Source organism: Nycticebus coucang, chromosome 17, assembly GCF_027406575.1.
Source record: "Nycticebus coucang isolate mNycCou1 chromosome 17, mNycCou1.pri, whole genome shotgun sequence".
Taxonomy (NCBI): Eukaryota; Metazoa; Chordata; class Mammalia; order Primates; family Lorisidae; genus Nycticebus; species Nycticebus coucang.
The window spans coordinates 6217475-6361653 of NC_069796.1; positions in this window are offsets into that span (position 1 = coordinate 6217475).

Below are 144179 nucleotides of genomic sequence, written 5' to 3' on the forward strand. Positions count from 1 at the left end.
TCTCTCTCTCTCTTTTACCTATTCTACCAATCTAAACATACAATAAAAACTTAAGGTTCTGACTGCTTCCCTGATAAATTCTAATCATTGTCATACTGTTCCTTTCATTGTATGACAAAGTATATATTTTTTTAAAAAATTGCATATATGTGTTTTAAATGTTTTCTAGTCAGAAAAGTCTGGTATTCTCCTCTGAGATTGGTGCTGAACTGATGTAGCTATACCCCTGTGTGGTTGGGGCAAACGCTATCTGTAAGAAGTGTTTGCACCCCCAGTGTATTATTAGGAGGGATATTTAGCAGAGACCTGAGCATTATTAATGAAAATGGAGTTCTTATCCAAAAACTCTTTGAGAGAAGTTACCAATAAAAATTTTATTGCAACACGAAGTTGTGTCAGACCATTAATATAAAACAAATATAGATAGCACTTACAGATTGAAATTGGAAGGAGATAAATGTCATTATGAGAAAACGGATTGAAAAATGCTGAATCTCACTAATCCATTTCTTCACAAGCTGTAATTTACAACAGTGACTCTACTTACAAGAGTGATCTGCATTAAATTATAGATGGATGAAAAACCATTATTCTAAACATTTTTGAATTGTCATATTTAATTGTCTGTGCTAGCTTATTGCTTTAGCCAAGCACATTCTATCTTGGGGTTTTCTTTTAGTTAAAAACATTTTCTCCATGTAAAGTATTTTCATGAATGTATCTAGCCTCACTGCTTACTGCTTTTTAATTCATCATTGTTTTATTCATTATATTATTAAATCTTATTACATTGCAAGTATTTACTCTACAATTATCATTATCTATCTCCTAATTTTATTTCCAAAAATAAAGATACTGGGGGCTCCAAAAAGCAAAAGCCCAATTCAACTAGCTTCAGTAAAAACATTTTAGTGTGTCTCAAAGAACCTAAGAAAGGTATATGTAGTATAATGTGTAGCAGAATCTAATGGGACTGAGCGTTCAAGTGCCATTATAGCAGATTTCCTTAGAATTGTTCCCTATACATCTAAGTCTCATTCTTCACTCCTGACGCAGAAAATGTCCTCTACTGCTGGAAGAGTTGGCAGAGTAGCCACTGAGGTACATTTTGCTGAACCACAGGCATTAGAGATAGACTTTGCTGTCGTGAACCACGTCTCCATCTCTCCTCCCTCTCTTCCCCCAAGGCTCCTTCCTTCTCTCTCTTCTTCTGTATTTTTCATTTTTTGTTTTCAAGTTCCCAAATCCTTGAGAACAGGAACCAGATTGGCCAAAGTTGTATCATATACTCAACCAGGGGATGCTTCCAGGAGGAAAATATCCATCCACTTTAAATGGCTACTACTTTGGAAAATGTGTGAATGGATGACATTTTCAGAAAAGGTGAGTGATCTCAAGATTAAGAACAATTCTGTAGACAAAGCAACCGGCCCATTACTTCAACAAATGCTATTTTTACCAATTTTTTTTTTCATTTCAGATTAATATGAGAGTACAGACGTTTAGGTTGCACTGTTTCCATTTCTAAAGTTTAAGTTGTAGTCGAGCCCTTTCCCGCCTACCCGCTGTGGGGTGCTGAACATGGTGCACATGAGGTGACAACCTGACAGTCACTGCACTTCTTCTCCCCTCCCTTTCCCTCCTCCACCCTCCCCCTCACTAGAATATACTGTGTTTTCTCTCATGTGGGCATGTAGTTGTTTATGTACTAGTTTCATGTTAATATTGAATACATTGGATGTTTGCTTTTCCATCGTTGCGATGCTTTACTAAGAAGAATGTGTTTCATTTCAGCTCCTAGGTAAACACAAAAGATATAGAGTCTCCATCTTTTCTTATGGCTGAATTCCTATGGTATCTGTATCTGTATCTGTCTATATCTATCTACTTATATCTAATATATTTACTACAGTTTGTTAACCTCAGTTTGTTAACTCATTTACAGATTAATGGACACTTTGATAGCATCAACATCTTGGTAATTGTGAACTGAGCTACAATAAACAATCTGTTGCAAATGTCCTTGTGATGAAATTATTATCACTTTTTGTCTGGATACCTAGTCATGGGATTGCAGGATTGAATGGAAGGCCAACTTTTAGTTCTTTGAGAAGTCTCCCTAGTTCTTTCTATAAAACTTGTATTAGTTTGCAATTTCACCAATAGTGCAAAAATGTCCCCTTCTCTCCACATTCATGCCAACATCTGCAAAACTTATAACTTTTGTAACATTTCCCCTCCATTTCCCACTTCTTTTTGAAATTATATTAATCCCCCCAAAAAAAAAATCTGTGATGGTAAATATTAATTTTTTATTGTTTCAAGGATTTTTTGCCATTTGATTTGTTTTCAAGTTCTCTGTGTGACTTGTCCGTTTTTTTTTTTTCCAGTTTTTTTAGCTTCTTTTGGTATACTTTCTTTTTGCTGCCCGAACCAGTAGTCCAGTGCTTCATTTAAAATCCCAAGCACCTGTCTTCTTCAGAGAAGTTTCTCTTCAAGTCCCTTGCCCAGCCTGCAATGGGATCCCTTGTTCTTTTCTTGCTAATGTGTTTGAGTTCTCTGTGGATTCTGGTTATTAAACCTTTGTTGGAGACATAACCTGTAAATCCTTTTCCCATTCTGAGGGCTGTCTGCTTGCTTTACTTACTGTGTTCTTGGCTGTGCAGAAGCTTTTTAGTTTGATCAAGTCCCAGTAGTGTATTTTTGAAGCAGCTTCAATTGCCCAGGGGGGTCCTTCTCATAAAAAACTCGCCCAACCCAATTTCTTCAAGGGTTTTCCCTGCACTCTCTTCTAGTATTTTTATAGTTTCATGTCTTAGGTTTAAATCTTTAATCCAGTGAGAGTCTATCTTGGTTAATGGTGAAAGGTGTGGGTCCAGTCTAATGTAGGACCTTCACATGAAAGCTATAACCCAGTTACAACCTAAGAATAGGGAGAAGGGGGAAAGGGAGGGGAGGGAGGGAGGAGGTAGGATTAATGGGATTACACCTGTGGTGCATCTTACAAGGGTACATGTGAATCTCAGTAAATGTGGAATGTAAAGGCCTTAGCAAAATAACTAAGAAAATGCCAGGAAAGCTATGTTAACTAGTGTGATGAAAATGTGTCAAACGGTCTATGAACCAAGTGTATGGTGCCCCATGATCATTCTAATGTACACAGCTATGATTTAATAAAAAAATAAAAAATAAATAAAATAAATAAAAAAAATAAAATCCCAAGTACACTTCACAGCATTTTTAATATAAGTCTTTGGGGGTGTTTTTTGTTTTTCTTTAAAGGGAGAAAATAAACAGGGTCATGTATACAAAATTTTGCACATGAAACTAAGTATCCAGTTATGCTTTTCTATAGTCGATTGAGCTGGGCTCCAGATGTATGCACTGAAATAGCTCTTCAGTGTTCTGAAACGCTAAGTACTGGGATTCTAAAACTTCCATTTTCTTCCCATTGGAAAATCAGTTTATCACCTTTGGTTAGAGAATAAACATGTCTGTATCATGACAGAATCTACTAAACCAATCATGTTTATATTTTATTCTGGGAGAAAATCAAGCTTGTGTCATTTTGAAGTTTTAGTCCCATAGGAACTTGCATGGCGCATGAAACTAAATATTTCTTCCAACATAGAAACACACTATAGGAATTTTTTCAGAGCACTGTTTACAAATGTCTTAAACATTTTTTTTTAATATGTCAGACCAGGTTAAAATTAAAATGCCTGGAAGAATACAAATCAAAAACCAATGAAGGCTTTATTCTTCCTAACAAGGTGTTTTAACCTACTATACCTTATCTGGGAGTGTGTATATATACACACATACACACATATACAAGGTGTGACAATTAAGTTTACAAACTTGTCCTAGAAAATGTGAGTATGCTGAGTATGGCTATGGTCACCTTCAAAGTGTTCCCCTTGAACTATGCACCGATTCCAATGGCTAGATCCCCCTTCAAAACATTTTTGGAACTCTTTTTCTTGACTGGCCATCAGAGATGTTTTTGTATTACGCTTGATGTGCAGAATCACAGCAAAATGTCTTCCTTTCAGTATTTCCTTTATTTTCTGGTAAAAAAAAAAAGTCATGTCATTGGGGGCCAAATCATGGGTGCAGGGCAGAGATTTCAATACACTATCTGTTTTCTGGCTAAAACATCCTCACAGACAGTGCTGTGTGAGCTGGGCACTCTCATAATGCGAGAGCCACACCTTCCTCCTGACAAGTTACGATTTTCCTAACTGTTTCCGTATCCATGTTTACTTGGTCTGCTGTGCTTCCACAGCCGGCTGGTGATTTTGACACAAAATCCGATGAATTATTGCACTGTTTTCATCAGCTTGCTTGTTACTAGCTGCCCTGACTTTACCAGTGAGAAGGTGCTGTTGTAAAAAAGGACACATCATCAACGAAGAGGAGACAAGTGGATAAAAATTTAATTGATTACCTAAGCGTCAATTTCTGTATGTAAATTGTTGAGATCTTTTAACCACAAGGATAATAAAAGCAAGTCTTTTTGCCTTCAGAAATCTTTCATTCAAATGTCTCAAAAGTGAAATCTACACAGCTATTCTAAATGAATCTCATAAAATGTTCCATAATATACTTATTATTCAAAACACATAGACATGTGATTTCCATATAATAAAATTCTACCTAGTAACTAATATTTCTCACTTATAATTATAACCATAATTCATATAACATAAAGCTGATCTAACTCACAAAGGGCTAGAATCTTTATCTGAAAATAATTAGAATATGTCAAATTTTTCCTCTAAACTATTTAATTTATTTATTGATGCTGTTACCTGTTTTTACCTAATGTTTAAAGATCCCCTAATGTAACATACAAGATTAAGCACTTTCTTTGAATTTTATCTGCATCCATCTAAAAATTTCACTTACATATTATTTCTGAGTTGAATTCAGAATTCAAGGTCAGCAATATCTTTCTACAAAAACCAGCTAAATGACATTTTATGTTTCATGCTACATGCAGTATCACTTTGATATTCATTTTTAGTTAGATTTTTAAAATGTAAAATGATTCTTCTCTCACAGTCTGTATATACAGAACTACCCTAAGGTCCATTATTATGTTATTATTGTTTAACAAAGACCAAAAAGGAAAAATTATATTGAAAGGGTATTTTCATTATTGGAAATTAATCATTAGATTTGAAAATTACACAATTCAGAATAATATAGTAGAAAAACACAGTTTATAAATTATTAGTCTTCACAGATTACAGAGATGGTGTGTGTTAGTGGAATGTCACAAAATATTGTATTGTTCCTCACCTTTAAATTAAATAAAAAAGTTTTTTTTGAATAATAATACTTTTGAAGGAAGTGTACTTTCCTAACTAGTATAAAGATAAATCAATGAAAACAAATGTTGCCTTCATTAAAAATAAAACACAGAAATAAAAGTTCAGAAGTAGAAACCATAAAATTAATATAAAAAACTACATTATCTTTCATAAAATGGCCAAATGCTTTGAAATTCCACATTATATTCCATGAGTTTCAGATTGAGTATTAAAAAAGGAAGAACTCATTTATAAGTTTTATCTATCTCTGTGTGTGTATAATTAAAAAATTAAAATCCACCTTTAAAAAGCTGCATTAAGAAAATTTAAAAATGAAGAAACTAGGTTTGCCAATAATAGCAGCTGATAAGCTACATTTCATTGGAAAATATTTAAGCATTATTAAGAATGATTATCTTAATGGAATATAATGTACAGGAAAAATAACAAAAACAATAGCAAAAAGAAAAATGTCTAAATATAGAAGGCAAAAAAATTAGGATATTACGAGAAATTGACAGCAATAAGATTGAAGACTTTCACATTCCTTATTGGAGCAAAAATAAATATATAAATACAAGATTGTTCAATAGAAACATATCAAAGAAGTGTGATACAATATTAGAAACTTATTTTCACTTTAATATCTTTGGAACATTTATAATTTTTTTATAACTTAAGTCATAGAAATCACAGTAAATTTAGGGAATTAAATATTTAGGCAATATTCACGGACCACAGTGTAAAAACCCAGAAGTTTATCATAAGTTTATTCATAAAATTGATTAACTTTGAAATTTAATAAGTGAAAGAATTATTTTTGTGAATTTGCTTTGCACAAATCCCGTAATTTTGGATATGTCCCTGTAACGACTGCTCTGTTCACAGGGCTCTGCTGTTTGCAGACTCCACTCTCTCCTTAATGAAGGGAACTTTGGTAATTATGTAAAAGATCCCACACAACATAATATAAAATGAAATTTATATTACTTCAGAAAAATAAAACTTGCCAAATATTCTAGCCCATGAATTTGCAATATAGAATAATGATGTAACCTACAGAAAAATGAGTTCATTTGGTTTGAATCTTTGCTTCCTGACTTCTAGTCATGTGACCTGTGTCAACCTCGAATCCCTCTGAGCAGCAGTGTCTTCTCTTGTCAAAGGGTTAATAATACCTGCTTCTCTTAGGTATTTTAAATTCTAAGTAATATAAAATATGTAAAATGCTTATATTATTCTTTTGCTCATATCATTGCTTTATCTGGTTAACTAATAGCGTATCTAAAATCCTCATTTCTAATTTGTCTCTGAAGCAGATAGATGTACATGTGAACACGCCCAAGGCAACTGCCCTGAAAGTGAGTGAGACACACGTGTTCGTGTCTCAGACACAGAAAGGGTCCATCTTAGACACAGTCTGATTTGGGAACTGAGTTCCAACAGTTAAACAGTCTCAGATATACAAAGAAAGTATATTTCTTTGAAAAAGAAATATTGAAAAAGCTCATTATTCATACCATTAATGAAATTTGGTAAGTTCTTTTATTCACAATATCATATCAAAGATACGTCTTCCCATAAGGACACAATTATTGACACTGACGTGGTCCCCTAACTACAGCAAATGAACTTGATGGAGAACATCCTATGCTATGGCCAAAATGCATTTAGAAAGCCAGGCATAAAATTCGAAGAATTTGTCTTTTTTAAAAGAAAAAGGAAAAAGAGTTCATTGAAGAAAGAAAAATCTTTTCTTCTAATTTTTCTATTCTCACTTCATAGAACTGATTCATTCTTACTGTGTGATTATCTTAGATTTTCAATTAGAGGGCTTCACTGCATTATTGGATATACGTATGCATAAAATCGATTACTTGTCGATTTTAAACTTCACATGAACTTTATGGGTACTCTGTGTATACATGGTAAATGTACTTGTGCGTGTGTTTGTATGTATAATGTGTCCCTTTCTTCAACAAACATTTGTAGAGAAAACACTATTTCCAATCTTCACCGAGGACACAATGATTGACTACATAAACAAAAATACCTGAGTTCACAGATCTTACAATTTAGTAACTATCTTAGTCTGTTTGGCCTACTATAACAAAATACTATAGACCGAGTCTCTTATAAACAGCAGAGATGTATTTTTCAAAGTTCTGAAGGCTGGACAGTGGAAGGGCAAGGAGCTGGCAGATCCCATCTCCAGAAGGCCTGCTTGGGAGAAGCTAGTCTGCTCCTCGCACCCTCACATGTCTGAACAGGGCAATAGAGCTCCTTCGGGGCCACTTTTATAAGGACACTGACGCCATTCACCAGGACAATCTCTCACGTCCTAATCACCTCCCACAGGCCTTACTTGCTCACGCCATCTCCTTGGAGTTAGTTTCCACCTATGAGCTTCAGGGAAACATAAATCTTCAGTCGTAGCAGTAGAATTACAAGTATTCTCCCTGTCTGGACAATCGGAAATTTCTTTGGGAATGCAGTTATCTCATTAATTCAGATGTTGGACAGCACCTTAAATATTGCTTGTAAGTTTCTATTGCCAATGAGTCCTTTCATATCTGAATCGGGATTATTTTTTATCTTGTATCCTCTACATCAATTCTAAAGGCTACTGAACATACTTCTAATAACATGATTTTTAAAGAGCTTTAAATTATTTGAGTAAATTATCAAGAGTCAGATTTTATTGATTGCAATCAAAGAGTCCTAATTAGCACCAAAGTCGGTTCCAGACTGGATGAGCCAAGATAAACTTAGGGAAGGTGCGGCATTCAGAATTGGTTATTGGAAAATAATAGACGCAGAAAGGGAAGCTTTCGGCTGACAACACATGGTAGTAAATAGGTCATTAAATTGTAGAAGCCAATTGAGACTGAAGCACACCAAGGTTAGCAATGTGCTTGGCACCTGTTCAGCACAGATGCTGCTGGTCACACAGACCCTGTGCGTGGGGTCCCACAATCGGCTGCCCCCCAGCCCTGGACAGCTCACTGTGACAAATTCATGTTCTAAAGTTCTTATCTCAAGACATGACTGTGATGCTGACAGAATCATTTAATGGCGGCTACCACGCTAAGATTGAGAACACCGTGGGAAGAGTGGAGGAGGGAGAGGATGGGGCTCCTGGGGTATGGCACAGCTCTTGGCAATAGGACTTTACCTAACAAATGCGATCAGGGGTGACCTAATTCTCTGTGCCCTCGATGAATCCCAAACGATATTAAAAAAAAAAAAGATTGAAAACTCAAACAAATATTCATTCTTATATATATATCATCTCAGGAGGCATAACATGGCTGAAAGGCAGAGAGAGGATGAGAGAGAAAAAGAGCCAAATTTATCCTTTTATTTATTTATTTATTATTATTGTTATTATTTTTTGCAGTTTTTGGCTGGGGCAGTATATGGGGCCGGTGCCCCACTCCTTACAGCCACAGGTGCCCCCCCAAATTTATCCTTTTACAAGGAACGCATTCCCACCATAATGAACCTACTCACAGCAGATTGGCATTAACGAATAACGGCCCCACCACTGTGGCCTGGCCACCTCTTAAACATCCTATCTCTGGATACTGTTACAATTGCAATTACATTTCAACATGAATTTGGAAGGAAACAAACATACAAATGATAGTAGTTTTAAATATTTAACCAGTTTTCATAAATTAGCTCTATTAGTTTAAAGAAGCAGGCTTACTCCTCAGCAAGGAATGTGGCTGCCGTAGAGTCTATCCCGGTAAACGGCCACTGAGTCCTCAGTGCTCTGCTAAACTCACTCCTGCATCACACGTGATTTAATTTCATCCTAACTCTGAGTACGCGCTGGTACAAGCCCAAGATTAAATGTATTATTTCTGTTTCCTCTATCACTCATCTTTGTAGCTATATTAGTTGCTTCTGATTTAGCAGTTCCAGGGGAAAAAAATGTCTGCTGTTACCACCATATTTGAATATTTACTATTGAAGTTTTTCTAACCTCTTATATAAAGACAGAAACCTTTAATTGGGTTTAGTGTAGAGAAATGTATCTGACATACAGGAAAATGGGGAGGGATTCCTTAAGCTAGGGACAAATAAGTAGGCTGTATTTGGGGAAGAAATGTGATAAAGTAAAAAGTCACCTGTTCTTATTTTAAGCTTCTGCACCCATCATTCCTGATTCTATTGGTGTAAACAGCCTCTGATAATAGGAAAGAAGTAATGCTTCCTCTGTAAGCACCTTCTTCCAAATAGTGCCATACATACACATTTTTTAACATACGCTATAAAGTACTTGAGTTATACACAGATTTGTGATAGGATTGATGAACTTTGGGAAACATTGATCAGTCTACTTCACTCCTACAGATCCACGTGAATAGTACTGACTTTGAAGCCCTGAAAAATCTTGATGTTAAAAAGCAAAAAGTTGCCAAGTTATTCCAAATATATTGGACCAGGGTCCCATTTATCATCTAACATTTATTTTCAGAGGAATCCACGCTAGGAAAATTTCACAACTCTGCCATTTTTCTAAACCAAGAATAAGCATAAATCTGAGGATGGTCTTAGCCAAAACTTGTAAAGAGCTGATCAAGGGTAAGGACGATGTTCTTAGATCTCTGCTAATCGTGTTACCTTTTGAAAGACCTGTTGAGTTACAACGAATTTATAGTACGATCATTTTAAGACTTTCCATGCTTGTCATCAGTCTCAGGTCAACCCCCTCCCTGCCCCCCTGCCAAACCTACAAAAACAAAAACAAAAAAACAAACCTGGGAATGACAACACGTTTATTTTATGAGACCGGGGGAAAAGGATTTAATGCATAAATATCAAAGGCAGCCACGTATTCTGCCCCTCTGGAAATATCATGAAATGTGTTCCATAGAACAAGATCCAGCCACAAATGTCTTAACGCAACCCTTTCTTCCTTTCTGCCTCTTTTTTCCTTGGAGTTTTTCATTTGACTTTAATTAAATACACTAAACACTCAAATCTGGCAAAACTAGATAGTGGCTTTCATTTTTTTATGACAAAAGACTGTCGAAACACGTCTCTTCGAATCATCTCAGTTACATGTGCGAATGGTAACGTGTTTCTCCCCCAGTGGTCTCGTGTGGCGCACCAGTAACAATTTCCTCTTTTGTGAAAACCCGGACTTCACTGGCACTAACCTGATTAATCGCACCTTTTCCCTTTCTGTCCCAGACAGGCATTCCGTTGGCATTTTCTTCTGGATGCCTACAGCAGCATACCCACAACAGTAGGGAAAACAAGCCGGGGGGAGAAAGCGAAACAGACCCCAAACAGAAACGAAGACACAATTTCGCACATCTGTTACTGTGGGTGTTCTTTTATTCATTCTCATTTATAATTAATGAAAAATAATGGTGCTGACACAAGTTAATTACTATGAAAAATTACAGTTTATGCTATTCATTAGAATAATGGCAAATTACTTGAGATTTTTCAAACACTGTTCCTAGGCAATTAAAAGCGTTCATAAAGAGTTCACCTGTGAAATTTTTTCATCTGTGTTTGCATTCTGTGAAGTGAAGGAACACCCAATGTGTTTCATTAGCGGCAGAGATAACATAGTAAGAGATATTTATCATGGAGTCTGGTACCTGGGAAAATATTTAAAACAAATTAAGGTTGTGTGGTGGAAGTAGAGGTCAAAACAATACACAAAGATATTCATTACAACCCAACTTTTCTCAACAGGTTTAAAGGGATTATTAAATTTGCTTCACTTAGTAATCATTTGGTGTAACTAATTAGAATTACTATCTCATCCTAGTTTACCAAAAATACTAAATTACTGATTTTAAAATTAGAATTTATGTCTTTCTAATGAGCACAGGAAAATTAGGGGATTGTTTCTTTTCAAATTTGCTTTTCTTATAAATCTATAAATTGTAAAACCACAATAGTCCCCAGTTCATTAAGACTAACTTATGACTAAAAAAATACTAATTAGGTCTCATATGCCCTTGTAAATGAGCTGAGTGAAAAACATCTCTGTGCAATCTTTTTTTTATTATTATTAAATCATAGCTGTGTACATTAATGCGATCATGGGGCACCATACACTGGTTTTATAGACTGTTTGACACATTTTCATCACACTGGTTAACATAGCCTTCCTGGCATTTTCTTAGTTATTGTGTTAAGACATTTACATTCTATATTTACTAAGTTTCACATGTACCCTTGTAAGATGCACTGCAGGTGTAATCTCTGTGCAATCTTTGTTCTGCTGTGAATTTCGTAGTAACCTAAACAGGGAGAAATTCATTTTGTCTTAATTAGCCCAATAACAAAGTTGCTATTCATACACACTTATTTTCTTTCCTTTTTAAAATATGTTCAAGGTAATAGAGAAAAAAATACAAATTTGGAGATGGTGAAAAAACTTGCATATTATTTACAATATTTTCAACTAATTATTCTCTCAGTAATACATCAATACATGAAGAAACCAGTTGCTAAGGGTAAGCAAATGTTTTAATTTCCTTTACCAATATCCACGTTTTCCTTCTCATCTAGAAAAATAACCCTGATTTTATCACAGAGAAGTATGCTGTGTTTTCCAGTTTTCATTGCAGATTAGAATACAAACATAACATAATTTTACCCAAAGTGAAATAGTAAAAATTGTTGATTGAGTCTTTGAATAAAGCTCCTTAAAATGCATTTAGGGATGGAAGGCAGTATGGTGTGTGGCATTTCTCCTCGTCAGAAAAATTGATGTAATGCTAAAGAAATAATGACAACTGCAATAAAAAAAAGGCTGGGCATTGTGGTGGTGCCTATGGACCCAGCTACTTGGGAGGCTGAGATAAGAGAATTGCTTAAGCCCAAGAGTTGGAGGTTGCTGTGAGCTATGATGCATGCTTTCATCCAAAAACATGATTTATATTTTCCTTTGTAGAAGTCCACTTTCTACCTTTAAAAGTTTTTTTTTTAATAATGTTGCCATATAGATGTGTATTTCTAGAATTTTCCTTTTTAGATGCTATCAAAATTATATTCATGGGATTAATTCAAATGGTTGTAAGAAGTGACAGTACATTATTATGGTAGGTTGGTAGGTGTCAGAGGAAAAAGCCACAAAACCCAGCTAACTTGAAAGATAATAATAATTTAAAATAGACATACAAATTGTATGACACCTGGTCTCATGAGTACAGAGCAGCTGACTTTACTGGGGTTCTGCTTGGTGATTTCAGTTATCCACAATCAACCACAATCCAAGAGCACTTAAAACAAACTTTCAGAAATAAATGATTTGATAATTTTTAAATTGAGTGCTGTTCTGAGTAGTATAACAAAATCTTGCATGACCCTGCTCATCCCTCCAGGGCACAAATCATCCCTTTGTCCAGCACGTCCACACTGTGTACCCTGCAGTCAGCCGCCATGTGGATCATGCTATCCTTGCATTGCGGGGCTTGTGTTCAAGGAGCCCTGATTTTACTCCATACGGGGCCCGAAGGAGGACAAAGTGGTAATCCTAGCATGCTGTTGTAGTTGTTCCATATTAATATTCATGGTTATTGTTAATCTCTCACTGTGCCTAATGTATGAATTAGACTTCATCATAAGTAAGTATATAAAGCAAATAGCATTGTGTCTGTGTGTGTTCAATACTGTTCGTGGTTTCACATAACCACGGGGCGTTTTGAACCCATGCCCTGCAGGAGCCTGCCATCCAGAAGACTAATTGATAGGACCATCCATTTGTTGTGTGGAGTTGTAAATCTCTAGGCAAAATATTCATAATGAGGGCGGCGCCTGTGGCTCAAGGAGTAGGGCGCCAGTCCCATATGCCGGAGGTGGTGGGTTCAAACCCAGCCCCGGCCCCCCCCCAAAAAAAATATTCATAATGAAATAATGAATTATAACCACCTCTTTGTTTACTGAGTAAGGGATATTGTTACCAATATACTGCTTGTATACTAGAATTATGATGTAGAAAGTATCTTTCTATTGCCGAAGTGACTGATAAATAGCCATTTCAATAAATTGCCCAGGATCAAACAACTAGCAACTAACCATGAACTCAAACATGATTCAACTTATCAAACTTATCAAATTTATTTCATTATTTTTGACAAAATATCCGTATCATTAAAAGTATTACGTATCCATCTTCAATAAGCTGTATTTAAACAGAATTAATATCAAATGATTTTTACTATATTTAATATTTCACTATTACGATTATACTATTTTTTACTATATTTATTATTTTACTATTTACTATTACATATTACTATATTTATTATTTTTTATTTTTACTTCATTAAGAGATGTTGTTTTCTTACATATATATGTATATACGTGTGTGTGTGTGTATATATATATATGAATGATGATTGGCTTTTTTTGTCTTGCATTGCAGGACTTGACTAGAGATTTAGGGAGTATTTGAGGAAAAAAATCATTTTATATGTAAAAAAAGGGCCAGCGAAGTAAAGGGTATTGACATTCAATAGTTCTGAGACTGAGGTTAATAGTACTATTTTTAATAATGACTCTGTTTTATGTGGCTTTTTGTTTCTGAAGTATTCCAGATTAATAGTTTACTATTTGTGAAACTTCATGGAATTATTAACTAGAAACTAGATGTTGAGACAATTGGCCTGCTTCTTTCTCTGTTATAGAAGGTTATGCCACGACCTCCATAGAGCTTATCTAGACTTCATTCATGTCCTGGGAAGTAAGGTGGGCAGGAAATTTGCTATGCTTTATTTTCTTTAAATGAAATCAAATCTCATTCATAACAACCAAACTACTGAGTTCACACAGCATTTCTTTCAAGTTATTTGGAAAGTTTTTAAAGGATCTAGAGGACAGGGATGTTCATACTAGACTCAGCAGAGAGCTCCAGGTTTCCATAGTGCTCATGCTGACACGGTCCTCGTCGGAGCCCACACGGCCTCTGAAGGTCGTACTACTGATTCTCTGAACAATGTGTGCTGGGTAGTTTTGGGGGAGAATTCTCAGCTCCTGGACAACTGTACAATTGTGTCCAGGAAGAGCTGTTGAATGCTTCCACTTGCCATGTTTCCTTTGCTATAAGCTAGAGGGAAAAGTGCCTTTTCTAACGCAGTTGAAGGTGTCTTAGGTGTGGGCAGGGCCCTTGGCACACCCTCCCTAAAGGTGGGTGATTTCCTTGGAGGCCACATCAAAAGATCTCAAATCAAACAACATGCATTTTAATGCACCTCTACTTACAATGGGGCTACATGCTAATAAATCAATTGTTAAGTCAATAAATCCTAGGTCAAAACATCATAAATCAGGGACTCTCTTTACATATTTACAGTCAGGTGCCCATGATGGTGTCTGAGTCAATGCGGGTCTCATATGTGATGGTCGACCTGTAAGGTTAATGGAGAAGCTGAAAAATTCCTATCAGTTGGTGAAGTCATAGCCTTTGAGACATTGCAGCACACTGCATGGGTGACAAGGGTGTAGAGATGCTGGTGTACAAACAAACAAACGTGGTATTTTTCATCTGTATAAAAGTATCAAACAGACAATTATGGATAGTACATAATATATGATCATGGTAATAAATGACTATGCTGCTGATTTATGCATTCACTATGCTATATATATATTAATTTTTATTTATTTATTTATTTATTGCAGTTTTTGGCTGGTTGGGTTTGAACCCGCCACCTCCGGCATATGGGGCCAGCACCCTACCCCTTTGAGCCACAGGCGCCGTCCTCTAATTGTATTTTTTTTGTAAATTAAAAATAGAGAAAAAGAGAAAAGAGAGAAAGTGAAAATGGAAGACAAGTAGGAAAGGGGAATAAAAAAGAAGAAAGGAACATATGGAAAAGTAGGAAATTTAGATACAGAAAATAAATGTCATCAAGTATGTCTTTAAATATTTGTAAGGATTCCCGCAGAATTAGACTGTTACCTGAATTTTCAATTTTAAGGAATCAACAAGTCATCTTCTTTTACTCACTGGCATCAGTAGCACAGATGACAAAAATGTGTTGTTTTTTCTGGTAATCTCAATTTTAACTTCACAAATACACCAATAATTTTGGCTTTAAAAAACAAAGCCTAAGCAAACACATCAGGTTGTAATCAAGGTCTGTTTTTTGTTGTATACAATAACATCTTGACTAAAACAATTTAACTCACGCTCGGGATCAAACGTGTCTTGTGAACGGTACTGTTTTCACTGCATCCTCCTAGTCCACTAACACGTAGATCTGGTGCAATTAAAAGCAACCAAGGAATTCTAAGGTAAACCATAAAATGATTTCATAATTCTACTTAGTTTTGGAAGTATTGACATCTAAATTGTTCCTCATTCACAAAAGGAAAAAACAACCCTAAAAGCTAAAAATATATCATATACCCCAAACTTTTGCTCTAACTAAATATACACTATTGTAGGAAGACTTGTTCACTTAAGTACTTAATAGCTTTTACCATTAGACTTATTAACTATTCAAACATCTTTCTGTAGTAAGGACCCATGTTTTATTTATTTATCTATTGCTTAAGAAAGTGTAGGGAGGTAGAAACACAAATTATGTAATTAATTCTGTGTCTTAGGAAATGTTAGTTTTAGGAGATATTACATGGTTGCATTCACCCAAGTCTCCCATTGGGAGTGTTGGATGGGACCATCAAGCGATATAACACTACAGTCTCTGAATGTTTCTGGAGATGATTTCAAAAAACAAGATTTAAAAATATAACAATAAATTTACGGTTTGTCGGAATGATAGAAGGGACTCAAGAATTCACCACTATTTGCTTGTAAAAGTTTAGAAAATAGCCTTGATCAAACCCTAAAATTGCCCCCTGGGCTGCTCTACTGTTGGGTTTTTCTGTTTTGAGAGGCCCACAGAAATGAACTTAGAATTCTGGAGTTTATAATCAATCGTGGCTACAAAATGCATGGTTTAATATTCCTTTTAATTTTAATATCTTCCTCAGGACTCCACCTCATACCTTCTTAATGGTTTTATCACTGTAATATAAAGAAATGGAATTAAATATGTAAATCTTAGCAGTTTACAAGTTCTTTTTTTGAGATAAATTAAAATAGTATTTAGTTTGAAACTTTCAAGAATCATGAGATTTAGTCCAAATCTCCACAACTTAATTCCCACAGAATTAAGTGTATTTTTTAAAATACCTCTTTCAAAATTGTAGAACATGATTCATTTTACACTTACATTAATTAAGAATATATCAATTTTGTAGATAGTTCAGACATCTGAAAGAATATAGATAACGTTTTAATAAAAGGAAGAAAGTGAGTGGAGCTTATGTGAATATAAATCAAATCAATAAATCAATATACATGATTACCCACAAAAATGCAATCAAAATTAAAGACCAAATGAAAGACTTCAATAGATAAAGAAAAAGCATTTAATAAAATCATAAACACCCTTAATAAACTAAGCATGAGGAACACAGTCAAAGTAATAAAAGCAGTGCAGGACAAACCCACAGCCAGCATCACACCAGGTAGCGAAGGGTTGAAAGCATTCCCAGGAAAAACTGGAACAAAACCGTCACTGCTTCTAATCAACATAATACTGGGAGTCCCAGCCAGAGCAATCAGGCAAGAGAAAGATATAAATGGTATCCAAATCAGGAACTATCCCTATTTGCCAATGATATCTTGCATGTAGAAAATCATGAAGATTCCACCAAAAAACTCTTGGAATTGATAAATAAATTCAGCAAAGTGTCGCATTACAAAATCAACGTGCACAAATCGTTAGTATCTCCATGTACTAGTAACAGTCAGTCCGAGGGTCAAATTAAGGCTCCAGTACCATTTATAATAGTGACAAAGAAAATAAAATACCTAAGATATACTTAACCAAGGTGGTGGAGATCTCTATAAACAGAACCGTGGAACACTGATAAAAGTTATAGTAGGTGACACAAACAAATAGAAACCCATCCCGTGGTCGGCCTCACATCGATAAAATGTCCATACTGCCTAAAGGGATTTGCAGAGTCAGTGCAAATCTCATCAAAATGCTAATGTCATAGATCTAGAAAAAATAATTTTGTACATCATTTGCATCCAAAAACAGTCTGAATAGCCAATCTTACGTAAAAAGAACAAATCTGTAGGCATCACATTACCTGACCTCAAATTATGCAAGAAGGCTATGCAACCACAGCAGCAGGTACTGGATGAAAGTAGACACAGAGACGGAAGGAACGGAACAGGGAACCCAAACAGAAACATGTGACTCCCATCAGCAACTTTGACAAAGCAGAGAACGGCATCTGCTGGGGAAAGGAAGCCCTACTCAATAAAGAGCACTGTGAAGACTGAATAGACACAGCAGAAGAATGAAACAATCTCTTACCATGTACAAACATTAATTGAGGATGGATTAAAGACTTAAACATAAAGCATGAAACCATAAAAATTATAGAGAAAACATAGGAAAAATTCTTCTATGCATTGGTCCTATGTCAGTGACTTCTTCATGAATAATACATCCCACAGGCTGGGGCGGCGCCTGTGGCTCAGTGAGTAGGGCGCCGGCCCCATATACCGAGGGTGGCGGGTTCAAACCCAGCCCCTGCCAAACTGCAACAACAAAAAAAAATAGCCGGGCGTTGTGGCGGGCGTCTGTAGTCCCAGCTGCTCGGTAGGCTCAGGCAAGAGAATCGCATAAGCCCAAGAGCTGGAGGTTGCTGTGAGCTGTGTGACATCATGGCACTCTACAGTGAGACTCTGTCTCTACAAAAAAAAAAAAAAGGAAAAAAAAATACATCCCACAGGGACTAATATCCAGAATGAGCAAAGAATTCGCACGAATCAGCGAGATGTAACCAAACGATCCCATCAAAAAGTGGGAAGGACACGAACAGAATTCTTTCAAAAGAAGAAAGATAAATGGCTAAAACAAATTTAAAAAAAAGTTCATCAGGGAAATGCAAATGAAAGCCACAATGAGATGCCACCTTACCCTCGTCAGAATCGCTGTTATGAAAAAGTCAAAAAATGAAAGATACTGTTGTGCAGGGGTCCTCAAACTTTTTAAACAGGGGGCCAGTTCACTGTCCCTCAGGTGGTTGGAGGTTTAAAAAAAAAAAAACTAGGCACAAATTCCTATGCACACTGCACATATCTTATTTTGAATTAAAAAAACAAAATGGGAACAAACACAATGTGTAAAATGAAGAACAACTAAAGTTAAATCAACAAACTTACCGGTATTTCAATGGGGACTATGGGCCTGCTTTTGGCTAATGAGATGGTCAGTGTCTGGTTCCATATTTGTCACTGCTAGTCGTAACAAGTGATGCAAGTGTGCACCAGTTAGTCCCAAGACTGAGAAGAGGTGTGAGAGACAGAGAGGAGGGGAGTCGAGTGCCGCACACATTCCACACATGTGCACTGTAGCAGGACAGGCAGCCGTGGGAAACACCCAGAGGGCTGGATCAATGTCCTCGGTAGGCCACATGTGGCCGGTGGGCAGTAGTTTGAGGACCCCTGCTGTTGCGGATACAGAGAACAAGGAATGCTCACACACTGTTGGTGGAACTACAAATTAGTGCGACCTCTGTGGACAGCAGTAGGAAGATTCCTCAAAAAAAAAATGATAGTACATTGGATCCAGCAGCGATCCCAGTACTGGATTATCTACCCAGAAGAAAAGAAGTCGTTTCATAAGAAGGACACTTCCACTTTAATGCAGACCGATTCATGATACCAAAGATAAGGAATGAACCTAAGTGCAGATCAACTGATGACTAGGTAAAGAAAATATGGGGTCTCTCAATCTCTCTTTCTCCCCACACACACTGTGGAGTACTACTCAGAAATAAATGAAATTCCATATTTTTCCCAGAAATGTTGATGGAACTGGGGAACATTATCCTGAATGATAACTCTTGAATAAGATACACATGAGAAATAAACATATATGGAAATGCTCAACATCATTAATCTCTAGAGAAATAAAATTAAAAGAACATTAAACATAGACACATACAGGGGAAATTTAAAAAGACTGACAGTATTGAGCAATGCTAATGAGGTTGTAGAATAACTGGAAATGTCAGGCATTGGAATTAAAAATGAAAATGATAGATCTGCTTTGAAAAACGCTTTGACATTTTCTCGCACGTTTTAATTTATACCTGTGCTAAACCCAGCAATCCTGTTCTTTTATGTTAACCCAAGATAAATGAAAATACTTGTCAACAAAAGGATTTGAATGCAGATATTCATAGAAGCTTTATTCATAAGCCCCCGAAATAATTCAAATGCTATTGAGGAAAGTTTTTTTAAAAGAATCTGGGCTGCCCGTAACATAGAATATTACTTTGCAATAAAAAGACCAAACTGCATAACAATTTGAACAAATTTCAAACTTATGATAGTACTTGAAAGAAACTATTTATAAATACTGCACACTTTTTGATCTTACTGGTAAGGAACTCTAGAAAAGACAAAATTAGAAAGAATAGAGTGTTTTCTAGTGCCAACAGTTGGAGAGGAGGATTGACCCAAATAGGGCTCAAAGGGACTTTTTGGCACAGCAGAAATGATCTGTGGCGTGATCATGGTCTTGGTCATACTACTTCATATATTTGTCACAGCTCATTAAACTGGTAAATTTTATTATAAATAAGTTGTAAATCAAGAAACGTCATTAAAATACATATCCTAACAAAAGTGGAGTAATTAACAATCAAAGAAAGAAAGAAGGCTTAGCCTAGAATTTTAACATTGTTTCATATCAATTTTAAATGGAAATAAATGGTAACAAAATGTAAATAATAAAATGTGAGCTTAAGAAACACTATCACTAAAGTTTAAAGGATAAGAATTAAAGCATTGAGTTTAGTACTGTATATTTCTCCCAAACACTAAAATAGTTCAATCTTTTTATTTTAAAATCCAATCCAAGATCCAGAAAAAATGACTTTTCTATGACCCGCAGTTTCCCCAACACTGTCAACATTGCATGGCATTAGTTGTAAAGTACAGTAGCACGTATTTAATTAGCTGGAATACATTTTGCTAAGTGGTATTTGATTACAATGCTACAGTTCCTATGGAAATGATACAAGTTTTTGAAAAAGCTGCTTTTCTCCACTAAGATTAAAACTGTTGTACAATGCTGTCGTGACAATCTTACTATTCCCTGCAGTAGAATCATCACTGATCTGAGCAAAGTCTCAGAGCATGGTAATAAAGTTTCTTTATTTTCACAGCTCGAGTATGGCCGGAGTCACCAAACAGGACAGTCCCTCCTTGTATTGCAAGCTTTTAAATTCACTCCTAATATTTCCTGATAATATTCCTGGGATTTTTATCAACATTTAAAAGTTGTATCTAGATTTTAGTAAGAGAATCAGATAAGACGAGCATGTTGGGTAACACATTCAAGGAAAAAAAATAATTGAGTAACAGAAGATAGGGGAGGAGTGGTTAGAAGTTCAAGGCTCTATTCCTTACTTAAGAGAAAGGGTAGAATTTGGTTAGAAAATGTAAATTTTTAATTTTGCTGGTGTATTCATTTTCTTTTCACTGCTACACTAGAAAATAATTTTCCCCCCATTGGGGACACAGTGTTCTATCAGGTCAAGATAGATCAAGAGACTTGGGAGTTACACAGGCTTCATGAGGCCTTGGGTTCAAAAATACCATGAGTTAATTACAACTCACATGCAATTAACATGATAATATTGTGAGCAGAAAAATGGGCACCTCCACGTAAAGTAAGAATTCTCAAAAATTTGGTGAGAAACAAGTCAGTATTAAACTAACTGTAGGATTAAAAATTAATAAAATTTGCCAATGACTAGAAGAGATTTTCAACATTTTGAAGTAATGATAAAAGCAAACAAGAATGTGCTGTAGGATGTGGGAGATGCTGATGGTACTGCACAAGGACCAGGGTAACGGTGCTGGGCGGGGGGAGGGCGGGCACCGGCAGGAAAAATTAAAGAAGCTAATAGAGGCTCAGCACCCGTGGCTCAAGCAGCTAAGGCACCAGCCACATACACCTGAGCTGGTGGGTTCGAATCCAGTCTGGGCCTGCCAAACAACAATGACGGCTGCAACCAAAAAATAGCCAGGCATTGTGGTGGGCACTTGTAGTCTCAGCTACTTGGGAGGTAGAGGCAGGAGAATTACTTGAACCCAGGAATTGGAGGTTGCTGTGAGCTGTGATGCTACAGCACTCTACCTGGGGCAACAGCTTGAAGCTCTGTTTCAAAAAAAAAAAAAGAAGTTAATAGACACAGTGCCACTGAACTTGGCCTTACAGAAAACACCACATATATGGGGTGATGAGGAAGAATATCTCCTAGAATTCTGCCTGTGACAGAGATTATACTCCTGGTGTAAACTGAAGAAGTCACAAATTCAGGTTACAGACTCGCCCTGGTTCCCTGGTTCATCTTTTTTTTTTAGAAGTTCTCAGATTCCTAAATAACATTCACTCAAAAATATTTATTAATACATTACACATAGCTCACTTTTATCATTCATAGTTATTAAAAAATATTATAAATCTTTGTTGATGCAAATTTGGAATTTATAAAAAAGATAAAAGGAAAAGCAAATCCCTTATATTCACTCCTCTGACAGCTACTGTTACAGTTATGTATGTCCATGGTGACGGTCTTCTGCACATGTGTTTATACAGGTGTAATTTTTATGCTTTACTATTCTTTGATAGTATAGCACATATATTTTCCCATGAAGAACTCAGGATAACAGGAAATATTTTCTCAACATGAAATGACAATCCTTTCCACTTTCTTTTATCTTCCTAAGTCCAGGAAAAGAGCTTATTTTTCATGGCTCAAAGAAAAAAAGAAGCAACAAAGTTCTTTGGACCTGAATTGATCCATTCTACGCTTTCCAGGCCCCCGCTGTATTTTGCATGTGTGTAGACAGACTTTGACACAAATATATATTTCAAAGAATTATTTTAATACTTTATTAACGAAAGTGTAATTTCACCCACAGGCATATTTTCCTTTTAAGAGAGTGTTGTTGGGAAAAAAAAGCAACTCAGTTTCACCACAAATAGCAGTGGTATAATAATTCATATGATGCATTTTAAATAATTACACAATTATTTCTTTGAATTCTGCTTACAGCTAACCCATAAAAATGTATAAAAGTGCATCAATGTCTTTGCAGGAAGAAATGTGAAGTTCTATTCATAACATCTCCCAGAAACCGTTGCCTTGGCCTTAAGCCTTGGTACCATAGGCCGACTCAGACACTCTCTGGTTGATAAAAATTAAATACAGACTCCCCACTTAAACAAAAGAAGAAGCTGAGCCCTCGAGAGCAGAATTTGTTCTAAGGAGTTCGTTTTCTTCATTCCCTATCCGACAACACTTCTTCTCCCCAGAATGAAATAGTTTGACGTTGTTCACTGTGGAAGTGCCTGTTCCTTGGAGTTTGGTGGGACTGCAGAGGAACCTGGGAAACACAGTCAGGGATAGTTGTTCCAGCTTATTAACTTGCAACAAAAACTGTTCACCTCTCTACGTCTAAGCCCAGTGATCTCCATTATTTGTAGCAGGACTGTCAAATAGGTTTTATTTCATCACAAATATTGAACAGTTAGTATTGGCTGCTTGGAACATGATGTTCAGGAGTTTCTGAAAGATTGCCATAAATGCTCAGCTCAGTTCAGCCAGAGTAGAGGAGGGGGCTATGTGACTGTTTCTATATCTGACTTAGAATTTTAAGAGGATCAAAATAACTCTTTAATATCAGCACATATGATAAATCAATGCTTTCCAGAGGACTAATGTCTTGAGATGTCAACACAGGTGGTGAAGGTGTATATACTGCGGTCAGTCAGGCCCTGAGGTCTGCATCTCCAATGCTCTTCAAGAGGACACCGAGAAAGGTGAGGGAATGAAGCGTTCAGAGACATTAGAGCATTTTTTGACTAATTAATTTGACTGACTTTTCTGTGAGGACGAACAGCTGAAAGCTGGCCACAGATGTAGGACGTTCAACTTAGCTGAGATTCAAGGCACAAAGTAAAGAATAAGAAAGACAGAATGTGCAAATATAATTTTTTAAGATCTCACAAGTCCCTCCAGACGAACTACGTATTTCAAGTTTCTGTCGCTGGTTAGGCAGTGCCTGGGCTAAGGTAAGTGCCGTGGTGAAGAGAGAGACTTGGATGTTATAAATGAGATGTTTAACTTAAAGATGTTCAAAATATGTAGCTAGCTGGCTGTTTAATGAGTACAGGAAACAGCCCTATATATTTTGACATAACATCAAGGTAAAAAGATGCTGAAATGAAATACAGTTTGTGTGACTTGTTTTCTATTTCTGACAATGCATTTGACTTAGATTGGTCATGCTATTTTGATTTGTTTGCTTTTATTTTATATCTATGTTTATGTTTTGATTTGTTTGCTTTTATTTTATATCTAAAATAGAAACATTGTCTTTTAAATCATAATAATGAAGACTCATTACAAAACACAAAATTCTTTCTTTCTTCTTTCTTTTGAGACACAATCTCACTGAATTGCCCTGGGATAAAGTGCTGGAGCCTCACAGCTCTCTGCAGTCTCAAACTCTTGGTCTCAAGTGACCCTTTTATCTCAGCCCCCAAGTAGCTGCGACTACAGGTGCCCACCACATGGCTTGGCTAGTTTTTCTATTTTTAGTAGAGAGGGAGACCTTAATTGTCTCAGACTGATTTCAAACTTCTAAGCTCAGGTGATCCACCCACATTTGCCTCCCAAAGTGTTAGGATTACAAGTGAGAGCCACTGAGCCCAGCATAAAACATAGTTTTGAAAGGAAGAAACAAAAGCCACATTGGGAGCTAAAATAAAGTATTGCAATAAGCTCTTCTTACCCTTCAAACCTATTTGTAGTCATAACCTAGCTATTCCTGTGTCTTTTCAAGTTAAAAATTCAAAGAATCGTTCCTGAGAAGAGTAGAACAAACTGAATCTTCCCACATGGTCAGATTCTTTAGTATGCCCAATTCTATTCAGATTGCAACAAGCTGCTTCCCTTCTCCTGGGTACTACATATAGGTGTTACCACTGCAAGGAGCTGGTAGTTTCAATGGTGTCCCTAATCTTTTCCACATTTCCAAGGATTCCTAAAATGCTTCCCATCTGACTGTGAGGATTAGTATAATATTAGTGCTCTTTGTTCTGCGTCCTCAAGATCAAATGGAAGCTCTATACTTGCAGCTGCTCAGCCCTCTAGATAAATGGCTCTTTCTTGCCAGCCTGTACCTATTCACTAGACCACAGAGCCAATTTAACCTATAAAAAAGGAAAAAAAAGGTGAGTGAAGAAGAAGAAAGAGAAAAGTATGCCTTGGATGGGGACAAAAATGCTATCTTTGGCAAGCAAAAAAAGTAATGGACATCAGCTGCTAGAACAAGAGGCATCATTAAAGTGAAGTGATGAAATCTTAAACCTGGCACTCTTTGAGGAGGACTTTTGCTCCTTAAATTAGGGAAAAGAAAAGCCATGTTAGAAGCAGTTAAGGCTATGCCCAGGCTAACCACTGACAGGCATTTGCATATACTTTATCAGGAGGATTTTTTTTTTTTTTTTTTTTTTTTTTTTGAGACAGAGCCTCAAGCTGTCACCCTGGGTAGAGTGCTATGACGTTACAGCTTACAGCAACCTCAAACTTCTGGGCTCAAGTGATTCTCCTGCCTCTGCCTCCAAATAGCTGGGATACAGGTGCCCGCCACAACGCCCGGCTATTTTTTGGTTGCAGCTATCATTGTTGTTTGGCGGGCCCGGGTTGGAACCTGCCAGCTCAGGTGTATGTGGCTGGTGCCTTAGCCACTTGAGCCACAGGCGCTGAACCAGGAGGAAATGGTCTTTAAAAAATAATAATAAACAGGAGACAATGGGAAATGTACCAATTCCACAAAGAATTTAGATTGGTTTTGCTATTTATTTTGTTAATAAAAATATGCCTCTGGGGCGGCGCCTGTGGCTCAGTCGGGAAGGCACCGGCCCCATATACCGAGGGTGACGGGTTCAAACCCGGCCCCGGCCAAACTGCAACCAAAAAATAGCCGGGCGTTGTGGCGGGTGCCTGTAGTCCCAGCTACTTGGGAGGCTGAGGCAAGAGAATCGCTTAAGCCCAGGAGTTGGAGGTTGCTGTGAGCTGTGTGAGGCCATGGCACTCTACCAAGGGCCATAAAGTGAGACTCTGTCTCTACAAAAAAAAAAAAAAAAAAAAAAATATGCCTCTGATAATCTGAGAGGAAGGAGCAGTCCATGAAAGTTGAAGCTACTGTTTATTTTATTTCATACTGTGTGCTTTTTCACAAGTGTTTGGGAGAACATATGATATGACCAGAGACCCCCCATAGGCCTTGTCAATTTATAAATCACTGATGCATAAGGTATTATTTAGCAGCATATTTTGTAGTGATATATGTTATATTCCAAACTGGCAGACTAAGACAGAGGAAAGAGAGAGAGAAAAAGAAAGACTCATTTAAAGGAAATTCTAAATTTTTAAATTATATATATAGTTATGACTTATTCTTCACTGTGGAATTTGTCGAGTCACTTATCAAGAAATAATAATACAATGAATAACACAAGTCTAAGTCTAATTTCAGTTTAATTTTAAAATTGACGATGGAGAAGAAAAAATAGTGGCAATTTGTGTTTTTCATGTCACGAGTTCTCCTCCTACCTCAGCCACTTTAAATATTTAATAATAAACACTAATTCTCCAGAAATGGTAGACGTCTCAGCAAGTCTCTTCTGAAAGATGGTGTCTGAGACTGGATAGACTATTGCTCTGAAAGGAAGAAGCTGGGCGGATGTCAGTTGTTCTGTTATCTGAATGATGGGCACCTACTACAATCCCTACCCCAGGCCTCCAAGGATGGGAAGAGATTAACCCAAGACCCTATACCTAGTATGCTCAGGCAACCAACATTTGTTTTTGGAGAAAAGTTCTTTCATTGCTACCCTAAGGGACCTCTCTATAAGGCATTTCAAAGTCTGCCGTCTGTCACTGACACTTGATACCTACAGGCAGGGACCGTCAAGAGGAGGCCAAGAGAAAGTGAAAGTTTATTCAGTTTTATCAGGGGAACGGGGAGGAAGAGAAACTAAGGAAAATGAACTGTGAAGTGTGGGTCTTAGGATTTTATTAATTGTTAATAAATTGTTAGTTTAGGATTTTATTAACTCTAACACACAAGTAAATTGCAAGTGACAAAAAAAAACCCAGGAAGGAATAAGGCTGTGACCAACAGAAGGTTCCCGGGGACATACTGACATACTGAGTCATCCACCACACTCCTTCTGGTCTTGGTGAAATTAAAGTGCACTTGAATAAACCCAAAACATAGCAGGGGATGGTGTTGTATGGGGGCTTGCTGGAATCAAGTGGTGGTCATCAGAGAGCAAACCTTTTCAACACATTTCTAAAAGACAGAAAATGAATTGTTAATTTACTGGAGAAAGGAGCAAAGAAGCCGCCACCACCCAGCTGCTATGGAAGAAGAGAAAGTGTGGTCTTAGCAGCAACAGCACCAGCAACAAGAGACTAGGAAGAGAGAGAACAAGGAGGTGACTGACTAGTGTCCACGGCACACCTGCGCCCCGGGACTCGTATCCCTGCTCCTGGCTACGGAAACAACCAGCCCGGTTTTTGGCTTAGGTTTCATAGCAAACAAAGTAAAAAGCAAACAAGCACACTGAAAAAAATCATACTAGAGGTGTCATTCTTCGTAAACCCAAGAGCACTTAATACAGACATTTATCATAAAAGAAGATAAATCCCTCCTAGAGGCATGTGGGAGCCTCCCAGAAAGTGACATCACTTTCTTCCCTTTTGTTCCTAAAAAATGCAACCTAGAATGCAGAGTTAAACACACTTCCATGTTATCATCGGTCAAGACCCTACTCTTATTTACTTCTTTAATCTTCCTTTATTTTATACTCTTTTATCTTTATTTCCAATTCGTATTAGTCTCAACTCACAAGACACTTGTAGAGGTATTTTTGAACCTGTATGCTAACCAAAAATGTATAGTAGAATTTTTGCATGTTTTTCTTCTTCTGGTACATAAATGAAATTGTTTTACATGTCTTTTATGTTTTTGTTGTTGTTGTTGTTGTTTATTTTTGTAGTTTTGGGCTTGGGCAGGGTTTGAACCCACCACCCCCACTATATGGGGTTGGCGCCCTACTCCTTGAGCCACAGGCACCACCCTCTTTTATTTATTTATTTTTTTAAATTTGTTCACAACAATGTGTTTAAGATCTGTGTTACCTTCATCAAACAAATGGATTAATTGTGATACATGTAAGTCCTGGAATACTTCACAGTCATAAAAAGACGGATACTTTGTAGCCTTTGTTACAATCTGGATGGATTTGGAGAACACTCTCCTGAGTGAAGTGTCTCAAGAATGGAGGGCGGCGCCTGTGGCTCAGTCAGTAAGGCGCCGGCCCCATATGCCGAGGGTGGCGGGTTCAAACCCGGCCCCGGCCAAACTGAAACCAAAAAATAGCTGGGTGTTGTGGCGGGCGCCTGTAGTCCCAGCTACTCGGGAGGCTGAGGCAAGAGAATCGCTTAAGCCTAGGAGTTGGAGGTTGCTGTGAGCTGTGTGAGGCCATGGCCCTCTACTGAGGGCCATAAAGTAAGACTCTGTCTCTACAAAAAAAAAAAAAAAAAAAAAGAATGGAAAGACAGGCATCACACGTACTCAATTTGAAACTTGTAAATAAACATCAGCATTGTGCTCATGTGAATGATAAACTCAGTTGAATCCAACAAGTGGGGGAATCAGCACGTTCCTTGCCAGCGGGAGCTATGTGAGGTGTGCAGCACATGTTCTGTGTGAGGGATATAGCTGAAACTTAGACATTGCTTTATTCATGCAAGCAATGTGCCTTAGCTGTTATGTACTCTCTTATTAATCAGCAACTTAAAAAAATCTACCTTAATATACCTCTTCATGTTTACTTAATCCATTTTACTGCTTCTAACAAGCATGGGATTGTACAGCATCGTTAAACCTATCCCCAGTAGTGGTCCCCTAGCTCATCTGCAAAATCTCAACACAAAATGAACACCAAAAAGTGAAACTTTTTACACATCAACTTGAAGTCTTTTTTGACTTTTTCCATGAATTGCTTCCATTTTGGTCATAATGTGAGGAAACCACTAGCCCACAAGGTCAGTCCTTGCTCACTCTAGCCTAGTTTATTTCCCTTGTCTAGGGTACAAGTAACTAGAAACAAAAGTGTTTGAAAAACAGCTAAGAAAATCCACACAAGGCACCCAGAAAAATCAACATTAAGCCTTCATCCTTAACCATACTATATTCTTAATGGTTCATCAAGGATCATCACACATCATATATCACAAAAAAAGAAAGAATGTGCAAAAAAAAAATAGCCCTTTGATGTTCGATGCAACAAGATCTTTAGAAAGAAAAGCTTAAATGAAAATGCGAAAAAACTTCATAGCACATAATATCTGTAATTTTGCGAAGGTGAAAAGGAGACTAGGAGATAAAACTATTTAAGGGATAATAGATACACCTTGGGAATTAAAAGTATTATTTTTGAAATAAATTCTTTAAAAAGTCTATGACACGATGTTAAAGAAACATTCAAGAATACAGATAAAATAGAAAAACAAAAACACATGCAAAAGGAGAAGAGAGACACAGAAATACCGTATCAGTTGTTCTGACTTTCAACTAATAGACGATGTAAAAATAGAAAATGAAAAGGGTATGGAGAAACCTCAAAGCACTCAAGCTAGACCTCCCATTTGATCCTGCAATCCCATTACTGGGCATCTACCCAGAAGGAAAAAAATCCTTTTATCATAAGGACACTTGTACTAGACTGTTTATTGCAGATCAATTTACAATCGCCAAAATGTAGAAACAGCCTAAATGCCCACCAACCCAGGAATGGATTAACAAGCTGTGGTATATGTATACCATGGAATACTATTCAGCCATTAAAAAAAATGGAGACTTTACATCCTTCGTATTAACCTGGATGGAAGTGGAAGACATTATTCTTAGTAAAGCATCACAAGAATGGAGAAGCATGAATCCTATGTACTCAATTTTGATATGAGGACAATTAATGACAATTAAGGTTATGGGGGGGAAGCAGAAAGAGGGACGGAGGGAGGGGGGTGGGGCCTTAGTGTGTGTCACACTTTATGGGGGCAAGACATGATTGCAAGAGGGACTTTGCCTAACAATTGCAATCGGTGTAACCTGGCTTATTGTACCCTCAATGAATCCCCAACAATAAAAAAAAAAAAAAAGTCACATTGCTAAATAGCTGGTTTAACACTCTGAACATCCCAAATGAAGAGAAGATATAACAAGTTTCTAAGAGATGGAAAAGTTAAAAAACAATGAAAAGAAATTTAACAAATCCAACTCTTCTTCAATATGAAGGCAAAGCATGGACACTGCCAGATCCAATTATATCTGAGATTTACTTGAATATAAAAAAGGAGAAAATAATGAGAAGCTCAAGAATATATTGATGAAAATGAGTGACATATGTTCATGGCTAAGACACAGCTTATCCAAGTGCAAGAAGATGTTGGAGATTCTGGTAAAAAGCCTTGGCCAAGTGTTCCTGTGAACCATGAACCCTCTGGCCTGATTTTTATGGAACTCTTTATTTGTCTTAAGATTATTGGTAGACTCTGTAAGAATTGAAAAGGAGTGATGAGTATTTTGAATAAATTATGAGTTAGCAGAAGAAATATCTAAATTTATTCCAGTATTATAAGACAGAGAGAAAGAATTGAAGGAGGGAAATAAAATAGGAAAAACAGAAAAAGGGAGAAATGAATAATATTTCAATAATATTTGAACTAATAGTAAATAGGCAATTAAGAGAATGTGTAATTTATGAAAAAAGGACCTCTAGTGGTATAGGTACTAAAAAAATGGTATATTTGTTATTTTGATTAATATTTGTCAAATATTATATATAATGAATAACTGTCAATGTGGTAAGAGAGATTGCAACTTTTGTTGAATGTATTGTAGATAAAAAAAAATTTCTAAAAATAGTCTGATTTTATACAGCACATAACAACTTTTTACCGCTTTCATTTTTTCCTTTTATAACACTCTATTCCAAGATGAAGAAGAAAACAAGATCTATGATTTCTTTTAGCAGACTTATTATTCATACTGCAGATTATTAAATCTCTGTTACAGAGGTGAGAGAAGTTTCAGTGATAAGCAAAACAGATATGGTTTTTCCATAAGAAAATAAGTATCTAAATGATAAAATGTGATATATGTTAGAAAAAAAAAAGTTAAACTAATGAATAGGGAATCATCCCTTCTTATGATCATTTAAACAAAACCCTATGGATATCACGGAGTCCAAGGGAGAGTATGTTGAGTTATGTGTCGCTGAACATTTGCCTAAATTAATTGTTCAAAATCAAAATTGAAGGAACAAGAACAGAAACAAAGCAGTTGTTCCTTCTCCTTTTGGGCCAAATTATTGTTAGGATTGTAATATTAACAGAGAGGAATGTATGGCTTCCAAAAGAAACATTTAACAACTGCATATGGCTGTGGGTCCATGACTATCTCCAATTAGACTTATAAATGACCCAAAGTGACTATTTTTGAGACCAAAAATTCTTATCAGTTATTCAAGTTCCAACTCCCAAAGGAAGAATAATTCATGTCAATATCACTTATTTCCTTTTTTGAATGATCTAGTTCTAAATTTTGAGAAAACAAAAGAATAAAGAATACCAGGGTTGGACCCTGGTATTCTATGACACTTTTCTCAGTTTTACCCATTTGGGTGGAAATTTTTATTAAATGCTTTTATTTATTTATTTTTTTCTGTGAAAAATGCAAGAGCTGCACAAGCCCAGTGCAGGACACCTCTGTGTCCAGATAAAGATGAGAGAAGATAAGAAAATTTCCAGAGCCCCAGCAGCTCTGCTTGTTATTCTGAGCTAATTCAGTCCATCTGGAGTAAAATTGTATCAATGTGAATTTACACAGTTGATGAGTTTCCTGTTTTATATGTTATGCCAAAGCAAAGTTCAGATGTAGTGGCTTTACATATGAAGAAAAGTCATCTTATCTGTCCACCACGAATGTAACCTCACAGGGTATCTATCAAGTAAGCCAAATGAAGGAGAAATGGAATCTGTTATTTCTTTTGGATTTCAAGTCTCGTTTCATTTGTTTGGAGCTCAGGGAATCCGAGGATGCCTAATGCTCATGAAAAACCAGAGATGACACATTTGTGTTCTTTTTTTATACAAACGATGTTTGGAGCAATGTTGATTTAACTTTTCACCAACCATTTAAAGATGATCCCTTCTACATAGTTTTGCTCTCTCTCATGGGGTTGGCACATAGTTTTGTTTTTGCTGAAATTGCTCTTTATATCGTTAGGAATAATAAACCCGAATACATCATGTGCTTTTCTTAGAGAATGAGAAGTTACATCTGTTTTTAAAGAGTTTGTGATTTTTTATTTTTTTTTTTGAGACGAGGGAGAAACACACAATGAAAACATTATAAGGTAGCAAATTTTGTGGGTAAAATGAGTGCTTGAGGCAGAAAATTATACCTAAGGACAGTAGGTGTGAAGACCTATCCTCCGGAGGATTGCATTTCAAGCAGTCCTTAAAATTGGACCAGGGTAGTACGAATTGTCCAGGAAAAATCTCTAAGATGAAGATTTGCATGGTCTGCTGAGACACGTGACAAGACCACTTAAATCAAAGAGTTTGTGGAGGGTAGCAGGGAAGGAAACCTGAGTGTCAGATGTACTTGGCTGTGATAGAGGCTTGGGAGACTTTGGGAGAAAAAAAAAAAAACACGAAATATAAACATTATCATATTTCAGAATCCTTCCTTTCTCCTACTTCAACAAACATCAAATGGTATATTTCGTTCAGGAAATAAGCAAATATTTTGTGTGCTGCATGCTTAATATTATTGATATTCAATCTCTTGATGTTTATGATGATAAATTTTCTAAGTGATATTATGATTTATTTACCATGCTGAAGCAATAACTAAGTTCCTTAGATAGAACTCTGACTTGGGGGCACAGTGTGCCTTTAGAATGACCTTAATACAGTTTTATCTACAATACAATTACTCTGCAAAATTGCAGCGCAAACTGAGGCAAATGTTTTAATTTCCTTTACCAATATCCACGTTTTCCTTCTCATCTAGAAAAATAACCCTGATTTTATCACAGAGAAGTATGCTGTGTTTTCCAGTTTTCATTGCAGATTAGAATACAAACATAACATACTTTTGCCCAAAGTGAAATAATAAAAATTGTTGATTGAGTCTTTGAATAAAGCTCCTTAAAATGCATTTAGGGATGGAAGGCAGTATGGTTAGTGGCATTTCTCCTCATCAGAAAAATTGATGTAATGCCCAACAGTCTCCAAAGGCTGGGCATGGTGGCTCATGCCTGTAATCCTAGAATTCTGGGAGGCCGAGGCAGGAGTATTGCTTAAGATTAGGAATTCAAAACCTGCCTGAGCAAAGTAAGACCCCATTCCTACTGAAAGTAGAAAAATCAGCCAGAAAGATAGGGGGTGCCTGTAGTGTCAGCTTCTTGGGAGGTTGAGACAAAAGGATTGCTTGAACCCAGGCTGGGTAAGAGAGTGAGACTCTCCCTAAAAAAGAAGAAAGAAGTTTAGAAACTCTTTTGGAATTATCAATCAATTCTCTAAGTTAGGAGTGTGAATAAAACATCAAAAGAGCTATGTGTCTAACATCAGTGTGGAGTAATTTTACCAGTCTGAGACAGCCCTTTTCCAAATTTTCCGTTACAAGAACAAAAGAAAAAAAAGAATATATTAATTGATAAAGACAATTTTTTCAGATTTTACAATTTATAGCCTAAAATAAAACCCTAAATTGTGTGCCAAGCTACATGAGGAACACATATATCCCAATCATTGTATCTATGTGGTATACAATACTCAGACAAATTTAAAATAAACCTCAATTTTGTTTTCTTCCATTTCCAGAATTTTAATGTTATTAAGATAGATAAAGATAATATTGGTTCTTTATCAATATATTGCTTCATATTTAATGAAACCATGTTAATAAAAAATAAAGGCTATATTTAGGAAGTTTGCTGAAGCAAGTTATAATCATCAGAATATTATAGGGAGTAAAAATGATGTATGAAGCTGTAATGATCTAATTTATTTGATCATTCTATATTGTCTATAAATCATATACATGTGGTCAAGGGAGTGAAATAAAATGTTATGGTATCTTGGCCTTCTGCAATAAATTTTATGGTGAATAAAAGTAAGCATTCTATAATATCCCATTATGCTTATGTTATTGTACAAATAGGGATATTAATATTTTATTGTAAAAGTTATATAGAGGTATCATTAATTCAATATAATGTTTTATATTGTCTATAGAATTTCTCATATACAGCTTCAATTATCATTTACTGATTTTAAAATATAGACTTATTGGGTCATTTTTTGATAAATATACTTACTAGAGTCCTAAAGTTTTGAGGGAACTTTCATTAGACGCTATTTAAATGTAAATTATGCATACAATATATCTTAAATTGTTGTAATTATTGTTCAACTTAAACATCCTTTTAATCCCCAGACCAGATGAATTTACAGCTTTATTTAACCAGATCTACAAAAGAGAGCTAGTACCCATACTACACAAATTATTCCATAATATTAAGAAAGAGCAAATATTCCATGCCTCATTCTTTGAAGTCAGTTTCAATTTGATATCAAAGTCAGAAAGTGATGCTACTAAAAAAGAACCACAGAGCAATATTCATTATGAATATAGAGGCAAATATCCTCAACAAAATACCAGCAAATCAAATTCAATAGCACACGAAAAAAAAAATACACCATGACAAAGTGGGCTTCATCCCCAAATGCAAAAATCATTCAACACACATAAATAAATGTGATTCACCAGAACAGATGCAAAACAAAGATCACATGAATATCTTAATAGATGCAGAAAAACATCCTACAAAATTCAGCACCCTTTCATGACAAAAACCTTCATTAATTAGACATAGGAAGAACATATCTCAAGACTATAAAAGCCATGAATGATATGATAAACCCACAGCCAAGATCATACTGAACGGGGAAACGTTGGGAGCATTTCCACTAAGAACTTGAAAGAGGCAGAGGTGCTTACTGTCACCACTTATATTGAACACAATCCTGTAAGTCCTAGAAGGAGCGATCAGACAAGAGAAAGAAATAACAGGTATCCAAATAAGGAAGGGGAAGGAAGATCTATTGATTTTTGTGACCAAATGATCTTATACCTAGAAAATCCCCCAAACTCCCCAAATCTTCTAGAATTGGTATTCAACAAAGTCTCAGGGAATAAAATCAATTTACACAAGTCAGTAGTATTTCTATACAACATTAATAGTCAAGTTCAGTCAAATCAAAGATTGAATAGCATTCATAATAGCTACAAATGAAATAAAATACCTAGGAATATACTTAACCAAGGAAGTAAAGGATCTTTACAAAGAGATATGAAACATTAAGGAAAGAAATCACAGAAGACTAAATTCAATGGAAAAATGTATCATGTTCATAAATCGGTAGAATCTAAAATGTTAAAATGAGCATACTACCCAAAGTGATTTACAAATTCAAGGCAATCACATCAAAATGCCAATATCATATTTCACAAATCTAAAAAATGAATTCTATAGTTTTTTTGGAACTAGAAAAGAAACTGAATAGCCAAAGCAATATTAAAACAACAGAACCAATCTGAAGGCATCACATTATCAGACTTAAAACTGTGCCGCAGGCTATACTAACAAAAATGCAAATGAAATTTCATTACAAGAATGAGACATAGACCAATAGAACAGAACAGAGAACCCAGATAGAAAACCATCCACATACAGCCAACTAATCATTGACATAGCAGATCACAACATACACTGGGGAAAAGATATACAACGTGGAATGCTTACATCAAACTGGTTAACATAACCTTCACCTCACTTCCTTATTTGTCGTGGTAACATTTGACATGTATCCTTTAGCATTGTGCACTTAGGCGAGGTCCCACCAAATAACCTCCCTCCTCCTGGCCTCAGCCCTTCCTCCCCTCTTTCTCCTCTTTCCTCCTTCTTTCTGGACTATAGTTGTATATTAATTTTTCTAGACAGGGTTTCACTGTGTCACCAAGGCTGAAGTGCAGAGGCACAATGGTAGCTCACAGGTGATACTCTTGTCCCAGCTTCCTAAAGTGCTGGGATTGCAAGCATGAGCCATTGGACAGAGCCACATAACACTTTTTAACTGTATCTTGATGAGAGCAGACTAGAAGCTTCAACTCGTTACCGAGGTAGATTTATTGTCCTTTGCTAAAGTCTGTATGTATCTAAACGCATAGGAACACTCTAAGAGGGAAAGGAAATGGTATGTCAATGAGTGAATGACAGACGTATTCTCACTCTGCTAAGCTAATATATTTACCACCTGGCAGTTCCATTCACCTTTAACTGAACATAGATAAATAGAAGATCATTCAGAGATAGCCATATTGTCATCTTCCATGCCAAATACAATAAAAGGAACCTAAAATGATTTTCTTCAATTCTTGTGTTCTTTTTCTTTAGTAAGTTACAATCGTTTAGCCAGAAGTCATTGATTCCGTATTTATTTTAAACACTATACTTGCATTTCTTCTCTTCTTTATTACTGCTACCTTAAAAACATCCAGATGATTTAAATTAACACTGTACTTAAACAAAGACATAGGAATAAACACGTTTTATTTAATTCACATATAATAAACACTTATGATTTAACATGTGCTTTCTTAAATTTACTTATATAATTTTTGTCTATCTAAGGCAATAGTTCCGTAACATTTTGCACCTTTACAATGGCTATTTTTTAAAATGTTAAGTTAATAAAAAATAAGGAACATATCATTTGATGGAATGTGAAATAATATTAATTTAAAATATTTAAATTTTATTAAAATAACCCTTTCTTCATTTTAGACCCCTAATGAACACATGTCAATAATTATAAAACATAGCAATATTCGACACAGTTGAATAAATTTGGCATCTTGTTCTTTTAAAAGATGCGCATTCTAACAATAGTACAATTAAGTTAATTTAGTGAAACATGATTTATAGAATATTTACTAGGATTCAATTGTCAGAAGATAGTTACCATCATAACCATCTGAAATAGCAGAAAAAAAATCTCTTAACTACATTTTTCAAATGGTGTTTTTTTCTTCGCTACTTAAGGGAGAGGAGATTGGAGGGGAGGCAGGCGCTGTGAATGATTCACAACTGCAGTTATATCACTTGACATAAATAACTCAAATCCTTCTGGAAGAGTAGAAAAATACCTTGGTAAATTCACATTTTGAATTCTGCTTGCTATTATTTTCTCCAGCCATTTGATTAGGCTTGAGAATTTCCAGAGGAATACCGGTTTTCTTTCGGCACTGATGTTTATTATGTTCTTTCTGGACAACAATTCCATAAGTTTGATGTATCATATTAATTTGTTTTGTAGGAGTTGATCAATTAGGTTGAGAAAACTCTATGTAGTGTTGATTCAAACACATAACAAGCATAATTTAATATAAATGGTGCATAAGACATTGATTTTGCCCAACTGCTCTGTAGAATTAGTGTCACTAAACAAGTCAGCCAGGCTGAACTAACAATATTAAGCATTTCTGCAATTTATCTCTTGCTATAATGAACAGTAAATGATATAATGACCAACAAGATTAATGATATAACAAACATGCTAGTTAGATTCATGATATAGAAGACCAATTCACAGTATTACTTGGTAATCAATAATTTGAAGATTAATTTAACCAAGAGGAGTGTAAAATCAAGCAACATGGGAAATATAAACCTTTCCTGGAACATATTAATTGCTCTAGCCTTCTAAAAATATGTTCAAGACTCACTATGCTATAATTTATCTATTTAAACTTTTTGATAAATTTACTTTTCAGAGTTTTAACCTGAATTATATGTTATACCAAGCAACTTATTTATTTACATTTCCCTAAACTGATGAAACCGCAGATCATTACGGATGTGTTCTTCCTGATGCTGCTGTAAATGAAGAGGGAACTTATCAATACTAATCATTCACAACCAATGTATTCTCTTTCCTGTGGCGTTAATGAATGTAATTAATTAAAGGAAGAAAAGTGTGTCTGAGGACAAAAAGATGGGAGTTATACTACAACAGAAACACTTAGTGGAAAATAGTAAAGGTTAAAAAGTGTGTTGTTCTGTCCTTTCTGGGCCTTCTTTCCACTTCACTAATTTTTTTTGACTCCTCATACATTCTTTTAAACCTTCGCATTTAAATTATGGAATATATGGTAACTGTACAATCAACAGTAAATTGGAAACTTTTTTTTTTATTAAATCATAGCTGTGTACATTGATATGATCATGGGACATCATTCTTTCCCTAGAAGGAAGTCATCCAGCGTAGTTCAAAGCCACACAGTTAAGTAGAAATGTTCCATGACGCGAGGGGTGTTGTGGAATGAAATGGTTGAAAGTTAACACTCGGCAGCTCCTTCAACCAGTGTTTCTGTTCTTGAACTGCAGCCAATAGTCACTTCCTCTCCAAAAGACAGTTGAAATATTATTCCCACGTTCAACTCCTTTACAAAAACAAGGAATTTGTGTCTTGTCTCTTTTTGCCAAACCATACAAACTACATATATATACAAATATATGTAGCTATATTATATATAACTGTATATTGTATAATACATATAGTATATAATGTATATGTATATTATTACACATATATTATATATAATACAATTATAATATATTATATTATATATTATACACATATATAACTATTATATGTTTATATATATACACACACATAAAGGTATAATATATTACATATATGTGTGTATGTATTATGTAACTAATTTTATTTGAATAAATTCTTCTAGAATCAAACTTAAGTTTACTGTTACCTGTTCTATTATTATACCAGAGCATCATTTTCTGACACAAACAGACTAGGACAGTGCTTCTGGTCAATTGTACAAATGACAAGCATGGTAATGCACGTGAATCTGGTAACACGATAACACTCACTGATTTCTTTGTTGGACTCAGGAGTCCCCTAATCCCCCCAGATGTAGTAACATTCACTCACCTGTCAGCTCTCTGAGACAGGTTATGAAACTTACTCCCATCTGAAAGATGTGGCTAGAGGTACAAAGAAAGTTAAGGACCCTGTCAAAGATCTACTGTTATTAAGTAGAAGATTTATAATTGGCAGCAAAGTTGCAGTCTTTACCTTACTATAATTTCTGTCTAATTAATTTAAAAGAGGATTTCTCCATTTCACTTCATTTTTCCAAAGACAACCACCTGTTTTTGTTTGTTCACTTGTGTATTTTGTGTTCATCCTATTCTAATATTTATATAATTTGTCACTTTACTTATTTGATCAGATTCATGTGGCTATAAAAAAACAAAATATCATATATTTGTAGGAGAAGCCAAAACACTGGCCCTCAAGAAGGGCAGTCACAGAACTAAACCAGACGTGGCTTTCGCTGATGTCTGATGTCACCGCACCCCTCTGATAACTTGGTGCACACTTGGTAATCTTCCCTGAGCTCCATCTCCCTTCCTTTCCTCCGCTCTGTGAGGCCTGTATTTAATCTTTAGCCTGTGCTCATGCATAGCTGTAGCTTCGTCACAAGTATAACTGCTGTTTTCTGAAGATGTTGGGTTTCTTTTACTACTTATAGCTTTTAGTCTGGGCTCCTACCTGCTCCCACTGTATCCTTAACTTCATTTCTGAGAAAGGATGTCTTTCTCTTGCATCTCTTTCTATGTTTAGGAAGCAAAGTATTATTTGTAACCTGTCTCAGAGCATTTATAGGATGCAGAAATGTCATGACATGTGAAGTGTGGGAGGAGTAGGGGAGACACTGTAATAGCCCGAGGAACATTATTATTATTATTAATATGTATGGGCTTAGCCTGTTTTGACAGACCAGATTACATGGGGCTGGATGATAGACTGATTGGCTGTTCTTTGGTCAATGGTCCCCCTCGGGTTCAGCTGCATGGTTAGAATGAAGTGGTCCTGGACCCTCATTCACCAGGCTCAGTGAGTAGGGAAGGGTCTTTTAGAAAAGGGTGTAGGCTGGCTGACACCAGGCTTGTGTCTCTGGTACAAAACAAATCTTGTCCAGGATTTCTATTTAGTTATGTTTAATCATACACTCATTTAAAATATGAAGTAGAAAGGTATTCTCTGGAAGAACAGCATAGTGAAAATAGAATCCTTTATTTGATCTGTCCAGTTGTATGATTTTAAGTTGTTATTCTACCCATTCATAATATTGTCTCCCTGAAAAAAAAAAAAACGTTTTGTATTTTTGTTTACTGATATTAAATGTGTAAACAGAAAAAATATAAGACATACTATAACATTTAAATTATATTTTGGCATTTTGTAGGTCCTCAAATAACTCAATACATTTTTTCAAAGAGTAAGTGATGATTTTTGGCGGGCTCTTTCTGTGGGATCTGAACATGGAGCGGTAACTCCTATCGAGAGTAATCTTCCCAAATTCCTCCTCTCTTAGGAGTGAAAACTTCCTGGGGGTCTTGGGTAACTTTAAGTAAACAGAGAGGCCTCATAAACTATCCGTTGACCTCCTGATGCCCCCTGACAACTTCCCAGAGAAGGCTGCATCTCAGCCCAATTGCAGGGAGTTCATGCAGAAAACCCATATTTCAGTTATATTGTCTCCACTTTGCCTATTTTTCACAGTCTTCTCAGACTTTGCCTCCTTCCCTATAACTACGATTATCAGCAGAAATGAGAGCTGATGCTGAACTTACAGTTTTGATCATAAATCAGAAACAAGCAATCGTCTTGCTGAGGTGTTCAGACCCAGGGGGTTCATGGAAGGGCATGGTGGATGCATGCTATGTAATTATTGACAAGCATTTGAAAATCCCCACATTAATCAAGGTAATTCTGCCTCCTTGGTGGGAAGAGCCGTCTAAGAATCACAGGTGTTCATCGTAAGGTCTCCATTAGTAGGTAAGACTGGCAAGTAAATTAGGAGAATGCAAATGATTCCAGCTCTAACAACTAGAGCCCAATTACAAGATGATTACACTGAAAAGAATGCTTGGGGAGAGTGCACAGAACCTCTTGTTTAAGAAGGCAGGCTAGACTTCAGTCTGCCGCCTACGCAGGTGCAACGTGACTTTTCTCTCCTGTGAATGTTCCCTCTTTCAGTCTCATTCAAAAAGAGATAGTGCAGAGATTCCTCTAAATAAGTAACAATTAGGCAAAGCCTCAAAAAGCCTTAAATGGCTACATAACTTTCTATCAAAAGTTCGCCTAGATCTTTTTACCTGTATGCTATCTCTAATAATCTACAACATTTCTCTGCCCCTAACTTCTTATTTTCTGATTATTGAGACGAATATATACATATATATTGTATTTGTAAATTTCTATTTGTATATATAAAAATTGTTAACTTTGTATATATAAAAATTGTTAATATATAAAACTGTTAATATATAAATTGTATATATACAAATTGATAACTTTGTATATATAAAAATTGTTAATATATAAATGCATTGTTTATAGATCTCTTAAGAGTTTTTCAAAGTTCTATGACATACTTCTAAATCAATAAATTTCCTGTTTTTTAAAAATGAATTAAACAGAAATAGTACCACATTAAACATAGAAGCTAATAATATTTAATTGGATAAAGAGACTATACAGCCTGCTTCAGGTGTGAGGGGCACAGTTAAAATTCTACATCTTACACAAACTAAATATGAATGAAAATTCTTTCAGTTAAATTGTTTCATATTGACTTTAAGACTTCAAAAATGTACACTTTTAAAGCTGTATTTTTTTTAAATATTTACACATCAAGTTGAAAAGAAAATAGTATTTTTTTTTAAGCAAGGCCACTCAAGATCATGATTATTTTTAAAAAGTTAGTGAAAAAGTTTTCAAGTGTCCATTATAGTTGATAAGAAGGGTATTCACCTGTGGCATTTGGAAACAGGTGTAATCCAGAGGCCAAAAAAGCGTCTAACTTTGGCTCAACTCTCATATTTTAAATTGATCTACGATTTTCAGGACTGATTCTCAGGTGATACTTCTGACTGGGAATCAGCAAATGGATCTGGGATTTATTGAAATTTGATAAGGATAATATATTTATAACAAAGGATAACAGATTTAGATTCCCAACTGACAACCTCTTCAAGAGTAAATTGTATTCTTAAAAGTTTTAAATATATTTTTTAAATATTAAAGGCTAGTCTAGAACATATTCAGAACTCACTAAATATTTATTGAATGAATTCTATAGAGTTTTGCATCTATCTAATCATTACTCAGTTTTTAAAGTAGAGTCATTTTCTTTTCTTTCTTTCTTTCTTTATTTATTTTTATTAAACGATAGCTGTGTACATTAGTATGATCGTGGGGCACCATACGCTTGGTTCATAGATCGTTTAACACATTTTCATCACACTAGTTAACATAGCTTTTGTAGCATTTTCTTAGTTATTTTGCTAAGACCTTTACATTCCGCATTTACTAGGATTCACATATACCCTTGTAAGATGCACCCCAGGTGAAATCCCATTAATCCCCCTCCTTTCCCCTCCCTCCCCTCCCTTTCCCCTTTCTCCCTACTCTTAGGTTATAACTGGGTTATAGCTTCATGTGAAGGTCCTACATTAGTTTCATAATAAGGGTGAGTACATGGGGTACTTTTTCTTCCATTCTTGAGACACTTTACTAAGAAGAATATGTTCCAGCTCCATCCATGTAAACATGAAAGAGGTAAAGTCTCCATCTTTCTTTAAGGCTGCATAATATTCCATGGTGTACATATATATTAATAAATTGTCATTTTATTTTCTTTCTTTGCTTTTTGACGATTAGGAGTGCCAAAGCTTGTTCAATCAAGAGCAGAGGGTCATTCCATGAAATCCCATGCACAGGGTCTGTAAGGAGCACATGTTGAATAAACGCTGGTTTTTCTATAATAAACATCATATTTTAATAAAATATAACCACTTTATGGCATTTAACTCACCCATCTATTATTTTCCGCAACAATTGTCAATATTGAGAAAAATGTGGTGCGTTCTTCAGAAAACTAGTTTCCTTGGAATTTTGTTTGTATTTTTTTTTTTTATTTGTACCTGATGCCATTATTCAAACATCAGTTATATGTAGACAAATAGTAACATGGAAATAATATTAGAAAACAGAGCTACAACTAGTAGGGGATCCAAAACTATTGAAAGCTCAGACGATTAAAAGGAAATATTATTTCAAGAATTTATTAAGAATCTAGAGATGGATCTTATAAATTGAAGAATTATTTATAGGATCAAATATTGTTTAGTATTGCATATTAGCAAAACTCATGACTATTGATGCTTTACATGCCTTTGTAACCACATAAGCTACTCCCTTAAACCTTCTTCCTGAATTTCTAGCTTCTCCTTTAAAATGACACAAAACTGATACCCTGTATTTCTGCTACACCGCTGTAACCACAGGCACAGTGTCTGAGAGGCATTGGAAGGCCCTTAACCTTTCTCCCCCAAATTCCCCAAACTAATTACACAAAATTACATAACACTTAAATCTTCATAGTTCTATCTTTCCTTAGAAATAACTAGTTATTCTTATTAAACTAATAGAAAATGTGCTTACATTAATCCTATTTATTTGTAAAAGCATATCATAGTATGAATAATTGTACATATCTGTTTTTCTTGATTGACTGCAACTGGCATGTTAGGAATACAGCATGTTAATTTGGGTCAACAGACTAATTAAAAACGGATATGTACAAGGAATCATAATACTATATATATATTTTTCTTTTTTTTTGAGACAGAGTCACCTTTTGTCGCTCTCAGGTGGTTTTCTTGCCTCAGCCTCTCCAGTATCTGGTTCTACAGGCACCCACTATAATGCCCAGCAATTTTATTTTGGAAATAGGGGTCTAGCTCTTGCTCAGAAGGGTTTCAAACTCCTGAGCTCCAATAATCCACCTGCCTAAGCATCGAGAGTGCTAGGATTACAGGCATGAGCCACTGCTCCCTGCCTCCATAATTCTATATTAAAAGCTGCCTTCTGGGGCAGGGCCCATAGCTCAGTGAGTAGGGCTCTGGCCACATACACGGAGGCTGGTGTGTTCGAATCTAGCCTGGGCCAGCTAAAGAAACAATAACCACTGCATTGGTCATTGTGGTAGTGCCTGTGGACCCAGCTACTTGAGAGGCTGAGGTAAGAGAATTGCTTAACCCCAAGAGTTGGAAGTTGCTGTGAGCTGTGATGCCATAGCACTCTACTGAGGGTGACATAGTGAAACTCTCAAAAAAAAAAAAAAGCTGCCTTCTGCTGGGAGCAGTAGCTCACACCTTTGGGAGGTTGAGGCAAGACAATCACTGGAAGCCAGCAGTTTCAAAACCAGCCTGTTGTTTTTTTGTTTTGTTTTGGTAGAGATCCTGTCTCTACAAAAAATAAGAAGAATTATGTGTCACGGTACACACCTGTAGTCCTAGCTACCTGGGAGCTCAGGAAATTGAGGCTACAGTGAACTATGATCATGACTGAACCAGCAGGCAAATGAACCAGCTCTGCGATTCATAATAAATTTTATCTGGAAACGTCCGAGCCACATGTTCAAATATCAATAACAGCTGTATTTGAATAATGTGTTATTCTACATCTCTGCCTTATTTGTTTCATTCTATCTGAGTCAGAATTGGAAAGTAGAGGGTTGATTTTTTTTTTATTGGAATCCACAAAACCCAATTTAAATCATCATAGGTAGACAGTGGGGCTTTCAGAAATCAGCCCATACTACAGAGATGCTGCTGAGAAAGCAGGGCTTTGAAAGGGTTGATCCCTTATACAAAGGGTCTTAAACTATGGTCTGTGGACAAAATCCAACCCACCGCCTGTCCTTGGGAAGGAAGTTGTATTAGAACACAGCCGCACTCATTTATTTATCTGCGTATTGTCCCCAGCTGCATTCACGTTACGATGGAAGAGTTGAGCACCTGTTACAGAACGTTCTGTAACACCTAAAATCATCACGATATGGCTCTTTACATAATCCATTTTCTAGAACTTCTGGAATTTTGTAGGAAATCTTTGTCTTAAATTTATCTGACATTTTCAGAAGATTGACTATAGACTTAAAAATTATAGCCTTGACACTGTATTTTTTTGAACATGTCTTTAGTTTGAATGTTGGAGCTTCTTAACATGTTGACATACTTATTATTGTATCATTATTTGTAGGTAGAACACAACCATGTTAATGGACTTATTATTGCCTTAAGAAGTAGTGGTCTCTTATCCATTTGGGGATAAGGCTGGTAGTACCGAGAAAATGAAACTGGATCAAGCAAACTTAACCCAGCTGGAGGAGGTTCTCCCCTCCCTCTTTCTGCTTCAGGCTCTTGGCTTTGTTAGTAGAGTAGCTGTCTGGCTTCAAAATGGAAAGTGCTAAGATGACATCTTTCACCTAGAAGCCACTTAAGACCTTTGATGAAACAATAGCGCTGTTACCTCTTGTAAATTATAATTTTGGTTAGAACTTGGTTACCAAGGTGTCTCTTGTGTTTACATCTTTTTCTGTTATTCACTAGCCCTTATAAATGCTTTGCTGGCATGGGATAGCTTTATCTGATGTATATAATTAGGTATTTGCTGGAGCATATTTGTAGGTATAACAGATAAACCCCATAATTTCAGTGGCTTAACAAATTGTAAGTTTATTTGTAACTGTTAAAACAGTCCAATGTCAGTGTTATAGTGGGCAGGTGGGCTTTCTGTATGTGCTGAGTCAGAGACAAGGCCTTTTCCATTTTACAGCTTTTCTATCTTATGACCCCCACGGATGCCCAGAGACCACAGGAGAAGCAGGGAACATTGGGAAATACATCTCACTGTACTGTGGGAGTGGGTTCAATATTACTAAGTGTTTTGTGCTTATAGCTATCACAAAAATTAAAGGAGTGTGATTTAGTCTCTGGTGACCATCAGATGGGGTAAGACACAGGTGCAGTGTCTTGGTGACAGGGATGCAAAACCAAAGGAGACAGTCCGTGTCAGGGAGCCAAAGGCCCCCTGTGCAGGTCAGTTTTCCATCATCATCCCTCATTGACTTGGCTTCATGTTATAAATTAAAGACGCAGTTTCCTTGATGGTCCCAAGTACAATAAGGTAGAGTGAACGTATACACACACACTAGGGGGAGGGGACTACTGCAGACTGGCCGGTGATGAGCAAAAACACAGTATTTAGAAAAAATGAAACTAATAAAAAAGACAGAGAGTTACAAAGTAAGCCTCATTTATATTCATTGGTGGTAGGTAGAGAATTCCTCAATTGTGCATACATCTGTGAACTTGAAATAATTTTAGAGTTCTTTTATTAATGTCCCTGGGAGTTTGTTATGATTGATACATTTTTTTTTCCCTAATACAGAAAACTGGGGGTCTGGGGGAGTCAGTGTTTTGTTCAAAGTCTCATAATGAGTGAAGGAAATACTGTTTTCTGGTTCTGATTTCCTGGCTCCTGGCTCTGTGTTCTGTCTATTCTATACACAGATCCTCTCCATAGAGTGGGGCAGGGAACTTCCCGGACTGCCCAGGGCAGGGCACAGCACCGAACGTCATGTTTGTTTCTTTGCTGCATGCAAGTGTGTTACAGGAAGAGGCAATTTGCTTTACCTAGTCCAAAAATAGGTAGAAAACCTTTACCTGCACTCCCTGGAAGAACGAGAGCCAAGTCTGATAGATTGATGCCTTTACTCCGTGTGACTGGGTCGGACGGAGTTAATCAAGCGCACTCTGGGCCCCCAAGCTGGAAGCGCTTTTGGATGAAGTTCAGAGAAAAATCCCTGCAGCTAGCACAGAGCTGGCCCCAACTCCCTTGTGTTGGCCAACACAAATATTATTATTGGTCCTATTAATCAGTTACAGTCTTTGACTCTGTGACCTTCTGATGGTAGTATATTTCCACAACGCTGTGCGAAGTATTTCCTTCTCTTTGCTCAAATGTATTTGATATATTTGATATTAATTTCTCCTATGGCTTTCATGCATATTTTCCTAAAAAAGAAAGAAACAATATGGATCAATTCTTAACTATATTTCTTTTATATTCTCAGACTACTTCAACTTCCATTTAAGTTCCTATTTCTAGAAAACAGGAAAACCTAATCTTTCCATTTCTATACTTCCTTTCTCATAAATGTTGCTATGAGTTCTGACCTTCGCAGGATACTTTGGGTCTGTCGACATATTCCTTATGGGAAATCACCAAATTAAAAGCAATATATTGGTGTTCATTTGCTTTTAGATTATGTCCAAGTTATTTTTAGTAATATGCTGAGAAGGATTGATAACTTCTATGGCACATTGTACAAAGCTACTCAAGCATTTTTATTCTTTCAATAGATCATTAAATATCAGAATTGAATTATCAAAAATATCACTAAATTCTTTTACCTACAGATCTCTCTCTATATTTAATTCTGTATTTTTATATTGTGAATCTGGCCCAGGATACCGGCTTTATCTGGGCTTTCATGTAAACTCATCAATAAGTAGTTTTTAGCCAGTTGAAACCACTTAATAGTATCAGCCAACCTCACTCACTCACTGTCCACATCCTCCTTTATACCATTAATTTGTATAAACATCGGAATAATTCTTGAGTAGGTTTTCATGTTTCTTACAGATAACATTTCTAGCCATGGAGAGACAGAAAAAAAAAGAAACCAAACATTTCTACCACACAAGTGGCTAAGTCTCCACGGTAACTGGAATTGAGATATGATCTCTTGGCACTGCGTGAAGTAGTGATCATAAAAATAAAATAAATCACTAATTTGTGCTTGCTTTAACTCAACGTATTTCAACATGAATCTACACATGTGGTTTTAAAATATCTTTATGAATATGGTGCACACTTCAGTAAAAGGCGAAAGATTTATATGATCTGAAGAGAAACCAGAGTATAATATGGTGCACACTTTAATGCTGTGAATCTATATACACTTCAGCACATTTTATAAAGATAATGAAGAGATAATTTTTGAAACCAATTTTATAAAAATGTCTAAGGTTACAAAGTTTTTATAGTAAAGTTATATATTTGCAAGCATTTCAAAAAAATACAATATTTCTATGACTTTTATTTCATGTCTTTTTATTTGCCACTGTCTAAGAAAACAATGTACTAAAAAAATATTTAAAAACCTAAACGCTAATGATTAAGCTGCACTCCTATACATATGCCAAGGGGTCTGGTTTCCTACAGACAGATCAGGTATTTCCCGTGGCAATGCTTACGCTAGTTGCAGACTGTCCCATCTAATGGACACTGGCTATCTTTCATCCTGAGCCACTTTCTTTTTCATGGCAACAAAACTTAAGATGTTTGAATTTTAGATTGAAGTTTGAAATAACTATTTGCATAATAGTTCCAACACTCATACAATGAAGAGTGAAGAATCAAGAAATGCTCACAAATACACTGCACTTTTAAAAATAAAAAACACAATTATTAATATTCACTCCAAAAGAAAAGCTAAAATACAGGAGCAAAATTGACTAGAGTGTGAAGGGTAGACATCAGTTACATAATACATGTAAATCCATTAACTTTAAACATTAAGAGTCAAGGGTGGCGCCTGTGGCTCGGTTGGTAAGGCGCCGGCCCCATATACAGAGGGTGGCAGGTTCAAACCCGGCCCTGGCCGAACTGCAACAAAAAAATAGCGATGGGCGCCTGTAGTCCCAGCTACTTGGGAGGTAGAGGCAAGAGAATTGCCTAAGCCCAGGAGTTGGAGGTTGCTATGAGCTGTGTGATGCCACGGCACTCTACTGAGGGCCATAAAGTGAAACTGTCTCTACCAAAAAAAAAAAATTAAGAGTCAAGAGGTATTTGTAGCAGAAGGCAAAGTGCAGTATTCATTTGTTTATTGGTTAAAAGGGACTTGTCTAAGAAAGTACAAAAAACATTGAAAACATAAATGAACAAAGTTTTATAAATGAATTATAAGCAAAAGCAATCTTGAAAATGTAACAAACTAATTTTCTCTGGGTTATTATCTCCCAATCCTATTATATCCTCAGGTAGTCTTATCTAGATAAGAAATTTATAACTGTAAAGTTATTCCAATAAGCCTGAGCTTAAAGGGAGTGATGAAATGGTAAACTTTCACAATAGTTTAAAAAATAAATTTTACATTACAATGATTTCCTTTCATTATTTTTTTTTTGATACAAATACTTCATTGTGGTGTATTTTTTTCAACTTAAAAATTAATAAATTAATTAACATAGTGTTAAGCTTGCACTTCTTAATACTTTCAATTATCCTACATTATATCAAGAACACATAATTTATTATGATTACTGGTTCAAGTTAGTTTTTAGACTATATTGGGATGGAAATTTTAGTAAAATTATGAGAAATAGGAATTAGATAAAAATAAAGCGTGCTATTTTAAGGCATGGCTATTGACAAATAGTCTGGCTTTCTTGTCATTTGGGATTCATCCTTTCTTACCAAATTAGTGTTAGGTTATTTGACTTCCTATGTCTAATTAAACACACACAAAAGTGATATGCATCCCTTCAAGACCAAAGCTTAAAATATCAGCGCATTTTTGGCCATTCCCCCTTTCTTCTGTCTGGGGGATAATAGTCCCTGTCAGCCTGGGCCCTGAATAAGGACAGATGCAGGAACCTCGTAGCTGACTGGCAACGCCCATTAGCATGAACAAAGATGTAACTTTGGTCTTTGGAGCAACTGAGATGTTGTAGTTCTTACAACGTAGCTCAGTCAATCCTGACCTTTGTGGCAGGTAATATAGTATAGTAATATGTATAAGAAATAAAATTGGTAAATGGATTAACTTTATGGGTTTCTAACATTAATATAGAAATTTGAACTGGCTCCAAACTTTCAAAAGGTTGATCGCCAGCCCTTTAGCTAGCTCGTGTGGGATTATTGTAACTGTCCACCATTGTTATAAGTCATTCCTATTTGTATTCTCAACTTACAGCATTAAAGTATATTTTATTTTATTTTTTTATTCATTCCTTTGTACATAGATCATAAATACATTTATGCCCATTTCAGTGTGTTGATTATTTGTACAAATTGGAGTGCTCTCATCATACTAATCAGCATAGCTTTCATCTCATTTACCCAATCATAGCATTAGGACATTTGTGTTCTACACATGATAGAACCAACTTGTACTTGCACTGTGCTCCATAGCTGTGGTCCCACTACGGCCCCTCCCACCCCCTCCCCATCCCTCGTCCTCCCCTTCCCTTTACTTTATTTATTCCCTATACTTCATATTTATTTTATTCCCTATACTTCCCTGTACTTTATTTTATTAAAAATAAAGTATATTTTTTAATGTCAAAAAGAACTTTCTTCTTTTTTTTAATTGAGACAGAGCCTCATTATGTTGCCCTCGGTAGAGTACTCTGGCATCCTAGCTCACAGCAACCTCAAACTCTTGGGCTCAAGTGATTCTCTTGCCTCAGCCTCCCCAGTAGCTGGGACTACAGGTGCCTGCTACAACGCCCGGCTATATTTTTTTTTTTTTTTGAGACAGGCTCAATTTGTCACCCTTGGTAGTGTGCTCTGGTATCATAGCTCACAGCAACCTCAAACTCTTGGCTTAAGCAATTCTCTTGCCTCAGCCTCCCAGATAGCTAGGAATACAGGCCCCAGCCACAATGCCAAGCTATTTTTAGAGATGAGGTCTTGCTCTGCTCAGGCTGTTCTGGAACCTATGAGCTCAGGCAATCCACCTGCCTCGGCCTCCCAGAGTGCTGGGATTACAGGGTGAGCCAGTGCCCCCCGGCTCTCTATGGACCCTGTTTCCCTGAAAATAAGACAGTGTCTTATTTTAAGGTGTGCTCCCAAAGATGCGCTAGGTCTTATTTTCAGGGGATGTCTTATCTTTCCTGTAAATAGGTCTTATTTTCAGAGGATGTCTTATTTTGGGGGGAAACAGGGTATGTACTTTCTCTAAAACCTAAAACAAGCAAAGACATAAACTGACAATCATAGCATTGAGAATATAATGAAATATCAATATTCTCTCGAACATATATTGTCTCTGTAAAGTTATGTAATATACATAACTCAAGATACACCAAGAGCCACATTATAACTAAAATAACTAAGAGAAATAGGTATACAACAAAATAATATTTATTTATTTATTTATTTAGACAGCACCTCAAGCTACTGCCCTGGGTAGAGTGCTGTGGTGTCACAGTTCACAGCAACCTCAAACTCCTGAGTTTAAGCTGTTATCTTGCCTCAGCCTCCAGAGTAGCCGGGACTACAGGCACCCACCACAACATCCGGCTGTTTTTTGGTTGTAGTTCTAATTGTTTGGCAGGCCCGGGCCAGTTTCAATCCCGCCAGCTCTGGTGTATGTGGCTAGTGCCTTAGCCACTTGAGCTACAGGTGACACCATAATATTTATTTTTGGTTGCGATTTCAGGGAATGCTTTTTTTTTAAGTAAGTGTTCCATATTGTTCATGATACAAGTATATGACTTAAAATAATATTTTAAATTAAATGTATTATTATTTGTGGCTATTATGCATTGTGTTCAGTTAATTTAATTGTTAAAACCAATTAATTTTCTTTTTCTTTTTTTTTTTGCTGGGGAGTCATTGAGGTTGAACCTCAGTGAATCAGTGAACCTGGTTACCCTGATTACATTTGTTAGGTAAAACCCAATTAATCTTTGAAGCTCCTCTCAGACACCCTGTTCTTTCTAACGGAAGGCATGGAAAAACTGAGAGCATTCTTACAGAATCATAAATTAAACTTCTATTGGTCTTGTATTTGGTGGAATAGAGCAGATTGTGATTTCATTTGGAACTAAGCTGCAGATTTGGGTATGAAAACCAGAGTCTTACAATTTAGGAATGGAGAGGGTCTTAAAAGAGCCAGTGATTGAGAGGAACTTTTTTTGCCTGTTTAGGGTATCTGCATGATAACATCTGGGAACTGTGGCTCACCCATGTTATCAAGATACGTAGGGAAAAATATCTTCTAGGAAATTGGCAGCCTTCTCTTTTCCAATAAAGTAATGATAGCCATCTTCTTTGGGGAAAGATGACACAGAAATAGTCTGAACCAACGAATAATCATGAGATGAGATGGATGGAAACAAAATGTTATGTTATTATGTAGCCACTGGGTTTTTGGAAAGAAGCAACTTCTTACAGCAAAAGTGGCTCTTCTAACTTGTTCTGAAGAGTGTGTGCTTTGGTGAAGTCACTCAAACTCTCCATCTGGTTCCTTCATATACACTGTGTTATAAAACCCAGGTGTAGATCTTTTGAGCTTCTTTATTCTGTGAATCTCAGAGACATCCTTGAGAGCATAAATGAAGCTGCACTGATACTGCAGACAACGTCCATCTCAACATAGAAGCCATCTGTGCACATCTGCTTTAGATTTCAATCCCCAGACATCACTAAAGGTTTGTAAAGATTGTCCCTCTAAGTTTATGTCACTTTTGAGAAAGCATTTTAAAAGAGGAGGAGAAGCCTAGATTTGCCACTATGTCCAGCTATTTTAACCATTTTAAGTGGTTTAAACCATTTAACCAAATTAGCCATTTTGTCAGTATACTGAAAAATCATTATCTCGAGCAAAAAGAGTCAATTCTAACACCACCCGCAACCTCTGTAGGGGGTAGCTGCAGTGGGAGCAGAACAAGGTACAAGGCCACAACCGTAACTCAAACAATGTGGGCACTGGATATTACCCTTTGCGTTTCTGATTTACATCTTTTAGTTCTTCTGAAATAATTTTTTTTATTTTTATTTTCCTGCCTCTAGATAAGGCGAAGAGGAACAAGGGTGAGTCTCTTAAGGCTGTAGCCATTTTCCCAAGGTTGTAATCACTTTCCCAAGGTTGTAGAATTAATAAGAGCAAATCATTTTTAATACGATGACTTTTCTTTGCACAATACTGCTCCCTTAAATATCTTTCTCCTTTTCCTTTTTTTACGTGAAGCAAAACTTCCACACACACACTCATAAGTCAATCCAATGCTACTGTTAAAATCGAATTATGTGTGTATATCGAATCATGTGTGTATTTACATTAATCAAAACCATTTGGCCAGCCTTAAATTGTGATCTGTCTCTCAAAAGAGCTAAGTATCTAATAACATAGTCATTCTAAAAGCACAAATATGATTAACAGTTCATAAGACAAGAATTTGTACACTTGCTCTTACACTTTTTACATCTTTTTTTACTATTGGCAGTTTTTGGCCGGGGCCAGGTTTGAACCTGCGTCCGGTCTATGGGGCCGGTGCCCTACTCCTTGAGCCACATGCGCTGCCCCATTTTTACAATTAGTTGTCACATAATTTGACATCTTTTTGTTGTCCTACTACGGACCATGTCTGAGCAGGGCATGTTTCCTGTATTGAGTGAATATTAGTCATTGGCTCTGATGTTTTTTAATAATGCCCCATACTGAGAACTATTTAGTTTGATTTAAAGAAGTGGATCTGTTATAATAACTTTTGTAAAAAGCATTAATTTCCGTTCCCACCCACTTACATTACAGCTTTGAGATATTGCTTTTAATTAAGTTCATACCTCGATAGCCATAACCAGTCTATATAAACTATTACACAGGCAACCTTAGAAACTAATGTTTAGGTTGTAGTTAGGAGGGAAGTGGGTGTTGGTAATTAAATCAAATAACTCTTTGATATAACAGAATATTATAGCCGCTAAATATTAGTGGAGTAATTAAAAACTCAAGTGTTTAGTGTCATTCAAATAGAACCTATCTTGACATTAAAATTATGTCAAAGGATATTGTGAAAAATCAGGACTTTATAGCTTTGGAATAAAATTTAATTTCCTTTATACAAAGGAAGTGTTGACCTAATCAGAATGTTTCTTAAGATTACAGACAGGGTGTGATATTGGCAGTAGGGCGTGCTGATGAAGGAAATACTGTCCAGTAGAATGTTTCCACTCAATCTGAAATAAGACATGTGTACTGAAAGAGGTAACATTGCTATTTTTTTTTTTTTTGGAGGAATGAAACAGTAAAATAAATTAACAAACTTAAAATCATAGTCCTATTTGACATGTGGTGAAAGGTAGGTCTGGAAATCTAAAAAAAAACTAATAGTCCCAACAATATGGTTAAAAAGAGATCTTCCTCCCAAAACACACTTTTGCCATATCAATTTCCATCTGCTCTTAAGAAAAGGATATTTAAAAACAACTTTGTTAACCTTAATTGTGGATCCCTTCATATTTTATTACAAGGTAAAATTCTTTAAATATGACTCAATGTAGAGAATCATGCACTTCCCTTTTTTATATTAAATTTAAAAAATCAATATTATAAACTATTTTAAAATCTAATTCTTTTCTTTTTAAGAAAATGTTTTTCCTCTTGGGGGGTTCAGAGATGAGGAAAATATTAATTTTTTAATTAAGGAAATCCTTAAAAATCAAAGTCTGTCAAAGCAGAGTTTTCTACATGGAAACCCCATGAAAATTTAAAAAAAAAAATGTTTTCTTTTCACTGAAAGCGTTTCCTAAATGGTGTAAAAATATTTTAAGTTCTGGTATCTTTTAAGTATGAGCGTAAGTCATGGAATCTTAGAGAACCTCACATAGTTTGCATTTTTTTTTGGATCAGAAAATATTATTGTTTCCACTAATATTTAATTTCCACCAATTACAGGTAATTGAGCTATAAAAGTAAGTCTTTCAAAAAAATTATCCATCAATTTAAACTTACCTAATACATTAAATCTAAAGGATGGAAACCCACTATTTTTCTTTTGTTTCATCAGCTTAGATTTTACCGAGCCTCTTTGTTTGCGGGAGATCTGGCTAACAACGGGGATACAACCGTGAATACCGACTGTTTAGTGATCCTGACATTTTTGAGTGGAATGGAGATGAAAACATAAAACTTTAGAATTTGGCTAGAATGTGTTATATTGATAATGCTATACTTCACTTTTGCTCTTAACTGTCTAGAAAAAATGCACATAATTCCTTCTTGTTCTCAGTACTGATATTAATGGCCACCATAAATCTATGATTCATACATTTTGACCTCTTAACTTACTATCTTAGTAAGGCATATTCTACCACCACCGTCACTAGGATATAGTCTCCCAAACTGGCTATTTACATTCTCTACCTGGAGGTTAGGTTATTATAAAGCAATATCTAATGAACAGAATTCCAGAATGAAGTCAGGAAGCAAATGCATTTGGTTCTTGTATTGTTTATAAATGCGTTGCTTCCAGGTAGAACTCAGAACTTAGAGTACAAACATACAATGCTGACCTGCTGCTACAAGTTTCTCTGTTCAAATATATAAAAATAATAATTTACCTCTCTGGCTCGTGGATTCTTAAAATGTCATGGACCATCACTTGGTTTATTCAATAGGAATTTAGATCTGTATGCTGTCCTTTCTGCCTACCTACGTGGAGAGCTGGACAGTTTTGTAACTTCAGAGACCAAAAAGAACTATCTACCTGCCTGACTCTTTCTTCCTTGAATTCCAGTGCTGGTGGAATTTCTTTTTGCAGTGGGTCCTGCAAGTAAGTCTCAAATCACACTTCTCGTTGGAAAAAAAAAAAAAAAAGTAAACATTCATACATCTAGTTTATAGACATTGTATTTCCTAACTGCTTTATGATTTTTTTTCTCAGAATTATATATTCTGTCAAATGGGTTATGCTGAAAGAGATGCATGAGGTTTCACTCGCTGCCCAGGACATACACTTTTTTTTTTTTTCTGACACAAAAAAGCAGCTAAGTACAGCCTAAGTCATAACCACACATTCCAAGTGGTTGTTTGTAAGTATGAAGAGTAAGTTGCAAAGTCATGTATATTCATTTTTCTCTTGAATTGTAGCTGATTTCTTGGACTTCATGAGTTGACCTTCATCCTACTTGTACACATGCGTACACACCCACACACAACTACACACCCCCACACCCGTCTATAAATACACACACACATTTATGCGTACCCACACATGTCTGTAAACACCTACACATGTCTATACGTATCCACACATGTTTATGCGTACCCACATATGTCTACACATGTTCACATGCATCTTCACACACTCACAAGCACGTGTCTCTGTGTTCTAAAATTTAAATGATAAATCAGAATAACAGATGCTCTGTGAGTGATGTCTGGTGTCGATAGCTATTCCCACGTTAGCTCATTTTTTCCCCTTAACCATCCACTTCGGTGTACCCATCAACACTTTCACCCCCAAATGATGAATGCAATAAAAAGTTAAATCACGCCTTCCTAATCTTATATCCATACCCACATTTGCTCTCTTTAACAAAACTTTTGGATTAAATAACTGCATGACATTTTTATGGAGTCCTAGTGTCATGTAATTCTTGTTGCTAAATTCCCTTTGTTACAATTTATAACCATTTCACTACATCCAATGTTCCTACTGCAATAATTCAAATTGTTAGTTACTGCCGTTTTTCTTTCTGACTGGCTACTGCAGAAACTATTCAAATATCCCCATGCTTTTTAATTATGTTATACATCTTGGAAGTATATGGAGAAACCAAGCCAAAAAGATGCATGCTACATTTTACACCGCATTGAATGGTTTACCTCTAAACCGGCCCACTTCTCTGTAAAGGCACATAGCGTATTTGTTTCATTTGTATGAAATCTGATGTTTTTCATAATATTAGAGTGAACACATTGCAACTTTTGAGATTGTGTGTCTCTAGAAGCAAGAATAAGTATCTTTATCTTCTAATAAACTCAGTATAACACTATTGAGTATTGAATATTTACAAGTTATGCATTGTTATAAAAATTGCACACACATTTACTTATAACCTGCAGATTGATTTTGTAGGGCATTATATGCTATTTCTCCACTTCTGTACCAGATATCCCCCTTCATGGAGGTTAAGTACTTGTCTGAATTCACACAGCTCTGAGTTCAGCCAAATGAGCCCCCAAAGCCTGTCTGATAATAGAATTGTATGCTCTTAATTGCTTTGTAATTTTAAGGATGTCGTGTTCTTCAATTTGTGTCCCCAATTGAGGGCGCACTCATTTTTGAGTGTTCCTTTTCATGATTAAGAAATGAGCTTAAGGCGGCGCCTGTGGCTCAGTGGATAGGGCGCCGGCTCCATGTGCCGAGGGTGGCGGGTTCAGACCTGGCCCCGGCCAAACTGCAACAAAAAAATAGCCGGGTGCTGTGGCGGGCGCCTGTAGTCCCAGCTACTCGGGAGGCTGAGGCAAGAGAATCGCTTAAGCCCAGGAGCTGGAGGTTGCTGTGAGCTGTGTGATGCTACGGCACTCTACCGAGGGCGATAAGGTGAGACTCTGTCTCTACAAAAAAAAAAAAAAAAAAGAAATGAGCTTAAATTATTTTACCTCTCTTTATTGCTATATTAATATAACATATTGCACCTTTCTTTTAAAAATATTTTATATTTAACCAGCTGTGATAGAACAGATAAACAGCTGCATCAAAGAATAAATGACATTTTTAACACACATCTTTAATTTAATCTGGCATCTTTGATCCTTTATATGTGAGATTTTATTTTTTACACAACTATCTTCAATGCAATTTTACTTTTAAAAAACATATGGCTTTTAATTTGAAGTTTTTATAGACCTTTAGGCTTATAGAATTAGAAATAGAGAAAAACTTTATGTTTTTATTACTTATGGTTTTATAAAAAGGAAAGTGGAGGATTTGAAAAGTTGATAGTCTTAGGTCATACAAGTAATTGGAACCAAGAAATCTGAGAGTAAGACCCTTGTATATGTCACAGTATTCTTTCTTTGACATTTTAAGCTGTATGTTGACATTATAAACATTATCTGAAGGCTAATTATAGAAATATCATGTTCATTTTAAAGGATGCCTCAAATGCTTATTAACATATAGCTTTATAAATATTGAAATGCTTGTTCTCCTTTTATTTCTAGTTTAAAAGCTGTAGGTGATTAAAGAAAATGTGTAATTTACTACACTGTTTGTTTGATTTACTATAATCTCAAGATTTATTTAAAATGAAATGAACATTTTTTTCCCTAAAGTAACTGTCAAGCGACTATATTGTCCAAATAGATATTAACACTATTTATAACATATACCAAGCATTAGTAAAATCTGCCAATGCAGCATTTAAATGGAAAAGAAAGGTCAGAAAATTCAAAATGATCACTATATATCGTTCAGGCAAAATTAGATTTCAAGTGACCAGGTAACCATAGAAACTAGATACATATGTATATATAATACATGGTTTCTTGATTTTATGCATGAAACTACCAAATTACATTATGTTTGTTTAATGTATTCATATTTCTATTATAAGCATAGATCAAATTGTATTCAAAGAGAGTTTAGAATATATGATGCATCCTTAGATAATCAACTGAGAAGAAAACACAGTTTGCATCTTTTGGGGAGTCAATGAATTTTTTTCAAAACCTTGTTTTTATTTAAATTAATGTTCTTGTGTATTCTGTTACGTTACCAATGTGTTACCATAATTTTATTAGACTTAAAAACATATCAGCCATTCTGATTTCACTTTTAAAATATTTGACCAGTTGATAATTCATTCTTAAACAAATACTCTAACTTATCATCACAGTGGATAACCAGCAAAGTAAACACCCACAAACTAAAGGACAAAACCTAGCTTCCACACTGGTGCAAAAGGATAAAACTAAACAAGGAACCTTCACAAATGAGATGATAGAACTCCATCACACTTGTCAATTCTCTTAATAAAATTAAGGGCTTGAGTTCCCCACTGAAGAGGCACAAGTTGGCCAATTGGATAAAACTTCAAAAGCCATCCATATGCTATCTCTAGGAAACAGACCTAATTTTGGAAGATAAAAGAAGACTCAGGGTAAAGTCTTAGAAAATAATATTTCAGGCCAATGGAAACCAGAAGAAAGGAGGGCTTGCAATGTTATTTTCATATACAAGTGGATTTAAGGCAACTAAAGCTAACAAAGACAAAACTGTTACTTCATACTAATCAAGGAAATAGTACATTTAGGGAACATTTCAATTCTAAATATTTATGTTCCCAACTTAAATGCTCCTGTATTTATGAAACAGATATTGACTGGTCTGAGCAATATGATATCCTATAACACCATAATCATAAGGGACTTTAATACTCCTCTGGTTGAACTAAACAGATTAACCAAATAGAAACCAAACAAAGATACAAGAGACTTAAATGCAACCCTAGAACAAATGGGCCTAATAGACATGTATTGAACACATCTTCACCCCAAAGCTAAGGAATATACATTCTTCTTGTCAGCCCAGGGAATATACTCCAATATACATCACACCCTAGGATACAAATCAAAACTCAACAAAATTTAAAAAAAATTAAAATTACATCTCATATATTCTTAGACCACAAGGCAATAATGGTAGCACTCAACTCCAACAAAAATTTTCATCCCCACACAAAGGCATGGAAATTAAACAACCTTAAGCTAAACAAAAGCTGGTTTAAGGAAGAGATAAAGGAGAAAATCATTAAATTTATAAAAAATGACAATAATGCAGCTACAAGTTACCAAAACATGTAGGATTCTGCAGTTTAGTCCTACAAGGAAAATTTATTGCATTAGATGCCTACACCCAAGAAACAGAAAGAAAGCACATCAACAATCGAATGAATGATCTTAAGGAAATGGAAAAGAATGAATAATCTAATCCCAAACAAAACAGACAAGAGAAATAACCAAATTAAATCAGAAATAAATGAAATTGAAAACAAAAGAATCATTCAGAAAATCAATGAAACAAAGAGTTGGTTCTTTGAAAAGAGAAATAAAATCAATAAACCTTTGGCCAGATTAACTAGAAGCAGAAAAATAAAATCTCTAAGAATTTCTATCAGAAATGGAAAAGGGGAAACAACAAAAGATACCACTGAGATACAAGAGATTATCTAAGACTAATACAGAAAACTTTTACCCTGAGAAATTTGATGATGGGGAGGAAATGGACCAATACCTGGAATCACAGCATTCCCCTCCACTTAAGCAGGAAGGAAAAGATCTCTTGAACAGAACAATAACAAGCACTGAGAAGGCAAAAATAATAATAATAAAAAAAGCTTCTAACAAAAATAAAGCTCTGGACCAGATGGCTTCATACCGGAATTCTATCAAATCTTCAAGATGAGCTTGTACCTATACTACATAACCTATTCCAAAACATTGAGAAGGAAGGAACTTTCCATAACACCTTCTATGAAGCAAACATGACCTTGATTCCAAAATCAAGAAAGGACCCACCTGAAAAGGAGAACTATGGACCAAATTCACTCATGAATATTGATGCAAAAATACCAAATCAAATCTTAGCTAGCAAATTATAGCTACACATTAAAAAAATTATATATCACAATCAAGTAGTCTTCATCCCAGGGATGTAAGGCTGGTTTATGGTTTAATATATGAAAATCCATAAATATAATTCACCATATTAGTACAAGCAAAAACAAAGACCATATGATCCTCTCAATAGATACAGAAAAAGCATTTAATAAAAGTTAGCATCTTTTTCTAACATAAACATTTAAGAATATAGGTATAGGTGGCACATTTCTTAGACTGTCTGAAGCCATCTACAACAAACCCACAGCTAATATTATACTGAGTGGAGTAAAACTGAAAACTTTTTCACTTAGAACAGGAACCAGACAAGGATGTCCTCTATCACCACTACTATTCAACACAATGCTACAAGTTGTATCTAATGCAATCATGCAAAAGAATGATCTATAGGTCATCCAAATGGGGGCAGAGGAGGTCAAAATCTTGCTTTTTGCCAACTAAATAATCTTATACTTAGAAAACCACAGAGAATAAAGCACAAGACTCTTGGAAGCAATCAAGAAACACAGTAACATCTCAGGGTATAAAATCAATGTCCACAAATCAGTAGCTTTTGTACATACCACTAATAAGCAAGTTGAGAACATAATAAAAGATATATTTCCCTTCACAGCAGCTTCAACAAAAATGAAATGCCTAGGTATATACCCAACAAAAGAGATGATTTTCATAATTTTAGAAAGATAATTTAGCAATTAATTTAGTAACTAATTTCATAATTTAGTAAGAGAATTATGAAACCTTAAGAACAAGTGGAAGATATCAACAAATGGAAGAACATATCATGCTCTTTACTGGGAAGAATCAAAATTGTTAAAATGTCTATACTACCTAAAGCTATCTACAGATTCAACACAATCCTCATTAAAATACCAACAGCATACTTTGAAGAACTGGGAAAAATAATTCCTTGTTTTGTATGGAACCAACAAAAATCTTGTCCTGCCAAGACAATGTTTAGTAATAAAAACAAAGCTGGAGGCATCACTCTACCAGACTTCAGGTTACAGTACATGTTCACAGTGACCAAAACAGCATATTGGCACAAAAATGGAGACATAGACAAATGGAACCAAAAGAAAAACAAGTGGTGAAACCAGTTTCTAATAGCCATCTGATCTTTGGTAAACCAAACAAAAGCATATACTCTGAAAAAGAACCCCTATTCAATAAATGGCATTGGGAGAACTGGGTAATCACATGTAAAACTAAAACTGGACCCCCATCTTTCACCACTTCCAAAATTAACTGAAGATGGCTAAAAAACTTAGAGTTAAGACATGAAATGGTAAAAATCCTAGAAGAAAGCATGCAGAAAACTCTTGAAGATGTTGGCCTGGAGAAATATTTTATGAAGAAGACTTCAGAGGCAAACACAAAACAACAAATAGGATTTAAGTAAGCTGAAAAGCTTCCGCACAGCTAAGTACACAACAATTAAAACAAAAACTTCAGAGTGGGAAAAGGTATTTACATATTATGAATGTGACAAAGGCTTGATAACTAGGATCTAGAGAGAACTCAAATTAAACAATAAAAAAGAGTGAACAATCCCATCTATCACCGGGCAAGAGACATGAACAGAACCTTCCCTGAGGAAGACAGACTAATGGCTAAAAAACATGAAGTACTCATCATCCCTAATTATCAGAGAAATGCAAATCAAAACCACCCTGATAGATCACTTAACTCCAGAGAGAAAAGCCCACATCACAAAGTCCCAGAGTGGCAGATGCTGGCATGGGTGTGGGGAGAGAGGCACACTTTTACACTGTTGGTGGGAATGCGAACTAATACAGCCTCTTTGGTAAGAAGTATGGAGAATTCTCAATGGACTCAAATTAGACCTCCCAATTGATCCTGCAATCTCTCTACTAGCCATCTACCCAAAAGAAAAAAGTCGTTTAATCATAAGAACATTTATGCTAGATTGTTCATTGCAGCTGAACTTACAAATGCAAAGATGTGGAAATAACCTAAAATGTCCATCAACTCAAGGATGGATTAACAAGCTGTGGTATATGTATACCCTGGAGCACTATTCAGCTATAAGAAAGATATAATCTTTTGTATTAATCTGGTTTGAGATGAAACACATTCTTATAAGTATCACAATATTGGAAAAGCAAGAATCCAGTGTACTCAATTTTATTACAAAGCCACAGGAACATACCGTAAAAGCTTAGTTCTATTCAAGTTTGGGGGGAGGAGAAGGGGATTGGGTGTATGGCAAACCTTTTTGGTGTGGGAGGCAACAGAGGGACTTTACCCAAAAAATTTCAAAAATTGTGACCTGATTGTTTGTACCCACAACAGCTAAAAAAAATAAATAAATAAAAATAGCTGGCTGAGGCAAGAGAATCTTTTAAACCCAAGAGTTTGAGGTTGCTGTGAGCTGTGACCCCATAGCACTCTACCCAGGGTGACATTGTGAAACTGCTTCAAAAAATAAAAATAAAATAAAAAAATGAAAAAAAAAATCGTACTTTGGAAATGACAGTAAATACACTTTTATTTTAATCTAGGGCTTTTTGCTATCAATACTTGCTTCTTTTGAGAGGGAAATATTTAACTCAATAAATTTCTGATTCGGATGTTAGTTCCTTGAATAATCCTGCATTGTAAGATAACACATGAAGGTCAAGGTATGTAAGAAGAAAATAATGTTTCATTTATTTGAAAATGACCTCTCTACCACAGACAAAGCTGTTAAATGGACAGTATCTGACAGACCCTTTGCCCTCCCCGCCCCTCGGTCTCTTCTCTGGCTGCAAACACTGCCCACTCTCCTTTCCCCCAGCACACACACCCTGTCCCTTCACACTGGAGCCTACTTTGTACCCAGAAAAGTCCTTGCTGACTGGAGGAGAGTGTATTTTCTAGGAGTTACTGGTGCTCAGTTCTAGACACACTTAGAGATGTAAAGACAACGCAGTGTAAAAAGGCTGACACGGCAGTATGGGAAGAAAGCTATAAATGCACATGGGGGACACGATTAGTTCTCCAAATGGAAATATAATAGCTTTGGAGAAACTACTTGATAGGAAAAGTGGGAGGGCTTCAAGCAGGAAAATGACTTCTGAAAGGCACTGCCCCATGTAAAGGAGCAGTGATGTGGAACCCAGTGTGCAGATCATGCCGAGCTAAGGACAGGATCGGGGCACCATGGCCGCACTTCAGCAGCTGACGGGGAGACAGGAAATTAAGGAAGGATATAAAATAAATGGGTCCCTAGGTGCAAAGGAAAGTATCAAGTTGCTTGAAACTAAATAGTTATCTATACAATTCTATCCATCATGAGACTCCTTAACAGAATATTATTTAAGAACCTTTTGGAGATATTTAAATGTTATTCATTTGTTAATTTAAAAATAATATGACATGTACAGTCAGGGAGAACTGTGATATTTTCCAAAAATATGTTCTTTAGTGGCCGGGGACAGGAACAAACGTTTCTGGCTTAACAGCCACTTGCCCTGTGTCTTCTCATAGCCATTGTTTGTGAAAAATTTGGCAATCTATAATCCCTAATTCATCATTTCATGTGGGTGCAAGGAGAGATATGACTCTGGACGTAAAAATGGTCACCTCTCAAAATCCTCCAGAGCCAGATCAGATTTTTCAAATCCCTTTGCCCCAGCAAGAATAATTTTCAAACACAAAGATAATTGGATGAATAGATATTAATATTTTTATTCGATATATTGCTAGTACTAAGAGGAACTTACATTTCATTTTATCCTTAGTTCATCTGGTTCTAAATAGGAAGCATGCTACATCCCCATATACGGCATGAAATGTTTTTCTTTTGTGTAGGATTTCCAGGAAAGTCTCTGCAGAAAACTGATCCTAGTTGTGAGGTCTTCACATTTAAACATAGTTGTGGAAGTCTTCCAGTTCAGAAAGGAAGAAGGCAAAGTTTCCGTAACTTAAGTATATTTACTTTATGATTAAAAGTTCAACTCCCCTAAATTTTTATCCAGGAGCATATCATGTACTTCAGTGCAAACAGAGTGTTCATCAAAACACGACACTTCCTTTACTCAGTCACCAGTTCTCCTCAACTCAACTCAAAAAAAAAAAAAAAAAGCCATTTTGGTGCATACCCTCCATACATAAATAACATTTCCACCATTTGCATGGTAATTTGTTAGAGCTATATTTTCACAGCTGCAAGATAGTGAAAATGTATAGGCACATTTGAGCCGTTACAACGTTTACCCTTCACACACACACTTTCTCTCTTACTCTGTCTCTATACACACACACGCACACACACACACACACACACACACCCCTACCTATATATGTATGTATTTTTTCCATTATGTTATTAATTCTGTTTAATTCTGCTTGGTTATATGAGAGAACCACTGGGATAAAATATAAAATATTCCAACCTTGGCAGTGCTTGCCATGGAAATTAAAACTCTTACATGAAACATGAACGCACTAAGGGTAATGTTCTTGTATTACCACTGACCGTCATCTCAAAACAGCTGCTTCAAGGCCAAGGCCATGTGGCAAGCGAGAAGCAGGTGGGGGCATCAGTGAGAAGCAGAGTGAGAGCTTCAGCACAGGCCTGACGAGGGGAAAAGAAAATCTCTCCTCTGTCTCGTTTCTTATCAGGTTCACTTTCTACTTAGCAATACCCAGAAAGCCTGCTTTACAGAGTGATACTTCCTTTTGAGAAGATTTTGTACACAAACTTAGATTCCTCAGAGGAATAGTAGGGGCTAGCAGAAAATATAATGGAGTAAATTTGTGTGCACGTAATATTTTATATTTAGCAAAAGCTATAACAACGATTCCCAGATGTACTTATACCATGTCTATGTGTATTTATTTATATATGCTATATATGTGTGTCTGTACATTTAAATGTCCATATATACCTATATATTTAACTATCTGCTTTCTACACACAAGTCAAATATTCAACAAGTAGAATTTTTTTTTAAATTTTTTCTCAACAGGTAGATTTTTGACTAAGGAGGGAAGACTTGGTTGTGTTGAAGTTATTGAGAAATCGTATGAGTAACTGCATGGTTTGTTGCCATATATAATGGACTTTTTTGATGATTTAGGTAGGCTTTTTTTTTTTTTTTTTGAGACAGAGTTTCACTCTGTCATCCCACATCCCAGTAGAGTTCAATGGTGTTATCATAGCTCTCAGCAACCTCAAATTCCCAGGCTCAAGTGAACCTCTCACCTCAGCCTCCCATGTAGTTGGGACTACAAGCATGTGCCACAACTCTTGGTTAATTTTTTTATTTTTTGGTAAAGACAGGGTCTCCCTCATCTCAGGCTGGTCTCGAATTCCTGAGCTTAAGTGCTTCTCCTACCTCTTCCTACCAGAGCGCTAGGATGATAGGTGTGAATCACTGTGCCCCACTCCAATTTGAAGGAGTTTTTGAGGAGACTTGTGCATCAATTCTATTTATGCCTACCCGGCTGATGTAGAACTAGTCTTCTTGGAAACCTGCTATAATACTCTAGGAGAAAGAGACTGAGGCTTGGAATCAAGCAAACTTATTCAAATTTCCTCTACTCTTTTAATTTGTTTGCAAACTTGGGGAAGATCCTTGTGTTCTACAAATTCCAAAGTCTAAATATGTAAAAAGAAAAAAAATTACAGAATTGTAAAGTAGCACAAGTAAGGTTATATTCCAAGCATGGAACTTCAGAAACTGCAGGGCCTTAGAAAGTAAAAATCCTTTTAATGTTTCGTTTTTAGAGATCTCTAAAAATGATTGCGGGCAGTACCCAAGTTAGGGATGACCTGACTTATAGTGTTCCTTACATATAAAAGGGCTCCCGAAGCTCCCCTTATGGATAATTTATAATTAAATAATTACATTAATTATTCAGGAACTATTTTTTTCTGGTTATGTAAACAAATCTGCATGGTGCAGATTCAAGTCATTCGTTCGTGCAACATCTTTAGGCTATCGGCTGGTCTCATTGTTTATGAAGTTGGTTACCCAAAGCATCACTTTTGTTTTAACTTTTTAAATTCAATTTTATAAGTCTGTGCTTATTCTAATGATCATGCCTCCAAAATTAAAGTCCACTGCCAACCCAAGTGAGCCTCAGTGAAAAGGAAGGTGATTACATTTGAAAGGAAAGTAGAAAAAATTAAGATTTTAGAGAAAGGCCCAGCGCTGTCATTGATTAGGAAAGCATTAGGCTTCACTTGCACAACCATTGGAACAATTATATGGGATAAAGTGAGAATAAAGGAAAAAGTGAAAGGTAGTTCTCCAATAAAAGCATTAATTATTACTAAGCATGGTAATAGATTAATTATTAAAATGGAAAGGTCATTATTGACTTGTTTAGAAGATGAAATAAGTATAACATTCTTATTAGCCTAGTGTTGACACATTAGGTGAATGTTAACCTTAATATTCTATTTTGAAATTTATCCTATTTAAACTTTTTATATGACTTTGTTTTTATGTTATATTTAAGTTAAAAGAAAGAGCACAATAGTTTCTGGAACTAATTATTACAGTACAGAATTTTATTATTATTATTATTATTACAGAATTATACTATACAGATGTCCATATAGTTCGTGTGCAATTTAACTATTTTAAATTGCTAGCCCAATCCTATATTAAACATTAGCTTTCACAATGGCCCAAGCCATAAAACAAAGCAATAGACCTCCACACAACAAGATGAGCAGAATTCCTCCCTACTTACCCATTCATTCAATGAGTGTGAAAGGCTTGAACTCCCCACTGTAGGGGGTGAAGGCTAGCTGACTGGTTAAAAAAGTACAAGCCAAGTATTTTCTGCCTTCAGGAACCACATCCAACCCACATGGACAAATCTGGACTCAGGGTGAAGGGCTGCAAACTCCTGCTTTTATCTTCTTCACAACTTGTACACCCACCCTGTCTTTTCCACCCCGACGAGTTCATGTACTGCCTCATCTTCAAACAAATGCCTCTTTACCTGGACGATCATTTCAGCGTCTTAAGTGGTCTAGGTGCTTCATTTTCCAAAATTTGGCAGGCAAACCTTTCCAAAAATAATAACGACATCAAGAATGAAAATACAGTCTATGCTACGTTACAACTTTATACTGTTCAGTTGCTTCTTTTTGTCAGCTGGACAATGGGAAAATCTATTGCATAGGATGAAGTGCTCACTGTAATTTGTCCCCAGCTAACTCTAGAGTTACCATCTACTCCTTCTCCCATACACCCATGACGTCAGTCAAATGGAACTACTTGCTCATCACAAGTTATTTTTATTTTGCAATTATGCCTAGAATACTGAATTTCTATGTCAAGGTATGCCAAGTCCAGAAAACTATCCTTCAGCTTTTCATGTCAAACAAAATTAGCCACTCATTTCTTTGTGAACTAAACAAATCTCATAAAAATTTTTAAAATGCTTTACTTTACATTTGTATATTCTCTAACAACTCTTGGATGGCATGCTGAGTAAGGCCTGATTTATAGGCCTTTTACATCCGTTTATCTCTATCCCAGCTACCAGCGAATGCTGCTTCTTCAAAGGATAAAAACAAAAATTAATGCTTGGCAAACACTAAATAGAAAAATGGCTGGGAGTAAGGACTCCGTTTTGAATATTTGTTAACCCTCTTATTGGGTCAACTTCTTCCTAAAGCTGCTTAAACTCTCTCTGCTTTAATTCTTTCATTTGTCAAATGGAGGTAAACATAGGGCTTCACTCACAAGAGTGCTGTGATAACTACTGTGATCTAAAGACGGCCATTGGAAGTGGCTGGCGAGGAGCACTGTGTGTGTCTGCTCTTATCCCTAACATACAGTTTGGTTCCTCCAGCACATCTTTTGATTCTCTATATTCTTTTAAAATACGAGATAGCTACACTCCTCAGATAAGTCACTTCTGGATAAAATTTCACGTTTTCTTAGTTACTTGCTATTTTAATTTAAATTTTCAAATGGAACTGGTCTAATTATAAATAGGAAACTTGAGAGTATGACTAAGAACAGGGAGAGCATATTTTGTGACACTAGTTTGACAGCAGAGGCTCTGTCAGGGCAGAGTCTTGTGAACAATACAGATCAGGTTCTCTGTACTGTTTTTCTTGCTGGTAAATAAATGGACCTTGGTATTCAACATGTTTTTGCAGTTTTGTCACAGTATGTCCTCCATGTTCATTTTCCTCTTCTCTGTTGACTGTTCTGATGGTTCGTTCGTGTCAGCAGGAGACCTGGGCTTGATAGCAAATGACAGAGAACCTGTGTTGTGGAGTCTCACTGATGGGCAGCTGGTAGTTACTTACAGAAGTCCTGTGCTTTGCGAGCACTTTCCCAGAGTTTAACCTTCTCCTCAGAGCACACGCGATAACCAGAGGCCTGCTGAGTATCAACATCTCACAAAGGGCGCTGGAGACGCTGGGCTCCCAACTAGCATCAGGGTCACTGTTGCCATGGCCAAGGTTGTGAGCAGATTTCAGTGCTACCTTCATGTATTTACTGCTATAAGACTTTGCATACAGTACTTAATGAAGTCCCAAAGTTCTAAAATGCTTTTTTTTTTTTTTTGGTTTGAAATTATAAAAATTATAAGCTTTTCTCTGTATATTCATGTCACCAAAAATTTTGGAATTCTGTGGCATGCATCAAATTTTTTTTGTATGCATCAGATTTTTAAAACAGATATTCTTCCAGCAACCTACGAAGCTTTCTGATGACAAATCAAACAGTATATAAAGAAAATACAGAAGCCACATATTAAAGCCCATTAAACATCTTACCTGGGACTCTGCAAAATGTAAAAGAATGTTTTCAGAAAATAAAAGTGAAAGAAAAAGAACAACTAGAACAATTTACACGTCATGAGCAAAATGCTCTAAACGGTAACGTCTTTGATTTTCTCATGTGTGGGAATTTGTTATAAATATTAAAACATATCTTAAAATGTAATCTTTACAAGTAAAAAGTGGTAAATTTAGTTTGAAAATTCTGAGTATAACACTACTAATTATGTAGTATCTAATAATATCCTAGCATCCCAAGGAAAGTTATGTGGTTAATGAAAATGCCTATTTTATTTCCAAAAAGTTATTTCTGTTTTAAAGATTTGGACTCTCACTTAGTGTTCCTTTTCTGTTTGAAGATAATTCTAGCAACATAGCCTAACGCAAGCTTACTCCACCTTGGAACTGTGGACTTTTGGGGTGTAACTCCCTGTACTGAGGGGTTCTCTTCTGCCCTTGAGTATGTTGGCAGCATCCCTGCCTTCGGGAAATGTACAGACGGCTCCCCTTCAAATCGTGACAACCTAGGTATATTCAGGCATCGTCCGACGGCATATTCTGAATAGGACAGTGTGTTAGTTTCAAATACTATGAAGCAGATCACCATGAACTCAGTGGCTTAAAACAACCCAAATGCATTATTTGTCATAGTTGGAACATTTTCCCCCTCCAAAACTTGTGTTGAAGTTTAGTTGTCAAAGTAAAGGTATTGAAAGGCAGGGCTGAATGGTCACATGGGGCCTAAATGGGAGATGTGTACTTGATAAGCACTCTGCCCTCAGGAACAGAGTGATGTTGATGATGTTAAAGGGTTTTGTGGGCTGGTTCTTCTCTGGCCTTTCACCTGTAGCCAGAGATGGCTCTGGATTCGGAGAAGGCCCTTTCCAGAGTCTGGTGAGTTGATCCCAGACTTCCCAGCTTCCAGAACTATGAACTGATGAAACTCTGTTATTATAAGTTACCCAGTCTCAGATGCTCTGTTGTAATGGCACAAATGAACTAAATATTATCTCCCAGTCCCCATGATCAGAAATCGAGTGGGGTCAGCAGGGCTTCCTCTCAGGATCGTGCTCGGCTAAGATCCTCACTGCAGGCTCAGGATCTTCTTCCAAGCACACTGGTTTTGCCAGAATCATTTCCTTGTAGATCCATGATTGAAGTCCCTGTATCTAGAAACTATTGTCAGGAACAACTCCCCTCTTCTAGAGGCTGCCTCCAGTGTCTCAGCACATGACCGGTATGGGCCAGTGACAACGTGGATGTTAACATTTTTAGCTAAGTCAAAGGATTATGTCTTTGTGACCCCAAAGCCCCCTTCAGTCTCCATGGTGTATAGAGTAACATAATCACAGGAGTAATTATCTCACCAACATTTGCCATATAATATAACCTCAACAGAGAAGTAACCATCTCATCATCTTCAAAGGTTCTCCTTACACTTAAGGTAAAAGAACTCCACCAAGAGTGTACATGAGGGGCAGCTATCTCACCATGGTCTGGATGCTTGGGACCTCTCAAAACTTATATGTTGAAATTTTAACATCCAAAGTGATGGTTTTGAGAGGTGAGACCTTTCAGAAGTGAGTAGGTCATGAGGGTGAGACCTCCATTAAGGAAATTAGTGCCCTTATAAAAGATAAGCCAGAGGACAATCTCGTCCCTCCACTATTTGCGAAAATAGCAAGAAGTTCCAAGAACCAGGAATGCAGCCTTCATCACAACCTTATCAGTTGGTTCTCTGATCTTGGGATTTGCAGAGTCCAGAATTGTGCAAAATAAATTGCTGTTGTTTATAAGACTTACAGTTTATGGCATTTTGTTATAGAAACCGCAAACTAAATGAGACACTGTTAAATTGAAAGAAAGGAATAAAAGACAGAAAAAAGAAGAAGAGGGAGGAAGGAAGGAAGGAAACAAGGAAGAGGGAGCAGGAGGGACGGAGGGAGGGAAAGAGAGAGTAACTCTGGATTTGTAAAGGACAGCATTCTTAAGCATGCAAGCCATATATTTACAAAGAAGGCATAATGTATGCCATATATTTACATGTAAGGCATCAAGATGTCCACAAATTACTTTCAAATAATTCAGCAATTCTATCTATTCAGCTAGCTGGCTAGCTAGATGGATAATGGAATTAGAGGTTGAATTGTTTGCTCCCAAAATTCACGTTACAGTACTAAAATACCTCAGAATATGTGGAGGTAGAGAATTTAAAGAGTAATTAAATTATAGTGAATTCATTGGAGTGGGCCCAAGAGTAATGTGATTTGTATCCTTATTTGAAGAGGAAGTCTTGACAAAGTATAGACACAGGGAAAAGACACTATTTACAAGCCAAGGAGAATAACCCAGAAGAAAACAACTCTGCCGACAAAACACTCAATCTATGGTTCTTCATTATGGCAGCCCTCGTAAACAAACGCATGTGTAGATAGATAGTAGATAGCTAGATAGATGGTAGATAGCTGGCTAGATGGATGGATGGATAGATGATAGATAGATAGATAGATAGATAGATAGATAGATAGATAGATAGATATAATGAGGGCATGAGGGACAACCATACTATGTTTTAGTTTACAAGTTTTAAACCAGGTGCTACAAGACTATGTAAGTCTGAAAGAACAGGAAATGGAAACATTAGCTTAGCCACTATCACAGTTCAGAGGAACGTTTTCCTAAATCAGTAAAGAAAATTCTGAATGCCTTAGCCAGAAGCAAAAAAGTGCACGGTTTTCATAACTCACTGGAAAGACACTGAAATTTCTAAGAATTTCTAAGGTGTCATGGGCTGAATCGTGTCCATACATAAAATTCTAATCTCCTCCGAATGTGACTGCAGTTTTAAATAGGTCATTCAAATAAGTAACTAAGTTAAAATAAGGAAGTCAGCCTATTAGCATGGGCTCAATCTTGCCAGAGTCCCTGTAACAAGAGGAGATTAGGACATATGAACAGATACCGGGGGTCCATGTGTATGGGGACAGCCATGTAAGCATCAAACCACAAGAAAGTAGCCATCAGCCACTCAAGGAGAGAGGCTTAGAAGAAACCTCTGCTGGCACCTGGCACTTCCAAACTCTAAAACTGTGAGAAAAGGCATTTCTGTTGTCTAAGAAACTCATTTTGTTAAGCACTGTTATGGGAGCCCTAGCAAACTAATGGCGATGGGTGTCCAATCACCTCAATGGCCAGCAGTGCAGATGGTTCTGGAGGAACTGCCGGACACCAAAGTGAATTTCACATCAGGACGCAACTGAGTCTAGAAAATAACAGCTTCTCTTCTACCTTCCACATCCCATGTAATCCTAGATATACACAGGAAAGGACATGATGGGAAACAAATGAATAATTTCCAGTTTCTCTCCTACATCCAGAAGAGACGTGAGGTGTTAGTGATGAACTCAGCTTGACAACAGAAGGCAGGGAGGGTAATATTGATCAGAACAAGTCAATTAGTCCATAAAGTTTGTGCACCATTTAAACAGTATGCGATTTAAAACTGCACGTGAACTTTAAGGCCAGCTTGTGTTACAGGAGTAGGTGAGTCCAGGAGAGACTTGGGGATGTGGAAGCCAAATTTGAGTAACTCATTGTTCCAAAAGGTTTCAGCATTCATTTGATGACAACAACAGACATTCCTGTGTTTGTCAGAATAGGAAGTAAATGAACGTATCCTCATATGAACATATCATTCATTAAATGAACATATCATATCATATTCCAAAGATTATCAAAGTAATGTAAATAACTTTTTGGTAAAAACTGGCAGCTCCTATTAAAAATTAAATTCCTTTAAAACACAAGAGCATAACATGTCCCTAACAAGAACCAATAAATAAGAGACCATGATCCATTGAAGAGGAAAGAGAGGGAGATGGGGGCCAGGGAAGAGGCAGAGACAGACAGCAAACTCTCAAAGAGCTGACATCATAGTATTATCACAGATTATATTATTTTGTTGACCATATTTTCTTTAAAAAACTATCTTGAAGATGCCTGCAGAATATAAGAAACTAGAAAGAAATATAAGAAAAAACAACTTTTCTTTAAATGGCAAACTTACTAAGACTATACTCAGCTGAAAAGAAAAGGAAGACAGCAAGAGTGTTTGTAGGAAGGGAAAGTGTCCAGAACCTTGCTCGGAGTGAAGGGATCTGCAGAACATGAAAGAAAGAAAGATGCCAGGACGACAGCTCGCCACTGTCCGGCATTCTGCAGCAATCCACTGAGGCTGCTCTGGCCATGCCCAGTGTCCCTTTTCATTTGAGCCCAGTGACCTTTTTCATTTGAGTGCCCGCTGGCTCTACTTCCAGTGAATAACTTCTACTTTGGTTTTGTATGAGGTCTTCTTCTGGGTACCAAAGCACACTATTTTGCCAGATGAGCTAGAAAATTAAAAACACACACACACATGTGTGGGCAACACGTACTCACAGGCTCGCATTCTTCCCAGGCACCACCTGCAGACAACGGTCTTGAGGAGACAGTATGTACATGTTACAATCTTTCAACCCTAGGCAGGGTGAGGCCAGGTACAGGTTTCAATGGCATCCTGGGTATGATTCAATTCCAGTCACCACAGGATGACTGTTTCATCAGGAATGAATTCATGGCTGCCTCGCCTTTCTTACCTTGTGTCTCTACTCTTTAGTTGGAAAATAAAGTTATAAATGTAAAAGTGAAACTCTCAAGCTTTCATATAGTATAAGAGAATGCTAAATAACGTTAGAATGAAAAATAGTGTGTTAATAAGATACATTAACTGTGTTAATATTATTTAAAAATGAATTAGTTAATACGTACACTGAGAATATAAGGCATAATGTGAAAGATTATTGTCCATGAAAGATTTCAAATTTATTTATTTATTTATTTTTATTTTTATTTTATTTTTTTGAGACAGTCTCAATCTGTCATCCTGGGTAGAGTGTCGTGGCATCATGGCCCACAGCAACCTCCAACTCTTGGGCTCAAGTGATTCTCTTGCCTCAGTGTTTCTATTTTTAGTAGTGACAGGGTCTCGCTTTTGCTCAGGCTGGTCTTGAACTCGTGAGCTCAAGAAATTTACCCACCCAGGCCTCCCAGAGTGCTAGGATTGATTATAGGCATGAGCCACGGCACCAGGCCCATATATTTAAATTTAAATGTACAAAAAGTTCACAAATCAATTTAAAGAGATCATTCAGAAACTACACTAAAATGTGCAAGAGAGACTTTTAAAATATAAATCCAAATGTCAATACAAATACAAAAAAAGATTTTCAGTTTCATAAGCAATCAGATAAATGCAAATTAACAACAAAAGACCATATTTGCACATATCATAGTGGTAAACACACAAGTCTTAAACTTTTTGCCAAGTATGTGAAGAAATGGGAACTCTGATACAATAATGGTGACAGTGTAAATTAGCACAGCATTTTCAAACAACTTCGTATCACCTAATAAATAGAAGAATCACATACCTTCATCACAGTATTTCTGCCCTAGAGAGATTTTATATATTTGAATAAATAGCATCACTATTCATAATAGTGCCAATCTAAAAATTCTATCATTTTTATATTGTATAAAATAATATGCATAGTGTTTCATTGTCATGTAAATTTCAAAAAAAAATATTATGTTGTTTGCTGAGGCATATTTAAATAATACATTATTTTAAAAGTTAGGTGAAAATGAAAAAATAAGTTTCTATAGTAGTTGATTACAAGGATATTTCAGGAAGTATTTGAATAAATACAGCTTAAATAATGTGTATACTAAATTTCATCATTTGTTCCTGGGAATATAAGAACATCAACTGTCAGATTAGCAAATTAAAGGACGGGTTAATAATGCAACTTCTATAGCTGATATCTGAAATGAAAATAAGGCATTTTCTTTCTTTTAACTTTCTCTTTTAGTCTCAAAACTATATTTAAAATAACAATCTAATTCCAAGTTAAAAAAAAAAAAAGAAAGAAAGCACATTTCTCAGCCTTACCTACAGTTTAGCTAATTTTGTGTATAGAAAACCTAATATTTAGATGGGTAAATCCAGTATCCATATATTTTCCAGTATTTATTTATATTCGTATATCAAGGAGTCATGTCCTTGCATTTGGTTAACTCCCTAATGATTGGTGGACACTATTTTCTTGGTAGTTTGCAGATGTTATTCTGCCGTTACCTAATTTCCTTCACTTTGACAGTCAGATTTGGCCAGATTGTGCCATTTTATCAAACAACTCCCAACCCCAACACCTTGACACAGTGTGTGTCTACTCACTCCAGTATCTATGTAGATAAGGATGTGGGGCCCTGCTCGCCACAGAGATACAGGCTGATGGAAGCTTCACTTCTGTTTATATTTTATTGGACAAACAGTCAAGTTACCATTCTAACAACAAAAGGGGTTAGAACTTTTAAATTTCCCATGTGCCTAGTAAGAGAACTAAAACACACATAAACAGATCTAATAACTACCTCTATAAATAACTAGCTATTTCTATCTGGAAGCCTGTACATTCAGGAATTTAATCATGAAATAAGTAGGTTTATCAGCCCTTCCTAGGACGTAATGAACATTTTCAATCTACAGACTCAAGACTTCTATTATGTAAGAAAAACACGTTCTATCATCTCCTTAATTGTTGCGCTCCATCTGTTTCTTTTTCTTCTCTTGAAAGTTATGTGTATCTAACCTTTTTCTGTCTTATTTTTTATCCCAGTTTTAATTTATTTATACGTGGGTCTGTTTTGAGTTATTTCTTCTAGTTGCTATTCGACGCCATGACTGAAGGATGACTAACCTCTTCTTTGAATGCTGATTTCTTTTTTTGGTTCCCGAGGCTGGGCTTGCTGTTAGCTTTGTATTTGTTTCTTCAGGTCCAGAAGTTTTATTTGTGGTGCACGTGAAGCTTCCTTAGTGCTCCTATTTTTCTTTCAAGTGTACCGTCTCCCCCAGCTGTTCTACCTCGTTAGGAGTTCCTTGATAAATGAGTTTTGCTTCTATTTTCCACTTGGCTAGTGGGTCTTTTTGGATTTCTTATTATTATTAATTTGTTTATTCATGTTTTGGGCCTGCTCACTGCTTTAGTTGTTGGGACAACACAAGAGATTGCAACACTGATTTCTTTCTCTTTTGTTGGGGGTTTATTAGCCATAACTTGTCAGTGCTTGCAGCAGGTGGAGCTGCTCTCCAGGGTCTTCTGTGTGGCAAAGGCTGTGGTTTCTCAGTTCAGGAAACAGAGCACAAAGCATGAGGGACTCTGTGCCAAAACCCCGGCCTTCAGAAGACCCCTGAAACAGGCCCCACTTAGTACTTGCAACATAATTTTTCACTTTCAAAAATTTAAAGTAGCTAAGACCTTTAATCCTCAAAGTGTCTAGTTCTGGAGCAGGAAATAGGTGCATTTCAAAGGTAACCTGTGTACATCATCAGATTATGGCCTTTCTCAGTGATATAAGCATTAAAAAATCACAAAGTCTGACGTTTCATAACAAAAACATAAAGCCGTTCCCTTCCTATAAAATCAAACAGAATTTGACTTTTTTTTTTTTGCAGTTTTTGGCTGGGGCTGGGTGTGAACCCACCACCTCCGGCATATGGGGCCTGCGCCCTAGTCCTTTGAGCCACAGGCGCCGCCCAGAGTTTGACATTTTGAATTTTGAATATTTCCTTTAACTTACAGAGACAGGAATATACGGCAAAAGGATGAAATAGTTTTTAACCTATAAACTATTATTTGGGCTACATTCTCAGCTGGATATTTTATTCTTTTTTTTTCTTTATCTTTGTCATTAATTCTTCTCATCTGAAAGAGGCTAAAAGTTCTTGAAACTAGTTATGAAAAATAGATTTCTTCAGTGTCTAAGAAGATTAAATTTATACAAATAAATGAATGAATGACTAAACCACAACTCCAAAGAAGATGGATGAAAATAGAATGTATCATGGCCTATCTGTCATCTCACTCTGTTTCAAACGGCTCAACCAATGGAAGAAATCCTTCTGGATCGAAGTTTGCTAACTTTTGCACTCGTTGCTTTAATAATAGATAATTATAGCTTGTCTATATACTTTTTAGAGCTTAAATTAGATATAGCTGTCTGCATTTCCTGTTTTAAGTCATTTTTAACATTTGTTGAAAATTTTCAAACATCTGCTTAATTCTGTTGCAGGGGTGGGTGAGGCAGAGTGAGTGAGTGAGGCTGTCTCTGTGTTTACTTTACCTCTCGTGTGTGGCTGTTCAGAGTGATGATTTGATATAAATGAGCCTTTGCATTCAAATCATACATTTGTGAGCCATTTGCTAGAGAAGTTTTCTAAAAAGTTAGAAATTTAAGAACATAATGCTATAATGGCTCAAATGATCAGATGTGAAGAAAGAGTGTTTTTGTTTGATGTAATAGCTCCAATTACTATTTGCAGAATGTAGCCAGGCACCTACTTGTCCTGGGAGACAGAAGCTTTCAGAGCACTTGTTTTCAAGTCAAACATGGGTTTCATTCTCTTGGCAGCTGCTCAAGCTTATTACTACATAATTGGCACCACCAGCTGCCTCTGCTGTGTAAACCATATGAACATCACACAATCCAGGTCTTACCATCTCATTAAGTATTAGCACACTTTTTTGTGCAATGAACTGTGTAGGCACAAATAAACAACCCCAAATCTATTATGGAGAGTCTTACCATCTTGGATTCGGAAATTATATTCCAGCAATATTATTTCCAATATCTGAAAAGGACACACCACCACAGTTTTCTTAAGCAATGTATGTATATATTTATTGTTCTACCTTGCATTGGCTTGCTTGGAAATTAAAGGAGAAACTAGATTTCAAAAATAATTAAATAAACTAACACCATGGTTATAAAAGAACTTAACTTCTGCAGTGGAGACTTAAAAAATTATAAATCTACATTTGCTTTGTAAGCATAATTTACAATGATGAACAGAAGAACCAGAAGGCTTTATCAATATATTACCTTACGGCATACGGGGTTATATCAAGTTCACGGGAAGGTCAACTGAAATTGCTAATTCAGAAGGCTATCTATCTCCTTCCGTCACTATAGCAAAATATTTATCCATCTGCCCTCTCAGTGGTGTGTAGCTCTTTAGCCCATAAAAGAATTCACTTTAAGTATGTTAACAATAACAACAACAAAAAACTAAGCTGTTTTTCTTAATGACACTACATTAAATATTCAGTAAGCTTAAGAAATACATCCTGACAGTCAAAGATACATCTAGAGTAAACAAGACTACCTAGTTTTTGCAGGAAAAAACCCTTCTTGATCATTAATTCCTTCATTCATTCACTCCCGCCTGATTATACACATATCAAGTGTGGTACAATTAAGCCACTGGTTTGCATTAGGGAAAACACAGGGAGTGTAAGTATAACAAAAGGTATTACTGCGTGTGCATTCCGACACAGATATGAGCTAATAAGATGAATGTAAACGTAATTTGTCTAAGTATAAATATGAATAAATTAATACATAAATGAAGGAATACATTCTTTATCATTTTAGTTGATGCTGCTGAATTTAACAATATTAGAAAACAAAATACTATTTTAAATGAAAGTGGTATTCTCTTCTTTCTTGAAAACACATCTTTATAACTTGATTTATGGACATCATAACATTAAAGAAAAACATTTTTTTTACCATTCAATTACATCAAATCTACTCTCATGAAAACACTGATTGTCATGTCTGGAATAAAACTCTACCTGGTTCTGACCCCTTTAACAACCTATTTCAAATATATTAGCTTTCTAAATATATCTTTTAGATTATGGCTTTTGGAGGATAACTAGAAAAATACCCCCCCTGCTTTTTTCTGAACAACCTAAAGCTAAAGCATTCACAAAATCAAATCTTTTATGTAACTCCTACTCTTCCAAATTCACATGTGCAAACACCCATGTCTTCCTAGATTTATCAACCATGGATAGACCTGTTGAATGATCCAACGTATCTTCCTAACAGTTTCTGTGCCTGGACACATGCTTGTGTATCTCTGGTTAAATGTGGCACTGTTAGTGTACATATTTGGAAATCATTTATTTCACAAGCATTTTTTCACCTCTGTGATAGGGAGTAAACTGAACACTGATAAGAATAACTAAGTCATAACATGTGGTCTCTACGAATTCAAATGCTGCTTAGAAAAGTTACTTCTAATCTGATTTGTTGGAAACTGTTTTATAAGTTACTGAATATTGAATTCAATCAAATATTTTTCTCTACATTAACTGAAATTATAAGCTTTTTTGTTGTTTATTTTTAAATGTTAAACTAAGTCAGTATTGAAATAAACTCTACTTGGTTATCATGTACCATCCATTTATTCACTGACAGATTTGATTCACTAAAAGCTTTTCTGAATATTTTGCGACTATATTCATGAGGCTACTCGTAGTTTCCTTTTTGTGTGTAATGTTTATGTTCAATTATGATATCAGAATAATGCTGGACTCATAAGTGGCAAAACATTTTTTTCAATTCTATTTATTGGAAGAGATTGTGTAAAAACGTTGTGATTTCTGTTTTACATGGTTGATAGAATTCACCAACAAAATTATCAAGGCCTGGGGATTTACCTTGTTGAGTGTTTAAAATCCATAGTTTTTATTTCATCTTGAAAAAACTTTGGTAGTTAACATGTTTCAACGATTGATTCATTTATTCAATTTTATTGTTATAAAATTGTATGCCATATTGTCTATCATTTTTTAATATCAGTGGGGCACAGAGTGATCCCATTTCTATTGTGATAAATGATTTTTATAACATTATCAATATTATCATATTGGTAATGTGGTTTTGTTTTCTTTCTTTTCATTAGCCTTTTTAGAAGTTTGCCAATTTTGGGCGGCGCCTGTGGCTCAAGGAGTAGGGCGCCGGTCCCATAAGCTGGAGGTGGCAGGTTCAAACCTAGCCCCAGCCAAAAACCAAAAAAAAAAAAAAAAAAAAAAAAAAAAAAGAAGTTTGCCAATTTTATTGATCTTTTAACAAAAACACTTTTGTTTTTATAGATTTTCCCTATATTTTTATTTTCAATGACATCAATTTTCACTCTAACCATTACTATTACCTTGGTTCAGCTTATTTTAGGTTTATTTTGTGTTTTTTTTCTCTGGTTCTTAAAAGGAAGACTTAGTTTACTAATTTGAGGTCATTCCTCTTTTCAATGCATGCATTTAATGCTGTAAATTTCCTCTAAGCACAGCTTGAGGTACATTCTACAAGTGTTGATATATATTCATTTCCATTTAGTCCAAAATATTTTTTCATATCCCTGAGATATCCTCTTAGAGCAATGTGTCTTTAAGAAGTGAATAATTTAATTTTCAACAATTTGGAACTTTCCATGTATCTTTTCATTGTTTCTAGTTTCGTTCTATTATTATCAGAGAGTGTGCTTTGGATGGTATCTATTTTATTAATTAATTTAGTAATTAAATGATTACTATTTGTTTTGCTCCTTATCCATACCTGAAATTGTAAGATTTTTTTTTTTTTTTCTGGAATCATCTCTGTTTAGCCCAAGGAACTTCCCGTAGTATTTGTAAGGTCAAGTTTGCCAGTGACAGGGCCTCTCAGTTCTCCTTTTTTGTAGGAATGTCTGTCTTTATTTTGTTATAATTATGAAGAATATTATTGCTGTATATAGAATTCTGGGTTGTAAAAATTATTCTGTCTTTTTTTTAGTCTGGTTAGAGGTTATCAACTGTACAATTAATCTGATATCTTCAGTAGTTCTTACATCATAATAATTTTCAAAACCTTGGATGTGCTTCTGCGATTGTCCCAGTAACATTCTATCAGCCCAGACTTAGTTACATCTATGGACAGAATCACAAAGTTCTCTTCTCTAGCTGTCTGGTCTCCTGAATTCCCAACACTCTGGAAGGGCCTCGTACCTCGTTTTCTGGCTGGTAATACTTTGTGCTCATCTGTCCCTTCAGCCATTAACTCTCCTGTGGTGTCATGCAGTTCCATTCTTCTGGAGCCACTTGACGGCCATGTGACATTAAGTGACAGATGGAAAATAATAATGGGGATTCTCCCCAAGTCTATGAGCCATGGAATCTCCTTTCTCCAATTTCTCCGGTCAGGAAAATAGGTTTGACCTTTAACTTACAGGTGTCTGCAATATTCTACACTAGTAATGATTCAGTCCCTTTTAGAGTTCCCTCCTTTCTTAGATTCAAGAACATTTTCCTGTTAAGAATTTTCTCTTGCTTCAATAACTGCTCCTGACTACTTCCCCCTTCAGCATGACTTTGTCAATTCCCTGTCATGCTTTTTATGGTCCCTCCTGTTTCCCCAAATGTAGTAAAGTTCTGTTTGCACAAACCTGACCCTTTCGTTAACTTTTCTCCCATTATTTCTGTTTAAATAAAACATTTCCTGAAAATATTTTCAAAATGTCTGCTTTTCGATGCTGAGCAAATGGTTCTTCTATTTCACAAGTTATCATTGCCTGCATTTGGAGTCAGTCAGCAGAAAGTGAGCGACTGAACCAGAAATTTGAAAGACAGCCAAAGAAAGTAAATGAAGAGATAACTAATGGGTAAGTAAACATAAAACACATCTTTGTATATACTTATCTTTTTAAATGTGTTTGGAAAGTTTTTGTAATTTGATTTAAATTTTATATGCTCTATTTTAAGAAAATAAAAATATTACATATACAGTACATCCTAAATTGCATTATCCAGCATCAGGTTCAAGTGTCTACAAATTCAAAATTATTTACTGTGATTGGTGAGCAGTTTTATGCTCCAGTCTTTATATGATTAAGTGAATTTCTTTCAACGACAATAAAAATCTATATAAAAATTGGAAATTATGAAAATTCAGGTAAATAATTGAAATAGATGTGTAACCATTTAAAAAGTTACCTTCTAATGAAATTGAGAGGGTAAATAAAGGTGATATTTAGCATAATTTAAAATATAGGTCAGAATATTATTTTAAGACACTTTGTCAATGGTGTTATTAAAATGTTGAATGTGGCGATAAAAATAAATTTTATTTATACGTGTTTTTATGCTCTAGAGAAGTATGTTTCTCAAATATGTAATTGATGCTCGCATCCCTCAATTACTGTCAGAAGGTTATTACATGCACTTGGATTTTATTCAAAGCCATTTCTTCTTAAATGTTCTGTAATTCAGACTTCCCTTTTATTTCCCAATTGGGCACAATTAATTGAGATTTTACTGCAGATACTGTAGTGTGAAAGTCAATGCTAATTAGAAGCTTTACAACACAGAAAGGTGGAAAGAGAATTCCTGTGTTGGCCTCACGAGAGAAGAGAATACTAGAACACAGCCTGCAGTGGGAGTGTAGAGAATCGACTGGGCAAGAGGAAGAAATACAGAATGATTAGAATGTTCATTTTATATACAGCTAGCATGTAAAAGGCAATAAATATTTGACACTCAGGAAAAATTGAATTCCTATTGCGGGGAGTAAACCAACCGTTCCAGAATATTTTAATGTTCTGCCCAACAAAATTTGGTTTCACCTATCCTTATAAGACTTGTGTCTTTAATTTTATTTAAATCTTTTAATCTTAGAATATACACAAAGGTAATATTTTATAACTGGACATGCCCAATTTCTTAAAAAAAAAAAAAAAAGTTTGGCTGATGTCATGACTTTGTTTGTAGTTTATAGCACAGTCTTCACCCAGGGTGGGGAATCTGTGGGCTGAAAGACACATGTGGACTCCCAGGTCCTCAAGGGTGGACTTTGAGCTGCAACTAAATTTTACAAACAAATCCTTTTATTTTGATTGATGCATTTTTGTCCATCTTTTATATTTTTATTTTATTTTTAAAATAAACATATTTAAAACACCAAAGAAATAAAATAAGTTTCAATGAAATAATACTTCCAGATTGACTGGCACAATTAGAACAATAGTAAGTTGTAAGTACTAAAATGATGGCTGCTACACTCATCATTTAGTTCTGACTTCTGCCACCCAACTGGTGCCACTACAGCAGAGGGGGCTGATTGGTGCGGGTTAATAGAGTTTATAGGCATTGAGCCTACCAGTGAATGACCAGCTTTTGACAGTGGTGCACCGTGTATCCGTTTCAAGTGGAAATTGTGGATTGTTGAACAGCTCAAGAATATTTTTAATTCTATCACGTAACAACCCATCATTTCACAGAAGACCAAGAAGAATGAAGAAAACAGATTTTTTAATGAGGATTGGGAATTGCAATATTGTCTTGTTCCTGCCAAAGATAAGATGGTTTTATTCTTTTTGCAATATCAACATTAAAGAAATTCAGTGCTCATCAGATTTATAACAGTCATAAGGAGCACAGATAGTTTAAATTAAAGGGAGTGGTAAGAAAGGTTGTATTGCAGAATTTAAAAGATAAACAAAAGCAAACACAAGTATTTCAAGCAGTAATAAGACCTGGAAACAATGCTAATGACATATGTTATAGAGTAGCTTATGTCCTGCAGGAAGAAAGTGTGACAGAAAGCATTGTCGAAGTGGTAGGACGCTTAGACCCCGACAACATTTTAAAGTACAAAGTGACTGCCTCTTTCAAGGAGAACCGTAACTGATAGGTAGTGTGTATTAGCCTTCCACTGAACAGAATGACTTCATGCAATATTTTAACATAAAAATTTATATCATTCAGTCACTTTGGATGAATCAACTGATACTATTATCTTAACAAAGGTCTTTATTCAGTAAGAAGATTTTCTTTGCTAGAAATAGTTGCTCAGATACTCTTGTAAACAGAACATGGAGAATAGATATCTTCAACAACTTTCAAGATAAACACTGTGAAATTGGGCTGAATTTGGGAAATTTAGTGAGTGTACAGGTGTACCTCCCATGTGGAAAAACATTAAGGGTTTATTGCATAGATTAAAATAAAAACTAATAACAGAGCCAGACGCTATCATTTCTCTTTGTTTTATCTTGCCTCAGTGAATTCTCAGTGGTAAAATTATTTTAAGTGACATTTTGCAACAAGTTTAAAATATTATTAGTTATTTTCAGGCAAATGCAACATCACACAGCCAGGTCTGTAATATGCTGAAGTTGAACAATGAGGTCTTCAAGGTGGAGTTACCATGTGATTCTAAAGTGCATTGGCTATTCAGGGAAAAGATACTAGCCAAAATTTTATCTCTGAAAGAGCAAATAGTTAAATATTTTATGAGGAACAGAATCAACAATGTGAATTATTGAAAGATGATTTCTACAGGAATGCCGCATTTCTATGGTATGATTATTATGCAAAATAAAATGACTTGAATATTTCTTTACAAGGTTGCAAGATAAAACTAAGTCTAAAAATGATATGTAGCAAAAAAAAGAAAAAATCCAAGCATTTTGAAAAACAAGTATCTCTTTTCAAAACACCACTTCTGTAAAGGAAATTTTGAATGAAAAATTTTCCAAAATTAGCAAAGGTCATTGATGAGCAGGATGATATATGTGAACCCTTTGAAGGCTACTCAGCTGTTACAGATCTATTAATTGGAGAATACAATGTAAGTTTCTCCAATTTTGAGAATCATGACATCACATTCAAATCAGCATTTCAGCCTCACCTCCTTGATATCACCAAGGTGCCTAAAGACCTATAGATGAATTTACTGAGCTCTCAGTAGATGACATTTTCAAGTCATTGAAGTTAAGAAAGATTCACCTAAAAATGGAAAAATGCAGTAGAATACCCACGCCTTCATCAATATCCCTGAAAAAGGCTTTCTTGGGTTTCAAACACCTACTGCTGCAAATCTGCATTGTCCTTCCTCACCCAAATGAGGAAACCCTTAGGGTCACAAATGACTGCCCCCTCTAGAGGATCGACTGAAACCCGGACCCCATACTGCAACTGAACAGTCGACTGCTTTCCAATTGAAAGGGGACACAAAAAGTCAGTAAAATATTAACTTCAAAATTAACAAATAGTTTCTATTTTTGGAAATTATTAAGTATATGGAAGTTACATTTTTACTAAATAAAAAGCTATAAGTTACGTACGGTTTTAAGTATATTTAATTGAAGTTTCTTTAATGTGGCCTAAGTTGATTACAGGTAATTTAATTCAGATTTCCAACACGGAAAGCTTCCCCACTCCTGTTTTACCACTTGATGATAAATGAATTCTTTAAGAGCAAAGATTTGTGTAATTCACATACATATCATTAAACATTCCTGACATGGTATACGGAGCACAGTGGGGACTAAATGCTCCTTTAACTTTTAGATAGACTGTTGTGTGTATAACATGTCTTCTTCCTAATCCCGGACACTTAAAATGTACCTTTCCTGGGCAGCATTTTTTACTATGTATACTAATCGAGGCCCAAAGAAAAGAGATATTTGGGTATATATATAACATGATGGAGTACTTGAAAGGATATGTGAAGGTTTTCATTAGAGCTTCTTAAGATTGTTTAAATATGTGATATTCAGTATGACGTTTTGGATAAATAACAAAATATTGACCTTCCAATAGTTCATGCCTATCCCTTTTCTCTCAGTGGACTGACAGGGAGGCACCAGATTAGCACCACGTTCCATGAATAGAAACTAAGGAATACATATTTATTCAATCCCTAAATGCTAAAGATAAATATAGCTTGATTGGTAGAGAAAAATGAGCTTGCTGTCTAAAATAGAAAAAAAAATCTAAACTTGGTAGATATGTAGGACAGTCTGATCAAAATTTAGAAAATACAGTAGAAACACATGTTGGTCACCAAACCAGGCTGTGGTCTGGCATGTGACTATGTTAATGCAAATATTTTATGAACTTGTGTATTTTCATCAATGGAAAGATGTGAAAGAAAAAAATGTTAAAACAACAAGCATAACTAGGGGCCCAACACATTGCCAAATTAAGCAATTAATTCTTTAAAATTATTTTTCCTCATTGAATAAGATTAACAGTAAAAAAAATACACTTTAAAAAGAGATTAATTGGGAAAACAGTGATGAAAACGCCTATTCTTCAAGCAAAGGAAGATGATTCTCACACAATATGCATTTTATTATGGCATTTATATCTTTTAAAAGAACCTATAATGCCTAATGAGTTAATTTAATGAAATGGCCTATTTGGTTTAAACTTAATTTCAAATGCATTGAACATTACAAATTCTCAATATTATTTTCTATTTGTTGAGTATCAATTTCAAATGTCTCTGACAGCACTTGTACTTTTTACTTTCCAAAACTAAATACTTCTTTTTCTTTTTTTTCATTTTATAATTTTTTTTATTGTCCTATATTCATAGATCATGAATACATTTATGCCTTTGTGGGATTCAATGTGTTGATTAATTGTACAAATTGGAATGCTTGCATCCTATTAATTAACATAGCTTTCACTTCATTTACTTAATCACAGTGTTAAGACATTTGTGTTCAATACTTGATAGACCTGCCGTTTGATCCTTCAATTCCTCTAGTAGGTGTATATCCAAAAGACCAAAAATCAGTTGGCAATGAAGATATTTATACCAGATTGTTCGTGGCAGCTCAATTCATAATTGCCAAGTCTTGGAAGAAGCTCAGTTGCCCATAGACACATGAATAGATTAATAAATTATGCTATATGTACACCACGAAATACTATGCAGCATTATAAAAAGATGGAGACTTTACCTCTTTTATGTTTACATGGATGGAACTGGAAAATATGCTTCTTAGTAAAGTATCTCAGGAATGGAAAAAAAAAATCCAGTGTTACTCAGTACTACTACAAAACTAAATACTTAAACTTGGGTAATCGTAGTTGAGATGGAAGTTTCTTTCCAGTATGTATAACCAATATGCTTATATATATAACCTATTTTTAGTATATGCCAAAATCTCCACTCACAGCTCAAACACTAAACATAGTAAACAAACATTAAAAAATCAGGGTCCTTCTGAAGGTTCTCAGGTTTATATATTTAAAAGAAAGTCTAACTAGTCTTCAGAATCCGTTATATTGTTACTTTCCATACAATTAACTGATGTTTACATTAACTAAAATTATTAAATATTGACAATATAGTCCAGATAACAGGAAACAAACTGGTATTATGCAGCATCTTTTTCATATTCAACATAAGAGAATTTATGAAGATCATTACGGACCTATGGTTTAATGCTAAAATGTGTTCTCTGTTGCTGACTGCTGTGCTGAGGATCTTCAGTAGCTAAGATCATTTATGGAAATCAATTGCAGAGAGTCAAGGATAAATGGTGGAATGACACCAAGAGTGCATAATGCAAGGGTAGATAGATGTCAGATCTATTAGTATAGAGTATAAATGTCTTAACACAAAAAGTAAACGAGATGGGGTGTATATTAACAAGTGTGATGTAAGCGTTCCTAACTCTATATGAAATCATTGTACCCCACAAATGCATTAATGTATACATGATCTATGTGTTTATGATTTAATAAAAAAAAAAAGGATAAATCAACTGGCCCAACCTTACATGCAGAACGAGGGTGGGGAGAGTCTTAGGAAGAACAGCAACTCATAGAACTTGAAAAAAATATTATCATTAATCTCTGTGAGAAGCTGGACACTTGACAATAGAGTTTGTGGCAATATGACGTCATTAGTCCAATGCTCTTAAAAATGAGCACTGTAAAGTTATCTTATTTGGACATTATGGTACTAGCAGCATAACAAGCTAATTTTTTTGTTGAAGTGTAAAAATCTAGCCGGGCGTTGTGGCGGGCGCCTGTAGTCCCAGCTACTCGGAAGGCTGAGGCAAGAGAATAGCGTAAGCCCAGGAGTTGGAGGTTGCTGTGAGCTGTGTGAGGCCACGGCACTCTACCGAGGGCCATAAAGTGAGACTCTGTCTCTACAAAAAAAAAAAAAAAAGTGTAAAAATCTGCAGTATAAGAAAATGTATTAAACTCTTGAGTCCTTTGAAATTCCATTTAATCTTATTTTTGTTTTATAATTTATTAACTATTTTAGACCAATGAATATTCCATATTTCTAAAATACAAATGACTGAATTGAAGTATGTTGGTAAGATACGTCATTTTGAATTAAAAAGGCATTAAAAATTTAAAAAGACACATGTACTTGAACCATCATCAATGAAAACATTTTTATTAAGTGTCAAAAGGTGTTTGTAAGTAAGTCAGCAATTGCAAAGTCAAATATACAAAAATATTAATTCACATTGTGACTTTTAATAATTTTATACACACACTTTTTCCAGTGTGTAATGACTATTAATATTGACTGTTGCAAAATTTGCTTGAATTTCACAGATATTTTAAAACTGACATAGAAATAGTTCCAATATATTGACATAATCACAGTTATTTTGAAATTGACATAGAAATAGTTTTAACATATTTACATAATCAGTTTACAGTCAAATCTGATATAACATACAGCTTAATTATTTAAAAGACAAACAGAATTTAATAAAAAGCTATGTTACTCATGCTAATTTAGACATTAGGCTCAATTCATTCTCCTTTGGAACCTCTCAAAGTAAGTGGATTATAGTCAAACAAAAGATGTTCATATATTTTAATTTCTTTGGAATGTCTTTCTTGATTTCAGCATTTTAATATTAGCATTTGGAGCTTGTGTATTTTATTTAAAATACCTGTGCGTTTTATAAAGTTTAAAAGTGTCATTTGATATTATGTTCGGCTCATTTTTCTCAGTAGAGAATATGCAATAAATCATAGGTTGAACAGGCAAGCTGACTTGCAGAGTAACAACAAAAAAAAATTAAACAAAATGTCAGGGCGTTGTACTTTTCTTCACGTCGAATTTGTACATATTCCATTGGATTTATAACTAATTTATAACTATTTTCCTTTTAATCATGTGACTGCTATCAAGGTTTTAATTTCACTTCCACTTCTTCATTGCTGGTATATAGAAAAGCTTCTATATTTTGCAGGGACAAATATAGACAAATACTTCTGTATTTTGTCCCTGCAACCTTGCTCTAATCGCAAGGGTTTTTATTAGGTTTTGTTATTTGTCTTTGTCAAATTCTTTTGGATTTTCTACATATAAAGAATGAGAGCTTTCGTATAAAGGTATACATATAAAGGCATTTATTTTATTTTGTGTTTTTTGTTTTTGTTTGGTTTGTTTTTGTCATCACCAAAGCTATGACTCCGGGTGTGATGTTACAAGGCTGTGCTGAGAGGGGACAATTGTGCCTTGTTTTTGACCACCTTACAAGAAATGTTTACAGATTCTCCTCATGAAGTATGATTTTACCAGGGTTATTTTTACCCTTCTTCTTCATCATCAAATTAAGGAAATTTTCCTCTGTTTCTAGTTTTTATCATGAATGGGTGGTAGATTTTGTCAAAATGTTTTTCTGCCTCTATAATTATGTCATTTTCTTTAGTCTACTAATTTGATGGATTACATACAATTAATTAATTTTCAAATGTTGAATCAATCTTCCAAATATGGGATAACTCTAATTTTGTCATGCTAATAATTCTTTTTAAATGTTATTAGATTTGATCAGTTAATATGTTGCTACACAGATTTATATCTATATTCATAAAAGGCACTGTACTGTAGCTTTTTTTTCTTACAATTTCTTTTTCTGGTCTTAATATTAGGTTAAGGCCAACCTCATAAAATGCATTAGAAAGTGTTCCCTCTGTTTCTGGGACATATCATAAAAAATTGATGTAATTTATTCCTTAAATGTTTGGTAGAATTCACTGGTGAAGCGCTCTGGGTCTGGCACATTCTGTTTTAGAAAGTTGTTAATTATTGATTCAGTTTATTTAATAGATATGGCATATTCAGATTACCTGTTTCTTCTTTTGTGAGTTTCAACAGATTGTTTCTTTTAAGAAATTGGTTTATTTTATCTGGGTTATCAAATTTCTGGGCAGAGTTCTTTATAATATTCTTGTATACTATTTTTAATGTCCACAGTGTTCTTCAGTCGTCTCTCCTGTTTCATTTCTGATATTCGTCATTCATGTTCCCTTTGTTTTTCCTAGTTAGCCCAGCTAAAGCCTTCTAACTTTTCTAGATCTTTTCAGAAAAAAACAGCTATTTGTTTTATTTTCTCTATTGATTTCTCATTTTTAATTTTCATTGATTTCTGCTCTAATTTTAACAATTTTTTTTCTTTTGGATGCTTTGTATTTAATTTGCTCTATTTTACACTTTTCTAAAGGGAAGGCTTAGTTTATTGATCTTAGCTATCTCTTCTCTTTTAATATATGCATTCAGTGCTCCAATTTTCTCTTTAAATACAACGTTTACTACATTTCATGTATTTTTATGTTGCATTTGTGTTTTCTGAGAGTTAGTTTTTGACTCATAGGTTATTGAGAAGAATACTGTTTATTTCCCAAGTATTTTCAGCTATTTTTCTGATATTGATTTCTAGTTTAACTTCATTGAGGTCTGAGAACAATGCATATTTTTTCTTTAAAATTTGCTAAAGTCTGTTGTGCGGTACAAGAGTGTGGACTATATTTGTGAATGTGCCCCTTGATAGAATGGATAATCTATTGTTTTTGAATAAACTAATCTGTACATGATGATTGATAGTACTGTTGGGTTCAGCTAGGCCTTACTCATTTTCCTCCACTGAATCTGTCCATTTCTGAGAAAGGAGTGTTACAAAGTCCAGCCATAATAATGAGTTCATCTATTTCTCCCTGACATTCTATTAGTTTTTGCTTTACACACCTTTGTCGTTGTGAGATAACTCTTTCTATCCCTAGTAGCTTTTCTTGCTTTGAATCTTCACTCCGACTTTCTTTTGAGTAGTGTTAGCATCCTATACCTTTTCCCATCCTTTTATGTTTTAGTCTATGTTTTTATATTTTAAGTGGGTATCTTGTAAACAACATATAATGTGGTCACTTTTTTTTTTGTCCATTCTAATAATCTCGTCCATTATGTTATTTGAGGTAAAACAGTAAAGGGGAAACAAAACTGCATATTCTTATGTATAAGTGGGAGTTATTCTCCAGATATTCAGGAGCATGTAGAGTTGTACAACAGACATTGGAGACTTAGAAGAAGGAAGGTAGTAGCTGGGTTAGGGAAGACACACTCCCTATCAGTTGCAATGTACAGTGTTCTGTGATGGCTAAACTAAAAACGCAGACGTCATCACTATGCAATTCATCCATGTGACCACAAAACGCATATCTCTAAATCTACCAAAGTAAAAAAGTCAAAATAAGTAAATAGAACAGTAAAATAATATTAAATAGAATTAAGAGTTTGTAAGACAACTGATAAAGATTATCAAGAGCATATTGGCATTTCCTGCTTTGTGTTTCTCAGCACTTCTTTGTACCCAACCCTAGGACAAAAATCCAGATATTGAGAACCGTATCTGGTAGTTAATCTCAAAGGCCAGTGAAAGATCTGGCATTCAGACTTTCTACCCTCTTGTGACTGACTCAATCATTAAGCGCAGCCAAATAGAACATGATACAAATATGTTACTTGCCATATAAAAGCAACTTTTGATCGCTTTTATCTCAGAATGATTTTATCCTATCTTAGACTAATAATTTTTATCCTATCTTAGACTAATAATTTTTTCTAATTTCTTAAAAATTGAAATACCAATGATTATAATATATGCTAATTACTATAGTTATGAAGAAGGAAAGTATGAATTTCATATGTATAGCATGAAACAAAGCTTGACTATCATGATTTTTAGCAGGTAAGCCTCTTACTACTTATGCTAACTCAACTTAATATTCATTAAAACTGTATGCATATGCTTTAGGAAAAATTTTAATAGTACATAATATTGAGATTTAATTAGACAACTTTTGTAAACATGTTAAGCCTGAAGAGGGTTGCTTATCAAGGAAGTGCCACACTTCTCACTCTGGGCGATTGTATTATTAACATATATTAACAGATAGCATGCATAGTGCTATAAAAGTTCAAAGTGATTTTAAAATGCATTATTTCCATAGCTGGGTGTTGTGGCGGGCACCTGTAGTCTCAGCTACTTGGGAGGCTGAGGCAAGAGAATCGCTTAAGCCCAGGAGTTGGAGGTTGCTGTGAGCTGTGTTAGGCCACGGCACTCTACCGAGGGCCATAAAGTGAGACTCTGTCTCTACAAAAAAAAAAAAAAAAAATGCATTATTTCCATGATTGACCTAATCTAATCTATGAAGAAAGTCAGAAATATATAATCATTGCAAATTTACCACCAGGGAAAATGATATTTAAGAAACTTAAAATTCTTGCTCAATGTTCCTTATCAAAAAAATAAAATAAAATGATGTCTTGGTTTCTCATGGTTTTTCATTCCCCTGCTCTGCTTAACATGAATAATAAATTCTCCTCTAGATTTTAATTTAAGCTGATATAAACAAAAAGGTATTTAAACTTATTTCAAGTATCCATTAACTTTTTCTTCTGATATTCCATCAAGTTATCTCAATAACGTAATATGTTATCTCAGATAACATAATAATAACTTACTCTGGTATGTTAGTTAGCTGGCATTTCAGTGTCACCAAAGAGTAAATTGAAACAGAGAAGTTAAGCAATGTTTCCAATGTCACACAATAAACACAGAACTATTCTAATTTAGGAGATCCAGTCACTCAGCATCTTCACTGTTAAACACTGGATTATAGTATTTTTAAATAACGTAACGATCTCCCCGGTTAAATAAATCCCTTCCTAGACAAATGATTTTAAAATATTTTAATAAGTGAAAAAGTGTGATCTGTCATTCTTTGCACTGAGCACAGTATATGCAGGGGTGATGGAGAGGTGATGTAAGAGCCAACTGAACCAGGCAGCAGAGTTAGCAAACAAAGTGTCCACATGAGAGGATAAGAGACTTCATGCTTACAGTATAATTGTAGGTATCTCTGAGAATATGAACTTCAAATGGATGGGATTTTAAAATACTTTATACACATGACAATGAAATAACAAAGTAAATCTGAGATATAGGTAGCATTGTAATATTAATTTTTTGGTAGCTGAAATTTACATTTTTTTCAAAGATAATTGAGGCTATTGATTATTTTATTTGTTATTTGTTACTTGTTATTTTATAATAACATTCTTATTACTTTAACATAGCATGAACACTTGATACATGTATTTGAAGAGGGCAAAAAGAATTACTTCGAGGGGCGGCGCCTGTGGCTCAGTGAGTAGGGCGCCGGCCCCATATGCCGAGGGTGGCGGGTTCGGACCCAGCCCCGGCCAAACTGCAACAAAAAAATAGCCGGGCGTTGTGGCGGCGCCTGTAGTCCCAGCTGCTCGGGAGGCTGAGGCAGGAGAATCCCGTGAGCCCAAGAGTTAGAGGTTGCTGTGAGCTGTGTGACGCCACGGCACTCTACCCGAGGGCGGTACAGTGAGACTCCGTCTCTACAAAAAAAAAAAAAAAAAGAATTACTTCGAAATGAAAGAAAGAAGGAAAATAGACACATTTCCGAAACGTGCGATTAATCATGCTACACGGTTTCGGATACAATCTCAGGTGAATATGGTTTTTCCTTTATAGATGATTGACTTTCTATTAAAAAAAAATAAAATCCAGAATAAATTAAGCAGATGCAGGTGAGCAACTGGAACTTAATATTTTCAGCGGACTTTGAAGGGCATGTATTTAAGATTATTTAATTTGCACTGATATCACAAATTAACAAGTACATACACTGAGAACTCATTGAAAATGATGTTATTTTCAATAACAGAAGTGCAGCTGGAAAAATAAAAAAAACTTCATTTGCATAAATTCCATGAGAAGCTAACATTAAGACCTTTTAGGAGACCTAAAAGGGAAACCAAAGCCTAGAAGATGTATTTTTTGGAATCATTCTGCATCCATTTGTTGAATGAATTTCAGCAATTCTTCTGAGAATCAAAATAATGAGACATATGAGAGTTGCATTTCCTTCTTTGCCTGATGGAACCATTGTGTTTGGCTTAAATATCTGGCAGGACCTATCTAGCTTCCCTGTGAATAGAAGCCTTGCTAAGCCCCTGATAAGCAAAGCAAATTAAGTAAGCAACAGTGTCTTTCAGAGCAAGGGCTTGTGCTGCATATCCACAAGTGATTTCTATGGAACAATGAGATTTTATGAAAGTCCTTTACATGAGCTCCTCTCCTCCAGGTACCAGGTCCCTTCCAGTGCACACTCAGGTGGGGTGGCATTCCTTTGACGTATGGAACTCTCAGGCTTTCTGTATCCCCTATGGAACAGTCACTTAAGCAAAGGATTGGATCTGTCATGTGGTTTCCTGAACTTTCACCATTTTAATTCTTTCCACTTATGAAAATTTTGCACATCTGCATGAACTTTCATCCACTGTCTCTTTTTCCGACTCCTACCCTTCCGCACCCACATACGCAAGTATAGTCAAGGTCTAATGCAACCTTAAGAGCTATGCAGTAAAACCAGATCCACCTTTGGACAGATCTGTATAAGATATTTGTGCATTACCAGGATATAAATCATATCATCCTAGAATTTTGACTACAAGATCAAGAATGCAAGCATAATAAACAATGGTAAACATATAGAATGCATTTTGGGGGGTTGTAGATAAAAAGTGAGTTATAAATAAAAGTCTGGACACAATGAAGAAAGCCATAAAAGTTAAGTGACTGAGGATTACTTAAAAGAAAAAGGATTGCTTAAAAAATCTGTCTTTATATTTTAGAAATTAGAAATAATTGGAGTTATATTATCCTCCATTATAAATAGCCTGAAGAAAGCCCATATCTCTGTGAATTATATTAACAAGACAAATTGGAAACCACTATAATAAATATTTATGACTATATAAGCAGGATGTTTGAACTAAAATGAAAAAAATCATTAGAAAATTTCTTTGTTAAATAAAACATATTTTAGTGTTCTAATTAGATACCACTTTTCCCTCACTACAATTTTTAGATTTATAATTCAAGTCAAAGTTTGATTTAAAAAGGCAATCATAAGCCGTTTATTTACTAATTTTGAATTACGTTTCTACTTAATTAATTCTAATTTTCATTTTGTTACTGCTATTTCAAAAGTCTTGACTAGGAGCCTTCAGTGTGAAAACACTACTATTAATATCATAGTGCACACATTCAGCTAATGGCTACAATGATAGTGACCATTTCTTCTGTGTTTCAGTCTACAAAATGCATCAGATAAACTTAGTGTCACCGCTGGAGTTAGCATGGAAGCGACTTCTGCCTTATGTTGAGTTTATCTTTTTTTGAAACATCAGAAGATGATTCAGATAAAAGTTTAATATAATTATGTATTTTTTCGTTAAAGTCTAGACTGCTATTTTTTAACTGCATTTTATAATACTTATGAGTAGAAGGTTTATTTAGTTTTGATAAGTTGGCATCACCTATGTCACAGTATGAATCAGTAGCGAGCTTCTTCATTCTTACCGGGTTCACATTCCACTTACAAACACCTGTGAAAAATGTTCAGGGTGATGTCACCCACCATTCTCAACACAAACTCAATTGTTCCGTTTCACCCTATTTAACACGCTCAGTGGTAAGAGATGTTAGGTTTTCATAAATATGTTTAATGCAAACCGCATAATCATGTTGTAAAGAAAATGATTTATAATTTGAAGTATAAAATGCTATAATACCCACTATAATACTTAAATAAAGTCATTCTATTTCCATTTTTGAAATTAGAATTGAGCTACACAGTAGTTTTCAAATAACAATAAAATCATTCTAAATGCCTTGAAAATAAAGTTCTTGAACATAGGTTGGATATCAAGTAACATCTTACCTGAACTGAGAGAAATAGGGTTGTAACGATCCATGTGGTTTTGCACCAAATCAGTGAAGTAAAATAAACTGTTTTTTTAAAAAGTGCCAAAGATAGGGTGGTGCCTGTGGCTCAGTCGGTAAGGTGCCAGCCCCATATACTGAGGGTGGCGTGTTCAAACCCGACCCCGGCCAAACTGCAACCAAAAAATAGCTGGGCGTTGTGGCGGGCGCCTGTAGTCTCAGCTACTCGGGAGGCTGAGGCAAGAGAATCGCTTAAGCCCAGGAGTTGGAGGTTGCTGTGAGCTGTGTGAGGCCACGGCACTCTACCAAGGGCCATAAAGTGAGACTCTGTCTCTACAAAAAAAAAAAAAAAAAAGCACCAAAGATAAATTCAAGCAATACAATTAATGCTTCGATTTACCAACATAAGCTAAAGCAATATAGTCTTCCAGGTCTATATATGCTCACTAAGTCTTACTAATATCTATATTAGTTAAGAAAGATCAAAAAACATGAGTAAGAAAGAGGTGCTTCAAACAGACACAGACACATAAATGGGCAGAATACTCGGATACATACGTGAAAATTATCTACATGAATTAATACAAAATTTAAGATTGTACAATAACCTCCTCTCAATCTTTCCAAGAAAATATTCTGCAGGCAGACATATCCATATTTTGCTTTGTGAGGAAGAGATGCCATTTGATGTGAGGGTGTAATAACTACTCCTTGAATTCATCTTCCAGAGAAAAGAAAGTACAAAATAGCCTGTGGAGAAGGAGACCAGTCTACGGGTTCACAAGCTCAATGCAATAGAAGAGGAGGTGTGAAATTATTTAAAAGCAAAAGTTAGGTGAGAAGCCAAAGACATGGAAGTCGCAGATGACTGATTTTGTCAATCATTTAAACAAATATTAATTGAGCTGCTCTCATGTTCTGGGCCCATGCAGCCACAGGGAAGAGGCTGAGCACATGGGGCAGTTCCCCTCTAACCTTCATACGTGCTGTGTGATGCTGCTGCTGAGTGATAACTCTGTAAAAGATAATTAGAGAACCACCAGAACTATCATTATAGAAGTATGAGAATCTTCTATACGTGTTCAGAGGATGAGAACATGTAGTTTCTCCTGAGTGATTCTTTTTTTTTTTTTTTTTGCAGTTTTTGGCCAGGGCCGGGTATATGGGGCTGGCACTCTACTTCTTTGAACCACAGGCGTCTCCCGACTCTTTTTTCCAGTTGTCATCTCTCTGATCCATCTTCAAGGCATGTTTTCTCGTAGTTAGTTCCGTTTTCTTAATTTTTGTCTTTTTCAATTAGGATAACCATTAAATCAATATATATGAAGAAAAACTATCTTCCTAAAACTTTTTCCCCCTTTACCTTCAAGGTCTGACCACAACAAAAAGATTCCCAGTCTCGTTTGGGAAGCATCAACAAGTTTCATCTAGTGTTTGACTTACTACCTGCTGCAGTCAGAGCTTCTCAAGCTGGGGTCTGCTGCACACATCTAAAGAGCCGTGGTTAAAAGCTGCTCTATCCAAACAAAACTTCATATCAGTGTAGAGAGATATTCTGTGCCTTGCTTACATTTTCTCTTAAGAAGCTGGTTATAATTTTGCTACCTGGCTTTCCCAAGCAGCTGAAGTACATCGAATGCTTTTTATTAGCGAGTCTATGACATTTCCTACCGCATCCCTTTTCTAAGCCTGCCCATCTCCCCATGGGGTTTAGAGGAAAACACAGACACTACTATTGTAAATAGTTCTTGTGCATAATTTCTTCAAAAAGCTTTTGGGCAGTAACACTTAACAAGAAAAGTTATTATTAGTTGTGAGAGATCAAAAGGCCGCCGGAGCTGCTTGGTGTAACGTGTGAGGTTAGAAAAGCCTCAGGTTCAGCAACTAAAACTTTCTTTGCTGACAATGACACGACACACTTACTTTTCTGGCCTTTGCTTCTCACCTTGACAGTCTGCTGATGAAAGCGAGTTATGAATTATGAGTTTGGTTAGGTTCCCATGAAGACTTCTATCCTCTCTAAGCAACAGAGTCCAGCAAAGCAACTGAGTCAACATGACACTCAGACATTTTAGCATTTTAAAAGGCCAAAGCTGGGTTTAAATGCCAGACTAGCAGGAAAAGAATTCTCAGACCTATCTCCAATCGTCTGATGCTGTGAAGTGTAATCTGATATTATTTCAAAGATTTAATTTGACCCGTCCCACCTATCATTCTTACCACTGGAAAGGATCATATTAATATTGATACAATAGGTTTATCTATTAAATAAAATGAATTCATTCCCCTTGACCTGTTCTATGTACTCGAATGTAATTGTATTAGAGCATGTTTATTTTTTCCCCTGCTATATGTATTTTAAAAGGTAGTTTGGAAATTTATTTACCATACTACATAGTAACTATGTAATCAAAATAATAAACTTAGTATGACTTAGAAAAGGCAAAGTGGTATGTTTAGTCTTTAAAAATGTTTACTCTTTGGGTGGCGCCTGTGGCTCAAAAGAGTAGAGCACTGGCCCCATATGCCAGACGTGGCGGGTTCAAACCCAGCCCCCACCAAAAACTGCAAAACAAACAAACAAACAAACAACAACAAAAAAACTGTTTGCCTTTTGATGCATTAACTTTCTCTATTTCTTTGGGCCTTCATTTCCATATGAAGGGTCCCATGTCACAAAACGTTTATATTAAATAAACTCGTATGCTCTTCTCTTGTTAAATTTATTTTTAGTTATGGGGCCTCAGCCATGAAGGTAGTAGTGACGTTCCCTGCAATGCTTATGTGTATGTTGCATCTTAGTGATAGATAAATAAGAAGAAAAATAAAACTTCAGGTGCAGTAGAAGGGGGTCCTGAGCAGCGCGCCAGTCTGGGTCCAGGGCTTATGCACCGCTTTTCTCACCCTGCAGGCAGGGGTGTTTGGGGGAGATAAAATGCATTTCTGGAAAATGTCATAGTCACCCGGAGCCGATAGGAAGAAGTTAATTTTAAAACTTGCCCTATAGAAGAGCATGGTCTTTGAGAATGTGGTCTTGGCTCTGGGAGTGGAAGCTTGGGGGGAGCACTGGTCAGACTGGTGTTTACAAGCCTGCTTTGGTCCAGGGATTGTGGGCTGTGTTCAGGCTGCTCTGTGAACCTGCTTTGGGGTAGAAAATCAGGAACTCTGTCCAGCTCTCAGCAGGAGAACCCTCTATGAAATGGATGTGAGTTGACCACATCCAGTTGAACTCATTCTAGGGTAGGAGTGAGGACAAGCCTTTTGTCATTAGGACGGAGATTGAGCCTTATTGTGTAAGGAGAGAAATTAGTTTAACTATTTCCCCATACACACAGGGATATTTTATTTGTAGAGCAGGATACTATGAGTTAAAAGTATTTCACATTTTTGGAGGTGGTGCCTCTGGTTCAAAGGAGTAGGGCACCAGCCCCATGTGCCAGAAGTGGTGGGTTCAAACCCAGCCCTGGACAAAAACTGCAAAAAAAAAAAATGCATTTCACATTTTTGGTATTTGAGGTGGCCTTGTGAGGGTGCTGAAGAGAATCCCAGCGATCCCGAGGAGAAAGTCTCCACCAAAGGGGGAGCTGTCAGGTGGCACCACAAGCTCGGGGATTATTCAGGTCTCAGAAGCATTCAAGGGTCTTCACTCCACGCCAGAGATTGGATATGAGTAAAAATACTGTGCATTTTTGGAAGAAAAATGAGAGAGCTTTGTGACAAAAGAGTTGTAATATCAGCTGGCTTTAACATGAGGCACTTACAGTTACAGGAACAATGAGGGAAAAGCAAGTCTTCCTTAAAAAGTGACATTAGCAGGTTCATTCAGAATGGAAATCATGCAAAATTGAGACCTCGTTGAGTGCGACACTTCCGGCGATATACCTGAGTCTGTAACCTGGTCTAGTGAGATGCTTCCTGTGTTTACCCTGCTTGAGGGACTGAATCCAGCAGAAAAATTGTGCAATACTGCCATCAGCAAAGCAGATAGGAGTCATGGAGAGGCTGCCCAGACCTTTCACTCCGCTCTCTGTGAATCAGTAGTTATTGTGACATCTTCAATGATGTAACCACAGCTGAGGTTCTTAACCTTGTCTTCAGAGGGGAACTCCACAGACCAGAGATGTGTTGACTGAGACTTAGAATCTTTGTGATTAAAACAATAAGTGACCTTGTTTCTCTCTGTAAATTTTGTGTCTATCTGTGTATGTGTATAGAGGGGTGTGTGTATGTGTGTGTCTCAAATAAAAGGTAGTATTTTTTTTTTCTGGTAATGCATTGAGGACTTTTAACCAAAACGAATGTCACTGTGGATTAGTGAGATTTACTTCACTGAATGTTGTATTTCTGTGTATGATTTCAAATATAAATTTGAAGTTCTGAGCAAATTATTTAGAAAAACTATGTTCACATTTAATGTTTTTCATTTTCATTTGTTTAACTTCAAATTTTTGGAAAATTAGTGATAAGTACTATAGTTTTTATAATTACTTATACACAACATGCACTTGCATAATATATTATGTAGCTTTATTTTTAATTGTCAAATAGCAAATGTTTTAGAAATCATCTCAATTCATATTCTTTCAGTTCTGTCATGAAACTGCTTTATTCTGCAAGGTTCAGTATCTGTAGACAAAAACCAAATGTATGGGCCAGGAACACTGGGGGACTCCCATAATCTTAGCACAATGGGAGGCCTAGGTGGGAAAATTGCTTGAATTCAGGAGTTCAAGATCAGCCAGAGCAAGATCGAAATGTATATCTACAAAAAGTATAAAAATTAACCAGGCATGGTGTCACATAGCTGTAACCCCAGCTCCTTTGGTGGCTGAAGCAGGAAGATTACTTGAGCCCAGCAGTGAGGCTGCACTGAGCTATTATCATGCCACCGTACTCTAGCCCAGACAGCAGAGGAAGACCCTGTCTCAAAAAATGTATAATTAAGTACATAAAATTTTGGATAACAAAGATTGCTTATGAATAATTAGAAACAATACTAGAAGTAAAACCTAATTTTAAATTAATCATAATTACAATTGCTCTTATAAACTATTTTATGTAAGGAATATATTTTATATAAAAATTATAAATAAATTCCTTTCCCAGGCCAATGTTTCAACAGTTTTTTCCACACTTCATTCTAGGACTTTTAGGAATAAAGCCTCCTTGGCAATTGCAGCAACATCAAAATATAAATAAATGAGACATGATTTATTTATTATCAAGCTTAAAAGCTTCTGCATAGCTAAGGACACAACAACTTGTCGGTGTCGCAGGGCCGCTGACCAGCAGGGACGAGGACACCAACGGAAGGATCAAGGGCACTTTATTGTAGAAATGATACAGCTCGGAAAAAAGCAAGCTCTCCTCTTCCTTCCTCTTCTTTCTCCTGAAATGGAATCTGTACTGCCAGGGTTTGAGGCAGGAAGGTTCACACGGGATTCAGACAGACCCGTGGGGCGCCCTGCAGGCAGCTTGCGGAGGACAGGTGAGCAAGCGCCACGCCACTGCGCTGCAGCGTCCCCCCGGGTGGAAAGCCTTAAGTAGTGGCCAGAACAACAGTGGCTCTGAATCGCGCCTAATGACCATTACTTAAGAAAGCACGGACACCTGCCTGACCAATCATCCTTACTCAAAATAATCTGGCTCCTCGTGGCCCTCAGGCGAGAAAGCCTAATTGTCTCATCTTCCCTACAGAGTCTAAAGCCCTCCTGGAGGGACGCCTCTGCACTGAGTCTCACCGGCTGAGGAGGGGGCCCCGGGCTTAGGGAAGGGGCTCCGTTATAGGTTGCCTAATGTAGTACAAGCAGTTAGCGCGTCATCTGTTTCTGGGGAGCAGCTATCTCTACAGGTTAGGTTTTTCCCATCCCTCCGCCATTTTAGGCCAGCGGCCGTCGTCGTCTTACAGGTCTCTCCACACAACTAAAGCAAACACATACCCATTATAATGGGGGGGAAGGAAGATATTTGCGTGCTATTTGTCTGACCAAGGATGGAATCCTAGAATTTACAGAGAGCTCATATTAATCAATGAGAAAAGAGCAACAGTCCCACTTTAAGTGGGCAAGAGACTTGAATAGAAACTTCTCTGAAGACGACCGATGAATAGCCAACAAACTCATGAAAAAATGCTCATCATCCCTCATCATCAGAGAAATGCAACCAAAAACCGCTCTGAGATATTACCCTACCCCAAGGAGAATAGCCCATATCACAAAATCCCAAAACATCAGATGAGGGTGCGGATGTGGATAGAGGGGCACTTTTTGCACAGCTGGTGGTATTGCAAACTAATACAGCATCTTTGAAAAGAAGTGTGGAGAAGCCTCCAAGAGCTAAAAGTGGACGTTCCATTTGATCTCACAATCCCAGTACTAGGCATCTACCCAGAAGAAAAAAAATCATTTTGTCACAAGGACATTTGCACTAGAATGTTTACTGCAGCTCGATGCACAGTTACCAAGATGTGGAAGCAACCTAAATGCCCATCAACCCAGGAATGGATTCATAAACTGTGGTATATGTATATGATGGAATGCTATTGAGCCATAAAAAGATGCAGACTTTTACATCTTTCGTATTTATCTAGATGGAATTGAAGCATATTCTTCTTAGAAAAGTCTCACAAAAGTGCAGAAGCAAGAATCCAACGTACTCAATGCTAATATGAAACCAACAGAGAAACAACTCCATGCCAACCTTAGAGAAAAACATGAATATATTCCTGTGGGGGAAGGGAAGAAAGGAATAGGGAGAGGGAAGGAGGGGGAGGGATGAGTAAGCTCTCACCTAATGGGCACGATGTAAGAGTAGATAGCACACCCCCTCGGTGAGGGGCTCAACTACAACTTGGACTTTATGACTAACAAATGCAAGCAACGTAACAGAATCATTTGTACCCTCATACTAATCTGAAATTTAAAAAGAAAAAAAAGAAATTAAAACATTGGTTTATAAGATAAAATTGTATTTCCCTAACATAATTGTTTATTATTGGTTTGAAAAAAAAAAAAAAAGAATTCACTCATTAAAGCGAGAGTTCAATGAGGCCAAGCTCTAGTATTATTTTAGTATACACCCATATTGAGAGTTTCTTTTAAGTGAAAGTATCAAACAATTTGCAATAATTTTTAATTTAATTTTGTTAATCATTTTTTTCTGATTTTCTTTTTTTTAATTAAGTCATATACACATAGATCATGAACACATGTATACATATGTGAGGCACAATGTGTTTTTTTTTTATATAATCTGAAATGGGTATGTCAAACCAATTGTTAAAATATTAAATATAATTTTACCGAAATATTAAATATTACATATGTGTTCCACATAGCTAACATAAGGGATTGAAGAATACTAATTTAATGCAATTCATTTTGCCATACATTTAAGCTAAATTTTGGAACTCATTACTATCTTTCAAATTATGAAATTGATTTTATATTTTGACTCAGCAACATATTGTTGTACAGTTTTCCTACATGATGTTTACTCTTCTGGTAAAAAAAAAAAAAAAAAAAAAAAACAGCAAAAATATGTTCTGTTTGGTGGATTAAAACAGGATTTATAATACTAATCTATCTTATTTCATTCCAAGATCCAAACTGCAAGGTAGCTTCAAATACAACTTTTAGGCTTCATGATGTACTAAAATAAGGTAGGAACCAATGATCCCTTTGGAAAACGTCTCATAGTCAAATAGATGATTGCTCTTCTTACAAGAGGAAATATACTTTCTCTCATTTGCCACTGAATATTTATACCTGATGTGATGTACTGAGGTTTAATTATTACACCTATTTTTGCTATTCCATAGAGACTTTTACCACAAAGTCTAAGCAGTTAGTGATGGTACATATTTATATTTGTGATGCAAGTCTTTTGAATTAATTCATATTTTGAATTCCAGTACTAAGGGTAGTCTTTTGTTACTAAAATCATTGGAGCACAATTAGCATATTTATTAACACTGATCCCCTCTTAGCTTCTCTAATAATATTTTTTTCTAATACTCTTTGCATTCCTAAAACAAATTTGAAGCTTTTTTAAAATGATAATTTTAATTGTATTACAAAGACTAATATCTCTGAGGTTGGTTTCACTTATTACCAAGTCAGTGTCTAAGTAATTGCAAAAACTTTCTAAAAGGTCATTCACCCTATAAATTCTATGATATTTTCTGTAGTAATTAGCATTAATTTATCCAAATCAGACTACTTTTTGAATGTAATGTCAATAGTAGACAAATTAAGAACAAAATACCCATGAATATGTGTGCATGAATGTACACATATTTTTCTCTCCACAACTCTTAATATAGAGACATAAAATTAAGTATTTTAGTCATATTTACTTTTTTATACAGAGTCAAAAGCAGACTTTTTTTGTCTTGCTAACATCTCTTCATAACCTCTGAAGTACTCAAATTTAATCTGAACTTACATAGCACTATGTTGATTATCATTAAAACATTTGTACAATTCCTAATTTATTCTAAACTCTAGACTTCTGTCTTTAACAGGTAGCTTCAGGATCAATGAGGAGATGCTAGTTATATGGAATAATTTTTTAAATTTCTTTCTTATCAAATGGAATAAAAGACCATGATAATAAAGATTGAGGATTTATATAGATGATCATAAGTTCATTCAATGAATAGTTAATAACTTTTCTTTAATGTGTCATATACTGTGTCCTCACTGTAGAAGAACATAAATTTAAAAACATAGTTTTTGACCTCAAAATGTTTATTGTTCAAAAGGATAATTGGACATATGAACAAGTACAAAATAGAGGGAGAAATTCTATGATAATGCAACATGGGGTCACAGAGGATGAGATGAAGGTCAAGGGAGATTCCTTGGTTGAAGAAACATTTCATACAAACATTAGATGAACATTAGGTATTTTCAGCCTTGAAAAGAGTCACAACAAATACTAGACAAAATAATTCTCATAAATGAAAGAGCAGTAAAAAGGAAAGAGTTAGGCACATGTTGGAACCAAAAAAGTAGATTAGCTTAACTCAGTATGTGTTTGTGCTTGTATGTGTCAGAAAGAAAGAGAGAGAGAGAGAGAGAGAATGGCAGACCTAAAGAAAAGTGTGCCTGAAAATAAAATCTCGATCTGACTTAGGAATGATTTCTTGATCACCATACCAACAATGGTGTTCAAGATATATTAAACAGGAAAATAAAATAATAGTGACTGGCTACAAAAGTAATAACAACAGAGAAAAGTTCCCATTTATTCAGGCTTTGTGTAATTATTCACAATGCACTAATGAAGTGGACGTAGTCTGTGTTTTAGAAATCAATAGTATATAGTCAAGTAATACAGTATCAATGGGAAACTTGGATTCCAATCCTAGCTCCCCCAATTTCTCAGTCTGAAATTACCTAGTATGGTTTTAAAGAACATGGACTCAGGAATCAAAGTGCTTGTTTGAATATCAGATTTATTATTTGCTAGCTGTGTGAACATGAGCAATTACTTAATTGTTCTGTTCCTAAGTTTTCATATTTACTAGTAAACTGCATCTCATGAGGATTTTGTGGTTGACAGACTGAACATACAGCGTTTGTCCCACAGTAGAAACTCAGAAAATAGTATTGATGCTAGCTGCTTTTTGTAATAGTTGCAATAAACTTATGGTTGGTAAATATTTCCATACAAGGAAGGGGAATCTAGAAAAGGTAAAAAATTATCTCACTATTACAAATTGAAGAGGTATTAGAAAAATAATAATTGAAACCCACGCCAATCTTACTCCAGAGTATATAATATTTTGTAGTGTTTAACTCTTGTTACCAAATGTGCCTTGAGAATATTCTCTCATGGAGGATAGGCTTAAGCAAGCAAAAGTATGAATGACTAAAAGTATTACTAAAAGTATGAATACCGGTGATGGGATTTCAATCACCAAATAATGAGACAGACTGAACTATCATGACAGCATTAGGGAGGTGTCAGTCTAAACAGGCTTAGAAACTGATTTTGTAATGTAGATCACAAAAAAAGCATATTTAATACTCTCATGCATCATGTTAAATATCTATCTTCACCCTCTCCTTTCTACCCCAGGCAGTACTTTGATGAATAATTACATACAAGCCCTTACGGTCTTCATTGTGTTGCTTGTATAGGAGCTGGACCCTGATCCAAAATTACACATGTACATCCTTGAAATGTGGAGAAATTAACAATCCTCCCATGCCCATGCTCAGCGAATAGGAACAAAAGGGAAAGTGCGTGTTTCACTCTTCCTACTCCAGGGCACAGGGTTCTGACATACACGATACCAAGACCCTGAAATACTCCTGTGGAGAGACTATAAGTGGCCAACCAAGAGCTCCCCTTTGTCCTCAGTTCCCCCTGGTTCCTTACTTCATCCCCCCATCCTTATCCTCCTCCCCCCTGGAATCGTGCTAACAATATTTATTCCAGCAGACACAGAACCTGTGACTCAGATGCTGCTTTCAGGGAAACTCAGACTAACACAGAGGGGGAGTCCAGACAGCCTCACCGATTTCTGGACGGATGATTGCTGGAGTTATGTTGCTGTACCTCAAGGGTTAAAAATTTAAAAAAAGACATGGTAAAATATTTTTTTTTGGATAGCAAATTGGTGAATAGAATTTTGAGATGCCTACAGGAACTCGTTTACCTGGGTTTTGAATAACGCAGGTGTTTAGGAACATCCAAACTAATTAACCATGCTGGCGACTATTATTTCCTGATTCTCCATTATAAAGCTGGAGGCCAAGTGGTCCATCAATTCAGGAAATTTTCTCTAATGAATATAAATCATTTAGCATAGCTTTTGTAAGTCATATTCTAAAGTCAACAAATTCAACTACTATCTTTTTTCTAATAGTGAGATAGTCTGATCCTTTTAATACGTAAGCAAAGGGAATAGTGGTGACAATTTTTCCTGTCCAAACCACGAAGAGCTATCAAATGACTCTGTAAATAAGGTTGCATTTATTTATTTATTTATTTATTCAGCTGTTATTAACTTAATGCCTAATAATAAGGCATTAAATAAATAAATTTATTTATTTATTCAGCTGTTAATGCCTAATAATAATAAGAAAATGTTCCTGATACAGGAATAAGAAAAATCAATGGAAATACATATAAATTTCACTAAAATAGGCAAGAACTCTCCCTCCATGGAAGTCAAAATCTATTAAAAATAATAAAACCTTTTTCTTCCTAATGAAAGTGATAAAACTCTTGCAAAATCTATCAAAAGAGGAAAGAGATAATTACCAATATTAGGAATAAAGGAAGGCCTACAGAGCCCACAGATGTTAGATTTATAATGGAAAATACCATGAACAACTATGGTCATAAATTCTATAACTTAGATAAAAAGACCCCATTCCTCAAAACCCACACAGCCCCCCAGCTCACCAAAGATGAAATAGACAATATGAAAAAATCTCATAACTACTAAAAATTTGGTCTTTAATTTAAAAACTTTATGAAAAAATAGAAACCGACAAATTCTACAAATTAGCTTACAAAAGAATAGCATAATTCCTACTAAATTTAATTATTTTCTTTCAATACAGTAGAAGAAAAGGAAACATTTTCCAATTCATTTTGTGATGCCACATAACCATAAAAAAATTACCAAAAGAAAAACCACAGATATAATTTATAAATATCAACTCAAAAAATAGTCAACAAAATATTAGCAAACTGGACATAACATTGTATTAAAAGAGCAATATAGCCAACTGAGATTCTACTTAGGAATTTAAGTCTAGTTCAATTAAAAATATAAATCAATGAAATCGATCATATTAATAGTTAAAGAGGAAAAAGGACATGGTAATAATATCTGCTACAAAAAAATCATTTAACATAGTCAATATCCATTCATAAAAAAAAACAAAACTGAGGCATCACAGGGCATCTAAAAACAAAACTTCAATCAATATTATATTTAATGGCAAAAAACCTCAAAACTTTCTTAATAATACTGGGAGCAAGTCAAGAAGTCCACTCTTAGAACTCCTGCTGAACTTTGAAAGTCCTAGCCATTGCAATCAGGCAAGAAAAGGAAATTAAAAAGTTATTGTTTAGAAAGAGAGAACAGAAACTAGTCTTATTTATAGTCAGCATTATTTTCAGTGTATACAATATAAAACACAAATATAAAAAAATAAAATTCTTAGAACTAATAAGTGGGTATAGTAAAATAGGAGAATGGAAATTTAACACAAATAATTATATTTTTATACTAGCAATGTATAATTGGAAACCGAAATGAAAAAGCAACCTCATCTCTTACACATGATAATTTAACTCACTTTGGAAATGAACAGAGTCCGTGAAACTAAAGGCCAAAGAAACTGTATGTAAATAATTTTGTCTAGATGACAAAGCACTGGCCTTTGGGATTGCATTTCACCCTTTCCAAAACCACTTGTACATATACCAACATGCACAATTGACTAATGGGGGACAAGTTGAAGTGGGAGATAAAAACATGTAAAGGTGAGAGCCACCTGCTAATAATGGAGTAGAGTTATAAACATCAGGATGAATGCATTTAACTTAATATAAACAGAGATTATTTATAGAGATATGTATATACATAGTCTAATATATACACATGTTTCAATATACATGAGTCCACACCGATACAAATAATTCTATGAATACATAAATATATAAATAAGAATAGATGAATAGTCCACCAAAAAAAAAAAAAACCTCCAAATAACTTCTGTATATATTTTGTCTTCAAAGAGATGAGGCAAAACTATTCACTCCTTAAAGTATGGATACATATAGCGACATTTCCTAAAAATAAAAAATAAAATAAAGTATGAGAATGGAAAGAAAGTTACCTTACATGACAAGTGAGACCAACACTCCCTCAGCCGGATGATCCAGGTTAACACCAACAGTCATAAATCACATTGATAACATGTACTTTTACAAAGTGCTGAAATGACACTTTACTTCCATAAACTTCCTCCCTAAAGCCCATAACACCAGTCCAACCATGAGAAAAACATCAAAGAAAGTCCAGTTGAAGGGCATTCTACAAAATCCCTGACCATTACTTCTCAAAACTTCTAAGGTCATCAAAAATAATGAAAGTCTTAAAAACCGTCACAGGCAAGAGGCAGTTAGGGAGACACGACGACTAAATGAAACGTGGTGTCCTCGTTGGCACCATGCAAGAGAAAACAAATGCCAGGTAGTAGCCAATGGCACCCGAGTAAAATGGGACTTCAGTCAATGTGCCAGTACCGCTTCACTAATTTAATCAATGTCCTATATTCACATAAGACAGTAATCCCAGTGCAAACTGGGTGGTGAGCAGATGGCCACCTTCTGTATTATTTTTACATTTTTAAAAACTAAAACAGCCATTTCAAAGTAAAAAGTTGATGGAGAATGTTCAAAAAGTTCACTCCATCAAAGACATTGCTAAAAGAATGAAAAAGCTGCAGAGTCAGAAAAATATTTGTAAATCACATATCCAGCAAAGGATCTGTATTCAGAATTATTAAAGAACCCCAGAACCTTAACGGTAAGAACATTAACAATCCAATTCAAAAGGAAAAACCTTTAACAGATATTTTATCAAATGGAAGCTAATGTCAAATAAACACATAAAAAAGATGTTTGATATCAAGAATCATCTGTGAAATGCAGAGCAAAGCTCCAATAATGTACCACTGGACACCTATCCTAGTGGAATGGTCAAAATATAAAAATTCTGACAGTACCAAGGGGTTGAAAAGTGTGCTACAACCCTCCCATGTAATATGACTGAGCAATTAAAATAGAGTAACTATTGATAAATGCAGTAACAGAGATGAATCTCATGGGCACTTCTCAGTGACAGCCAACCTCCATAGTCTATATACTAGAGGATTCCATTTAGACGGCATTCTTAAATAGTAAAAACTGTATCGGCGAAAAAGAGAACCGTCTTTCTTGTAGCTTGGGAGTTTATTGAGGGTGATTATAAAGCTATAGAAACAAGTTCTTTGGATTGAGAGAATTATTTAGTATTTTAATTGTGGCGATGGTTTTGAAATCTATACATATGTATAGTTCAGAGAACTGTATAGCAAAATAAATTCAATAAAATCATCCAGGGACATGGCAAGACATTGAGTTAATAATTAAAAGTGTGTTCAGTGTTGCCAGGCAGAGCGAAAGGCAAACCGGAAGTAAGATTGTGTTGAGATTTTGAAAAACTCAGGAAAAACTACCGTATCCGTCATATAGAGCGGAAATGAAAGAGGGAGTTGATGGGGCTGAAAAGGTGGGAGGCAGCCAGATCCTAGAAGATACTATAAACCATGGAAAAGCACATGAAACTATTGGTGGGTAAATTTATTTCCTTAAAGGTTAACAAACTTGGACTACAATATATCTTACTGCATGGAGACATTGCTTAAAGCAGAAATGCCCATTGGGCTTAATTTATAAAGCAGTGAAGTGCTGCCAAGCAGTTTTATACGAGTTTATATGAGAAGAAATAGATATATTTTTATTACCAGAGACCGTTATAGTGGCAACCATGCTCAGACCTAAAAATTAATCACCAATATCACATATGCCATACGTAATTATGCTCATAAATATGAAACTATGAATACATAAAATGTACAAATAAAAATGCACATATAAAGAAAAATCTGGGAGACCATGAAATCCCATGGCTGGAAAGAAGCTAATTGGTTATGTTTTCCAAACTAGAGCACTGTTTCTCGGTGGAGGGGGAGTACGTGAGATGATATAAGAAGGACACCAGTAGATATTTAAACTTTTGATAGCTATCAGTTTATATTAAAATGCACTAGAAAATAAGATAATATTAACATATCAATGCTCCAATTTCAAAGCCCAAATTTCAATGCTCTAGTATTTTTTAATTTCAGATTATTAGGGTGTACATATTTTGTGTACAGACTTCATGTATAGATGGAGCCAACATTATTCTGGGCCCTTCACCCTGATCCTGTGCACTGAGCCTGACAGGTGATTCACTCATGCTGTCCTCCTTCCAATCACAGCTTGATTTTCACTGAGATTTACTTAGGTGTTGATTGATTAGTTCCAATTTGGGATTGAGTAGACGCATCTGTTTCTCCATTCTTTTGATGTTTCATTTAGAAGAATGGTCTCCATTCCATCCAGATTGTCAAAAAAGATACAAAATCACCCTTTTTATGACTGAGTAGTCCTCCGAGGGTATGCATAGACCACATTTTATTAACATCTTCATGTATTGGTGAGCACTGGAATTGTTTCCACATCTTTGTGATTATGATTGTGCTGCTGTAAACATTTCAGTGCAAATGTCGTTTTTAGAAAATGGCCTTTTTTTTCCTATGGGCATATACCCAGCAGTGGTTTGCTGGGTCAAATGATTGGTCTACCTTAAATTATTCTATTTTCTGTGAGGAAATGGCCTCTCTGCATCTGCGCTTTGCATCGCTCACTCTTTCTCTAGTAACCTCTGTTTCTTGGAACTCTTATTTTCTGCCCATTGCTGTGGAGTTGTAGAGAACAGGGTGGAAGGGGATGATAGGTGTATTACGCATCCCTGTCTCATTTTAATGAGAAGGGGGACTTCTACATTGAGTCCCAATTGACGTCTATTTCCCTATTAGTCAGATTTAGGCACACGGTGATAAAAACACCCCCTCAATGGTCTTCACCAGCATAAGTCATCACATTGCAATCCACTCATGTTCACACTTCCATAAAGAACAGAAAAAAATATTCAATTCATTTAGTTTTTTTTTTTTCTAAATATGCCACAGATTTCACTTCCAGATATCACTCAGTCATCCAAGGAAGATTCCTAATGACATGTCTTCTACTCATGAACAATGGCAAATATCTGTCATTTCTATCTTGTAAATATCTCCTGTCTCAGTTCAAACTATAATTTCTATTTTCACCTTATTGGAATTGGACCTCTTGTCTTCAGTCTTCTTGTTTATTAATACATATGGTCATAGAAAAAAAAAAGTTACCTTCCAACGCTCACCAAAATCCAAACTTATTTGGCTGCTTGTGAAAAAATTATCCTGCTCCTTTCCATTTAATCCGCCCTCTTCTCTCTCCTCTGTGGAGTTTGGAGGGTCAGAAGCAGCTAGAAAGGGGCATGCAGAGCACAGCCAAGGCAGGAGGTGCTGAGCATGCCTTCCCCACCTGGCTGCGTGTTTCTAGTCTCAAGTAAGCCAAAAAGGAGATGCCTGGGGAGGGAAACAATATTATCATTAAATAAAACTCTGAGTATTCACTCACATTGGGTGAGGCATTCTAATAACTAAAACTATATTACTTTGGGTCAAATATTGACAAATTGTCTTACAATCATATAGATCCCCGAACAAGCGTGATCCCCTGTGGGCTCCACATTAAAAAATCTCAAATTACAAAATATAGACTACAGTAAATTCCTTTCATTTCCCACATCCACCATCCTGCACATCTCATTCTAGTGATGGAGATTTGTATTCATCTCCATGGTTACTGATTATGGAAGGCATCCTGTCAATGGTCAGTCAATTGCAACAATAAAACTTCATTCTCAGCATGGCCATAAATCTGGTTTCATACCCATCTGGCTTGAAGATTCAGACATATGTCAGATGTGGAGGATGACGCCAGCAACCTGTCACATGTTTGACTTTCTCTACTATATTACCCCTCTTATATTAATAATAGGCACATTTATAGCAGATGAGAACCTGTTTATTTTGTTTCTAAAAAGTAAGTCATGCCAATTGAATAACATTTGTTTATATTTACCTCAAGGTTTTCATCGATTCAGCTCACATTTTAGGAAAAAAAGTCTCATTATTATCTCTAACTAAATTTCACAATTTTTAATTCCACATGTCAATAAGTATGAACTTTTACTTACCGAAATAATATTTGTTCCACAGATTAATCCAAATTTGAACATTTACAGCAGGGGTTCTCAAACTGCGGCCCGCTGGCCACTTGAGGCGGTCTGATTGTATTTGTTTCCGTTTTTTTTTTTTTTTTTACTTCAAAATAAGATATGTGCAGTGTGCATAGGAATTTGTTCATAGTTTTTTTTTTTTTTAACTATAGTCCGGCCCTCCAACGGTCTGAGGGACAGTGAATTGGCCCCCTGTTTAATAAGTTTGAGGACACCTGATTTACAGTTTCCATGTTTTTATAAAACAGAAAAGGTAAGCTATCCAAAGTCTTAATATTTCCTCCAGGATTTACTAATTAAACCTTGGAGAGGAGTGAATAAGAAGTTCTGCCCTTGATTACCCCCATAGTCTTGGAAAAGCTATGTCTCTTTGTCTTAGTTTTCCCCCTTTTAAAGCAAGGGACTTCAACGAGATTATTTTTATGTTACCATAACTAGGGCTGGGTGTGGTGGTTCACACCTGTAATCCCAGCACTTGGAAGGCCAAGGCAGGTGGAGGCAGGTGGATTGCCTGAGCTCACAGGTCCGAGACCAGCCTGAGCCAGAGCAAGACCTCATCTCTAAAAATTGCTGGATGCATTGTGGCAGGTGCCTGTAGTCTCAGCTACTTGGTAGGCGGAGGCAAGAGAATCACTTAAGCCCAAGAGTTTGAGGTTGCCGTGAGCTGTGACACCATGGCACTCTACCAAGGGTGACAAAGTGAGACTCTGTTTTAAAAAAAAGAAAGAAAGAAAAGAAATAAAGCTCTCTCTCTCTCTCCCCCCCCTCCTCTCTCCTCCTCTCTCTCTCTCTGTTTCTCTCGGTCTTTCCTTTCTCCCCCTCTCCCTTTCCTCTCTCTCTCTTTTCTCCTCTCTCTCTCCTTTTCTCTCCTTCTTGGTACTACTCTGCAACATCCCTTCCTCACCAATAAAAACCTTTCATACGAAAAAAAAGAGAAAGAAAAAGAAAAGAAATATATGTGTATGTGTGTGTGGGAGGGGGCTGTGTGTGTGTATACCTAACTATTTTTTAGCTTGGAGACAATAACTTGGGGTTCCTATTTCAAAATACCGTGTGTGTAGAATACAATTTAACTTCTTCTTTTAAACTATGCTGCTGACAACAAGAGGGAACAAAGCCCAGCTACTGAGCAGAAACAGAACCTGCGTGAAGATGCTTTACATGTTCAGAACTCCCTATCCAGGCAACAAGACCCTTTTCCATCTCATTTTCGCCTAATGACACTGCCTCTTTAAACATCAACACAGCATTAATCAGAGTGGGATGCCGGTTCTAAGGAGGGTCTGCTAGTCCTCTCTTGTGAATTCATATAAAGGATGTTCCTCTCATCCAAGTAATTCCAAAGGTGACAAATATTACGGATGCTGAATTTATGGGAGTGCTTGCTCCCTGTTTATTAACTCATCCGTCTTGTGAGAAATAAAAGGACCAAACAGCGAGACGAGTGGGCTTTTCTTATCCTGTCAGCTCAATGATGTTTAAAAGTAATCAATATCTATAATTACCAAATCCTGCCAAGGCAATTTAACTCTTCACTGCCTTGTCGTTGCCTGCCAATTCCTAACAATACAAACAAGAGCAAGTTCAAAGTTAATTAGAAAGAATTCATCTTTCCTTATAATATTTCTTTCTTTTATCAAACTTGTGTTCATTTACCAATATCATATGCTGTCTTTCTAACTATATGTTAGTGTAGCAGGTATTCTTAATTTGGGATCTATGGCCAAAGAAGGTCCCTCTGGTTTAAGTGTCTGGTCTTGATATATAGCATGTTAGAGCTCTAGACATCAGCGGATATCACAGTTTCTAGCAGACTCATAACACTGAGGTCTAACCAACTTAAAGTCTTAAGAGGGAGAGGATTAAAATCCTGTATAAGGCGTTAAAAATTAGAGGTGAATTCTATTCAAGCAAATCTTTAACTAAATCCCAACCTTCATAAAAGAGCCTATTAAATCCATAATAAGTATAAGGCAAAGAATGAGATAGCAAATCAATAACAGAAAAAGAAAACAAATAAGAAAAGATCAACAAAAATACAAGTTGTTTCTTCGATCTTTTAAATATTGATAACTCATAGAAAAAACTCATCGGGATAAAAGGAAATATAATTTGCCAAATCAAGAATGAAAATGGGGACAAAAAGATTCTACAGACATTAAAATGAGATATTGTGGACAATTTCTCTTATAAGACAACAAAGATGAATAAGTCTTGAAAAATGAAATTGAAAAAAACAAGACTGAGATAAAAAAATGAAAATCTAAATAATCCATTAGCTAACGAAATTGAATGTATAATTTAGAAAGCTTTCCACTGAGAAACTTCAAGTCTATTCTGAAGAAAAATCTCATTTTTTGAGGCCATAAATTAAAATATGAAAATGTTAAATTAGAAAAATATTATTATAGATCAAGGTCACTTATAAACATACAGATGTGCTTAGTATTATGCAAAGGAGTCCAACAATTTTTAAACGAGTAAGATATCATGATCAAGCCAGAGTTCATTGCAGGGTTGCAAGGTAAATATTTGAGAATCAGGCAATACAGTAAGCCATATTGAAAGAATATGAAAGAAAGGAAAAACCGTATAATCAACTACATCGATGCAGAGAAGTATTTGATTAAAGTCAAGCCCAATTCATAACATTAAAAACAACCCTGTCAACTTGAAAGGAAAAGGAAGATTTTTAAATCTGATTTTTAGAAAGATATGAAAATGAAGTTGTAATTAAACATTAAATCTCATTTCCCTGATATTGCAAGCAAGGCAAGAGACACACCCTCTTACTAGTTGTAGTCAGCTTTATATGGACTTTTTAGCCAGTCGAATAAGGCAGGAAAAAAGAATAAAAAATAAAGGCAGGAATACAATTGTTATTAACAATCAATACGATTGTTAAACACCAAAAGGAATCTATAGTCACCTTCACATAACATGTACATTATTAGAACCAATATGTAGATTTAAGCAAAGATGCATAACCTTTCTCATGCCAAGATTTTCAGTTAAGATTTTCCTAATGGAGCTCGGTGCCTATAGCTCACTGAGTAGGATGCGGCCACATACATTGAAGTTGGCAGGTTCCAGTCCAGCCCAGGCCTGCTAAACAACAACAATCAATGACATCTGCAACCAAAAAGGAGCTGGGCATTGTGGTAGGCACCTATAGTCCCAGCTACTTGGGGGGCTGAGGCAAGGGAATAGCTTAAGCCAGTGTTTTTCAACCTTCCTAATTGCCAAGTTGTTACAAATGGAATAAAGGGGTCATGACCCACAGGTTGAGAACCTCTGGCTTAAGCCCAAGAGTTGGAGGTTGCTGTGAGCTGTGATGCCATAGTACTCTACTGAGGGAAACATAGTAAAACTCTGTCTCAAAACAACAACAAAAAAGCAGATTTTCCTAACGGTGTCTCTATTGATGATTACTTGGTTTGCTATGCCTCTCACAATGACCTGGCAATTTTGCCACACAATTCAACAAATCTTTGCAATGTTTTCATCACTTCATCAGTGAATCTTTCTCTCTCTTCAGAAAAACATTTAATTCACTTGTCCATTGCCAATTTCCCCATGACATTATCCACATAAACTTGGACCAGCATGACCCTGAGTTCATGTCCATTCTTGCCAAGTTTAACAAGAAATTTAATGTTTGTTTATTGCTCTGATTTAAGTTCTGTCATTCTCACGATGGCACACAAAACACACAATAATAATGAACACAACTCTGTAAGACACCGCTAGATGTTTAAATAAACACAGCTGTGAACCACAGATAGATCAGCTTATGTAACTTTACCGAATTGTTTGTACAGTGTTGGCAAATTGATGAATTTAACTGTGGCAAATTGATGAACTTAACTGTCAGATCTCCATGCAGAAGAATGAGACCCATGGACAAATTGTCCACCAACAGAGCAAAATCTTTACAATAAAACCTGGCGAGGTTAAAAAAAAATTGCTTAAATCTACAAACATATCAGGTTCATGGATTGGCAGCCTTAATATTTTTAAGTCTGATTAATGCCCAGGAAGAGGGAAAAAAAGTGAGAAACCGGAAATACTCAGCACCATGAATAAAAAAAGACATCAGTTACATGATATTAAAAGTATAAAAAAGAAAGAATAGAATGAGCTAGTTGATGCTATAGATTCAACAACTTCGGTAAAATTAACAAAATCTTTCAAAATTACAAGTTATCAAAACTGACACCAAAATAAATACAACATTGTAAATAGCCCAATATCTATTAAAAATATTGAAGCTCTTCTTAAAGGGATATATAGAATCTATTGAAATGTATAATACATCTGGAAGGCTATTTGGGAAAATATATGCGAGACGATTCTAAAATATATATGGATTTGCAAATGACTCAGAATAATTTCCTATTGCTATTGTAACAAATTACAAAAAACTTAATAGCTTACAACATGAATTTATGATCGGTCAGTTCAGGTCAGAAATACAAAATGAGTCTTATGCAGCTAAAATCAAGAGGACAGGAGAGCTGTGAGATTTTATTTCTGGAGGCACTTGCATTTTTGAACTTTGAAAAGTTGTCTGAACTCTGTGGCTGGTGGTGATGTGGACATAACTTCACTTGCTATTTCCATCACATTTTCTTGGACTTTCTTGACTTCTCCAAGATTGTGATTGCTTTGGTCTTACCAAAGCTTTGTGATTGCTTTGGTCTTACCCTGACAATGGAGAATATTCTCCCCAGCTCATATCTCTTAAGTTAATCAAATCTACAATTTTCCTTTTGCCACCTGTGGTAACATATTAATAGGTTCTGGACATTAGAATGTGGATGTCTTTATGAGGTCATTAGTCTGTGCATAACAGTCAATACTGTAGCCCCCAAATTCACTTCCACTCTGCATGCAAAATGCATTCACTTCATCCAGAATTCTCACAAACTCATAGTGTAAAGGCAAAATCCAAAAACTGTATCTAAATCTCATCAGGCCAAGATACTCAACACTTCCTTTAAACCACCCAAATCAGTTACAGGTCAGATCATGTGTCTAATCCATCTTAGGGCACAATTACTCTCCATTTGCAACTTGTGAAACTTAAGACACAAATTATCTGCTCTCAAAATACAAAGGCGATATTTGTACAGGATGATAATACTTGACAATCTCATTTAGAGGGGAGAATGCAGAAGGGAGAAAGGAGTCATTAATCTCAAACAGCTAAACACTTACAAGAGACTAGTTGTAAATTTTGTATCTTATGATTTTGGTAGATATTATGTTAGCATCATTTGAAGATCCACAGGAAATTTTTATCACATATTCTTTATAAGAGGTAAATATTCCAGCATTTCCCCCACAAAGGCATTAGGTTTTTTCTTTGTTGTTTGTTTGTTTTTTATCTAGTAATAAGTACAGACTATACTCATACTGGTTATATTGTTATTGTTATTTGATTCATGTTATTTAAAACCAGGAGTCTCAGTTAATAGATAGCATTTGGCGATATGGACAGAATATGAGCTTACTTATCAGAAATTGTGGTTTACTGATATATTGTTAAGTAGCATTTTGCTTAGATAATACTGTTCCAGAATGTTTTCAGCAGTGCAGCCAAGAGGGTAATGAAGCAATGTATGCCTCAGGGTTAATGACAGGGCCACTGGTTTCATGAACGTATCCATTTTACATCTGTCTAGGTCTAGAACATCTACCTTTATTTATACAACATACTTTCACTGTTAATTTTGCATTAGAAATAAAGAATTTGATCTTTAAAAAAGGTGATAAGAGTACCAACGGATGTCTATTTTTGTTAATAGATGCTACATTTAAGCACCTACGGATGATAAAACTATAAGGTCCGCAAGATACGTTTATTCTACTCATTCTTTTTTCTCTTCTAGACATTGAGCAATGCCTTCGACTAAATATAGGCCTGCACATGCATGTTAAGAAGTGAAAACGTTGAGATATTTTTATTGTGATGAATCCCAGAATCTGTGGTGAGCAGATTACTCTGTCTACCTTTGAAGTTAATGCCATGAGAGGAAGAAACACAGGTGGTTCTTGACTTGCTCTGGGTTTACACCCCCTAAACCCACTGTAAGTTGAGAATTCATTGAATAAAAATGAAATGAATACCCCAATAAACCCATTATAAAGTCAGAATTGTCTGTTGAACTATCGTAAGTCAGGGACTCTCTGCATTTACTGAGTAACAGTAAGAACAGCTTCATTTGCACTCTCCTTTAACATGTACAAGGTAACTTTCACACACAGCATTTCATGTTAGTCATATAAATTACAGGTGATATATCAACTGTGTGGTATCATTCTTATTTCACAGAGGAGACACAGAAACATACACAGCACAGATCAGGGCCTGTCACTCTGGCCTTCTGACCCCACTCACGCTCCAGATTCTCTGCAGCCCCTGTTTTCTGTACATTTTCCATCCTCATTGGTTCTCGCCTCTGTCAGACACAATGACACTGTTTTAAGCACAATGTATCAAAAGTCATCTTTATTGTCCTGAAAGAAAACTCATAAACAAAATAAGACATCTACTTGCATAAATTCAAAATAATTGATATTATGCACGCGAGTATACAGAAGAATATACAATAACTTTTTTGAAATAATGTGTATTTCTTTCATTTTTGTCACCTTTTTATTTATTTATCCACTATAGCATGAAGTGAAGGAATCAGACACATGTATTTGGCCCATATACAGAAAATAACTGCTAAAAATTTAGGCTGAAACTAATTATACTGAAAGTTTCAATCTTTCTCAGTGGTGAATATTATTAGCAATATTACAAAACATAATCAAATATATTTTCTAAGATGAATACAATATTTGCAATTGGGAAGATATAATATATATTCATATCCATTTAACATTATTTTGTACTTATACCTAGAGTTTTCTTCTTGAACATCATGGGTATGACTGTTCCTCACAGTATATTGAACATCCCCGGCTGGACATTACTACAAGCCATGAAAGTGCCCAAATCCTGTGACAAACAATACTGTCCCCCCCCACCTCCCCACCCCCAACCACTGCCGAATGTCACAGTGTTCCCTAGGGTGATGACATCTCTGCTGAACACAGCACGGGACGACGGAAAGAGTGACTGCAGGCTACTTCACATTTCTGCCAATCAAGTGGCAGTCACTGTGAGGTCTCCATATTTCAATACATGTTCAGGCTCAGAGCCACTTTTGAAATAGCTTAGAGCACTCTGCGCGCCTTCCACTCCTTCAGCCTGCTTCCTCAGGAGGATAATAAAGGAGAAATAGATGCATATTTTTCTATTCTAAATTATGTATACCTTCCCAAGTAAATAAAGAATTTGCTACCTTATCATTAATAAGCTTTTGGTAAATACCTCAAATGTCAATTAGTCAAATACCTGAAATGATTAAGTAGTGAAAAATAATTCATAATTCAAACCATCAAAAATTCCACAAAGGTCAAGCTAGAACCTTTGCTATTAAGCTCTCCAGAAGCTAATTCATGTCCTCTGGCCAGAGTGATGGTAATAGGCCAAGATATCACTTGCAGAGCCTGCCAACCACAGCTTTTGTTATTGCACTTGTCAAAATGACCCAGTGGGATGGAAGATTTATTAGAATTTTCTTTCCAGATAAATCCCTGTTGTGAATCAAATTATACACGTTGGATTGGATAATATGTTCAGCAACAATTCTGAAGTTGTTTAAAAGTTATTGTGAAAGCACATGTCATATATTTTGAAGATAAAATTGGAATGTTCACAGAAAAATGAAGGGAAAATGCATTTCATAAGTTGACTCTTCATTGTGAAACATTATTTGACTTTCAGTATAATCCTATACTTAATTTATTTCAAGAGCTATAAGACTTGCTCATTGTTTGCTAATAAGTTACCTGTTCTTCTGATCCACTTAAAATTCTTCAAGTTTGCAATAAAAGATTTGGTTCAGTGGTTATGAATGATGCTAAGGATTGTGAGATTTATTTCTGTATTTCGTATGTGTATCTAAAGTCTACAGACAAGCAGACCAAAAAAAGCTTAAGCGATGTTAGGAATCCCGTTTTGTCACCGGGCCCCAGAGTGTTTTCCAAAATGTGATGAATGAGAGGGATACAAAAGAGAACCTTGGGTTCTCTAAGGGCGCATCCATCTACTCTGTAGGTAAGTGATGGTCCAGATCGCCTCCTGGGTCTTCTCTGCAAGTGAGGGTTGGAGCCTCTGTAACTTTTCATTAGAAACTAAGAAAGTGTCCTGAGGCACGTGATCTTCTAATGAAGCAAAACCCTGGTGATTGTCACATTTTCCTGTTTAGATGTCAGTGGACTACAATTGTTTCTGTGTGCTCGTGTGTATACATTTATACATTCATTACGCTTGAATGCTTGTGAAACTGAAATAGTCATATTTATAACTGATGAACTTCCAGAAATGGATTGAAGAAGGTTTTAAAAGGCATATTTACTAATACTAAAAGAAAGGAACGTTTGTAACATGGCGAATCTGTATCTGTGTTTCAGTAAAGAACCTGTGAAAAATCAAATCCCAAGGCTGCTTATATAACCTACCAATGAAAACAGACTTAAGAAATAAGTCTGGAAGTTCTACTGCCCTCACACTTCTTCAAAAGTGACCCTAAAACAAACATGTGTTTCCCACCTCCTAACTGAATCTTTCCAACACGCCATTTACTTTACTAACCCGAGAAACATACCTTACGAATTTACAGTTCATTAGATCCGTGATTGCTGCTATGGAGGGAGGACATCTGGGAACAGGTCCACTAACATCTGGATGTGTCACATCATTAGTAAAAAGAGAATGCTGATGAGTCCCCCAGCGTCCAGCAAGGTTGGACTCCACAGGCCCACGTGTCATTGCAAGGCTGATTTTATACGTGTATGCACACAAATACACGTGTACACATTTATCAAAACTTGAAAGGAAAAGGAAATAGAATTTTACCTTGTTATACTTCTCAACCTAGAATATAGTAGGCACTCTAAATAAAAACAGCCTAACAGATATGTATAAAGTGACTACATATTTTTCTTGGTTTTATGGTCCTCTTTAGTGGTGATTCCTTGCTCCGTTGTATATTCCCACAAATGTGATCTGTTTAGACTCAACAATGTTCAGTCAGAGCTTAGGGAAATTATTTTTAAAGATAGACTGATGAATCTATCAGTTCAATAAGATAGTGTGACAAAGGATTAATAGCTCTTCAAAGTCTGCATTAAATTTGTCACACACTTCTGTGTACCCTGACCTTAAATGATGTTGCTGGGGGGACTTCTGGTTTTACTGCCAAGGCATTGGTGAAAGGGATTGCTTCCTTGAGGCAAAAAGGGACAGATAATAGGAGAAAGGACTTCAGGGCTTTTGCCTTATATTTTAGTATTAGAGAAAGAAAAAAAAAGTGATAGTCTTTTGAATTGGCCATCATATTTTAAAAAAAGATTTTGAATGAGACTTTCTTCTTTAAATAACAGATATTAAATTTTTTACTAAAAATAGAAACAAAAAGGACCAACATAATTACCTTGTGATATTCTAGCTGGCAAAACATGGCCTCAGAATGTCTCGAACATAAGAAAGTAAATATTTTGTAAAATCAAAATGAAACATAGCAACAGAGCTCCAGCAGCACAATTTAGTGAAACAACAGGAGCGCCCTTGAGCCACGCTGGTTGTCATTTTCTTTCCCTCCGTCAGGGACATCTGTCCTTCTTACTTTTTTGAGAGGCACAGCTGAGCCTCAGAAAAAACACATGATGTATTTCGAACCTGGCCTAGTTCTGATAAGGCCACCTGAGACTTTCAGGTACATATTTACCCTTCAAGATTAATCTCATTTTGAGCAGTTACACAGATATGTAGATGTCAGTATATTAAACCAAACAAGTTCAATAAGTGTAATTGCACTTTAAGTTCCTAGACAAGAGTAAATTTACACATCACGCTCTTGATAATTTGTTCTTCTACTTATCACATTTAAAAATAAATAAACTTGTATATTTGGAAACTTACATTTTACATTCTAGACAGTAAGATTAGGCTTTTCCCTTGTTCCTTCCTTCCTTTCTTATTTTTAATTTCTTAACTCTGCTGCTTGTCATAGTGCTAAATACTCATACAATAATAGGGTATTTATTGCTATTTACCCTGAGTCTAGATTAGGTAAGAAAGTTCCATAATAATACCTTTTGGAAGTATATTTTATTATGGAGAAAAGAAATTGCATTTGTGTCCTCTTAAACTTTCATTTCAAATAAATATATCATTATACAAGTTATGATAACAGATCCATGAATAAATTAACCCGTCAATGTTAATAATTCTGGAAAACATATACAACCCTATAGTCATGGACATAAAAAATTGAAAATACATACATGGCCTTGTGCTGACTCCAATAGAAATGGGTACTGCTGAGCCAGAGGTCTGATCAATCAATTAGTCAATTGATCAATTATTGATGAAAACTGGATATGGAACAGAATGGAAACTCAATGTGGGGAAACTGCCAAATTCTCTCTTTATAATAGAAGTTAACAATTATTTCAGAAAATAGTTGTAAACTAAATTTTAAAATGTATTTAAAACTTGGAATAAGCAATCTTAGTATGATTTTGTTTATAAGAATCAAGAAAAGAAACAAATATGTCCACTGCCCTAATGTTATTAAATATAACAATATTTAATTGAATATAACAATATTTAATCAATATTTGATTTTGAATGGTATAAGAAAGTAGATTAGTCTGGAGCACGATACTGATTTCTACTTACATGGTTTTATTCATTTAATATTCATCCTCAAGTCTTTACCTCTCACCACCAACACTGGAAAAATATCTCCTCTTATTCTTAATTTTAGCTCTTTCATCTTATCCTTTTTTTTCTTGCAGTTTTTTTTTTTGGTCAGAGCCGGGTTTGAACCTACCACCTCCAGTATATGAGGCCGGCGCCCTACTCCTTTGAGCCACAGTCACTGCCTCCTTTCATCTTTATCTTTATATGAATATGTACTTGGATTTTGTAATGATTCAGAGATTTATTTAACAAGTTCTGGCTTACAATCACTCTTTAACTGGAGGCATAGTGATGAAAGAGAGATAATGTAATTTATGTTATAATTAGGAGAGGTAATTTTTTTAATAAAAGAGAATCAAGTAAAAAATGGATATTAAAAAGAAACAAAGAAAGAAGGAAGGAAAGAAAAAAGAATTGAAAGGTATGGGTGGTTCCTGTGACTCAAAGGAGTAGGGCACTGGCCCCCATATACTGGAGGTAGCGTGTTCAAACCAAAAACTGAAAAAAAACAAAAAAAATTGAAAGGCACAAAGTAATATTAACACCACCTGCCAACGTGCCATAGAGAGAATAAATAAAATAAGAATCTGAGGGCGGTACAGTGAGACTCTGTCTCTAAAAAATAAATAAATAAATAAATAAATAAATAAATAAAATATCCGAGTATGATTCCCCATGGAGGCTGGACTAGTTTGCACTCCTGCCAACAGCCCTGCCCCTTTCCCTCTGCACCCACCTTGTCATTACAGCTATGCTGGTAACATTTACATTCTTAGCTTTGACCTGGAACTCTACTTTTATATTTCTAGCTCTTTGTTTGCATTTGAAAGTCTCATAGTAACTTAAAAATAAGAGCATCAAAACCACGATATTTTTGGTGTCATAAGATCTCCTGTATGATTTCTAAATCTCTTCCTGATAACATGATCTCTACATTCCAGAACTGAAAATATATCTTTGAGTTCACACTGGAAGTACACTATTATCCATTAAACACTATTGCTTCTTAATGCTTCATGTGAAATATTTCTTGAAATATTGCTGCCTTTCATTCCTTCAGTTCCCTGAAATGCAATTTTATTAACCCCAAACCTAATTAATGCAGGTGCTTCAAATACAGTCAAATACCTGGGTCACTTCTTTTCTAACCCACTTGGTGTATTTCTACCAAATTTATCTCCTGTGAACTGTTTTACCTCATTTCCTTCCTGTTAACAAATATATAATTTATCTTTAAATTAACTACTTGTGTAATTACCTTTTTTCCTGAAAAAAAATCACAGTATAATGGACAATGATGTTTATACTAACATCAGCTTAATAAATTTGTATTTAATCTTGAAACTCCCACAGACTCACTATTACATTCTTGACCCAGATAATAAAATAATTGGATGGGATTTTAGTGAAGCACTCCATAAACAGTACAGAAATTATACTGAAGAAGAGAACACTGCACTTATCAGAAAACAAACGTAGGATTTCCTCCTTCACTGTTGACCTTGGCCTGCATGATGACTGCATGTCTTGGTTTTCTCCTTCATGTTGACCTTGGCCTGCATGATGACTGCATGTCTTGGTTCCTCCTTCACGTTGACCTTGGCCTACCTGATGACTGCATGTCTTGGTTTCCTCCGTCACTGTTGACCTTGGCCTGCATGATGACTGCATGCCTTGGTTTCTTCCTTCACTGTTGACCTTGGCCTGCATGATGACTGCATGTCTTGGTTTCTTCCTTCACTGTTAACCTTGGCCTGCATGATGACTGCAGGTCTTGGTTTCCTCCTTCACTGTTGACCTTGGCCTGCATGATGACTGTGTGTCTTGGTTTCTTCCTTCACTGTTGACCTTGGCCTGCATGATGACTGTGTGTCTTGGTTTCCTCCTTCACGTTGACCTTGGCCCGCATAATGATTGTGTGTCTTGGTGATTTCCTCTTTGCAGTGAATCCCCCAGGAGTGTCTGTGGCTTCTCGTATCTAGATGTCCAAATCTCTAATAAGACCAGGGATGTTCTCCTCAATTATTCCTGCAGATAGGTTTTCCAAACCTTGTGTTTTTATTTCTTCATCCTCGAGGATGCCTATGATTCTTATGTTTGGTCGTTTTGCATAATCCCATATTTCTTATAGATTTTGTTCATTCCTTTTGATTTTTTCTTTAATCTTTATTTTTGGCTGACTGGGTAAACTTGAAAGAGTTGTTGTATTCAAACTCTGAAATCCTTTCGTCTGCCTTGTCTAGGCTATTCTTAAAGATTTCTACTTTTTTTTATTTACTTAAATGAGTTTTTCATTTTCAGAAGTTCTGTTTTTTTTAAAAAATATGTCTATCTCTTTAGTAAAATTTTCATTCATTCCTTGAATTGTTTTTCTGGTCCATTTGAGTTAATTTTATGTTTTCTCTTGATTTCGTTGAACCTCCTTACAAGCCATATATATTCCTGATACGAACAAAAAAACGTATATCTGTAAGACCAAATGTTTTATTAATCTTCAATATTAAGTATTCTTTTATATTTAACAAACTTACTGATCTATATTTCTGTATATTCCTCTGATCAATCTATTATTGTTGTTTAATCCTTTTTTTCTGTTCCTTCTTAAACATATACTCAGAGAATGCAGTCTCTAATTTGCATCTAATGTTATAAGATGGCACTTGCCTACCGTAAGTTTTCTAGGGTGTGTAGAATAAATGTAGCTAGTGAGAATCCCATTGTCATTTCTTTAAGCAAACTTTACTTCATCCATGGCACAGACATGTTGTACTTCCAAATGGTATGAGCGATCCATTTAAACATAATTATTAAATGAAGCATCAAATTTTATTTTCTCATATTTCCATCTAGTGAAAAAATTTTCCATCTCCAAATCTGCTAACTTTTTAATGCTACCTTACATAGTATAATGCAGAAAATACCAAATTCAGTTCTAAATAAAAACTAAAATAGTTATCTCTTGGCATAGTGAGCTAAATTGAATCTTAAGTAAGGTTTTTGTACAGCAAAATGTATAAACAGAAATAATGTAGGTATAATTATATCATAATGGAATAGAATTGAATGTAATTCTTTATAGCTAGTTCGTACTTGTTAATTTTTCAATGATGAATGTAGAACACATTAACATTTAATGAATTTAAAAAGCTGAAAGAAATTAATTCCAACATAGCTATGTTATATTATTTTCATACAATATAACTATTTTCTTCTTTATTTTTGTATTAGGCTTAAACATTAACCTTATACATAAAACATTCTGGATGAAAAGTGTTGTTTCAGCTGTTTAGTAACATACATACACACAAACACACACACACACACATATACATCTAGTTCCTATATTTTCACTTTGGAAGCAGTGACATCTGACAATAACCACTGAACACCTAAGCTGGCATTTTGATCTAATTTTCATCCATTTGCACACTGTTATCTTAATAACTGTATTTTATTGCTTGTGTATAAATCAATAAGTAATAGGGCCAAAAGTACTAATAACAGAGGTCATGTTAATAAACTCCTCCACACACATATCACATAAATAATAAAATAAAATGTTACTTTTAAAGGTTAAGTGGATTTCTTTGAGCCATACAAAAACAAGAGGTATAATCTCTTTTTTGTAGGTGTATAGTTCGAGCAGATACCCAAATGCTGAATTAGGAAAATAAATAATCACAGGAGTCAGGAGATCACTTCTTAAGAGGTATTGAAAACTAAAAACTTATTTAAGATTTGAAACTGATTCTCCCTCCTCTGAATTTGATCTTGTCCTAATGACCTACTCACTTTGCTCCTTCAGGTTCACTTTGCATCCTTCCCACCAGTTCCCACCATGCTCTGTTGGCCAGAATGCTGAGGAGGTGGCTGGGCTCTCCACATCCTATGGACAGGGTGAGGAGAGGCACCAACGGGAGAAATGAAGGTTGGAGAAGCAGGAAATCGAGGTATATTGTCCCTAATCCTCCCCTACTTGGCCTAACATGGATAGCAGTGGCTGCGCTCCTCTATTTAAAGCCATAGGTCCTTTCCTAAAAGCTAACAGCTTCCGCGAGTTCTGATAACTGCTGATTCTTAGTTTCTTCATGAACAGACACAGTCACTGTTTTCTCCCTATAATTTCACCCAGAATGCTCTACAATTACATCTTGGTGTCCATGAACTGCCCACCACACCTTCGTAATCAGTTACCTTATTAAATGTTGTCATTTATTTCATTTTATTATTGTGCCAGCCCCTTATCTCCTGGGATACTGACTAATAAAAATAACTAACTTGCACTAATTGGGTATTCAAAATGAATTAACTGTGACAATATGGAATGAGGAACATGAAATCAAATGATAAATCATAATAAACCCGTCATTTACATTAAAAACATAAATATCTCTACCTCCTGTATTTAGCTTTTACATTTTCCTCTAGTCTTATTTAATTGATAAGCAAATATTTGTGAAATACCATGCCTAGGATTGAGCACACAAAAATGTAGTAAGAGTTATAATTTTATTACTTTAATGAATTATAATCTGGTTGCAAACATCATCACTGATGACGTGATATTTAGGGTGAAACCTAATAATTTAATAGAAACTGGATAGGAGAAGACTTTTAGGTAGAAGCCACAACATAGTAAGTATAGAATTCATTCATTAAGGAATGAATAAGTGTAAAGGAATATATTTTTATTTATTTTTTATATTTATTATTTATTTATTTTGAGACAGAGTCTCACTTTGCTGCCCTCGGTAGAGTGCCCTGGCATCATAACTTACAGCTACCTAAAACTATTAGGCTTAAGCAATTTTCTTGTCTCCCAAGTAGCTGGGACTACAGGTGCCCACCACAATGCCTGGCTGTTTTTAGACATGAGATCTTGCTCTGTCTCAGGTTATTCTCGAACCTGTAAGCTCAAGCAATCCACCTGCTTCAGCCTTCTAGAGTGCTAGGATTACAGGTGTGAGCCACAGTGCCTGGCCAGTGTAAAGGCTTCTAAAATAAGTCCGCTTGGAGGCAGAGTCTATCACTAGATAAGTTTGAGACATGAGACTGAGAGATTTAGTAGCAACCAAATCATAAAGACCCTGGATACCAAACTAAAACTTGGTATTTTTTTCTAAATGCCACAGGAAGGTATTAGAATGCTTTCCATGGAGGAGTATGATGATCCTATTTGCACTTGAGATTATTAATATTTTGTGTGTCATGTATCTCTGTGAGAATCTGATAAAAACAGTGCTCTTTGGTTCATAATGATTCATTAATGCTCATTCACAAAAATTTCATACAGATTTAAAAGATGTTAAAACAACTAAAATATGTATTTCACCTCATAGGAATACCTAAACCACATGGGTATAATTAGGTAAAAGAGCTAATTAAATAAGTGTAACATGGGTAAAGTACTGTTTTAGTGCTCATTGGTAGTCTGACAATTAAATTAGTGAACTTGCCACTATGTCTTACATCAGCTGTACAAACAACTCTAAGGTTTCTTAACCTTGGTTTATCAGTGCCTCACGGCTGTGTGTATGTCAACGTGTGACATAACGCCATCTTGCTGAGCAGTGTTCATTGTCATTACATGTTTTTGTGTGCCATGAGAATGTCGGAGCTTGAATTGGAGCAATGAACACACATTAAATTTCTCGTTAAATGTGGCACAAGTGGAAGTGAAATCAGGGCCATGTTAGTCCCAGTTTATGGAGATAATGCCATGAAGAAAATGGCAGTGGACAAATGTATTAAATGTTTTTCTGTGGGGAGAGAAAGTGATGAAGAGAAGTCAGGGCAAATAGACAGTGATGAAAACATTGCAAAAATTTGTTGAATTGTGCATCAAAATCATGGACTGACTATGAGCAGCATACCAGACCGAGTAAACATCGACAAAGAAACAGAAAAATCTTAACAGAAAATGTCAGCCTGAGAAAGGTGTGCATCACAGCAATGCACCAGCTCACACAGCACTGTCTGTGAGGGGTTTTTAGCCAGTTAAAAATTACTCTATCAGAACCTCCTCCCTGTCATCAGATCTGGCCCCCAATGACTCTTTCTTTACCCAAAGATAAAGGAAATATTGAAAGGAAGACCTTTTGATGACCCTCAGGACATCAAAGGTAATGCAACAGCAGCAATGAAAAAGAATACCAAAATTGCTTTGAAGGGTGGACTAGGTGTTGTCATCAGTCTGAAGCTTCCCAATGTGGGCACTTTGAAAGTGACTGTAGTGATACTCAGCAATGAAGTATGTAGCAGGGGGGAAACAAACTTAATTGTTACACCTCATATAATAAAATAATCAGAATGTAAGTAAAGAATGGAGTTAAAAGGTGAAATATAAGTAATAATTTGAAAATATTAATAGATACTTTTCTGTAGTTTTTGTCTAGATAACCTGAGGAATCTGATTACCTGAGGGTGTTTTTGTATATTCATGTGTTTATTTTAGTAGAAAGAAAAATATTTAAATCCTGATGCAAAATAGAATTTTCAATATGTTTAATATGGGTATTTTATTTGAAGAGACAGGTCTCACTTTGTCACCAATGCTAGAGTATAGTCATATAATCATAGCTCACTGTAGCCTTGAACTCCTGGGTTCAGGCCATCCTTCTACCTCAGCCTCCTGAATAATTCAGACTATATGTTTGCAACACCTCTCCTGGATTGTTTTGTAATTGCTTTGTAGAGATGGGATCTAGCTAGTTCCAGATTGGTCTGGAACTTCCAACCTGAAGAGGTCCTCCTCCCTTTGCTGTTAATATTTTTAAATGGAAATTCTGATAGCTAAAATCCTGTTTCACATCACCACACAAAACTCATGCTTTTATAGGGATAAATGACTTCTGCACTCCATTATTATATAAATTATCAACACTGAGTTACTCAGGTTAGGTTTCAATATTAATGTACAAAAGATAACATTTGTACCCATGGTGCAAGGTTATGACCTGACGAAGAGGGTATAAAATAGAATAATTTCAATTAACTATGGAAGAGGAATAGATGTGACTCCCACCTGTGATCTAGCATTTTTGGAGGCTGAGGCAGGAGGGTCACTTGAGCCTAGGAGTGTGAGGTTGTAGTGAGTTACAATGATGCCACTGCTCTCCAGCACAGGCAAAAAATGAAAATCTGTCTCAAAACAAAAGAAAGAAGAAGAAGAAGAAGGAGGGAAGATAAACAGTTATTTCTTCTTTTTAGCAGGAGGTTATTAAATAAGTGGGACACAAGGTGAGTACAGACATGAGAAACAGGTATCTTTGGTCTTTGATGTGATGTAATGAAGATAGGTTCAATTATTTCAAGAAAATTGTGAAATATAATGTGTTTTGCTTCAATTCAGATGATGTTTAAGAGTCTTGAAAGAGATTAGATCACTGTCATCCTCAGATAAGCACTCGCTGGGCATCAATGTAAAACAGTTGGTATACCATGCCAAGGGACAGGCAGTCCTGATGACTCCTGCTATTACCAATCAACAAGATTTGTACAAATGATTAGGACAATTTTACTTGTCCATCAGGAGGTGAGGGAATGTGGAATTAGGTGAGGTGTGGGGAATGGTCTGTGAGGTGGCAGGGCTCCCAGACCCTGGGGAGAAGTTGAGGGAATGACCCAACACCCCACCCAAACTGCTTCTCCTCTTTTAACATCCAACATTCTTTTCACCTGTCAGAAGTCACAAAGCCCATACATACTTTCTTTTTATCAGCAAGCACACAGCTTTACCTCCTTAACGTTAATCTTTACCCCAGGTGTTAAAATTTACCTTGTTAAAGATACTTTATAAATAAAGATGTTTCCCCGGTTTGGTGTTTGCTGCAGTCATCAGCTGCATCAGACCTACCAATACCATCCTATCTTTTGTCTCTTGTCTTCCTTTCTCATTTCCCACCATTTCCATTCAGGGTATTTCTCCTTTTCCACTCTGGTTCACAAAAATGAGGGTCCACCCAGATGACTCGGTGGTATTTGCTGTGTGTACACAAAGGTGACTTGGTGGTATTTGCTGTGTTTACACAAAGATGACTTGGTGGTATTAGCTGTGTCCACCCAAATGACTTCTAGATGGGAATTCATACTGTGATGTAGCACTGGTGTCATGTCAGTACAATGAAGGCTACAGAGCAGACAAGCACAGCTGAGCACACATGTGCATTCAAGTCAAGACTTCAGTCCACAGTAACAGCAGAAGTGAAAGTGAAGTTGGAGAATATAGAACCAGATATAGCAAAGAGTCCAGGCAATGTATTCCACCTATCCAAGCTTCAGCAGATGATTTTAATCTAATTCTCGGAAAAGAGACTTTGCATATTTTGTATTAACCTGGATGGAGTTGAAGCACATTGTTCTTAGTAAAGTATAACATGAGTGGCAAAGCAAATATCCAATATACTCAATACTAATATGAAGCCAGTAGATAATATAATACAGGCCCACATATGAGAAAAACTCAATTCAATTCAAGTTGGGGGGAAGGTAGGAGGGAGAGCAGAGAAGGGGAGGGTGTATGTGCTCCCACTTAATGGGCACAATGTTAGGATATATGGCACATCTCCTGGGAGCAGGATACAGCTACAAGAGGGACTTACCTAACAAGGCAAACATTGTGACCTAGATGTTTGTGCCCTCACATTAATCTGAAAGTTAAAAAAAGAAACAATAAATAAAAGACAGTAGTCACAATGGAAAATAGGACTGAGGACACTTAATATTGAGCTCAAATGAGAAGCATTTTATTTCTGTTCACTAATTGGGCCATGGTAGTAGAAACTTGGGGAAGTGGAGATAATGAGAGGTGTTAAGAATAGACAATAATTCAAAGGAAAAAGAGTTACTTAAAAGATGGCAGAAATTGTAGGATCAAACGAAAATTATTGGAGTGAACCAAAATTCAGATTCTCTTCTACAGAGGAAAATTAAAATTGTTTCAGAAAAAAATGAAGAAATATTATTTTGATACAAATTTGTGGATAATATGAATACACTTTTGAAACAACTTAAATGTTTTATAACTCATCAAAATATTGTACTTTTTTATGTTGAGTGGATAATACTGATTATGGAAGAACTCATCCATACACATGCCACCTCTATGCCATGGGAATTGGAAGTCTATCTTAGACAGGTTTACAATTGGAAAAAATATAAAATATAATTAAATAATAATTGGAGACACAAGATAGTTTAGTTGCCTGTATCATGGTTAAAAAAAAAAAATGGGAAGGAATGTGGATGGAGCTTGTGCTACAGAAACAATGTGAAGAAATTAGGGACACAATTTGAAATATGAGTATGACAAGAGAGGAGGAGGCTCAGTATTCTATTCCACTATAGGATGACTATATGTAGTTAACTGTAATGTAGTATATAGCTTCAAATAGCTAAAGGATGATATCAAATGTTTCCAACAGAAGAAATAAAAATGTTTTATATGGTAGATATGTCAATTTTTCTGTTCTGATCACGAGGCATTATACATATCAAAACATCACTCTGTACCACATAACTATGTACAGTTATTACATGTCCATTAAAAATAAAATGTTAAAAATCAAATTATTCAGACAAAGATTAATAATCACCCTCATGATTAAAGATGTCTAAGTAAGTCACGTATCTATTGTTTATTATTGTTTCCATTGTTTTGTTTTAGTTTGTTTGCACTGATAATGCATTGAAATCAGATAAGAATACAGTGTATGTGAAGTTGAATATATATTTTGTTTCACTTGATTTACCATTATGCCTACCACTGCCTCAAAACACAAATGGATTGAGAAATTATGAAAGATCATTTTCCCTTTCTTGCTAAAAACACTTCCCCAATCCATCTGCTACTTACGTCTTCTTTCATCTCCCTAATATTCTAAGTGTTTGGGTCTGCTAGGGATGGTTTAATTAAAACACTTTCTAATTTTCACAGAAATTTCAGTTTGGCATTTGAAAATAAAATGTGAGCCTCTTCTATGTGTATATGAGGTCAGGTAAATTCCTGAACTCATTCCAGGAAAGTGCTACAAAGAGCTCCAAAATAGCTTTGAAGGGTGGACCAGGCACTGGCCTTAGTGAATAGCTTCCCCAGGGGAGGACCTCAAAGCTGACCATAGTGATTTTCAGCAATGAGAGTATGTAGCAGTTTTTCTAGGATGAGTTCATGAACTTAATCGTCAGAGGATGTACGCAATTCATGCTACATCACTGCTTTATATAATGTGCTTATGCTAAAACATGGCTTAAACCTAAAGGTTATCAATGAAAAACAGAATTGGCTCTAGAAAATACGGACATGAAGTGACTAGAAAGGGAGGTTTGGAAAAGAACATATTGGCACGTTCTATTTTCATACTGTCCACTCAGTTTCCACTACCTCACCATTATTTTACCTACTTTTATTTAAGAAGCCAGAAAAACCTGAAACTTAGGGTTAGAGCTCCATCCTCCAGAGCCACTGATTTTCCAGGTCACCGTCCAGGAGAATTTGCATTAATTTCAAAGTTTTGAAGATGGGAAAGTTTTGAAGATTCCCCCTTTTGAAGGGGGAATAAGACCTAAAACAAAACCATCTCCGAACAACTACACTTCAATGCTATGATATCAAATTCATTCACAGCATCAACTTCTCAATGGCTCATCAATCCCTTCTGCATAGTAGACTATTATTTGACCCAAGCATTTGCCAGTTTTCCTTCTTCTTAATCATAAGCAATTATTTTCCACTCACATGTCCATGCGTGTCGCCTCCCACGCTATTGTTAGAGCACACTGCACTTCCTTTGTCTGACGTGTTCTTTCTTTATCTCTCCGATCCAGGTCTACCTGTGATGCTCTACAAGCTTTTGATTCATGTCACAGTGACTTCCAGGGGGCTTTCTGTGTTGGCCTGTGTAGACAAAACACCTGTGTCCATTTATTGTACTATGACAATGATAGACTCTGTGTCAACTGAGTTGTTGACATGTTTCTCTCCTACACTGCAGAAGGGCAGTTTTAAGAGCAGGGATAATATCTTTTCAATTTTATACTAGCAGTATTTAGCAAAGTGCCTATGCACTCAATAAATATTTCTTGAATTAGGGGATGAACCCAATTTTCACTATTTTGATGAAAAACATGCATTAAACTGATTTATGAGCTTTTAAGTACTCAACCCCTTTGAGAGTTGCTTCTTCTTATCCTGTTCTTTGACATTTTCAATTAAATAATAAAAATTCAGTTTAGAACACGCTAATTGAAAACTCTGTGCGTGACAATCACGATCCATGATTGCCAAAAACCACCCTTGCCCCTCGCGTTCACAATCTCATTTATAAGCCAAAAAAGAGATATCAGGACATGTACTTATGAATATAAGGACACACTGGCTCACAACAGTTTAATTCTTATCCAGGTTTCTTTAATCTATATTGTCCATAATGCAGCCAATTAGTTTAGCTGTTTTCTGTTTTGACATCATATGATTTCTGGTACCAGTCGTTAATAATTCTTTGATTCTGTGATCTCCATGAAATGTGAAATGAGAAAAGCACAAAATAAAAACACAAGAACAGTAAACATCAAGGTAATTCAGTTTTGTTACTGCAGCAATTACTTCAAAATAACTTTGAAATGAGAGACCTCAAAATTATTTTGAATGATGGGAATGAAAATCCTCCCGACAGCAGAGACGCACATATGCTTTTCGGTCATCAGCCCAAGAAGAAGAAATACGTGCAGGCAGCATCTGTCTGTGTCATTTATTCTCTGTTCCCTTGGAGGAGGAGGGAGAGTTTAGCCTGTCAGTGACATCTGTGATGTGGTTGTAATAGAAAGAAATCTGCACGCCATTGCTCATAACTTCTGAAATTTTTTTTCAATATCAATTATAAAATTAAATTGCACGCCATTGCTCATAACTTCTGAATTTTTTTTTCAATATCAATTATAAAATTAAATCTTTACTTTTTTTGTGTGTATATGTGTGTATGTGTGTGTGTGTGTGTGTGTGTTTGTCCTGTTGTGCCCAAGTCACAGGATCCCCCACATAAATCACCTGGAGACCAAGTGTGATGCAAAAGCAAGAGGTTGTTTATTTACAAGTTGGAGCCTGGCCTCCCTGGTCCTGGCGCAGCAGGAGAGCAGAGAAGCCCCGATCTCGAAAAGGAGGGAGGTTTTTAAGGGTACAGAAAGGAAAGAAAAGGGAGGCGGTGTGAGGTGAGCCGCTGGGCCAGCTGATAGGGGTCTAGGGGACTGGGCAGTACTTGTTCGTGGGTGTCTGGGAGAGTGTTGCTATCGCTCAGAGCAGACGTTGTGCAAGGGAGCGGATCATGGGGCAAGGACCAAGGACGGGGGGTGCAGGAGGAAGCAGGTTGCCTACCACCTTTGGTATGCAGCTGCAAAATGAAGACTGAGGGGCAAGATGAAGTTAGTTTTAACAAAATGGAGTTAACTTGGTCCTTACAGTCCAAGTGGCAGAATGTGCTTGTGATATTTCTGGAAAAAATACAACAAACTTAGTTTTTGTTCCTTCCTTGTGTGCCGTGCACACACATGCTCATAAACTGTGCATAGGCTTGTTTTCTGATAATGGAGGGTGTAATCTGTGCGTGCACTTGTTTTCTGGTGATGCAGGGCCTCTTTCCTTTCTTCCTGTCTGATTCTGTTCTCCTGCAGTCTCCAGTAGGTCTCTGGTTGGTCTTTGATAACACAGAGCCTTACTTCCCTGGAACAGCTCTTTGTTGTCTACTTTGTGTTTAGAACCCATGGCTGTAAGAAATCATGAGGTCAGAGAAGGGTGGGCTGGATCACAGACCCAAACAATGGCCCCAGAACAGACACGTGATATTTCATCACGCCATTCTGATTTAAACCTTCAAATTCACTCCAGATACATTAACTGCCATGCTTTTTCTTTTTTTTTTTTTTTTTTTTGTAGAGACAGAGTCTCACTTTTATGGCCCTTGGTAGAGTGCCGTGGCCTCACACAGCTCACAGCAACCTCCATCTCCTGGGCTTAAGTGATTCTCTTGCCTCAGCCTCCCGAGTAGCTGGGACTACAGGCGCCCGCCACAATGCCCAGCTATTTTTTGGTTGCAGTTTGGCCGGGGCTGGGTTTGAACCCACCACCCTCGGTATATGGGGCCAGCGCCTTACCGACTGAGCCACAGGCACTGCCCGCCATGCTTTTTCATAGTAAGCTTTTGTGTTAGTGACTCTGTTTGTGTTGTTTGGATGTTAATGTTACTTTTTTTGTTTATGATTAGCATTAAGGTTTTTACCTATTATCACCACTATATAATTAACTCCCTTTAACACAAGAATCATTTGGTTAATCTTTATATTCTGCACCCTATAGAAGATGCTCCAGGTAAGTGAATGGCTGAATAAGTGCCTTGAGTGGAACATGACCTTGCTGTTAGGTTATATCTAACTACGTGATACAAAAATGTTGATTTAGGTCCCAATTAGTGTTGTATAAAGCATATGAAGTGAATTAAAATAACAAAATATTCTGCAATTTGGGATATTTGTTCAAAGACCAACTTTTAAAACTCAGTGTGTCTGAATTTCTGAGCAAAGTTTTACTACTTAAGAAAATATGACAGATTTGAGAAAAGAAAAATATTGTTTAAGCTATAATGTTATCTTCCTGATTTATCATCCAATTCCTTTCCTTATGCTTAAAACACTATATTTTTGAAATTCTAAATATGAGTCACTTAAAGACCCAATATAAAAACTCTATTTCAAGCTTGGCATCTGGGGCTCAAGTAGCTACGGTGCCAGCCACATATACCTGAGCTGGCAGGTTCAAATCCAGCCCCGGCCCGCCAAACAACAATGACGGCTGCAACAAAAAAATAGCTGGGCATTGCAGTGGGCACCTGTAGTCCCAGCTTCTTGGGAAGTGGAAGCAGGAGAATCGCTTGAGCCCAGGAGTTGGAGGTTGCTGTGAGCTGTGATGCCACAGCACTCTACCCAGGGCAACAGCTTGAGGCTCTGTCTCAAAAAAAAAACCTCTATTTCTGCAAAAACTTTCCTGTGGTTATATCATTATACCTGTTAGTGCAATTCTCATTCCTCGGCTGTGCTGGCATGGCCGCCATCCCTGCTTCCTCTTCTGTCTTGACTGACATCTACGTCTCTGCAAATCCCATTTTATTTTCAGCCCATTTAATGTGCAGCATTCAAAACTCATCGATAATACTCAGCAAATGCATCTCTTTCCTGACTTCGCTCCTCCATCTGCCTCTGGCATTCTAACCTCTCTCAGGGTCCAGTGACTTTCATCTCTTTCTATTCTCCACGTTTCATCTACATTCTCTTCTTTATTTCAGATTAGTATGAAAGTACAAACAATTAGTTTACCGTGTTTCCACTTGTTAGATCAGGTCTCTGTTGTAGTGTGCCTGTCACTCGGGGATCTGCCTTGTACCCTCACACTGTGGGCACTCACTTTTTTTATTTTTTATTTATTTATTTTTGAGACAGAGACTCGACCTATGGCCCTGGGTAGAGTGCTGTGGCATCACAGCTCACAGCAACCTCTAGCTTCTGGGTTTAAGCGATTCTCTTGCCTCAGCCTCCCAAGTAGCTGGGACTACAGGTGCCCGCCACAACGCCTGGCTATTTTTTTGTTGCAGTTCAGCCGGGGCTGGGTTTGAACCCACCACCCTCAGTATATGGGGTCAGCACCCTACTCACTGAGCCACAGGCACTGCCCAGTGGGCACTCACTTTTTATTCCACAGAGTTCCACTTTACAGTCCAAGGCAGTCACTTAAAACCATTGCTTCACTCGCCCTTCCATCTTTTCTTTACTGTCTGTATAGTTTTTATGTATCCCCCAAAGTTCAAGTTTTAGAAACGTAATCCCCAGTGCAACAGTGTTTACAGGTGGGGACTAATGAGAGGTGATGAGGGCAGACTGAACTTGTAAATGCTTGATCCTGGGAGTGGCTCCTCCCTCTCTCCCTTGCTGTCTATTTACCCTTGTGCTGTGGGATGAGGCAGAAGGAAGGCCTTGGCCAGATGCAGCCCTTACTCACAGCCTTCCCAGCCAATCAATACAGGCCAATCAATTTCTGCTCATCACGAATGTCTGGTCTCAGATATTCTGTGCACCAGGACAAAACGAGCTAAGGCACCTGTGAACGCCACTCAGTATACCAAGGCGTTTAGGTCTGTTGGTAACATTTATATTTGAAAGCATTATTGAGTATCTCTGGTCTCTAAGGAAAATGACTTCTTCAGCCTGTTGTGCAAGGCGCTCAACACCCTTCTCCCTACCCTGAAACCCCAGGGTATTTCATTTTGCTTCTCTCCCACAGCACTCAGGGGCAGCGTGCCAGCTGGGCTGATCTCATCTCAGACGCTTCACATTCCTGCTCCCACACACGCAGACTGTATCATTTCATCCTCATAGTTTAAAGCCCTCCCATGCCTTTTCATCCAAGTTCTACAATTCCTTGAACCTGTTGTTAATTCCCGTTTTCTTGAACCCTTCATTGGAAACTCTTAATTTTAAGTTATTTCTTCTTCCTGTGTAAAAATGTTGTGCTTATTGTTTACTTGCTTCATCTGAAATAATTTTAATAAATGTGTTGATTCTGACTTACTTTCTATATTGTATTGTCATATATTTGATGAAAATTCCTTCCTATACACACGCAGCTGCATACCCAGATACTAACTAGACAAAAATGTCACGTTCCTGAAGTGAGTAACAGAGATTAGATCAGGGCTTCTTTCAAATGCTTTGGTCTTCCTCCAGGATAAGGAACGCATTGAGACAGTATATCCCAGCCACAGTCTCAGAGGGAAGTGCAGCAACAGAGCTTCTAATTGTAGAAAGCTTTATCTGAGATTGTGACAAACTAGGAGTAACATCACATATTTATGTAAAAAGAAAAGAAAACATTCTATAGCATAATTAGCTATTTACATAAAATATTTTATCAAGTTAGATAAGGTTATACATTATAATTTGGGTGTTTTTCCATGTTTGTTTTAGCTTTTCTGATACATTTGTACTTTTTGTTTTGCATTCTTGTAAAATTTTAACACAGTAGAACAGCTACAGCAATGTGCTTGGTAGTTTAGATTTTTCTAGATTGAAAGAAAGTTCTGATATCTTAGTCAGACATTGTGATTAAGTCTGTTTGCCTTGGATTAAAAAAAAAACCATTTAGGAAATTTGGGGAGTAAAAATTATAGAAGATACAAAATAAGCTATGCCATGCTTTTAAATTTTTTTTGCAGTTTTTGGCCGGGGCTGGGTTTGAACCGCCACTTCCGGTGTATGGGGCCTGTGCCCTATTCCTTTGAGCCACAGGCGCCACCCGCCATGCTTTTAATTTAAAAGAAAACTATCCTGGGAGTGGCTGCTTCCTCTCTCTTGCTGTTTACCCTTCTGCTGTGAGGTGAGGCAGCAGGAAGACCCAGGGAGACCCAGCCCTCGGCCATGGCCTTCCCAGCCCAGACATTTCTGCTCATGATAAATGTCCCAGTCTCCGTTAGTCTGTATAGCAGCATGTTAAATAGTTTGAAAACTAACTACTGGCACTTAAAAGCATTCAAATATGAGTTCTAATGGACTGATAAAGTCTATGTGTCTAAGGAAGGAAGAATTATGTATATTATTCAAAGTGACGAGTGGCCGGATTCGCTTTACCAGGTTCTGTATTGATTTATTAGGGTCATTTTCCACGTTCTGTAGTCAAGGGCCCTTGGGGACATGACAGCTCCATCTCTGATGCTTTGTCCTTTTGCTCTGTGCAGCCATGAGCCAATGACACATCGATGTCCCCCTGTCTCAGGGCCACTCCAACCCCATCGCAGTTCATGTTTCCAGCCTCCTTGCGTGATCAGACGGGGCCCTTCTCCAGCTGACAGAGCTGGCTTTGCCTTTCTCTTCTCTCTGTTTCCCTCAGTCTCCTGCCGAGAATCCTCTCTCAGGCATCAGTTGACCAAGAATCTCCACTTCAGCCTCTGGTTCCAGGAATCCTTACGCACACGAGGTCTTTCATTATGGGCTATTTACAGGTGAAGAATCTTGTGATTGATATTAATGATAAAATGTTGTTAATCAAAATACTTGAATGTTTAGAAGACAAAGAAACATTACCATTAATATTAAGAGAATAAGAAATCCACAGCTGTAGCTGGGACGGAAAGCATCACAGTTTCACCCACCTAGTGAAGGACCAAAGCCGTTCATATCAGGGAGATTTCGTTTTGGTCCTTTTTTTTTCTTTTCTTTTTTTCTTTTTTTTTCTTCTAGTTCAATACGATGTCAACAGTCTTTAAAAACTAAGCAAATTTCTGCCATCCATTTGAACTTCCAGTTCAGAAAGCAACAAGATAACAAAAATTTTACTTCACAAGAATTGCTATAAAGGCTTTATTAAAGTCTCTTTACATTTTACTTTATATATATTACATTTTCTTATTCTCTACAAAGACTCGTTTTACTGACACATGAATAAGTCAGTCCTTAGATATTTAAAAATACATTTTTCTTTAAATATCACTAAAATAAAGCATGTAGCACTAGCAAATGCTATTTTCTAAATTAAGTAATCCCAAATTAAATTGTAGAATATTCCTTTCCTTTACTAATTAAGGCATTTGTTCAACTTGTATAATTTTAAGGTAACAAGGAGAACCTAATGGAGTTCTATTGAATTTTTTCCATTAAGTTAACATTATAGACTTTTAATGAATGTCTTAATTAGCTACTATTATTAACAGGGTTGATGCACAAATGAAATTCAGTCTCAGGGTACGCAATGCGCCTCGTTAGCATTCACGGCAGGACGCTGACCACAATCTTAATTAAAAATAGGTCCGGTCTTCCCATGTATAAATGTCCATTCAAGAAAGTGCCTGCATCTAGAAATGCACTAGCAAGTCAACATCAAAGTAGCATTTGAACTTAAACTTCGTAAATTTGCACGTTTTGATGCCTGGTTCTTGTTGCGTCCCCTCATCTTTGTGGCTCATTCTATTTAGCAAAGAACAGATCATTTTATATATTCCTTTGCTGTAACTCCTAACATTTTGTCTTCAATTAAAACCCAGTAACTTTAACATTTTTCATTTGCTTCTTCCCTCCTCAACGTTCCTTGATCTAACTTCTGTCGAACTATGCAAATTTATTCTCAATCTGGTCATCTCTGGTCTTGGTACTGACGACAGGGTCAGCAGCTGCTTTTTCTTTGTCTCCCTGTGCGATCTCTCTGTGGCCACTGAGGTCATTCTCACGTCTTTAGCCGCGTCTCCCAGATTGCTTCGTTTAAGAGTTTAGGCGGCACCTGTGGCTCAAGGAGTAGGGTGCCAGCCCCGTATACCAGAGGTGGTGGGTTCAAACCCAGACCCAGCCAAAAACTGTGAAAAAAAAAAGTTTCCATATGTCTCAGTGGCTGATCTCCCTCAACTTAAATGATATGGAATGGATCTTATGAAACATAATTTTTGTTCATGGCTCTGTGCTTCATTCTCCTTTTATTCTATTTAAACTAGTTGGGACATTTCATCAACATCTACAACTAAATGTCAAACAGAAGCTGATAATTTCACTCAATAATGTTTATCAAGGTCCTAATCGGGAGAGATATTTTTCTAGGTGGTATAAATACAGCAGTAAACAAAATACTTACATTCTTTGCTTCTCTTGAGGTTTACATACCAATTTTTAGAAAGCAATGAAAATTTTACCAACTATGGGCATTTTTGGTGGGCTTAAAATGTGTGAATACACCTGCCTGCTTTAAAAAAACTCCTAAAATGCTCCATAGCTTCTCAGGATCAGCATATTTGAATCCATAATTGAATGTTTGAATCCATAATTACACCATTCTGTTCCTCTTTGTATATCTCTAACCTGAGTTATTTTCATTAATACACATGAATTTTTCAAAAAGGGAAATTTAGGAAGCATCCCCAGTCCCTTCACCTTTCTCATAACAGTATGAAATCAAGTGTCAATCTTAAAAGTATTTTGTCCTCCTCTCCATTTTCATTGCCATTATTTTAAACTCATATTATTTCTTGCATGGATTTAAATAATTAATTTTCCTGCTTCTTCCTAGAATTATCCCATTCCTACTAATAGTACTAGCTGTGAAAGATGAAAGATCTTATAAAACCCATCTAATCCATTTACTTATCTGAAACACTTATGAAATTTTACCTTCCTATTAATTTTAAAAACACAATAAACTTCCTTCCAAGGCACACAGAGAACTCTCGATAACCCACAACTTGCTAGTGCCATCGCATTAGAACAGAACCCAAATTTTGGTATGCTCTTTGTGGTCAAATAACTACTTAAACAGATCAAGAATAAATTCAGACATTAATGAAGGAAATTTACATGGCATGGTTTGTTGCAAATATTTGGAAGAGCAGCTGATGGATTGATGGACGCAAAAGAAAGTGCAATGGGGAAAATGTGGGCATTTAAACCACAAAGAGCATATCAAAAATTGGGAAAAAGCAAAAGAATATGTCAAAGAAAAAACTTTACCAAAAATAAAACATCTAAATTCTGTCTTAAATTTAAATCAGGGGACTACAACTTTTTATGTAAAGAGTCAAATCACAAATATCTTGAGCTTTAGGGAACATAAGTTCTCTGTCTCAGCTACTCAGTGTTATTGTTCTAGCACTAGAACAATGATAAATAATATTTAAAACAAATAAGTGTGACTGTGTTCCAATAAAATCTTATTTATGGGCACTAAATTTGAATTTTATATCATTTTACATGACACACAATCTTGTTCTTTTGATTTTTTCAACCATATAAAAATGTAAAAAGTATTCTGAGCTTGCGGGTTATATAATAACAGAATGTGGGAGGATTTGGCTCACAAAATATAGCTTACCAACCCTTGGAATAACTTGATTAGATTACATAATATCGATTGAATAGTTTACATTAATCAAAGAGGTACTGCACATAAAACAATTAACTTTCCAAGCGCACTAAATAAATACACACATTATGAGACCTGGAGTTAGTGAGTAAAATAGAAATCTCTTTTAAAGTAGTAACTAAATCCCTGATTTAATTTCCTTCTTCTTTGCACACAGCAGTGTTTTCTTCCTGAAAACTGTTTTACGTAAATAATTCTCAGAATTTTCAAAATGTTAAAATGTAATCTTAATCTAATGTTAATTAGTGTAATCGAATGCCTCTTAAATATCCCTCATGCTCTGACTTTTGTAGCATTTCAAAAAAGTCACTGACTACTGTGGCACAGGGCACAGGGGGCGTCCCATGGGCTCTGTACCATGACTATTCTGTTTTCCGCTGCTGAAGTTAACTGTGAAGTTTCTGCACTGAACCATCCTAAGTCCCCTACTGAAGGTCAGAGTGCTGTTGCTGCTGACTTGCTGCGTGCATCTGAGCTCCTTTAGATCCACAGTACTTGGTTCTTTTAGGAGGATGCAACCAGCACATTTTTAGTTCAGTTGCTTCATAAATTGAGCATCCCAAAGCACGGTGAGTTTACAAGGGCAAAATTACCACAGACAATTTGGTAATGTAAATCAAAAACTCAAAACTGTAAAACATCTTTGGACCACTTTTAATTTTGAGAATTCATCTTTAAATTAACCATCCTGGCAAGAACAATTACTTATTTAGCTGAATATTTTTGTAAATGTTTAATATTTTCAACTACAAAACTTTTCAGCAATAATTATAGTGGAAGTTGAATACATATATTGAAATATACTTATGCATATTCAAAGTGATGACAAATCCAAGGAAGATTAAGTAAATGGAAGAAGACAAATCCTCAACCTCAAAGCGCACTACACTTAAATAATTCTACATG